The sequence below is a fragment of the Ascaphus truei genome, chromosome 1, assembly GCF_040206685.1.
Source record: "Ascaphus truei isolate aAscTru1 chromosome 1, aAscTru1.hap1, whole genome shotgun sequence".
Classification (NCBI taxonomy): domain Eukaryota; kingdom Metazoa; phylum Chordata; class Amphibia; order Anura; family Ascaphidae; genus Ascaphus; species Ascaphus truei.
The window spans coordinates 365,172,963-365,303,391 of NC_134483.1; the positions used below are offsets into that span (position 1 = coordinate 365,172,963).

The window sequence follows — 130,429 nt, forward strand, 5'->3', positions numbered from 1 at the left end:
CACACACACAAGCGGTCTGACAGAAGTATTCTCTGACTTCCAGTGTCTGCCGCTGCTACAGCGTAACTCCTCCCTACCGCCCTCCTGTCCCGCTCCTGTCCCATTCACATGGTCCTCTTCTCCCTCCGCCACCACTGCTGTCCTCTGCCGCTGCCGAGCTTCGCTGCAGGATGCCGTCCTTCTCTCCCTCCGCCACCGGCTACTGTCCTCTGCCGCTGTCGAGCTTCGCTGCAGGATGCCGTCCTTCTCTCCCTCCGCTGCCGGCTGCTGACCTTCGCTATATATCCATACATACATATACATATATACATACAGTATATATAAAAAAAAATATATATATAAATATATATATATGTTCTTCAGTATTTATTGATACCTTTTTTTTATTTGGACCAACAATTTGTGTCATGGGACAAGCTTTCAAGAGTTTTCCTCTTCCTCAGGTCAAGCAATACCATAAATATATACGCACATAAACATGCGCACACAGTGTATATGTTTGCGTGTGCGCATGTTTATGTGTGCGTGTGCGCATGTTTGTGTGCGTGTGCATATGTGTGCGTGTGCGCATGTATATGTGCGTGTACGCATGTATACGTGTGTGCATGTTTGTGTGTGTATATATGTGCGTTTGCGCATGTTTATGTGCGCATGTATACGTGTGTGCATGTTTATGTGTACGTGTGTGCATGTTTATGTGTGCGTGTGCGCATGTTTGTGTGCGTGTGCGCATGTATGTGTGCGTGAGCGCATGTATGTGTGTATGTGTGCGTGTGCGCATGTATACGTGTGTGCATGTATGTGTGCGTGTGCACGTGTATGTGTGCGCGTGCGCATGTATATGCGTGCGTGTGCATATATATCTATATCATACAAACACTCACAAAGGGGGTAAGCGCGGCCCTCCTAACCCAGCCGCCAAAGCTCCCTTACCCCCTCGCCGCTCCCTCCCCCCCCCCGCCCGCTCCCTTACCCCCCCGCCTGCTCCCTTACCCCCCCCCCCGCCCGCTCCCTTACCCCCCCGGCCGCCAACTCCCCAGCCGCTGGGGGGCCAAGCAGCCTCGGATCTGCGCCAGTCCCACTCTCCACCACCTCTCACTCCCGTTGTGTGTGTGTGTGTGTGTGTGTGTGTGTAGGGACATTTTACTCCTGCCAACAATTTGTGCCTCACTTTCACCCCACCCTACCCCTGCCCTTCACCCCCCCTACCCCTGCCCTTCACCACCCCTGCCCTTCACCCCTCTCTACCCCTGCCCTTCACCCCCCCTACTACCCCTGCTCTTCACCCCCCCTACCCCTGCCCTTCACCCCCCCCACGCCTGCCCTTTGACTGACGCACGCACACACCCTGACTGACGCACTCACACACCCTGACTGACGCACACACCCTGACTGACGCACGCACACACCCTGACTGACGCACGCACACACCCTGACTGACGCACGCACACACCCTGACTGACGCACGCACACACCCTGACTGACGCACGCACACACACCCTGACTGGCGCACGCACACAAACCCTGACTGGCGCACGCACACAAACCCTGACTGGCGCACGCACACAAACCCTGACAGCCACACGTACACACACTGACAGCCGCACGCACACACCCTGACTGACGCACGCACACACCCTGACTGACGCACGCACACACCCTGACTGACGCACGCACACACACTGACGCACGCACACACTGACTGACTGACGCACGCACACACACACACACACTGACTGATTGACGCACTGACTGACACACACACATACATACTGACGCACGCACACAACCCCTCACAGCCGCATGCACACAACCCCTCACAGCCACACGCACACATACACAGACTGACGCGCGCACACACACACACACACACACACACACACTGACTGCTGCACACACACCCACTGACTGCTGCACACACACACACTGACTGCTGCACACACACACACACACACACACTGATACACACACACACACTGACACAAACAAACACACACACACACTGACACACACACACACACACTGACACACACACACACTGACTGACACACGCGCGCACCCCCCCACACCCACGCGCGCACACACACAGACTGACGCGCGCGCACACACACAATGAATGGTACACACACACACACATACACTGACACACACACACACACTGACACACACACACACACTGACACTGACACACACACACACACACACACTGACACACACACACTGACACACACACTGACTGACACACACACTGACTGACACACACACACACACTGACTGACACACACACACTTACTGACGCGCGCGCGCACACCCCCACACCCACACACTGACTGAATGACTGACTGACTGCCGCACGCACACACTGACTGACTGAGGCACACACACACGCACACACTGACTGTGTGTGTGTGTGTGTGCGTCAGTCAGTCTGTGTGTGTGTTTGTGTTTCTGCGTCAGACTCACTGACGCGCGCGCACACACACTGACTGACTGACGCACACACAATGACTGACGCACACACACTGCATGAAGCTGTAAAGGAGGGAGGGGGGGAACTGGATTGATGTGAATGGGGGACAAACAGAGCGAGGGGGAGGGGTGAGGAGAGAGAGAGGAGCGGGAACATTACATCCCGGGCAACGCCGGGTCTCTCAGCTAGTATAAAATAAACGTAAAGAGAGGGTGCATACCATTCAATGATGGATACAAAAAAAGGAACAACAGGACAGTCACTCTTATACTCCCAGAAAGTGAATATATATATCATTTACGTGAATCACTATCCGTATTTGAAGTGTGTGTGTATATAAATATATATATATACATACAAATGAGCATACAGTAATATTTCCATTTGCTATTTGCCTTGCTATGGAGGGTTTTTGTCACTTTTTTACTCACATAACTTCACATATACATACATATATAATATATAATATATATATAATATATATATATATATATATATATATATATATATATATGCAGTGGAAGTGTATTGTGTGTATTTACCTACACACTCACTCCACATTTCAGTAACATACATATACATCTAAATAATATTCACATATACACGTTTGCTATAAATGGAATTATTACAATTTTACATTATATACACGTGCAATGAATGGAATAAACACTGTAATAAGTTTGAAATCGCCTATCCGAGCTGCTATGCATGGCTGATCCCTTTTCTCCAGCTTCCTTGAATGTACTACTGTATGAGGAAGATCATGTGACCAGATGCTAGTGCACGTTTAGAGAGAGGGAGGGCAGTGCTGACAAAGGGGTGTGCCTGGGTTTGTGACAGGCCATGAAGGGGCAGTGCCTTAGCAAATGCTTGTTAAAATAGAATACAAGAAAATTGGTCTTTCAAAGTTGTTTTTTTAAAAACAGAAAATGCTAAAAGTATTATTTCTTACTACAGAACTGATTTATTAAAAAAAACACACATGCAGGATATAGACTGAACTGCAGCTTTAAATGCTTGGGTAAACAGAGGTTTTGAGCTTGTTTTTAAATTCTCTCGGACCGTACAAGGCAGAGTTCCAAAGAGTAGGACACATGGCTAAATGATCAGGCCCCAAAGGAAGCCTAGAAGTTGCTGGCAACGGTTAGGAATCCATCACCAGTGGATCGACATGAGCAACTGTGAATGTAGGGAATCAAGAGCTTTCAGATAGCTGGCACCAGAATTATGCAGGTCCTTGTATGTCAACCAGCATGCAACAGAATCGGCACCTTGCAGAAAGCTAGTGCAGAGAATGGAGAACAGAGGTCATGTGGCAAGAACGGGTCTTGTCAGTAAATCTGGTCGCAGCATTTTGTACCAACTGCAGGCGGTGCAGCTCTGTCGGCAAGTCCCACGTTAAGTGCATTGCAGATGTCCAGGCACGAAAACACAGACATGAACCACGGTAGGGAGATCTTCTGGGGTAAGGAAGTGCTTAATATTTGCTGTTCCCTCAGGTTTAAGAATGAAACTGCTGAAACTGTTTAAGTGTCAAACCACAATCAATGACATCATCAAAATGGGCAGACATTTGGAACTGGGAACTTCCAAGCTTAAGGCCAGTTGGTTGACCTAGCTGCAGTCTTATCAAACGCAAGCTCCTCAAATGAGTTCAAAGTTCTATTAGCTATATTAGTTCTAGAACCCTGTAGATTCTGTGCAGGCTGTGATACTTTTTAATGGACCAATATTAGAGATTTTCATAGAGGAAATTAATGTACTGAGCTTTTAAAACCTTGTGTCACTTGCCATTTTAAAAAGCTTGTACTGTAACTTATGGAGAGCTCTTGTTGGTCTATTAAATAGCATCACATCTGGCAAAAAAAAAAAAAAACAATTAAAAAAAAAAAATATGTTATTCACCAATAATTTTATTTCTCCTGGTTCCTCCCATTCTGAAAGTAGGAGAGAAACATCTTACCTATGCGAGGCCTTTAATGCCGTGCTTATACCAAATGTGGCCAGGCGTGCGCCTCCAGACCAACTAAATGTGACCTAATGCAGTTGCTTCTACTTCGTGAGCGCTGCAAAGCAACCACGCAAGCTTCTCCCAAGCAGATTTTCTTTTTGCTGCGTGGCGGCCGCGTCACATGAGGTTCAGCAAATGAGGGTGAACCGCTCACGCCCATGCCTCAGCCACGCCTACCCGTCTCCTCCATTCGCCTCCTGCCTGCAGTGCAGGTTTCGGCGTGCGCAATGCCCTAGTGACGTCACAAGGGCGCTTGCACGCTCCGGGTATAAGCACGGCCTACGCCCTTACTGCATGAGCAGTTGTACATCAGCCAAACTAAAGAAACGGTGTTTTCTTATAGTAACATACACAAACGTACAGCTAAAATATTTAGCTTAACATTTTCTCTTGTCCCACCATGTCAGCGCATCACATAGGGAATGCCCCAAAGTAATTCCCCTGATAAAAAAAAGGGTTGGGCGAAAATAGTATCCTGAAGGATATTCCTTTGAAAGGCAGCCTCAGGTGATCTGGATATGTCAACTTGATCTTGTTTAGTAAATGTATGCAAAGGGGACATGTAGCAGTCGTGCAAATTTTATCTGGAGATGACATGTCTCACCACCCAGGATGTTGCCATTCCCCTAGTAGAATGGGCCTATATTGAAACTACTGGTGAATTCCCTGATGTCTTTTATGCTTCTAGGATGGCATTCTTGAACCATCTAGCCATCTGATTTAGATGCGTCTTTTCCCTTTTTGCGGTCTTGCAAAAAAGTATGAATACATTCCCTGGCTTCTAAGGGATGAAGGGACTCTTCCTTCTGATTCCTGGGGTTTGGCCAGAATGACGGCACTACGGTTTCCCGATTGAAGTGAAAAGATTTAATTACTTAAGTGCGAAATGGCCATGTTGTCCTAAGTACAACCTTGTCATGGTGAAAAAGGTGGATCACAAGACAACACTCAGAGCTAACTTAGTCTTCTAGCTGAATTTATTTCCATCAAGAATATGTTTTTAAATATTAACAATCTGATTTAATTTGACTCCAGTGCTTTAAACGGAGATCTTTGCTATGCTTGCAATCCCATATATAAATCCCATGGCAGAACTGGGTCCTTCTTACTTGTGCCCTTTATGAATTGTTGAATATATCTTCATTTAGCAAAGTGTTTTTGAAAAAATAAATAAAAATAATAGATGCCAATAACCGAAAATTGAGTTATGAATGGTTAAGGCCTTTGTGAAATCCTTAATGGAGAAAATCTAAGCAATTGATGCCAATTGTGGGACTACATGATTGGAGATCTTCCATTTCCAATAATACATTTTTTTTCGTCACCAGTTTTCTGGCTTGAGTATCTGTCACTGGAGATGAAAAGCCTTCCTGTCTCAAAATGTAACTATCAGTCTCTAAGCTGTTTGGTGTAACAACCTTCAGTATGGGTGATGAATTAAGTAAGATGTTCCAGAAAAATTGGAAGAATCCATGGGATGCTTATCGACATTTCTTTTAGATCTGTGAGCCGTGCCATTCTTGGCCACACCGGTGCTATTAGTAGACTTCTGACCATGTGGTGTCTTGTTGCCATGAGATCTATTGATGGGTGTCCACATCTGTGAATGATCTGCTGCAAAATCTGTTGATTCAGATACCACACTCCTGCGTCTGATTCTGGCTCAAAAAAAATGAGCGTTAATATTTTCAGTTCCTGGTGTTACGATACCAACTGTTGATCTGAGAGTTCAATCTTGAAGTGTCTTCTTGATGAATCTGTTCAGATTCTTGAGGTCACACAAAGCCCTCTATCTTCGTATCATGGAGAGAGTAATAGAACCCGAGAATCTCTGTCTCTTGGTAACATCCATAATTGCCTTGTAGTAGTTCTGTCAAACATTGTAGTAGAGACTGTAGCTTCAGAGAATCTTTGGGCAACGATGACCAAATCATATCTCTAATGCAGGGGTGTTTTAAAGAACTCTATTAATATAGCCGCCGTTGCTTATTTTAAGAAACCAGCGATCTATCATCGTTTTGATCCATACCTTCTTGAAACGTTCGAGTCTACCCCCTACAGGCATAGTTTTCAAGAAGAATCTGGCAGATCTCAGAAGGGAGCTTTTCTGGACATGAATTATTTTTCTTCTAGTAGTATATTTTGTTCTACCACCTCTTTTTTAATGGATGGTCTTGGTCCGGAATATTCTGTCCCCTCAAAATGACTATAAAAGTGAACTGGGGCGCTCCCTTCACACAACATTTGCACATAAAACCGTGTAAATGAAAGAATTCAGAGTATAAAATATATCAAACAGATAAGGACAATCAGTGTCTGCTGCTCAGCCCCAAACACAAAGGATCTTCCCACGATCCTCAGAGTGACATATGAAAAGGAGAGATAGGGGGGTGCAAACAGGGTTCAGATGCAATATATGACCGTAATATACACAGATGTAATAACACAGAGGCGATGGGGAATGAACAAAAAATGTACTCACACGGCCCTGTGTGGTACTGAGTGTTTCTATAAGTACAGTATCTTTGTGCTGCTCCTTCTTTGCAGTCAATCACACTCCTTCTCCCTCTGTTCTTCAGTAAAAGCCCATGTACATGTAGCACATGTAGTGGAAAACAGCGCCACACAAATTGGTTTAGAAAGAATTTATTAAAAGTAAAAGTGAGGTAACATGAAACTCACACAGATAGCTGCTGCAGGACCACGGCGCCAGCCTCCCGCTCTCCGGTGCAGTGTGTTCCTGCTCACAGCGTCCGGTACACAGGACTGCTACCCCTTGATGCAGGTGCCGGCTACGGTGTCCTCGTGCAGTCAAACAGTACTTCCGGTCCAGGTCTCTGCATGAACAGAGACCTGGACCAGAAGTACTGTTTTACTGCACGAGGACACCGTAGCTGGCACCTGCATCAAGGGGTAGCAGTCCCCACTTTTACTTTTAATAAATGCTTTTTGAACCAAATGTGTGTGGCGCTGTTTCCCACTACATGTGCTTTGAGGGGCTTTTACTGAAGAACAGAGGGAGAAGGAGTGTGATTGACTGCAAAGAAGGAGCAGCACAAAGATACTTATAGAAACACTCAGTACCACACAGGGCCGTGTGAGTACATTTTTTGTTCATTCCCTCAAAAGGACTATCTGACCTCTAGATGTGGGAAATCTGAGTCTTCTATCCTGCAGTAGGAAAGTTCTGTTCCCTCTTGTAACTGGTGATAATGGCCTCTAATTCTGGTTCAAAAACTGCTTTTCCTAGAACAGAAATGGAAATAAACGTCTTTGATGAAACGTCAGCAGGTCAAGGCTTTAACTAAAGAGTCCTGCGTGTAACTATCGATAATGCAGAAGATCTGGCAAGTAACTTGGTCAGATCAGAAGAGGCGTTGCAGAAAAAACCCAGCGACTCAGGTGATCGTTAAGAATCTTCTGGCACTATGTTCCAGATTGTATAGCCTTCTGGATCCATTAAAACCACACTGAAGTGACAATGGGCTTGAAGAAAGCTCCTATTGTAGTGTATAATCTTAAATATATCGATTCTCTTGTCCATGGTATGCCTTAAAGCAGAGTCTAAGGGGATGGAGGTCTTTCCATTTCTCGAGCATCTAATATGGGTGGATTGTATCCTTTTCCTTATCTTCAATTTTTGAAAGGATACATCTGACATTTGCAGATTGTCCGACTTTTTGTTTATTTTATCAGGGTCCTTCCATTTGCGGAGTATTAAAACTTTCAACACTTTATGGACTGGAAATGCTCTATTTTATGAACCATAATGTTTTTTTTTTTTTTAAATCTTGTCAAGGCTATGCAGATATTTTTCCTAATGGAGAAAAAGATTAGACACCATCTCCTTGATAATCTCATCAACATTATCCAGATTAAAAAACTGGAATGTTCCTCTCCAACATCAGACGAATGAAGATACATATGACAATAAAGCCATGCAAGTGTTAAAATAAATGGGAGCAGTTCAGCAACCGAGAGAGGTTAACTTTTTAAAAGTACATTATTTCTGATGGATTTATCAAAGGAATGTCATGGGTCCATAACTTGGGGGGAGGGGAGGCAAAAAAAACCCCCATCCAGAGTAAACCATGCTAAAATTAAAGGTATATGTGACAGTTGGCACATATTCCATCTCCTGTTGGCAAACTTCAAGGGACGTCAAAGTCCTGAGACATTCCCTGATCAACAGATGCCGAGGCGACAGAAGGGACACTCCGTTATTACAGATTCCCACTAGGTAAGAGAATTCATATACGATATAACCAACAATAATATCAAGTACAACGTGCAGAAGTTCTTGGGTGTAACGAAATAAAATATGACAAGATGTCTCTATCGCAGATAGACAATTTGTTTCCCTCAAGATTAGAAATGGGATCACCAATGATATTTGTCAGACTTCTCTGTATATGAAGTTATGGATATTGTGGCTCTGGGATTATAGAGTTAGGTGGTTAGGTATAAACTAATTTAAAAAAAAAAACAGATCCCCTTTATCAGAGGGTCCAGGTCATCAGGTCTTTGTCAGAGAGGAAAAAAAGATAGTGTTTAATAATAGTATTAATAGTATTATTATTAAGTGGGGTTTGTGAATTTAGTCAGAATCCATAAAGAGGGGAGTAACATCCAACGTGTGGATTTTCATGTTTTCTATCTCATGAGCTTTGAAGACCCGAGGAGTTGTCATTATTAGGTTAACAGCAGCCTCTCACTACAGCCCACACAGTTTACGTGCTTGGATTTTGCAGCACAAAGACTCTGCCTATGGCCTATCATAGTGCTGGGGTGCGCGCTGGCACACTCCTGCAGCTCCATTGATTGGCGGTTATCCCTGCAGTAGATTGGTGAGGCGTGGCTGACGCGTCACAAAGCTGGTTCGCACTCATTGGCTGAACCGCTTCACGTGACGCCGACATCATGCGGTCACACAAAGACAAAATGTGTTGTGTTTTCAATTTGCGGCCACGCCATCGTGCTTTGCCGTGTGTGCGTGCGCGCGCACGCACGCACGTACTAGATGCACTGTCATAGGAAGACAGGCAATTATCATTGGCGCACACGCGATCGCCTTTACCATACCACCAGCCTTAGTGCCTACAGGGGGAGGAAGGGTTTGGATTGGACATAAGAAGAAAAAAAAAGTGTCAGAAATAAGAGGGGGAAAAATAAATAAATAAATTAAAATAAATAAACTTAAAAAAAAGGGTAGCGCTCAGCTCATCTAACTCCTGCTCTCGCAAAGTATTAAAGTGCGGTCTGCAGGGTGACGTAAGTAGAAACCCTTGTAGTTAAGACCGCCTGATTGACATGGAGGTCGTGTTCCGCTGCACGCCGATATCAGCGCCTTAACCGGTTCAGTTGTGAGCAATACAGCAACCAAGTGGTTAACCTGCATGTTAAAAGAACATTTTTTTTCTGTGTTACTGTTGAAATTATCTGGGCTTTATCAGGTCTGTGTAATAATGCAATCAAGTCCTTAGAAGAAAAAAAAAAAAACCCCCAGACATGTTCCTAGGGAGTTGACATATCAGATAACATGCAGACTCTACTGCTCAGGCAGGCACATTTTCAAAGGCTCATCATAAACATGTATAGACCCTCACTGGCTAGAGACTAAAAGGTGAAAGAAAGGACACCAGTTATAGCCATACAGAGTTATAAACTAGAAGAATTAAAATATGATGGGTTTAAGCATAAGAAATATGGATTTGTGAGTAGCAGAAAGGAAGGATTATTCTGACGGTAATTATGCCAGATTATTTATGATGTATAGGTCACAAACTCCCTTCCCCCTCAAAGTTAGGAGTAGCCCTGTCAGGATGGATTTCTATACCTTCGGCAAAGTCATGTAAATGCAATGATGTGGGTCATATTCTAATCTTGGGGTTAGAGAAATTGTTATGGATTATTTTATACTCAGCCATTTTATGTTCTGGAAACACACTATCCCAACCCTAAGAGATTGATGAGGGAGTTAAAAACACACCCACATAAAAGGTGAGGCATATCTGTGACAGAGGGAAGGCTTGGGCATAAAAATCATGCATTTTATGTATTCCGATGCCTGTCCGGTATAAAATTGGAATTAATATCGGACACCTATGTGTCCGGTATTACCATTATAACTTGCGGCAGCGTAGGGCTGGCAGCGTGTGCGAGGTCGGCTGTAAGGCGGGTAGCGGCGGGCGCGAGGTTGGGCAGCAGCGAGCGCGAGGGTGGAAGCGCGAGGGCGGTTGGGAGGCAGCCTGTGCTGAGGCTGGAGCGGACAGTGGCTGGGCGCAATCAGGACTGGAGGACTCGTGTCGTGTCCCTCCTGGAGGAGAGGACAGCCAATCAGAGGACAGCATTGGCGGTGCCCACACCCGAGCAGCCCAGAGACAGGTCCTATGATGTCTGCGTCCTGCAGGAAATAAGGTAAGGACACAATATGGGGGGGGGGAGGAGATATGATTATGGCGAGATGATGGGGGGGAGAGCCAGGGTGAGATGATGGGGGGCGGGAGGGGAGTGCCAGGGTGAGATGATGGGGGGGAGCCAGGGTGAGATGATGGGGGAGAGCCAGTGTGAGATGATGGGGAGGGGAAATAAGATAATGGGGGGGAGGGGGATAAGATGGTGATGGGGGTCAGCCTGGGGAGATGAGAAGAGATCATGATGGGGGGCCAGGGTGGGATGAGATGACGGGGGTATATTTTAAATGTATTGGGTAGGTGGGGGTATATTTTATATGTATTGGGGAGGCGTGGGGGTATTTTTTTAATGTATTCAGGGGCGTGGGGGTATTTTTTGTGTGTGTTCGGGGGGCGTGTGTGTCCAGTATTGCGTCCAGAGTCCAGTATTTTTGGACAAGCCACCTGGCAACCCTATTCAGAACACGTGTATTCTAAGACTTCAAACGTCCAACCTCTGAGAAATCTAATAGGTGGTAACATATTTAGGCGTTCTGATATTTTACCCTGTTTATTTTCTGAAGGGTCTGCATTAGTTTTTTGTAACTTTCTTTTTCTGTAACCAAGCACTGTACCACTTTTCGTATATTGTTTGGGCTCTAACTTAGTACCTTATAGAAGAAATTACCCACGTTTTGCTAGATTGGGTTTTTGTGTTAATTACATATTGTTTTAAGTAAACAGAGGACCAAGGATTCCTAAGGTAAGACCTTAAATTATTCTTGGTGGTGGAAGCAGAGGTGTAGTGTAACTTTTTGGGCATATCATGCTCATTTTGAGGGGTCTGCAGGGGGGGGGGGGGAGAGTCAGCATTATAGCTAGATGTATTAACCCATTACAGACACACAACCACAGGTGCAGCGTACATGACAGGCACCTTAATGTACCAATAGAAATGGGAGCAGCACAGAAAAATGAGAGTAGAAGGCCACGCCCCATCTGGTACCATTCCCCTGCGTGTGAGAAGAGCAGGAGATGTCTGCGTCTACCTCTCCCTCAAATCAAGCTGCCAAAAGGAGAATGAGAAGAGGCATGCCACGTACTCCCACGTGGTTAGGACTACTTTGAATGCCAATTAAGACCGTCTGATTTATAGGGTCATTTTTATTATGGGGAGGGGGGAAAAGTGAGAACCTGCCCCCGGCACTCAGCTGAAGGCTCCATAAACAAAGCTGTATAACCTCTCTCTCTCCAGGTGTCTAAAGCCACACATTATCATTTTTTTACATTGTTCTGACAGACTGATGTGCTATGAAAGGTGTGTTGGAATGAATAATTGTGCATCTGGAGGCTGGGAGACAGATACACAATTGGTGATGTCAGGAGTCCTCGGTACAGTTTAATAGAGATCCTTTTACCTACTCCCTCTAATAATAGAAATTAAATATACGATCATATCCATTTTCACGATCCATTTAGACAGCTGAACATGTGCACACAAGGTACAGCAACACTGAAAATGCATATGTGCAAACAGTACCTGTCTGAGTGACTCTGAGAGACTGAGATCTGACTCTTGAAAACACGCCTTTTGAAGGCTGGGTCCCCGCGGCACAAGTTTGTCGCATACATTTTGCGGGTACTTCCTCAGTTTTGATGCTTCCAGCGACTTCTGTAGCTGTGAAAAGAAGTTAAATCTGAATTAAATGGAAATAATTTGATTTGGCACAAAATTTAAATCAAAACATTCACGAATGTTATGGGACAGAGCCAAACTCCTGCCATCAACATTTTGATGAAATCTATTTAAGATACAGCTAATAAACATAGATATGATTAATGTTAGAAACAGAAAAGTCTTCACTCCAAATTCTTTTTTTTTTTTTTTAATATGGCACGAAACTCATTGCCTTTAACATTTGCTCTAGATGAAACTGAATTTACCAAATTTCTCGGAAAACAAAACGTGATCCCGTATAAAATTGCAGGTGCTCCCCAACAGCTAGTCAGAGCCGTTTCAACAAAAGTCGTTCCATATCAGCACAAGAAAATCGGAGTAATGCAACTTTACCATGGGATATTAACAGAACAAAACGGAATTGCACCAACAGAAAAATGTGGTGTGTGGCGGTACAGTAGACTTGCTTGTGCACCTGCATTGTTGTATGCAAAAAAAAAATTAAAAACGTAACTATTGGGACCTATTCATTCAAAAACAAGATTACCAGTAGAAAGGTCCTTGAAAAAGGGAAGACCAGTTGTGATAAAAATCCGTATGCGCTATATTAGGTCAAAAGAACCAAACAACTTTAATGTAAAGATTGCCTACCAGTTTCACTACGAATCATTTTTTGCACTACAGAAGAGTAGACAGTGAGGACCTCTCCTCTATTCACCCTGTTTGCATCGATTTTACAAGTTTTTGCTCCCAAACTGCATTCACACACACTTTTGTACTGGACCTACAGACAATCCTGCAAGCATTTCAGCGAAAGTATCACAGCAGCAGTGCGATTAGAACCATGGCTAAACCTTTCTGCAGCGACAAATGTTATATCACCAACATTGTACGTGAATTCAAAGGCATTTCCTACTAGCATATGCCAAATCTAATTTAATTAAAGAAAAGTAGAATACGCGCATACCTTAAAATGTGTGCACACTTGTAAAAAGGCTTTTAATGACATGGATTGGATGGAAGAATTGCAATAGGCTATGCAATATTCCTACAGATGTAGCCGGCGTTACTACTCCCATTACCTCATTAAATTGAGCAATGTTGTTACCATAGTCTCCGTTTGTTTGAACGGGACTGCGAGAAATTACGCATTAAATTGCGCTGACGGTAACGCAATATTGTGCATTAACATTAATAAGAATGTACATAAAGTAACTGTGCTCAACTAAGCTTATCTCTGGATGCAATATAAAAATTATACACAGCGTGCTCAATCTATAAGGGCCTGGGTGAATAGGTTCAATGTCCAGCGCTCCCCTGAAGGAGGAATACCTTGAAAGTAAACAGACAAAAAAAACAGACGAGCACAGCTTGTATAAGGGAAACTGTATTAAAATAATAAAAAAGATAATATAGCTCACTCACGTGAGAAAACACTGGCGGGTAAGTGGTCACACGAGCTCAGAAACCGTGGAGAAATGCTTCAGCTGGTCCAAGCTGCAGTCTAGGCGGTGGTTCCTCTGGTGTCAGCATCCAGCACTGGGTCCCGGAAGTGACGTCACACGCTCTCGCGAGTGTTTGCCTCAGTCTTCAAGTCCTGCGTCTAGGCTTCAGGCAATGAAAGCCTCTGCTCTTTCCTCATCTTTCCCCGTTTTTTTCAGTCTGGCATCCGCCAAACACAGGGAAAAGCGGTATACTGTCTGGCTCTGAACTACCACCAATGTGCCTCTCTCGATAGCTCTACGCGTTTTGCACACTCCGCAGCGTGTGCGCAAAACGCGTAAGGCTATTTAGTGGCATTCATTTGAATCATGAATAAAAAAAAGGTAGTGATTTGTCTCTACAACATTCACATGATTCTGGGATAAGTGCCTGTTGAGATTTAGGATTGTTAATTATAGGATGGCAATTTATTCCCAAACAAACAGGAGTTGTGAAATTTAAAATATTTAAGCGTTTATTTCAAACAGTTTTTCGGCTGTATATAAATCCTCATTAGGCCATAATGTCAACTCTTGTAGGGCCACTCCATACAACTGTCCAATTAGGATAGATTTTTGCATTTCTGCCACCTGTTACTGCATGAACAAGAATGTGTTATCCGAGTGAGAAAAAGATAAGTGTTACTTTTCACCCCTCTGAACTTTGGCAGTCAGGACACTCAAAAGGCGTACAGCATAATCTTAGAGTCACATTGATACAATCCATAGCATAGCATTACTAAAAGCAACAGAGTTTACAAGTCACCTTCTGCCTTATATCCTGTTTCTGACACCAACACTTGCAGTATAAAATAGTGCTGTGCACAGGCAGTGGGAGGAAGTCACTGCATTATTGCCAAGCAACTCAGAGAGATCCGCTCAGGGAGATCCACTCAGAGAGCAGAGAGCCCAACTGCCAGAAAGTCTACTTGGAGCCCACGCTGCATCTGCACCGTGGAATCCATTGCGATATACATCAAAGAATATGCTTATTGTAAGTATTGCAATGTATAGGTGTATAATACACTTTTAAATATATTATACCATTTTACCTTCTTTTTTTGTTTATCTACACGTGTCCACTGAGTAATGCATTCGTTTCACCTGGACCAGTAATTAAAAAAAAAAAAAAAGTGTGGCCTGTTCCCTGGTAAGCCATCAGTTATCTAAGCTCCTAAAAAGGAAGCACAAATTAACCAAAACAAACAGGTAAAAAAAGAAAAACAAGGGATGGAAGAAGGCTGCCATAGGGACCACATTATCCTGATGAATAGCAAACTCGCATACCACCTCAGCCATGAAGTGAGGAACTGTTCGCATGGCAATTTTATCCTGATGGCTCTGGAAATAGGAGTCCTTTAATGATCATGCTTGCAATTCTGCATGCTGTAGAGATTGTGGTGAGAAATACGGTCTTGATAGCAAGTTTTAATGGATAAGTCACTCAAAGGTTTAAAAGTTTTTAAAGTGAAATCCTTAAAGACCAGATTAAAATCCCATGAGGGTATTGGAGCCTTTATTCGTGGTTTTATTTGAATGGTGACTTGATCAATCTGGCAACCTTAGAATTGAATGCAATTTGCCCATTAAGAAGGGCATCCAATGCGGACACTTGTACCTTCAGTAAAGCAGGCCTGAGACTTTTTGAAACCCGTGTTGTAGAAAAGGAAGCTGTTGCATGGCCACCTGGAATAGAGTAATCTCTTGATTGTGACAATACTTAAGAATACCTTCCATATTCAGTAATATATAGCTGAGGTGACATGTTTTCTGGCGTGAAGTAAGGTATCACCTGATCTGAAAACCCCATTGCTCTCAAATATCGCCTCTTAACCTCCACACCAGCAAATGAAGAAAACCAGGATTGGGATGGAGAATCGTCCCTTCCATTAGCAGGGCTAGAAGTGGAGGAAGTCGCTATGGAAAGGTTCACTAGCTCTGTGAACCATGTGCATCTGGGCCAATGTGGCACTATTAATATAGCTTTCACAGTCTCTCTGGATTTGGTCATCACCACCTGGAGTAACGGAGTGGGAAGAAACAAGAGTGAATGTCCATATGACATCTTAAACTGTGGCTTTGGGACTTTGCCATCTAGAGCCAAAGTGAGCAACCTTTTTGTTTGCTCCAGATGCCATCAGGTCTATTGATGGAAGGCCGAGTACTAAAACTATGAATACTTGTGGACACAACTCATCCAGGTAGAACAGCTTGTCTCCCAAAATGTAGGTCGCTTAAAGATGGGGGAACTGCTTGATCTGCACACATAAAAATCTTTGAGATTGCAGAGCTTTTATACTTCGGGTGGCCCTCAGGGGAAAAAAAAAAAAAAAAAAAAGAGTGAACTTCCTAAAAGATGGTCACTTAATGGGGGGTAACAATAGTATACCCTGTTGAGTATTGAACAGGACTACAAGAAATTGAATTGCCCGAACAGGAATTATATTGCTCTTCTCCACGTTTATGATCCATCTTTGCGAACCAGCTTGTGCATTAAGTTGTGCCAGGTGCTGAGGGAGACCAACAGCCAATCGACCAGGTTAAACATGACGTCTGGACAAAGTTTTGCTGCCATGACTTTGGTGAATATTAGAGGCGCAGTCACAAAACCGCCCGGGAAGGTCTTGAACTGAAAGTGCCTGTGAATAAGTAGAGGAGTTTGCAATGCGCTTAGCGAGTCACGATATTTGGAAATATTAATATCGGATCAATGCCAAGTAATTGCTCTCTTGTACTGCTGTCATGAACAACCCTCCATTTTGAAATGTTAAATCCATCTTTAAAAAAAAAGGATTTACCTCTCTTTGGTTTAATACTGCCCTGTACCCCGGATGATATAATAAAATACACATTCTTAATATACAGATCAATGGATACAAAATGCACTGGAATTCCGTAGTTAGGTCAGTGAAGGAATGTTACAGTACAGCAGTTCAAAGGGTCACACTACCCACAAGTACACTACTATTGCAATTCTCAAGCTGCACAGTGTATGAAATATATATATATATATATATATATATATATATATATATATATATATATATATATATATATATATATATATATATCACATTTACTGCAAAACCCTAAAATACAATAACCTACAGATTAGATTTCAAGTATAAAAGCTTCTTAAAATGTAACTGCTGTGATTGCAAAACAAAAACAAAAACAAATGGTATCCCAGTGAGTGACAGTGCGTTTTTATTTTAGGAGTGTGGTATAATCACTTGTTTCCTGCTTATTTGAAGTGAATTTTCACTGAGGAGTCTTAAAGATGGTAAGAGGGATAACAACAAGGGACACGTGTGTGTAATATTGGCCTTGAAAAGTGAGAAGTATAGGAACAAAAAGTTCCTTTGAGCAGAGAACCACAGAAGAAGTGATATAGCAGATGGTTACAGTGGAGACAGGAAGCATCATAGAACATTTTTTAATTAACACAATATTTACCGGGAAGCCAGCAGGGCTGGTAATTGAAATGTACATTATAACTTTGCTAAATATTTTTTCATATTTGTAGTAAAGTAAAAAGACTTCAAAATGTAAATCTTTTCACTAGATTTTGTAGTGGTCATGTCATCTGAGATTTTTTAGCTTTTAGCTTTGTAAATTTAGACCTTGACTTTAGCCAGATGTAATAAATACTATGAAACATTCAATACATTCTGGTTCGTTAAGGACTCTTAGCAGCTCATAGTGATTAAACAATAGAACACAGTACAGACATACCCCGGTTTAAGGACACTCACTTTAAGTACACTCGCGAGTAAGTACATATCGCCCAATAGGCCAATAGGCCAATGGCAGCTCACGCATGCGCCTGTTAGCACGTCCTGAACAGCAATACTGGCTCCCTACCTGTACCGAAGCTGTGTGCAAGCGGGGAGACTATAGAGCCTGTTACACACGTGTTATTTACATCAGTTATGCACGTATATATTACGATTGACGTACAGTACACGCATCGATAAGTAGAAAAAAGGTAGTGCTTCACTTTAAGCACATTTTCGCTTTACATACATGCTCTGGACCCATTGCGTACGTTAATGCGGGGTATGCCTGTACAAGATTTTGAAGATGCCGTAGCTCTCTCCAAGCAGTTAGCGCAAGTGACTGCCCTACTGCTGAAGGGGGATTTACAGGGTCATTTAAAACTACCCTTCTCAGATGCACAGAGACCATGGGAAATCTTATTGTAAACCTGCTTCAATTACAACGGATTCAAAATCAACAGGTATTTTAAGTGGCTATGCAAAATGAACGGCTATTGGTTTATTGAGATATACTCTCATTTCCCCCCCACCCCCCCACAAATCCTACCAGTCATCTCTTTTCAGCCAGGATTATTTTTGAGGAGCTATACCAGATGCTTACAAAGCCTGGAGCTTGTTTTATAGGCCATGGACAGCCTGTTAGAAAAAAGGGCTCAAACGCCACTTCTTACATTTACACGGTATGATATACAGTACATATTATACAAGTGTACAGTACATATTAAGTACTAACATCTATTATTTGGCAAGTAGTGGGGAAAGAAGACAGAGTTAAGCAAGAGACTCAACTCTGGCAACGCTGAACCCAGAGGCAAACAACCCGTTCCAGGAGAGCACACAGCTATGCCAATTGTTACCCATTATGTTACAACAGGCATGATTGTAGAAAAACAAATGTACTTATACTAAAAACAATTTCTAAAAACGTAACTTCCTCAGCTCTTTGATCCTAGAGTTGATTTTCTTACATCGAAATTGTTCCCCAAGATGGTACGTTTATGGCTTCATTAAAGAAAAAGCATCCACATTGTAGTTTACACCATTACTCGACAAGCTAATTAAAGCTTAAAGGAGGAGTTGTGTTTCAAAGCCTGTGAAACATATTTAGATTGTGTAATAAAATGGAGTCAGCCACAATGAGTATTATACAGTCCGTTGCACAGGGTGGACAAAAATGACTAACTATTTACAAGACGTTATAGTTGTCACGGGAGATCAGGGCTCTTTCATGGGATCAAGCGCCAGACAGGGCAGATAAAATGAACGGGTTTTTATTTCGGCCGGAGCCAACAGATGCAGCACAAAGTCTAAACAGAGCTATACTCACAACTACACGCAACACAGAGAAAATCCCGACCGCTCAGGAGTCCGCCGCCACAGAAATGGCTTTTCTGGAGAAGCTTCCACTTCTTTATCAAACCCGCAGGATTCTGGCAGCACTGGATGCAAGTTGGAGGCAGCCAAGTTCAAATCTCCGGCTCGGCGTACACGTAGCCTCGACTTTGGGTCTCAATGGCAAGTCCTCAGAGCCCACAGCTTAGTCTATCTGCATGCCAGCCAGAAGAGATCTCTGGAACTCAAATCAGCTGCTGCTTTTCTAGGTTCCAGGTCTCCATAGGAAAAACATGGAGCTTGGGGAGGCGACCAATTCCAGCGCAGATGCTGTGCGAGCAGCCAATCACAGCGCGAGAGCTCGTCTGTGTGGGCCAATCCGGGCTGAGGGTCTGAATGGGATGCCAAGGCCAGGAGGGGGGAAATCCAAACTGACCAATGAGAGTAGCGCCTACCTCCCCCTGCTCTCAGTACCGTCTCTCTCTCTCTCTCTACGAAATAGGCGTCTCTCTGTCTGGGTAGAGAAAAGGCTCTGCTTCTTTTATCTGGGAAACATTTGTTGGAAGACTGCCCATCCAAACCCTCCATTGTCCCTGGTCCCCCAGTGGAATTAGCCCAACATAGGTTCCTGGGCATGTAGACTGGGGAATCTGATTACCAGCCTAGCATGCCCAGGAACCAAGGAAATGCACTTACCTACAATTAAGTCTCCCTACACATTACTGGGGTTAATCTCCAACATCCCGGCTACACGAGCCAAAGAGGCAGATTGATTATGTACAGGATCACCCTGTATATCCGACGGATAGGGGCCAGAGAGCGGGCTAACCTCTTAATATGCGGGTCTCTGGGCTAATGGGCTACTGTCACAATGGTAACAAATCACTATTAAAAATTGTGGTTTTGGCACCAATTATTCTGTTTTCAGAAAAGCAAACAAACATTTGCATTTCAAATCAGGACTGCTTAAAAAATAAAGCAAAATACAAATGTATGCATTTGTGATATTCATCTAAATCCTGAAATGTGTCTGAAGTTTTAAAGTGTATGGGCATGGATTCGATTACCCATACCCAGTTCCTATTGATTTGCGTTAAGAAAATTACAAATATCATAACCCTGACCAGTGGCACAACCAAGGGGGGGTGCAAGGGTACATTTGACCATCCCAAGAACCAAAAGATTTTCATATATTGGAGCGGAGCAGAGGGCAGATGACATCAGAAGACGACAGAGGGAGCAAGGCAGCAGAGGAGTTGGACGGGGGCAGAGGAGGATGACGGCCGGGAGGAGCGTGCCCCTGCAGTCCGACCCAGAAGTCTTCACTGACTCTGCCGTTACAGCATGCTGCTCACCGGCTGTTGACCTCGTCTGCTGCCCTGCTCCGTCCGTCTAACTCTCGAGTCTGGTGCTGCCCTGATCCCACGGTCCTCCCTCGACCTCTTCTTTCGCTGCCTCCCGCTATCGTCCTTCTCTGCCGCACTGAGAAAATTAATTTACAAGTTTATTGAATTGTTTTTTTTATTTTTATAAACGGACTTTCCCCCGACTTTACATACCTTAGTATGTGTAGGGCTAAGGACAGAATGGAGAAGGAGCGTTAGATGGTGAATTTAATTGATTTTTCTAGGTATCACATGGGGCCGTTTGTTGAACACTGATCCGTTTATTAACCAGCCTGCAGCAGCAGGGCAGAATTAAAGCCAGTTTGAAGTCCCAAACAACCCAGCAGCTAAGGAAAGGAAAGCAGAACAAAATCGGGAACCAGAGTTTCTATGCCGATAAAAAAAGGTAGGATTTTATATATATCTTCGCAGTCTGTCTCTATTTAGTAACATTGGGGATTTTCATATAGGTTTTTGTTTTTTAGATATTATTTTTTTCATTGATTGTATGATAATCTTATATGGTTAATATTTTGTATTTTTATGTTTTTCATCGTTTTTCTATCTTTGATGTACCTGGGTCTGTTTTCATCCACTCCTCTGCTTGCGGCTTCCCCGTACATTGCAATCCCCTGGGTTTATCTCCTAGGTGGTTTTCATTGGTCTGGGTCTCCGCGGTCAGGGGGGGGGGGCTCATCCCTCAGGTGCACTTTTAGGCACTTTGTCTCAAGGATAATCACTCTGATAAAGTGCTTGAATAGCGCGAAACGCACAACAGGATTATCCCTGTTTAATGCCCGTGCTACTGATGTGTTCCTGTCAAGACTAAATCCTACCTTTATCGGCATACAAACTTTGGTTCCCGTTTATATTCCGCTGTGCTTTCCTTTCCTTGGCTGCTGGGCTGCTCGGGACTTCAAACTTGCTTCGTATACCTCAACGGAGATGCACGCTCCTTCCTGGGACTGGATCGGGTTACTAGTGCAGCGAGTAATGACTTTCTGTATGCTGTTTCCGTGCTTTATTAATCACACAGAGGGGACTATGTATATTGTAGCCATAGGTATGAGTGAAGTGGGGTGGGTTCATGTATAAATCAGGATCTAGGACCGGCCTGCACAACTCCAGTCCTCGAGGGCAGCAAACAGGCCAGGTTTTCAGGATATCCCTACTTCAGCACAGCTGGCTCAATTAGTGGCTCAGTATGACTGAGCATCATGTCTTAAATTTATGACACTCACTAAAGCACTTTGTCTATCACGATTCAGCTCCTGTTTATATCTCATTGCTGCTATATGGATTTGGATTGTATCCATTCATGTTACAATAGGTTGTGTAGCACTTGTGCGAGACTGCCTGTCTCACTTTCTCTACTCAGAATTAAAGCCACATGGTAATCCTCCTGAAAGCCATTCCTAATATATGTTTCAATACATTCATCTTTGATAGTTTGTGCTCGTGTTGTGGCGTGCTGCCAGATCCATGTTAAAGTATAGGTTAGTGCAGGGGAGCGCAAACGTTTGGCGCTGCGCCCCCATGCCAGCTCCCTCTTGCTCTCGGGCCCCCCTTACCTTACTCGACGGCGTCATATGACGCCGCGGGGTCACGATGACGTCACGCGACCCCGTCGTCATGGAGACGTGTATGTGACGTCACTCCGCATGACACCGCTGCGTCATTTGAATCACGGTAAGTTCAGGTTGCAGAGGCCCTCACGCATTACCCCGGCATTTAATTTAAATGCCATGGGGGAGAGTGCGACCGCCCGCGCCCCCCCCCCCCCCCCCAAAAAAAAATCCTGTGCCCTCCCACTTTGCGCACCATTGGGTTAGTGTAAGGGAGGCTAAAGCAAACATAATGGTGATATTCTATACATGCTTAAGTTTCTGAGAGAACAGTACTCCCAAAAACATGACACAAGCTTCATTAGTAGCACGATAATTTATTATGTAAAAACATAGGAAAACATGGCAGGGATTTAACAAAAAAAAAAAAAAAACGATCTGGTATTTAAAAAAAAAAAAATGTTTATTCCAAGTCATGTTTTTCTGTGTTTTTACGTAATAAATAATCTCTTTCCGGTGAAGAAGCTTGTGCCATGTATTTTGTAGTACTAGTTTCTACATTGCTTGCCCCTTTGCAGCGGGCCTCTTCTGCAGCAAGCACGCGCTCTATGAGGTACTGGTGTCGGAAAGTGGTATGAAAAAGCAGCAAGATTGTCCTTTTTTCCCCTGGGTGGGGGGTGAGAGGTTGAGAGGGGAGAGAAGAGAGAGGATGGGGCCAACACGTTTCTATTTTTTTATTCTTCACCTTAATGTTTAAAATAAAACTGTGTTGAATTACTCTAGATCAGGGGTGTGTGAAATCTTTCCCCTGCCTGCTGTCCCCTCTACTCGCGCCCCCCCCCCCCCCCATCTTACCTCAGAGACATGGTAGGATAACTTACAGAGGCCTCGCAATTTGTCCTCCAATTAGTATAAAATGTCACCCATTTCACCTTTGACTATAGCATCTTTGTCTAAAACTTCTCTGAAAAACACAGGGGGAGGGGGTTGGTGTACGGGTGAGTAATGGATTAATACAGATACAGAGGCAGAAAAAGAGGGGGCAAGCAAGGGGAGCTGTCCAGGACGTAGGGGGGGGGGAGGGGCGGGGGGGAGGGGTGTTAGGTGTGCACAAATCCCCCTGGTGCCTGCTTTGACCTGTCTGTCAGTGCTGCAGCCTTTCACAGCGCACAATCCTGCTTCACTACCTTGACATCAGGTTCAGACACTGATCAGCTGGAGCACTGACTAAGGTGGATTAGTGCAGCACCGGTCAGTGAGGAAGGAGGAATCGGGAGGTAAAGCAGAGAATGGGCGGCAAAGGCTGGGGTCTGGAGTAAGGAGTAAGGCTGCGTCCAGGGTCAGCGCTTAGGCGCTGACCCATGCTGAGGCGCGCTGACGCTTCTCAGTGAGCCCCTGAAGCCGCAATGAGAGCGGCTTTAGCAGGGGCTCGTGCACGCTTCCGCAAGCGTGCGGAAGCGTAGGTCTTTTTCAAAAGATAGATTTTCCCCCAATGAGGGCGAACCAGCTACGTGACGTCACAGCCCCCCCCCCCCCCCCCCCCGACACGCCTCTGCATGGCTGCAGTCCTTAGGATGCAGCCTTAGGCTAAGGCCCCGCTGCACGCGCCGGGCGCTCCCGCCTTGCGTCCTGGTGGCGCGTGCACGGCACTTCACCACGATCTGTGGTCTGAAGGGAGCTTTTTTTGGCGCGGGGGTCGTGGCCATCACTGCTGGGAGACACAGGGTTTACTGCGCTTCCAGACCGCTCTGCTCCCTCTGCCTCCCCCCGTTACCAGCAGTGTTCATCAGACACCTGCTGATATCGGCAGAGGCTTCTAGTGTGGCGGGGGAAAGCGGAGCTGCGCTCCCTGATACAGGACGCACCGATCACACAGAGCGCTGGTCTAGGATTCCAGGGGGGGTTACAGTATTTAATACAAAGTGATCACAACATGATCCTAACATGACACCCGATGCTGGCAGCGAGGCGGTTACCCTGGCAGCTCCTATTCCCCTAGTCATGGCTGTTTACCTCTGAGAACCAAGAATAGCAACCAGACACAAAGCAGCCGGTGCAGCTCACATCTGTGTGCAAACAGCCATCTCCAGCCAAGAGCAAGGAGAGCAGACCCTATACTATGCCACAGGGGGAGAGCAGCCAGTCTATACTATCCCACTGGGGGAGAGCAGCCCCTATACTATCCCACGGGGGGAGAGCAGCCCCTATACTATCCTATGGGGGGGGAGGGGGCAGCCTGACTGGTACCAGGAATCCACGCAAGCCAAGCACTCACCCGTTTCTGTGCTCGCATTAGCTAGCACTAGCTGGCATAACATTGATTGATGGGATCCAGTCTGTGATTGGTTCCCTGATGCACCACGTGACGCGTCACCGTACAGGATTACAAACCTGTTGTAGCCCCTGCTGGCTGACGTGTCACAAGACGAGCCTGGGAGCGCGGAGGGTTACCGGGGACAGCCAAGAAGAGGTAAGGAGCTGGTGGGAGGCGCACGCGAGACCTGCAGGACTCTACCTGCTCCCTCCATGACATCATGGGGAGGCAGAGTGGCTGTGGGCCATGTCGAATTGTGACGTCCATGCTCAGCGCAAGTATTCATTCTGCGCCGTGTGCAAGGGCACTGGGTGGGTGAGCAGTTAGAAGAACTAGGTGTTAACAAAAACACCTAGTTGCTCATCTTGACATACAGACAGACAGACAGACAGACAGACAATCTATATCTGTGTCGTGATCATTACACAGAAGACATTTTAACTGAATACATTCGTTTTATAGACAAACTCCACACTCGGTTGCTCTGAAATCCAATTTAGCTTCCTATTTAGTCACTTGCATATGCCTGGGGAGAAGGCAGGCATGAAGAATAAATGAACGAATTGAAATATTTGCCTATTGAAATGCTTAAAACTTTTCATTTGGTTAGGATCAGTATCATTTTGAAACTGAAATCAAGCATACAATAACTATGTCATTATAGATAAACCAGTCTAGTTTTAAAGCCAAGTCTTCGAAAATATATACTCAATTGTAATTCTGTAGAGCTTTTTAATTTTAAACAGTGACGCCATGGTCGAGCGGGGGGTTTGTGCACCCCTGCTCTAAGTAATGGGACAGGTTTTGATTTGAGTGTCAAAGTTGATTAAGTGTTTAAAGGTGTAGTTGTCTCTTCGGTCCAAAATGAATAATTTGTAGTGACATGCAAGAGGTCACTGTCAACATTGTGGCTTCCTATTCGCCCGTAGGAGCGCAGCTTGGACATACAGTACGCAATATTGATGTCACAAAAGGGATCAGAAACACAGGTGCAATAAAAGGAAAAGCTCAGTATTTCGGGAGATAAATATATATTGCATTTTATCTCCCTCCCCACTTGGTTGATTCGGCAAAATAAAATTTTACTGAAACAAGTACAAAAAAAAAACATTAAAATCTCCGCAATGATTAATACAAATGTTGTAGGTTATTCAGCCGTTCACAGTTATGAGTTTGCGCCCTAATTGGCACAGCTAATAATTATGAAACAAATACTAATAGTAAAAATGTTGTATAGCCACTTTCAGTGCATTTCAAACCACGTCTGTTGATATGCAGGACTGCATATTTGAAGAAGCCAACGACATTAAGTTAGTTACAAAGGTTTGTGCATTAGGTGGTATTACCCATATACTGTAAAAACAACAGCTCTGAAATGGGAAACCTCAATACAGGGATACCAGTTCCTTGTGGTTTTATCTTCCTTCTTGTACGTAATCTACATATAGCTCTGAATAAACTTACAGCCTTGTGTGAAACACACACATTAACACTACGCTTGTACCAATTAATATAGATCTTCTATTTCATTATATTGATACAAGACAAAAATAAATGGCGTTTAATTCCTTTCAAACTTCTCCGTTCCAGCATGTACATATACAACCACACATGCATTATATACAATATATTCATACACACACACACACACAATTCTACCTCACCCCCCCCCCCCCCCTGCAATAATAAATGGGAGTGACTACTTAATATTCTTAACCATGTAGTGGATGACATGCAGTAAGTGACTGTACAGATTTACTTACTAATATTGTATAGCAATTTGGATTTAACCTTTTCACTGCTGAATGAGATCACAATACGCTCATTTGCAATACAAATTGGCTGAGAAATGGTTAAAAAAAAAAAAAAGGAAAAAACATCTAGAATAAAAAACACCCTATGTTTTTTTTTCAGCCAAAAGAAAAAAAAATATATATAAAAAAAAAAATCTAGATGACCTACTTCTTTTCCCAGAAACCGAGGCCAACAAAGGAAATATGCGAAAGCTGCAGAATCCAACAATTAGCAGTGTCAGCAAGGTAGCATCATAGTGCTTTCCTGAATCAGCCTGCGAGATTAGTGTCGAATTGATGAACGGAAGCGAAGGAAAAGCAGTCTCTGTGCAACTGCGATGTCCGCCTGGCACTGTCATTTATAAGAAAGGATCACGACGAGATGAAAGCTGAAAAGGCTTCAGCCATGTTCACCTCCCTGTGCTCCTCCTGCCGGCTCTCGATGAATTAGAGTGGAAAGTAATCAGAGGCTTCGAGGCAGGACAGATTAATGCAGCCTGAAAATCTAACTAGGAGAGAAGTCATCGGGTAGGCAGTTTCATTTTGCCCACATGGTCAAGATGAATCTCTCTTTGTTGCAAAGGGCATGCTGCGTACAGCATGTGCAATATAGAAGATGCTTGTGTATAATTAGAATGGGAAAAATAAAACAATGAGCACATTTACAACTTGCTCAAGGCTTCATCTTTCACTGCTGCAGCGTAAGCAGACCGTGACTTATGGATAGATGGATACAACATTTAATGTCAGTTTTGCAAAGCAACTAAGGGGGCAGACAGGGCAGCTACTTGTTCACCCTCGTCCTTGCATCAAATCCAATTATTCAAAATACATGATAAATAAGCAAGGTCAGAGCAGTAGAAGGAGGGGGAAAAAAGAGCAGAAGGAAAAAGCTTAGTTAGGAAACAATTTGCTTAAGTACCAATTATGGGAACAGTCCCGTTTGCAGAGTCAGGTGCTCATCAACGTAAATGACAGCATGCACACCTCTAGCTGATAAATTAACCACAACCACATGCAATCATCTTTGGGAAGCAAAATCTTTCATACTTCTACATACTGTATATATTTTAATCACTAGAAAAGACTAGATCAAACCAAATGAAAATCAGCACCTAAATTACCTTCCACATTAGTTGCTCACCCTATATGTTAATCCTAGTTTTCTGTCTAGTTTCTTGAAAAAATCTCTGATGTGGAATGGAGTTTGGAGATGGATGGACAACCGTGTATTAAGTATTAAGCATCTAACACCAGAATATATTATATACTTATAACGCTTTAGCCTAATTGTTTAACTAAATGACCCTTACTCATGAGAATACTAGCATTGACGTATTTAACTATGTATTTTGTCACATTGGATGTAGCATTGGGTATTTGTCTCTTTTGTTGTATACATTTGACTACGCTCCATAGCACTCCTTTTGAGATAGATAGATATCCATATATACACACATGTAGATATACATATACCCCCCTTTACCCCGCGTTTAGAGTGACTACGTGCTGTGCGTTACCCGATAGGCTTACTTGAGGCCTGATCCTCCGCTGCAGGGAGTCTGGGGTGTATGCAACGTGTATGCCTCCACCTGAGAAGAATCCTCACACAGTGGGATAGCCTCTCCCAAGACAATATAACCAGTAATTACACACTAGGGTATGATAACATTATTTACTGGACACGTATTTCTAATACAGATAATGTAATACAACATCCATCCATACATACATACATATACAGTTAGGTCCGGAAATAATTGAACACTGACACAATTGACACAATGGACACAATGGATTTGAAATGAAACAACTGAGATGCAATAGAAGTGCAGACTTTCAGCTTTACTTCAAGGGGTTGAACAAAAATATCGTATGAAATGTTTAGGAATTGCAACCATTTTCATACACAGTCCCCTTATTTCAGGGGCTCAAATATAATTGGACAAATTAACACAATCATAAATAAAATGTTCATTTTTAATACTTTGTCGAGAATCCTTTGCAGGCAATGAATGCTTGAATTCTGGAACGCATGGACACCACCACACGCTGAGTTTCCTCCTTTGTGATGTTTTGCCAGGCCTTTACTGCAGCTGTCTTCAGTTGATGTTTGTTCGTGGGTCTTTCTGCCTTACGTTTTGTCTTCAGAAAGTGAAATGCATGCTCGATCGGGTTCAGATCAGGTGATTGACTCGGCCATTGCAGAATATTCCACTTTGCCTTAAAAATCTCCTGGGTTGCTTTCGCAGTATGTTCTGGATCATTGTCCATCTGTAAAGTGAAGCACCATCCAATCAACTTCGCTGAATTTGGCTGAATCTGAGCAAACAATATATCCCTATACACTTCAGCATTCATTCAGCTGCTTCTGTCTTATCATCAATAAACACTAATGACCCAGTGCCGTTGTAAGCCATGCAAGCCCATGCCATCACACTGCCTCCACCGTGTTTTACAGATGATGTGGTATGCTTTGGATCATGAGTCGTTCCAAGCCTTCTCCATACTTTTTTCTTCCCATCATTCTGGTACAGGTTGATCTTAGTTTCATCTGTCCAAAGAATGCTGTTCCAGAACTGGGCTGGCTTTTTTAGATATTGTTTGGCAAAGTCTAATCTGGCCTTTCTATTCTTGAGGCTTATGAATGGTTTGAACCTTGTTGTGAACCCTCTGTGTTTGCTCTCGTGAAGTCTTCTCTTTATGGTAGACTTGGATAATGATATGCCTACCTCCTGGAGAGTGTTCTTCACTTGGCTGGATGTTGTGAAGGGGTTTTTCTTTACCATGGAAAGGATCCTACGATCATCCACCACTGTTGTCTTTGTCTTCCGTGGACGTCCAGGCCTTTTTGTGTTGTAGAGCTCACCAGTGCATTCTTTTTTCCCCCAGAATGTACCAAACTGTTGATTTGGCCACTCCTAATGTTACTGCTATCTCCCTGATGGATTTTCATTTCTTTTTTGCAGGATGCCCTGTTTCACTTGCATTGACAGCTCCTTTGACCGCATGTTGTGGGTTCACAGCAACAGCTTCCAAATGCGAATGCCACACCTGGAATCAACTCCAGACCTTTTACCTGCTTAATTGATGATGAAATAACGAAGGAATAGCCCACACCTGTCCATGAAACAGCTTTGGAGGCAATTGTCCAATTACTTTTGGTCCCATGAAAAAGAGGGGGCTACATATTAAAGAGATGTAATTCCTAACCCCTTCCTCCAATTTGGATGTGAATAACCTCAAATTAAAGCTGATGGACTGCACTTTAAGCCTATACTCGTTATTTAACGGTAACTTGAATTTATTTTGGTACACAGCCAAAATAACAAAACTTGTATCAGTGTCCAATTATTTCCGGACCACACACACACACACACACACACACACACACACACACACACACACACACACAACACCAAGTGTGTGACCGCGCTGCCTACAGTATGTATGGCCATTGGTGCACTTCGTGACGATACCTTCCTGGCCTTTGTCCAGACCAGGTTGTCTTAGCTGAAGGTTTGCCGAGCCGCAAATTGTCCCACGCTACGCGTGTATCCTCAGGCGTTCGCCTCTGGAGTGACCTCCCGCTGGATGGTATCCCTGTTAAGAGTTTGTGACAATGGATAGGCCTGGTCTAGTCGCAGGCTGCAATCACCACATGGCGTCTGTCAGCACAGTGCAGTCTCTCACTATAACTGCTACGGGGAAAGGGTCCCTATATATGGGCCTTCCCTGCAGCAGTCACAACCTAACAGGAATCGAGGGCCTAGCTGGAGCCTATAGGGGAGGTCTGGCCGAGTCTCAGGGCCACTGGCACCCGAGACACTACTTGTCTCCTTGGCGTCCTGCTCCGAACTGGCGTGATCCTGCAAGCGCGCCAAATGTAGCCATCTGGTGCCTCTGAGAATTCTTCAGCCCTATTGGCTGTGTTGGCCCATGTGTTGTGCAGCCCCTGAGGCTGCTGGGAATTGTAGTTCCAATGCGGATCCTAATAGAACATGGCTGCCACTTCTCCTGCTACTGCACGTGCATCCTGTAATGGCCAACACAACTCTCAGGTGCCACTGTGCATGCGCGGCAACTAGGAAGATGGTGGGGCGCTACGAAGGGAGCTGCCGTGGACCTCTGGTGACCTGCTCGCCCGGCAGCAACCTCCCTGCCCCTCCCTGTTATGCCACACTCTCCCCCAGCAGTAGCGGAGGTAAGGGGGTACACTGGGACCAAGGGGGAACCTGGCTACATCCTCCCCCTGGTGAAAAACCCAATGACCCCGCTTGGGACAACACACGCACACATACAAGTTACACAATAAAAATGCAGTTTGTATAATACAACTTAACATGCATAACTTTAAATGAGACTGAATAACTCCGTTAACGTGGTGATAATAGAGGCAAGTTTGCTCCGTGCCAGCTGCTGAGACTCAGTGGCGTGCCCCGACTGATCGTAAGCCACTCTAGTGGGAGGGTCTCTCATTCGCTGGCTCCTGTGAAACTCTTCTTCTGCGACTCCCTCTGGGGAGTAGCAATTGTGAACTTGAGGGTCTGGCTCGGTCATAGGGGGTACCACAGACTCTGCTACTTCAAGACTCTTTCTGGCACAAAGTCCAGTCTCCTGGGGTCCAGAGTATGGCTCGTTGGAGCCACTGAAACAGGTGCATGCGGCCTGGGCCCATTACTCCTTTGGGAGGTGCCCCATGATCTCTAGAAGAGGGTCCATCAATAGGATTCTCTGTGGTTTCCATCACGGATTCCGAGTTTTCTTCACAACCAGTAATAGAGATGGGTTCATGCACTCAATAATATGGTGCTGGAGGGGGGGTACTTATCTGCCAGTGCACTGGGTCCAGGGAGGTCCAGACATCCCAGGGTAAATCAGTGAATAGAAGGGAAGCAGGCACACTGTCTTATGCTAAGAATTTAATGTGCCACAAAGAGATCCAACGTTTCGGCAGTATACAGCTGCCTTTATCAAGAAGAGGGCTACAGAACATAGTGAGGCATGCCACTATATATACCTAGTGAGTACTCACCCTTCCATGATTGTGACAGCCAGTCTCCAGGATGTCGATGCCCACGTGGTGACGTTAGAGCACCAGCGCGACGTGGCGTGATGGCGTCAGACGTCACCGAAGAGGCGGGCACCAGGCAGCAGAGTCCCTCTGCATGATTGTGATAGGCTAGCTGGTCTTCCTGAGTACACACATCATGCAAGAGGCAGCCCTTCTCCTGGACTTTAGCCTTGCTAGAGTATCCTTCCACTAAAAAACGGTAGTATCCGCAGAACCCCAGAAAGGAGCGTAACTCCATTACGTTTTCTGGTCTCGGCCAGTTCACCACAGCGTTGACCTTAGCGGGGTCTGTGGACACAGTGTCCCACGTATGACACTGATGATCTAGCACTCAGCAGACGTTCCTCGAAGACGATATTGTCCAGTAGACTAGGCATTCCCGAGGATTCATATCTCTAATGGTTTTCTGCATTAACAGTTAGAAAGTTGCCGGGGCAACACAAATGCCTTGGGTTATGCAAGTAAATCGAGATAACCCAAGGGGACAGACAAATGCCGTCTTCTCTTGATCTTTGGTGCTCATAATTACCTGGTAGTACCCAGACCTCAGGTCCAGCACGCTGAACCACTGGCTTTCCCGACAGCATGTTGAGAATCTCTTCGCTCCGCAGCAAAGTGTACTGGTCTGGTACGGTAGTTCAGGGTCCGATAGTCTAAACACAAGCGCACCGACCCGTTCTTGATGCGTACTACCACGATCGGGGATGTGTAGGGGCTACGGGATTCCATCACGATTGCCGCATCTCCATTTGTTGTAGGATGTCCCTCATGTCTTCCACATCTCAGGTAGCGATGCGTCAAGAACGTTTCTCGGAATTTCGTGGTGTCATTCAACCGTATCGTGTGCTCAACTTTTGGCTGCAGCCCACATCCATCTCGCTGATCAGGAACACTTCCTGGCGTTCCTCCAAGTTGGAGCTTAGCCGTTCCTACCATTCGACCGACAGGGTCGATTCCCCGAAGTCAAACGGCTGCCCGACCGGCTGATCTTGCACGGTGGCGGCTTTCACTTGAGCCATCCTCTCGATGGGAGTAACTGGGTATATTCTTCCCAGTCTTTGACCTTGGTTAAATGGTATGATGTAAGGGGAGATGTTCTGGATGAACACTTTAATCTTCACTGGAATTAAGGACTTCCACACTCTTACCTCTGGCACGTCTTCCTTGGGCATGCTTTCTAGAGAGAAGTAATGGTCAGCCTCATCACGACTCAGGTAGCAGTACACTGTGTGCATGCACTTTACTCCCCCTGGTGGAATCTCTGTTAACCCCATGGTGTGATTAAATAGATCACCATATCCTTCCTGGACAGAGACCCGGCAGCACTCTTCCTTCAGTACCGGATGGATTTGTAGAGAAGACAGTGTTAGTTCGCAGGCCTCCTGTAGATAAGTTCGGATCACCGCCCACACCACATCGGCGTTGGTCGCCAAGATAATTGGGGAGCTTGGATGCTCACGGGGCTCAGGGCATATCAAAGCCTCCATGTCCATGGTGTGAGACTTGCCGGTGTTCAGCTGCGGTATATCTAGCCGTACTTTTACCACACAGTCGAGGGGGTAGTCCTCATTACTGAGACCCCACAGCTTCATCTCCTCCGTCAACTGCATGGGCAGGTGCTTAAGATGTTGGTCATAGAAGGACCGGTATGAGATAGTCATTTGTGACCCGGTACTCAGCAAAGCCGATGAGTAGATACCTTCCAAGAGGACTCTTGTAATAGCAGCCGGTCCAACACGACTGCAGCTGTCCAGTGGGGATGCGTCATTGGGGGGATGCATCATTGGGGCTAGGCGCTGGGGCAGTCTCTAACGACGTGCAAAGTGCCTTAAACAAAATAGCACACCGTTTCCATGACAGAGGTTACAGTGCAAAGGAGATTGAGGAAGCACTAACCAAAGTAAGACGGATTGACAGGGACACCTTACTTATATCAAGTATGAAAAAGCAAAAGCGTTTCAATGTCATCAGTACATATAGCACGGCCACCAGTTTTATTAAACGAAGTATGCAGAAGAACTAGCATATACTGGCAAATGATAAACTTGGCGGATTTTTCAAAAAACCTCCTCTGTTCTGCTACCGTCAGGGGCGCAACCTGGGTGACCTAACAGTCAGACCCAGCCACCAAATACGCACCTTCGAAAACATGGCAGGCGAGGAAGCCAGGGGCATACAAGTGCCATGGTTGCACTAATGCCCAGTTCATGCAAATAGGACCAACTTTCTCGCATCCGCATAGTGGCACATAATTAAGATCAAACATTATCTCATCATATATGTAGTCTATCTTATAAAATGCCCATGTGGGCAATACTACATAGGGAAAACCACAAAAATGCTTAATGCTAGAGGAAAGAATAGGCATTCATCGATCTACAATCAGAAAGGCACTACAAAGCACGGATGAGGACCTGAAATCCCTACCTGTGGCAAGGCACATTTTGGCGACCATGCGCTGTATGCCTATACTACAAGCACAAACCCCAGCTCAAGGAGGTGATAGAAATAAGTTCATTCTACAACTTGAGGCAAGACTCTGAACTTAAAACCATGGTACCTATGGGCTTGAAAGACGACTTCAAGCTTGGTTGCTTTTTGTAAACCAGCAAGCATAGTTTCTCACGACGTCCATGGGAGCCAACTACCAGACCCAAACCATACCTGGTACTACCATGTGTACATATACTGTCCCCATGTCAGTCATACTTCTTTGAGTTTGATCTGTTGGAACTATGTTAGTTATTGAGTGTTCCTACATTATACGGCTACTACACCCCACTCATCCTTTTATCACTCAACCCCATCCTTCGGGGTATCCCCTGTGTTGCCCACTGCTGTCATGCTCACAGTAATGATCACTGGTCAATTCCACACCAGCGTGCATGGGCCGTGCTATGTCTATACACCAATACATTTGCCATGGTAAACCGATGACGCCTTCTAACAGTCGGGAACCAGGCTTCTCTCAGAGACAACACCAACCAAGATGGCGGACTACTTAACTGCCACACGTGACTTCACGTCATTTGACTGATTTATTCAAAATGGCCTCAGTTTTCAGCACTGATGGACATCAGCTGTCGATTTCTGCCGGCTTTGCAATTTTTAAATTGTTTTTTTTTTGTGGTGGGCTACAACCTGGGTGCAGGTATATGTGTCACTATCACATGATCATATCTACACACACACACACACACACCTATATATATCTATATATCTATATCTATCTCAAAAGGCGTGCTATGGAGCGTAGCCAAATGTATACAACAAGACAAAAATACCCAATGCTACATCCAATGTGACAAAGTACATAGTTAAATACTTCAATGTTCGTATTCTCATGAGTAAGGGTCATTTAGTTAAACCCGTTGGCCAAAGCATTATAATCCTGCAGCCACTTCATGGCATGACCAGTATATGCAGATCCTAACACTACCTGTGAAAATTTTCATTTATCACTGCAGTGTGGGGAGGATGGGCCTCAGTGGACCCGTCCTGCACAGGTACATGGAAAAACCTGGTACTTATAAAATGGGATGGAGCGAGTTTAAGCCCTGGGAGGAGGGGCCACCAACCTCCAACCAACTGATACCAATTGAAATTAATACACAATTCCAGCAAGATCTAACCCCTTCCAGTATTAAGCATTAAGCAAAAAAAAACACATTTGAAAGTAGCTTTCTGCATAACATACATTTAGGGCCCCAGGATATTTCACAATAAAAAAATATATTTTAAATTCACGCTTGCTACTTACACTTGGTGCTTACTGTGCTTTGCTCGCTCTGCGTACTGCATAATGAAGACACACTAGGCGTTCTCTGAAGTGCTGCTCCTTTGCCTGGTCCTCTTGGTCTAGGCAGCGATCTTGTCCCATTCACTATGGTGGCTTTTACAGAAATCTGTTTTCCTCTGGGAGAGCTTAGACCACCTCCTACCAAACATAAAAGACATGTTTTAGACCTCTTGGTGTGGCAGTACTTATCTACAGTCCAAATATTGTAAAAGTAGCCAAATTGCATTTAGCAAAACAATTACCAGTCAATGTATTTGAAACATGTCAATGTGAGAAGACCATATGAACAAATATTACATCTCTTTGCTAGAGCATCTCAATCAGGAAAGCAACAGATACAGTACATGTGAGAATTAAAGCTGCAGTTCAGTCTTTTTTTGTTTTTTTAAATTCAATAGTTTAATGTGGGCAATCTCTAATTACCTAAAGAACTGTATAGCTGCCAGTCAATTCGTTCTCCATGTATTGATCTGTGAAATTTGGCGACATCTTTAGATATGGCATATGTTTTTCATCTGCCTCTGTCAGTCAGTGGAAGCTCATGAATATTCATGAGCACTCCTGCACTAACATGTGCAAGAGGGAGGGCAGGGCTGACAAAGGGGTGTGCCAGGGCTTGTGACAGGACATAAAGGGGCAGTGCCTTAGAAAATACTTGTTAAAATAGAATACAAGAAAATTAGTCTTTCAAAGTTGTTGTTTTTTTTAAAACAGAAAATGCTAAAAGTATTTTTTCTTACTACAGAACTGATTTATTAAAAAAAAACACACATGCAGGATATTGACTGAACTGCAGCTTTAAAGAATAGCCTTTGGTAACAGCATGGTCTTTGAACTCGAGACGTCAACTCAGATTTTACTGATTCACCACTTATGTGGCGTATAAGTTTTCAAAGAGCATTTTTAAACAAATCAGTGACTATGTTCTGGTGAATCCTGGTAAACAAAGTGGTTTGATTTGGTTTTGGACTCGCCTAACCAGTATGCAAAAAACGTCAAACTCTGCAATGCCGTGTGTAATAATATGGCTATTCTATCGCTGTCGCTGTGACAAATAAAAGTACTACACCATGTTAAGTAATGGAGCCTAGTTAAAAGAAAATACGTGTTTATATACTCTCATTTTGTTAATATTTTATCAAATAACCGGGTGGTTGGTCTCAAAGAGGCACTAGACAGATGCACAACTGTTTTCTTATACAATTTCTTATACAATAGTCAACAAATTAGGAAGCATTGATGATTTCCTAAAGTAGCTAATTAGAAGAATCTTAGCTTGGATCATGGTCCCATAAATATGCCTACTACATCTTCGCCCACAGGCACAATTGTACGTGCTCCCTTTATTGACAAGAATAGTGCCCTCTTTAAAGAGCAACAAGTAAAAAGGTGGTAATAAATATGAGTCATCAGACCTGGTCACTATGACCATCCATACACTAATTGTATTGTAAATTCTTGCATATGGGTTTATAAAATACAGCATCAGGAAACACACATTCCCCAATATGAAGTGCCACCCTGCCCATTTGTGGTAGCATTGGACACCCTAATCAAGGCCTACGTTATGGCGGTGCAGTCTGTGCCACTGCAATGAGCCCCGTGGTTACAGAGGCCATGCGCCAGTGGTGTAGCTATACATGCGTGGGGCCCCAGGCAAAAAAATTTTTAGGGCTCCATTATGAGTGACCATATTCCGTAGATTCCGGAGTTTCCAGAAAAAACAAAAAAACACTTTGCGCACCCCTGACAGATTAGGTTGGAAAAAAAAAAAAAAAAAACACATGCGTCCATCAAGTTCAACCTATGCTAAATCTTAAACAGATACTTTATCCTTTATCTATACTTCCTTATTGATCCAGAGGAAGGCAAACAAAAAACCCCAGTGACATATCATCCAATGATATCTCATAAGGGGAAAAATATATTCCTTTCTGACTCCAAATAATGGCAATCAGATTACTCCCTGGATCAACATCCTTCCCATGTATACTTATTTGGTATATCCCTGTATACCTTTCCTTTCTTTTCTAAAAAGATTCAACTTTTTTGGAACAAATCAATTGTATGTCATCACAGTCTCCATTGGTAATGAATTCCACATTTTACTGTCAAGAACTTTTTCCTTTGTTGCTGGTGAAATCTCCTTTCCTCCAACTTTAAGGGACGACCCCAGGTCTTTTGAATGGTCTTTGTGTATTATATAAATTATATAGCAGTATAGTAATACAGTTTGAAATACTGTGTCAATTAATTTCAAGTTACGCTTTTAATAACATAGCGCAGCTGTGCGCAAACTGGGGGGACCGACTGCGGGGGGGGCGCGGGGTTTACAGAGGCCCAGCGGTCTTCCCGAAGGCACTTAAATCAAGTGCAGGGGGAGCGGAAAAGGCCTTTGTAAACCTCACTTACCTTGGCTACGGCGGCTTCTTACATGCGTCGCCATGGCAATGTGACATGACGCCACCGCCGAAGCAAAGGTAAGAGGGGGTAGGGGGCGCCACGGAGAGAGGGGAACTGCCGGCAGGGGGGTGCAGAGGAAAAAGTTTGCGCTCCAAAATAAAAGTATAATGCGCAGTACACAGCATTTAGGATTTTCTTTTTTTTAACAGACAGTTTGTAAGTTCATCTTGAGCAGTGACTATGTTTTTGATGAATAGAGAGAGAGAGGAGAGAGAGAGAGAGAGAGAGACACACACACAGAGAGAGAGAGAGAGAGAGAGAGAGAGAGAGAGAGAGAGAGAGAGAGAGAGAGAGAGAGAGGAGAGAGAGAGAGAGAGAGAGAGAGAGAGAGAGAGAGAGAGAGAGAGAGAGAGAGAGAGAGAGAGAGAGAGAGAGAGACACAGAGAGAGAGAGAGACAGACAGAGACAGAGAGACAGACAGAGACAGACAGACAGACACAGAGAGACAGAGAGACAGAGAGACGGAGAGAGAGACGGAGACACTTGTCCAAGGTCACAAGGAAAGGACACCGGGAATTTCACCAGGCTCCCACTCCGTGCTTTTACTCACTGAACAACGCCTCATACACATTTTCTCTCATTCTCTGCCCCTGGTGTGCTTGTGCGCAACCCATGCTAGTGAACCCAGCAGCCACTATCATTCCATTACTAGTGTTGCGACAATCAAAATAAATGAGGACATCATAAAAGCAATTATTGATGCTAATCAGTCTCTAAAAGGGTTACAAAATAATTTAGAAGGATTTGAGGCTCCACCAATCCACTCAGAAAAATGGGGAAAGTTCAAGACCACAGTCACTTTACACTGGAACGGTCATCCTACCAAAATCTCCACAAGAACAAAACTGATAATCATCCAGGAAGTCAAAGAACCCCAAAGTAATATCCAAGTATCTGCATGTAACTCTCACCTGGGATAATGTGAGTGTTACCGACTACACTATCAGAAAAAGACTGAACAAGAATGGGGTTCATGGAAGGATAGCCAGGAAAAAACCACTGCTCTCTAAAAAGAACATTGCTGCCCACACCAAGTTCACCAAAGACTTTGAACATAGATGCTCCCCAAGACTTTGGAACAATGTTCTCTGGACAAACGAGTCAAAGATAGAAGTCTTTTACCTCAATGAGAAATGTTCTATTTGGCGAAAACCAAACACTGCATTCGAACAGAATAACTTAATCCCAACCATCAAGCATGGTGGTGGGAGTGTGATGGTTTGGGGCTGCTTTAGGACCTGGACAGCTTGACATTATTGAAACCACCATGAATTTTGCATTTTATCAGAATATTCTAGAGGTGAATGTCAGGCTCTCTGTCCATGAGCTGAAGCAAAAGTGGATCATGCAACAAGAAGGGTCCTAAAAATGCAAGCAGATCAACAAAAGAATGGCAGTAGAAGAAGAAATTACTTATTTTAGAATGACCTAGTCAAAGTGCAGACCTAAACCCCATTAAAATGTGGCAGGATCTGAAACGAGCTGTCCACGCAAGGAAGCCATCAAATGTCACTGAGTTGAAGCAGTTCTGTACGGACGATTGGGTCAAAATTCCTTAAAACTGATGTGAGACTGACCAGCAGTTAAAGGAAATACTTAAGGGGTACTGCATCTAAAAGTTCACATACTTTTTCACACATGGATATTGAATGTTGAGTTATTTGTGGAAAATAAATGTTGAAAAAGTATCATCTTATTGTATCATTTGTTTTATCAGGTTATCTTTATTAATCAGGACTTTAAATAAGATCTAATAACATTTCAGGCTTGAAATATATGATAATTCTAAGGGGTTCAAACCCCCCCCTCCCCCCCCCCGACACAAATTTACCCGACAGAGAAAAGATCATCTGGCAGACAGAAAAATATCCTGTTGTCCTGACTTATATAGCAACAAGAGAGATGATCCAAGGCTCCACGGATTTGTAGAAAAATAATTTATTCAAGATACACTTTTTTTTTAATGTTTTGGCCTCACTTAGGCCTTTGTCAAGTGACTGGAAATGAACAACATAATAACCCATCTATATATCCCTCCATATTAGTGAAATTCTTTTTCTACAAATCCGTAGAGCCTTGGATCATCTCTCTTGTTGCTGTATCCCTGGATTGTTGCAGATAGCCATCTCTGAACCAGGAGCTCCGGTATTGCGCAAGTAGCGCCGTTTTTTGCATTCATTTGCATCTTTTTGGAGTGCTATACACCCACATATTTCTATGTCCTTACATACCACAGAAACGAAAAAAAAAAAAGACAAGCTGTGCTTGTCTAAGAATAATGTATTTCAATAGTAAAAAGAAGTAATAACACTCACTCAAACGTGAGAAAACACCGGAGGGCGTGGGGTAGCACGGGCACAAAGGATTTGTGGAGTGTTGGAATCACTCCAGTGGTCCCAGCTGAGGTCCGTGCGGCAATTCCTCTGGTGTCAGCGTCCTGCACTGAATCCTGGAAGTTACGTCATGCGTCTTTGCCTCTGTTCTCATCTGGTGCTAGAGCCTCAAACAATGAAGCTACCGCTTTCAGGTCTCGCGCCTGCCCTTTGGTTCTGGCGTCCGCCGAACACAGGGGGTGACAAACTACTGCCTGTCTCCGTACTACCGCAAGGGTGCCCGTCTCCTAGCATTCTTTAGGGGAATATTATTATACCGCAGTTTACTATTCATACTAGTTGGCCCGTTAATTAACATCACATGGCATACCACCATTCAGTGTGTCCAGTTCAGTGACCCCACAACTAGTTAACAAAATTAATATCCAATTAGTGTTCACTCTACTACATAACACTGCACCAGTCTAACAGAGTTGCTTTTAGGGCTGCTGGCTGTGTAGCTATAGCCATTTAACGGATTGAACATTTCCAACATTTACTTAATAAAACTTGTAGTATTTAATGGACTGATGGGTGCGTGTCCTGTGCCTGTCCACTCGCCTTGAAACACACACACATACACACACAAACACACACACGAGTTGCTGGAGGCAACTCAAAAGGGGTGGGTACAGGAGGGGTAGTGGGTGGAAATGAGAACTGTGCCCTGCTGCCCCTCTGTCAGTGCCAGGCAGGCAGGGCTATAGTATATAGCAGCAGGGTCAAACGAAGCATTTCTCTCAAAAACCAATATACAAATACAGTACTGTAGTAGCACAGGCCTTGGTCTTTAAGAGTGGATTTTGCAAATGCTCTGCTGATAGGTCTACAAAAACATAATATCAAAGCACTGCATTTGGTGCAAATCACCACTTTTGTCTTCTGCAGGCAAGGTGATCAACTCGCCAGTATTAAAAGACCTACACTGGCTCCAGGTGGACCAAATGGTTAATTTTTAGATCTTGACCCTTACCTTTAAGGCAGTGTTTCTAAACTCCAGTCCTCAGGGAACCCCAACAGGTCAAGTCTTAAGGATATCCCTGCTCCAGCAAAGGTGTGTCAATCAGCGGCTCAGTCATTTTGACTGAGCCACCTGTGCTAGAGCAGGGATATCCTTAAGACCTGACCTGTTGGGGTTCCCGGAGGACTGAAGTTGGGAAACACTGCTTTAAGGTCACACAAGGACTAGCCTCCTCCACCTACCTTCAAAACTACCTAATCAGTAACGCCTCTAAATCGGGCCCTTAGATCTGCCATCGCCCCTCAACTGGTTGAGCCTTGGTTTAAGGTCAATAAAGCTAGAGAGTTTTTTCAAGAACCGCCCCAAGATTGTGGAATAAGCTCTCTGCTGCTTTAAGGAATCCATAAGCTTTACTTCTATTCAGAAAGGAATTAAAAACCTCCCTTCTTAAACAAAAACATTGCAAACAGCCCAATACATTGGCAGCTAGCTTTCCTGATCCCTTTCGTGCTTCCCACCCTTTGTAGATCTTTCTCGTTTCCCTATAGGATTTATTTCAGTGAGTCCCGATTGTAGGTCTGGGATGGGTGTCCTCCCTAAGTTCCTACACGTGCTCTAGTACCAAGTTCCTTAGAAAAAATGTGAAATAAAACCTTAGGCTAGCTAGTAGCAAGCCTAGTATAACACTAGCATGTATAACAAGTAAATGTAACCAGTGGTGGCTTAGGCAGCATGGTATTGGCACAGTGATTGGCTTGTTTTATATTAATAAATGTATATCCGACTCCTAAACCAGTTACTGTTTCATCTCTCAGTAACATGGGTGCGGGGGCCCAAAAGACAAGGACACTCATTTTTGTTAGTACGACTCATAGTATTAGTATATTCATATGGTGCCAGTCAGGTGATAATTCCAAGTGAGCATAGATGTTACAGTATGTTGTGCTTCTGTTTGGCATAGGACCACAGCTTGGGTGCTTGCTTTCTGGTCCCCCACTAGATGGTCAAAATAAAATAGGATATCGTTTATAGTCTTTGGCAATGTAATGACGGACTGGCAGTGGCGTTGTAGACAAGCCACTGCAGACTATGGCACTGAGTGACAGTGTTATTTGTTAAGTGTCAAGTCAGTGAGTGTAGTGGACTGCACACAGCGGTGGGAATGAAAGCTGCATCTGCTGTATGTCACCATGGACATTAAGTCACTCAGCTCACCATGCAAATCAATACTCATCACTGACTGCATTAACAGGTTCACTTGTCTCAGTCTCACTCTCACGGACTGCAGAAACAGGTTCACTTGTCTCAGTCTCACTCTCACGGACTGCAGAAACAGGTTCACTTGTCTCAGTCTCACTCTCACGGACTGCAGAAACAGGTTCACTTGTCTCAGTCTCACTCTCTCATTACTACCTCTTTTCACTGATCGTCTATCACTTTTATAGCAATAGAACCCGTGGCGTGCTGAATTGATGATGGATAAGTGTAATAATAAGCATAATGTAGTGGTGGTGAAGTTAGAGCAAACAATAGAATAATAAAACAGCTTCTTGGCAGTTGTCAAGATTATTAAGAAATCCACAGCATAATGTAGTGATGTGAAAACTTTACAAACAATGAGTAGTTGTCAATATAAATTGTCAAAGCTAACAGGAAAAGTGCATTAATGATGAAGCATTTCTCATTATAAGATTAGCAATAAGAAAGATGTACATGTCCTGGAGCCCTTCCCCACCCGTGTATTACTGAGAAGGAACAATGGAACAGTATCTGTGATTTAGAACATACATACACATTATTAAACAAGCCCTGTGAGTGCCCATGCCAATCTTACGTAATTGGTGGCTGGGGGCCGGCCTGCATTTCCAGCTAGGTGTCAATTCCAAGTCAACCAAGATACTATGTTGTGCCACTGTCTGGCACAGCATGGCAGTTTGTGTGCTGGATTGTTTGGGCAACAACTACATGGTCATAATAAAATCTAACCACATTTGCAAGGTTTGGTTTTGCAATAAGATGAAGGTGGTGATGGTATTGGTGGTGGCACATGAACACCACAACAAACAACACAGCTGGCACGCAGGGACAGACTTGGTGGCAACTGGCAAGTCCGTGAGAGACTAATTATGCAGCCGCTTAGCTACTCTTAGTTTGTCAGCCTCTCTGACTGAAAGATGTGTTAAATACAGTAGTTATTGTTACTTAATTACTCAACTGGATTCAGTTGCTCAATGCAAGTAGACTAGTGACAGTCAAGTGGACAATGCTTTGATTCACAGATATAACTCAGTGCTGACAGTTTTCACAGGTCAATAATTATTGTGAGTAAAATGTACCTTTATTATAGCACTTTAATATTTTTTATATTAGTTTCAAAGGTCGACATGTTGTCCTCCTTTCAGCCCACGCATTCCACTAGTGCACAGCTAGCTTCGTCAGGGATGTGAGGTAACTCACGAGTGAAGAAACACCCTGCTGAAATACCCTCTACTGTTGCTCAATTGTTCCTCGAGTGACCAATGAGTGCTATCATGCTTGATTGATAAAACACACAATCGTACTTACTGTTTGTTGGCAATCAAGACTAACACTGTGCCAAAACTTAAATCATGAAAAAAGATTATACATAATAAATACTAGATAGCAAACATTTAAGTGCCAAATGGCTTGTACAAAAACAACAGTTAGAGTCACATCCTGCAATTCTGACGTCCTCCTTCCCATAGAGGACATTCTTTTTGGCCGACATTCCTGCACTTTGGCTGATACTGATATACTGGTATCAACCTTTACTTGGGGTTTCACAAAGGCATTCCATTTAAAAGGCAAGTACCACTGTGGTGTAGACCCGCTAGGAAACGGGCCTGATGACTGGTTTACCCACGAAATGTTTTCCCCCTTTATTATTTACTCATTTGTTATCCATCCCACTTTTTTTTATATACCTTCCCTCGCCACATTTTTGGCTTTTGCATTTCTCCCTTATCCCCCCCTTTTTTTGCCCTCGTCTTTGGCTTGCCTACCCCAGTGTGACCCATCCCCTGTTGACTTGCGTGTACACAACTTGCTTTGATTTTGCATTTTTCTTGGCTTTTGTTTAGCTTTATCCTATTTTTGAACTCACTTATATTTTTGGATTCACTGCTTACTGTGTCTTTTATATGTAACCTCAGTAAAAAATATTTCGTTTCACTCACCTTGTTTATCTTTTTAGTGTGCGGGTTCCCCTGTTATACATAAAAACATTTAGGTGTCTCTCTGGTTCCCTGCACCTTCCCGTTACTTTGATAACCTTCGTGGGCGTGCTGATTCTCACCACTATATTAGTATCAGTTATCTCAAGTCATATAAAACTAAGGTACTACTACAGCCATATAGATGTACAACACCACACATACTGAATTAAAATATAAATGTCAGAGGTTTCATTTGAATGGGGGACCTAAACCCAGATCCTGCTGCAATGCATGATCAATGGGAATACAACAAAGTATAAATACAGAAGTCAATATGATAAAAAAAAAAAAAATTTAAATACACCTTATTAGGCTAAAAAAATAACTGTAGAACCATCAACTAAAAAATGCTAACATTCTCATTCAATTAAAAAAAAAAATTCTTCTTTAAAGAGAAAGGGAATATCAATAAATGACATTCCCAATACACTACATTTGGTGAACCACACAGCCAGATGCAGTGAAAAGATGGCTACATCCGTAATAGTGAACAAATGAGTACCTAAAGTACAGAGTGCAATAGAATCATAAACACAATAAAAATGCAAAGGAAAGATAAACACACTCCTATATCAATCATGTAAAGCATCGAAAATGACAAAAAGAAGTCTGTGCTGGCAGAGGTGATTCACTCCGACCAGGTTTTTACGGTTCTGGATTGAGTATTGATCATATCTATCTGGACCGGTGCTGGTCTGTCACTCTCCTCCTGATCCAGGAACAGGTGGCGGCATTTGACAGAGATAAAGAGGAATTAGTCCCCAACAGCACCTTTGGCATTTGGTCTGAGTACATAAAGTATACCCACTGTCTGGGCAACTATGTGCTGGCAAACGAGCCCTTCCTCTACCGAGGAAGAGGCTCACCAGACTGGTACTGCGAGTACCAGTAATGCGGGTAGTTTTGTCATTCTATGCCAACATACTCCTCATGGCCCAGAACCTAGATTATCTGTAGCGGATACAAGCATACCAAGAGGTCCATACTGCGGCCTCGAGATTGGATCAACTGGTCCAATTGCTCCAGCCTTTTGGCAGCTCCCTTACAGGTAGGCTCCTTGTCCCCTATATTCTATCATGCAGAGCTATACACTTATGTATCTAGGAGTCTCTACCTGTCCGCTGCAGAGAAACCGACCCCAGACAACTTTAGAGAGCTTGAGGACAGGCCATAGCCCGGTCAAGGGCGCATCGAGTAAAAATGCTTTCCCTCATGGGGGAGTGCTCTGGTGATCAACGATCTGGTAGTCAGTCAGCTGTGGTACCGACTGATAGCCATGAGTCTGGCCCCTGTCAGCCATATCCAGGAGTAGGTTGCCAGACTTCATTTGGATGGGGAATCATTGGGTTTCTGCAGGAGCCTCCCACTGGGAGATGGTGGTTATGGAGTGATGTGTATGTAGCCCGGTCCTCCCTTTAGCTCTCCTCATCTCCGCTGCAGGCGGATAACCGGTAAGGGCGCTACCATCTTTGTGCGCTAGCATGCGCCGAAAAGGTTCGTGCATGCGCCGAAAAGGTTCCAGCAGCTCCAAGGGCTGCACAACACATGACAGTACAGGCAATAGGGCTGCTAGAATCTCCTGAGGGGAGATTGGAACTTTGGGTGTGCTTGAAGTTTGAGCTGACAGTTAGGAAAGTGGCAGTTGGTGCTCGGGCAAGGAAGGCGTAAGTTATATGTGCAGGTGTCAGTGGCACCTGCACTGGGCCAGATACCCCCTATTATGCCCAAGCTAGGCCCTGACTCCCACATAGTTTGTGGCTGTAATAGGGACTTGCCCCTCAGATAGGGACCCTACCCTGCTTAGCAATATTAGTGTTAGGGACAAGAGACGCCGCACGGTGACAGAGAGGCTTGCGCCACATTAAATAACACAACAATTTCCTACAAGTTGTCTGTTTGGCCTTTACAATACCGGTCACCTCCTTTGAGAACCATTAAGCAAAGAGTAGTAAAACATAACATTTGACAGCAGATAAGAGCCACTTGGCCCATCAAATCTGACTCTTTCTTCATATTTAGGATAGCCTCACGTCTATCCAAAGCATGTTTGCAGTTCCGTAATGTATTAGCCCCAACCACCTTTGTTGGGGGTGTGACAAACGGCTTACTCCGGGGCTCCGCCGTCTGTCCGGGACTGTTAGAACACGGTCTTTTAGGGTAGGTTAAATGATGAGACGTCACGTACTGTTCCTTTAAACAGGCTATGCCTGGTTTATTCAGTCCCAGGCACTGAGACTGCCACAGTTTAAACAGAAAACAAAGCCAAACAAAAAGCTGCTCGTCTGAGCGATAACTTAAACTTAGATGTCCCTGACTCAGAGTTGGAAGTGGCTTGTCCACTTCCACCAACAAAATAAGTACCTTTGCAGTCTTTAGACAAACTAACAGAATGAATGAAGCGATTTGGGAAAGAGGCTTTCTCACTCCTCTGCAGTTCAGCAGCCTTCCAGGCTCTTGGGCGGGGCCCAGAGGAAACAGGAAACAGGTCTTATATACCTGAACTCTAATCAGCATGACAGGTGACAGAAAACAGGCAGCAGACAAACTGTGGAATGGAGTGCCTGTACCACGAGGCTGCCCTGTTCAGCTTAGACAGGACAGAAACTGTTCAGTATCCTGGGAGCCCTGTATATGGAGTTTATTACCAACCCCTGGTTTCTGTCACAGGGGACATTCCACAATCTTGTGTGAGAACAAGTATTCGGTCACAATTCACCTGTCACAAACTTCAGGAGCATAACCACTCTTGCTCTAGTACTTTTTCCTGGAATATGCTTCTCTCTCGTACTTTGTTTAATCCCTTCATCCATTAAAAAGTTGAACTCATAGCTCACCTCTCCCTTTTATCCTCTAAGCTGTACATATTAAAGTACTTTCGTCTTTAATGATGAGTCTTATGTTGTACATCACACACCATATAGTAGCCGATCTTTGCACAATCCTCAATGATCTATAAAGTGGTATCACTTCCTCTGCTGTCAATACCTCAACCTTCAGTATACAACACAATGGCTTTACCTACTGCAGTTACATTGCTTGTCTTTTAAGTCACCTGAAAATAACTTCCAGATCTTTCCTCTATAGTAGTACAGTCATTTGGCTCTCTTCCTTTTATTTTTAAAAAAATCTACGAACCTGCCTGACAAAGGTCTGCTGCGTCTAATATTGCATATTTTCGTTTTTCCCGCTGTCTCAGGATTTCACATAAACACTCCACCCTGCCAAAGAACCTCTTAAATAATTTCCCATATATGAACAGCCAGCACCAGCCCAAAATCTATAAACAGTTTGTGACATGACTAAACCATCCCGATTAAATCAATCAAAATCAATGAATGTGAAACTGTGACCCACAATTACATAATATTTTTTCCCCCATCTGTAAGTATTAGGTCCTTTAGAACCCTAACCTTTCAGTCTAGAACCAAAAATTCAAATCTCATTAGCACTAAACATAATTGCTTAAAGGAGCAGTTTCCCGGTTTCTCCCATCACACAATCTCTTTATTGGATGTACAGTAAGCAGGGGGGTCCTCAGACCTAAACCGTGGTTCTGAGATACATACCAGTGAAGGAGCCACCCGTACTTACTTATATTTTAGGTTATATGCGGTTTATAATTTTTCTCATAAGGTCTACTTTGAGGTGGCTGAATGTTTAAATAAAATAAATAAATGATGATTTAAGTATTAAACAGCATGTGATGCTAGTTGTGACAATGGCAGCATAAGTAACGAAGGTGCTGAGCTACTGGGAAATCTGAGGGAATGGCAACAAACTGAAAGCACTGGAAAAGGCAGTGATCGTCTCGGGTTTCTCTATTGGAGCCTCTACGTTTCTTTTAATGATATACTGTACAGTATTCGTGTTTTCCATGTTGCTGCATTTTTCCAAGGGATGTGCTATGAATTTCCCACATTATAGCAGTTTATGAACATGTATCCCGTGGGATGCTAAACGATTCAAAGTGTTTTAGTAAACCGGGACCGACTCATTCAAGCCTCAAGTATTAACATTTTGATGACATATCACCTTACCCATCGCAAACGTCATTTAAGTACTGGGAAAACAACTTAAACACTAGCTAGCAAACAACTTTCAAAAACAGCCTGTTATGCAATTGCGATTTCTCTTAACAAAATGTAAACGTTTACACATTTCCATCCTAAAGCAAGGGCTATGCCCGTTTATTTTCTTTTGCCCGCTACATTACATGTATTTTCAACTGGGTCAAACAGCTAAACAACCAACATGGCTCTGAATCCAACGGACACTTACACCACCACGGAAGCACGATGATTGCGGTATAGTGCCTATTTGCTGTCACGTGCTATTGTATTACGGATTTACTTCAACAGTACAAAATATGTTTTTGTACACTGTCCTTTAACGTATTCATTAATTTGGGAAGACAAGCAATGCAAATTGTCCCTACTTCTTTTATATTAGTGTACTCCAGGGCTGCCATCCCAGTATTTTTTTTTTTAATCCTGCTTTTGTCTTTCAAAAATTCTTCTAAATCCATAGAAACTCCCTCATATCTACTGACATCCACCCCCCCCCAACCCCCCCAATAATTAGGAACCTGACCTTACCTCGGTCAATGAGGCACCATGGGTCGCAGTCTGTCTCCTTTAAGTGCAGGGTGTTGCAGGGCACAAGAATAGAGGACCGGGTGGTGAATGACAGCCACTGTGCCGTCATACAGCCTGCAGTTTGGCGCCTTTAAGCCACGCCGTGTAGAAAGTAAAAAAGGAGGCTGCTTCTTCCCACTCGTCTGCCCTGCCAAGCTTGCAAATATGCTTGAAAGCAGACAGGTATCCTGTAATCCGTTGTGGCCCCCAAATCCTCCAAAAAAGGATAAAATCCTTGAAACCGGCGGCCCTGGTGTACTCTATTTGGCAATACTAAATGAATTAAAATGCTAGGACGCAAATTTGCAGCCTGCCCTATCCCAACGGCAGGCCAATAAGCTTACATTGCATATCAAATGTTGTCCCAACCTCCCCACTCACGTCCGGCAAAATAATTATACCAATAGCGACCTCAACTGCGATGCTTCCTCCTGGACAAACGCAGTTGCGAATCGGTCAATCACTGCCACGGTTTCCCTATGTGCGTCCCACAATACTTTGCCATGAGCCATGCAACAGGCTGCTACACTCAGCTTTCCTATGGGCTTCTAATGTCAACCTCCAGCATTACAGGAAGTGCCTCGTCTCATAGCCACCCTGTAAGTATGATTATACAGAAACTGCCGCCCCTTTTGTTCTGCATGACAACGTTGATGACATCACACATTTAATGTAATGACCGGGTGTAATTAAATATACTGCGCAGCAACCGTTTGGCCAGTTGACTGACCTTAGACGTAAACACCCACTGACTTAAAAAGGAAAATTTCAGACGATAATGGCTTAAACAGCCGCTTTGTACCATATTTAATTATCCCCATAATCTGTAATAATGCAATATAGGCAAACTTTAGTTGTTAAAATAGAAGTGCAGTGAATTTGTTGAAAAGTCTCCCAACAGAGGGTTGTAAAGCAGGGGTGTGCAAACTGGGGGTGCGCGAGATTATCTGCAGGGGGGGGGGGGGGGCGGGGTTTACAGAGGCCCCGCACACTCCCAGAAGGCATTTAAATGAAATGCTGGGGAAACGGCGAAGTCCTCTGTAAATTGCACATATCTTGGTTCGGGCGGCTCCTGGAGATGCGTCGCCATGGTAACGTAACGTCATGACGCCTGAACCAAGGTAAGGGGGGGGTGCGCGTGCAGAGAGGGGCGCAGGAGAAAAAGATTGCGCTCCCTGTTGTAGAGAAGTATAAATTATGGAAATAAAAAGTTATTGGGCTAGAAAGAAAAAAAGCCAAGGATCATATAGGGTTGGAGGATTTAAAAACCGGCAGACTAGGCGTCAAAATGTGTTTCCCCGCCCCCACCCCAAATTGTGTGTTTTATTTTGCACTAAAAATAGTACATTTGTAGTCTGTAGTTTGAGTTGTATTTCTTCCGTATCAGAAAAGTGATTCATTCTAGTTTCTGCAAAGAGAGATTAAGGGGTGGGTTGGTATAGACAAACATTTACAAATACGTATGCATCTCTTTTATGTTTTGTTTCTTTGTTCAAAACACTGAAGTCAATATCACTCACATTTGAGAAACAAATGAAACTAGCATATTGTTCATTAATAGAATTTGTATTCTATTAAATGTGATGTCAATCATGTCACGAAGTGCAAGTAGAGGGTAGAGTTATGGATGCCAGGGCAGGGGCAGTAACTGAACTTCCCAACTTTTGATAATTTAATTTGTCATCCATCATTAACTTTTAAATTGCAGTAGCACCATAAGCACATCACAGACCAACATCATCTACTTCGTCTTATCATATACCTCCCTCTACTGCTCGCTTGCTTTTATACATACTGCAACTACAATATAGAAGTCTGCCTACGGCTGGGCAACAGCTAAATGATATGAAGATTTAGGTAGTGAGGAACATTCCATTCACAACCACTCAATAGAATTACCTAAATCCAACCTAACGATAAGTCACATTTACAGTGCGTAGAACAAAAGGAAAGCACTAGAGCTGCAGCAGCTGACATTTTGCTGCACAAACCATAACTTTACAAAACAAACGTTTATCCTTGCTCACTTCACAACTCTAAAAATTTAATTTTATTCTGTACTATAAACTTAAAGGAATGTCTTCACCTTTATTGAAACCATACCTTAAACCCCTCTGCAGTCAAAGACAACAAACATGTATTCCCTGCCGTGCAGAGTGATTGTCAGATATTACAAGTTACTGCCCTGTACAAAGATTGCATTGAGCTGCTTTCATGTCAAATCATTTACAGGAATTACAAAGGAATTAAACGGTTTCCCCAAATCAATGGAGTTGATCGTTTTGTCTGGTGTTCTTTGGGGAAGGATTAATAGGGCATCAAGGATGTGTAAAAGTTGGCACTACCATCTGGAATTGCCCGGGTTTGGTATAGAACAAAGCCCCACATACAGTATATTAACCATCACTGTGCTTCATTAGTTGGCTTTAGAAGTTTGATTTCCCACATCATTGGCAGAGACAGGGCTGCAAATGAACCCACAAGTGTGCTATTTTTGTTTGCTCTATACAATACGACGGTGGAGGATTTTTGTCACATTTCACTCACCATAACTTGTGTCTGGCTATACCCACTACCAGCGTCACATTGCATAGCCAGCACAACAAACCTCACACTAGCCAAAAAGGTTGAAACCACTCTCAAAATGTTGCCTAAGATCAAGTGTACTATCTGTTCTAGTAGAGATAGAACAAACCAATGCTTCATAAGATCAATTGTATCCATATAATGGGATAAACACTCAATTGGACTCCACATACATTGTGGAAGATATCAGCATCCCACAGCCAGGGAATGGGGAACTAGTACCTTGTGCTGCCAATGGCTTTAACACAATGATAAAAGTACAATATATATGTCCCCTATTGAATAATAAGCCATAAATATGGAAACAGAGCTGAAGTAACTCACTCAGTGGGTGTCCATGTATCCTGTTCATCCAAGGAGTCCATACTGAAGATCAAGCGTCATCTTAATCTGTCAGAGGTAGGCAAACAAAAATAGAAACAAGGCAGAGCACTGCCAAAAAATAATTCGGAGGAGGCTCACATTAGAAAAATAAAAAAAAAAGTTTATTGGATCAAAAACCCTTGATGCAGTAACAACGCACCTACGCACTTCGGGCTGTACGCGCTTTTATCAAGGTGTAAGTAACAATGGTTAAAACCGGCATATAAAACCTTACACATTAGCGCTAAAGAATTACGTCACGTGTCGTCGTCCAATAAACCTCGCGCTCATCCATAATTAGAGCTAGCACCGGTCCCAATTGGATACTGACATTTTGAACAGAAAAAAAACTAATGAACAGATCCCCATAGACATGGGGTGCTTAAACTGCTTGAGCTGTGCCTTCCTGCCCGGGAGCCGCAGCGTTAGCATCAACCCCCCCCCCCTTCCCAATAACACAGCGTCAAATGACACTGCGGGTAATGTGATGTCACATGACCCCGCGGCGTCATTTGTCACCGCAGAAAGCAAGTGAGTTACAGAGGCCTCACAGGCATTTAATTTAAATGCCATGGGGAAGAGTGTGGGGCCTCTAACTGCCCACGCCCTCACTACAAAGTCTCCCAGCCCCCCCATTTTGTGCACCACTGCCGTAGACAACCAATGTCTGAGGGTCGGTGAAAGTGGGGTGTCATGAGCATATCCACAGCCGCACGCACTGCACCTGGGGGCACACATACTGGCGTGACCCTTGGACATCAATAAGAAATTCAAAACTTCAATAGAAATAAAACATACAAAACTGCCAAAATGAATGCCCAATATGTAAGTGAACCCAATGCCTAAACGAACATTAAAGCCATTACAAATGTAAACCACGGTAATGGAACACCAAAAGAAAGGAATGAAAAATTTAGAAATGTAATGAAAAGGAAAATAAAGAAAAAATGAAAAAAAAGACAATAATAAATGGGATTGATACCTCAAATAGTCTCGAAAAAAGATTTTTTTTCATATATATATAACATTAACTAAATATTAATCTATGAATATAAAAAATATATATTATATTATATATATACACATACACATACACATGTAGAGGTATCCGTACCGTGTTAGCCGAGCTTCAATAATCAAAAAAATGAATAGATGATACCGTTCTGTGGCTAACGAAATGCTTTTATTTGTGCGAGCTTTCGAGATACACTGATCTCTTCTTCCGGCGATGTTACAATGAATGAAGCAAGCAAAAGGTATACTTAAAAACAGTGTCTCTTGGAATGTTATCTATGCTTGTCCCTCCCCCGTGTGTGGATGTGATTTATGGCTAGAGGTGTTAAATGGTTCCTGAAAGTTAGTGATGTAAGAGTGTGTGTATTCTATACTGGTATTTAGAACAGATTTTATTATAGTACTCATTCGCAGCCTTTTTTACTTTGTCTGCTGTGCCTGGACACGGCCAGGACATTTGGAACGTGCCGGTTCTCTGTAGGTAACAGCGGGGCTATACATTCGCTAAAACACATCCGGTTTGGCTAGAGGGCACGCCATCACTTCCGGGTTAGAGCCCCAATAGCGATCTCCACTAGATGGTTGCGGGAAGACCGGGGCCCTATTCTCTATGAGAGCGGCTAGCCAGCGAAGGTACAGGTACAGGATAATCTCCTGGTGTGGACTTTAAAAGGACTTAGTACCTCGCCCGTTATTACATTGTACGGGGACAAACATCCACGATCCTGGCATCCGGTTTACCAAAGAGACTGTTACACTTCCGGGTCACGGCTCCAGAGGCATGCACAGTTCCTGCACTCAGTAAAGACGGCAGAAGCAGCTGACATCCTACTTGAGAGAGAGCATACAGCAACGGCGCCATAGCAGCACACGGAGGCGAATGAGTATACTCATTACATGCTTTTATTGATTTTTTGTTTGTGAGTGCATTTATGTTGGACCTAATCTATTTTTATTAAAAGTGTATTTTTCATGTTGCACTAGGATCGGGCGCTTTCTTTTCTTGTTGTTCATATATATATATATATATATATATATATATACATATACATATACATATACATATACATATACATATACATACAGTGGTTGACAAATCACCAAAAAATCTACTCGCCACACAAAAAAATCTACTCGCCACCTAGTACCAAACGTGTGCTGATGGGCCAATATTTACTCGCCCGGGGGTTAAATCCACTCGCCCGGGGCGAGCAAATGTATAGGTTTGTCGAATACTGTATATATATATACATATACAGTGTTCGACAAACCTATACATTTGCACGCCCCGGGCGAGTGGATTTAACATCTGGCGAGCTCCTATTGGCCCAAGCAGCACACGTTTGGTACTAGGTGGCGAGTAGATTTTTTTGTTTGGCGAGTAGATTTTTTAGTTATTTGTCGACCACTGTATATGTATGTATATATATATATATATATATATATATATATATATATATATATATATATATATATATATATATATATATATATATATATATATATATATATATGTATATATATATATATATATATATATATATATTTATTTATTTTTTTAAAGCCTGTCCAGACGTTCCCACTACCACCGGTGGACCACTCAGCATTCTGTGAGCCAAGCACCACACACCATGTAATGGCAGAATCTCCCAGAGGGTGGGGGAAACAGCGTTACATATATTTTAGAAAATTAAATACAAATATATTTGATAGTATCCCTCCATTTAGAATAAATACTTTGTATACATGAAAATGACCAAAGGAATCAATATATAATTGACTTTCCAAATCCATATAAGTATATAAGTATATCTTATATTATAACAAAATAACTACAATTGTAAAAACTTAAGATAATTATATATGGATAAGGATGTAAAAAAGTCAGAATAGGAGTGTTACAACCGTATTCATAAAGATGTACCAACAACCAAAGGTCAATGTCCAAATGGCATTACTAATAAGAATAGCACATATAAATCACAACTAGACTAACTTGATAAGAATAATAAGAATAACGCACATTTGGTCCTCTGGCCTGTCTGGGAAGTGGGACCATGGAGCCCAAGCTTTTAACGTCTCTTGCACTCCATGCGTTGTTAACCTGGTTAGCGTCCAAGGGAGGATGGCCTTGCAGCACCGCATGTTCGGAACAGATTCTTAGCACAGAGCATGGAATTAGTTTCCCACTTTTAATCCACGGCCCAATTGCCCCCGGCCTTAGAGCCAGGTTGGAATGGTGGTGCCATGCAGTGTTTTCACCTTCCCTGGGCTTCTGGTCGGGTGTTTTCCTTTTATGCACCCTTGCACTAGCGCAGTGTTTCACAGAGCACAAAAGGCACTGTTGTCCTATCCACAGCGAGCGGCGATGAGCAGCTTTGAATGTTTTGTTTTGGCCAGCGACAGGAGACCCCTTCACACAATGAAGCACATGACAGAGGACCCCTGGGTCAAAGCCTTCACTCAAGAACACGGCTGCACGAGTGGCACCAGGCACAGTACAAGCAGGAATTTTGTGGGCCTTTTGGCTTGCGAGTTCCTGAATAGTAGCACCTGCACACTGGGCATAAAACTTGTGAGCTGTTCACCAGTGAGCACATAAGCAGGGGATGTTTTTTTCTGTCGTCCCAGTGTGAGTAGGTTGAACTGGCTATGCACTTCTTTAACCCAGGATCTGCTAAAAAAAAGCTGTGTACTGTGGCAGGCATAAGCTTATAGGGGTCCTTGTTAAAATGGATAAGCAAAAGATTTGTGGCTGAAGTGGAATTGTGGCTGAAGTGGTATTGTATGTCTATTTATATAGCGCCATAAATGTACATAGCGCTTCACAGTAGTAATACATATCATATAAATAAAATAATATAAATAACAGATCATGGGAATAAGTGCTTTAGACATAAAAGTAACATTAAGGAAGAGGAGTCCCTGCTCCGAGGAGCTTACAGTCTAATTGGTAGGTAGGGAGAACGTACAGAGACAGTAGGAGGGAATTCTAGTAAGTGCGTCTGTAGGGGGCCAAGCTTTATGTATCATGTGTCCATGATTATCCAGTGCTATTCATATGCTTCTTTAAGCAGATGTGTCTTAAGGCGGGTCTTAAAGGTGGATAGCGAGGGTGCTAGTCGGGTATTGAGGGGAAGGGCATTCAAGAGTTAATGGGGAAAGGCAGGGTTGCAGACCTGTCAGACATGCAAATATACCCACAAGTGGTATTTGTTGTCCACATCTTTAAAAGGAAGATATGTACCTTGTCCTTTCAACCTCTACTCATCAGTACTGCTACAATATAGAAGCCTTAGGCTAAGGCCCCGCTCCCAGAGTCAGCGCACCCGCACTGCTGACAGGCGGTGCGCTGAGATACACAGACCGCGATATGCGATCTGTAGGGAGCGGGAGCGGGAGGTGGGAGGTTTGACAGGGAGGGGGGGCGTGGCTTGAGCGGAGGGACCCGCTACTCTCCCCTCCCCTCCCTCCACGGACTGCAGGAGGGAGCTGCTACTCTCCCCCCACTCCCTCCACAGGCTGCAGGAGGGACCCGCTACTCTCCCCCCCCCTCCCCGGACTGCAGGAGGGAGCTGCTACTCTCCCCCCACTCCCTCCACTGGCTGCAGGAGGGACCCGCTACTCTCCCCCCCCTCCCTCCACGGACTGCAGGAGGGACTCGCTACTCTCCCCCCCCCCCCCTCCCTCCACGGACTCGGGCTGGAGCACTCATACATACACACATACACACAGGCAGGCACTCACGCACTCATACACACACACGCGCGCACACACACATGCAGGCACTCACGCACTCACACAGACAGAGGCAGGCACACACACACACACACACACACACACACACACACACACACACACACACACACACACACACACACACCTGCTTTCACTCCACACTCCTCCCCGCTCCCGGAAGCCTCTCCTCCTCCCGAAGCCTCCCCTCCCCATTGGCTCACAGCCACACCACGTGACGCGTCAACGCTAGGAAACACCATTCTCTTGTGTCTCCTAGCGGCTGACGCGCCACAGCGTGTAGTCAGCTGTGCCGCCAGGGGGGACCGGCTCGCGAGGATTCCCCTGCTGGTGGGGAACTCGCTACATTGCCGCCCGTGCCAACGAGCGCAGCGGGGCTGAGGCCTTAGGAGGTTATGCTCCATACAACTAATAGAGTTAGTTAATCTAACCTATATATGTTTGAGAGCTTGCTGAACAGTGTGCAATACACATTCTAGTATCAGATTGGTCCAATCTTCAAGGCTGCAACACTATGGCACATTAACAGGTTTTGAACAGTCCCCAGAATTTCTAAAATGCACAAAGTAAAATAGCACTTGCATTATTGTGAGTAGACACTAGATGGCACTGAGGTGTTTAACATACGTAAATTGAAGCCTTTAACCCTCAAGTGCTAAACCCATAAAGTACAAAATTAAAATAATTTTAAAAAAAACTAAAAAAAACTAACAAAAACACAACAACATCAACAACATACTAAATCACAATTATAAGAGGCAATTGTAAAAGGAAGCAAAGTGGCCTGAAAAATGGCCATTGAAGCATCTTCCCGAGTTGTGCTAGTCTGTACAGTGTGATGTTAATATTTGAATGCATTATTTCTAATCAATCTAAAGACTTGAGAGCTATTTCACAGCACATAAGAGTGCGTAAAAAAAACTATTGTAATCATCACAGTATCGATTTAATATCAGCACTGAGCCAATGTGATGTGCCAAAAGTGCTCAGTTGAAATTTAGGTCAGTGGTACTAAACTCCAGCCCCTCCTTGCGCCTTGAGAACTGTTGAGCACCCCTGATTTAGGTGATGATTACATTACATCTGGTGAACTCCATTCATTGCTTTTCCCATGTTTATTGTAATCTGAAATCACCTCATGATCTGCCACTACAATTGTATGCAACCAGTCAAGTTTCAGCAGGGCATCATTTGACCACATTATGATTACAGAGGGGTGTTTGCCGAGTTTAACACTGGGTCTGCTTATTTGTAATACTACCCCGTCATTTCCAATAGGATTATCAATCACTTCCCCTGTGACATTTTTATTTACCAAATGTTTTACCACTAAGTAATACACAGAGTTACCGCTCGTTTTCAAGCATGTCCTGGGCACAGAATTATGATAATAGGGAACATCGTTATCACATGAGCCCTCTTAAAGAGCTTGTAAAACAGGATAAGCAGCTGACTGGAACCAAAAAGCATTTTGCTCAACATGTGAAAATTGAACGATTATATTTATATATAAATAACAGTATTTATATGTAGCCCTGTACCCTCCGGCCTCCCAGCGCTCCCGGTTTCCCCCTCCTTACCCTCAGTGTGTGCAGGCAGGGCGACAGAGACGTCGTCGGCTCCCGCTGCAGGGCGCCGCCATGTTGGGCGAGTGCGCGCACAATCGCAGAGTTGTGCGTGCGCAGAAGCGGCGAGTGCTAGTTAGGGGTCCTTGCCGAGTAAGGCAGGCAAACGACACCCTGTGGCGGCCATTAGAGTCGCGCATGCGCAGTGTCCTATGCGCAAGCGGTCCTAATGTTAATTGTGCAGCAGAGAGACTACAACTCCCATGAGGCTTAGAGAGAAAGCTGCCTGGTGACACACGATAGCCAATGGGATGGCTGGATTGCTTCTGAAGGAAGGAAAGACTATTGCCTGCTGGGACAGAAAGGAAGGAGTCAAGACCTGGACACGGAAGGTGCAGGTAGTGTCCACGGAGCAGTGCTCCAGGGGCTAGGCAAGAGGTATACCCCCAGGGCCCAGTTAGTTCCCCTGAGACACTGTAGAGAATTAACTGTATGATATAGGGAAAGGCCTTAAGACAGGGACTCCTCCACTATACTCAGTGAGAGTGAGAGATGCTGCAGGACAATGCCTGATTGTCAGTGCAGCGTGTAGCTGAAAGAGTATCTGACTCCATAGTAGAGACTGTTCTCAAAGGATCATCCGGCTGGGGATCCCTCCCCTGAGTCAGACGGTGTAATAGTTCCGGCAAGGAGCAGCGCGTTGCGCCGTGGGATCACGTTGCGGAGCTGCTGATAACCAAGGATTATCCTGGTCAGGACTATGACCAGGGAGGTAGAATAAGTGCACCAACGGGCCCCAACACAGGGAAGCGCTATCCCTCACATTGCAGCTGGTGGACACTCAGAGGTTAAGTGCCCTGGCACATTGGTACACCAAGGACAAAGGGTGATGCAATGACTATATGTGGAGTAACGGCATGAGTGACATGTGGGGTGGTACCATGATGATTATGATGTATGATGCAATGATGTTTATGCAATGAGAGTTATGCAGAAGTTACAGTACATGTTCAGTAAATACTGTTTTATTCAACTGTGTGTATTTACTGTATTGTTGGTCTGGTAAGGGAACACTCCAACCACGTTGGGATCCCCCATCAGTGGAGGCGCTGCACCGTATGCAAGTATAGCCCAGGCTCCCAGTGGCAGAGCTTCAGGCCTCCTGTTAGTCTCACAGGTGACAGCAGCACACGTAGTTCTAGTACCCACGGCGTACACCCACTACATATACTTAAGGTTTTTGTTACAGTTCCCACATGCCCCATAAAAGTAAAAATAAAACCAATAGATTTTAGGCATTAACACCAGACTAATTTCCCGTTTCGAAAAGTAAACCAATAACAAAAAACGTAATTGTAGACATGTATCCTCTTTGCTACTAATCTGCCCTGCCCAACACACAAGTCCTGGTACCAGTGCAGGCAGTGTTGGGGTTAATCCAGGTTATCCCCTGCAGTAAGCAGCTCCCTTGAGTGATGGAGGTGGGTTTAAGGTCTGTGTTCTGCCCAATCAGGGGCTTAGACCCAAGACCTTCCCCCTGCGTAAAAAAGGGGCTGCAGAGCCTAAATTTAGTAGTTCGGTTCTGGTTCTCTATGAGTACAGGAGGACCCCGGGCATACAGCAGGTTCCATTCTAAGGGCCCGCCGCAAAGCGGAACTGGCAATTTTCGGTGCGCGCGCCCTCGGACTGGCCCGTTCTGCACATGCGCGACCTCGGACTTGCTCGTTCTGCGTACGTGCAGACATGGCGGCCCCCTTCTCGGTACCGCTGTACCGGCAGGGTGCCAAGAAGCAGGGCCTTGCTGTAGTTCTATACTGAAAGTTGATAGTGTGGAGCTAGGACTCTGGTCACCTTCCTTCCACTCCCGCAAGGGAGTGGGACAGTTACCCCTCATTCCACCAAGGAATAAGGGAGCCAAGGATAGACCTTTGGTGCCTCAAGCTCCCTGGGTTGAGTCCAGGGACCCTTGGAAGTGTGCGTGTTATATGCTGTTGAAGACTAAATACTGTTCCTGTTTTATACTCCTGCCTGAGAGTGCTTTTAATCAGGGGAGTACCAGAGAGTTTTCCTGCAGGGACTGCACCCAGTTCTGCTGGGGCCTGCGGGGAATGCAGGCACTGCACCCATAAAGAACTGAGATCAACCCTAAAGCCTGTCCTGTTCGTCCCCACTACCACCGGCAGACACTCGGTATCCTGTGAGCCTAGCAGGTGAGCACTACAAGAACCCCAGGTAACAGTGACATCTTCCAGAGGGTTGGGGAAAACGTGTTACATAAAAAATAAAATTAAAAAAAAAGTTGTAATTTTCAAATACAAGTGTAACCCCTTAACAGAACACAGCAGCAGCAAGGAGAGAACGTTCCTTTCTTTTTATTCAATGTTTAGCCCTGATAGCCCAAACCTATTAGTCTGTCCTCCTCCTGCGCAGTAATACCTGGTAAGGGCAGGTTTGCCAGGAGTAATCATGGGTTTTCCCCACACAATGCTGTGCAGTGAGTCAGTGACGGTAGTGTCATCAGGCTCTGTATCCAATTAGAGACATAGGGGTGGTGTCTACTGGAGCTACTTACTGCATAGCACTTCCTGATTTAGTCAGTTCCTCTCCCCTCTTGAAAGAGGATAGTCTATCGCCACCACCGTGAGCTTGGCTTTAGCAACTGCTACTGAGAAGGCTACAAATAGGATCCAGCGTGGAGGATCATCAGCCCTCCAGTCTAAGCCTGCGATAATAGTGGCCGCACGCGCAACGGAGCGCATGACGTCATGCACGCCTGTCGCTCGCGCAAAACTTGCACTGAGGTCCGAAACGACGGGGAAGCGTGGCTGTGACGTCACGTGAGCGGTTCGCCCCCATTGGCTGAGCCACGCACGTGACCCGGGCGTCGCGCGACAAACACAAAATTGTTTGTCTTGAGAATCGCACGCATGGCCGCGCTTCATGGGTCACGCGCTCTATGGGCAGCCTCAGAGAAGAGGTCTGTTCGTGTGTGCGCCGTCGCTGCCACTATAAATCAGGGCCTAAGGGAGCTGCAAGTAGAAGCAGAGGACATCCTCATTAAACCAAAGGACATTGAAGGACAAGAAGAGACGGGCCTGATACAGTAACCCATTATTCTGAGCCCCAACATCTATGCTAGCATTCAACAGCAAGGACCGTGGGGACTGATGGCGATAGATCAACATCCCTATAGGATTATACATCTATAGATATCTACATATATAGATCCGTGCACATACAAATGTGCAGCGGTTTTTTTATAAGTTTAATTGTTTGTATGTGACCCTGACCCCAAGGATCACACATATGGTTATATTGTTGGGGTTGACTATAAAGATCTTTATTTGGTAATAAATACCCTGGTGTGTGTCCTATTGTCTGACCTGGAGCCGCGTGCTCAGCTGGTAATAACCCACAGACATAAAGGGGAGTAGAACATAGGCCCCCGCCTCAGCAGTAAGAGGTTAGGCCGCGTGTATAGTCCCAGCAACGCCGCGCCCAAAAAAAATGTACTCAGTCGTTTGCGCTTATAGTAGGAGCGACACAACGGCTTGGTCGCCATCGCTGGAAGTCACTTCAATTGGATTTTTTCAGCGACCGCAGCGTGACGTCAGCGTTGCTGGGACTATAAGCGCAGCCTTAGTGTGAGGTATTTAAGGAGGGGTTACACAAGTCCATATTAAATTGGCTTTTGGAACCAGCCACACGCTACAGAAACCCAGGTAATTGTTTTGTTGCCTCTAATTAATTGCATTCTGAGTGCTGTACATTTTTAAGCGTACTCTGCAGTGATTTTCAACACATTTATTTCACGTTTTTCAGAAAAGATTAAGTGTGTGTGTTAAATTCAATGAAGACTATGCTAGTAAGAGACTTGCAGTACTATGCTACATAAAGCCCATAATAAAAAAACAAAAAACAAAAAAAACAAAGAGAGAGAGGGAAAAGAGGGATACTCTGGGTATATGTTTGTCATTGATAATGGTACATTTCCAGTAAAATAATATTGTGCGGAGTGGGACATAGCAAATCAAAAGAACATTTGGAATCTGTTGAGCACATGAATACTTCATCTGTTCTGATTCCAATATGAATACCTACTGTATACCCATGCCAACAAGTAATTCACTCCGGCACAGACATGAATAGTTACTTTGATGCAATGCTGAAATTGAACGGTGTATTGCTGGAATGTGTTTAAATGCAGATTTGGGGATGCGTTGTACTTGGCATTTACTATACAAACAAACATCAATCCCATGTTCTTTTGTCATGCCATTAACCCTTTGTGGGGAGTCCCACATAACTCATTTGTAATCTTCAGGGTAGGTATTCTTGGCAGCCTGCAATTATACTGTAATACGAGAAAAATTGGAAAACAAGTTACTGTCTTGCACTTATTTTTTGCAGCCTAGCCCTTTTCTGCACAGTAACGTATCAGGATGGCCCTTGTGGGATGAACCACGCCATCTGATGGGACAATTAAACAGTTTTGTTGACCTTTACCTAGACACAATGTAGTGACTACTGTTTTAGTTTGCACTATGTATATTTATTCCCCATGTATTGCTATCCCAATGGGAGAATCACAGGGATTCACTGTTTTTTCACACATGTATGGCCAATCTTTTCACCAGCAACATGCTCCTTACACGGAGAAGTGCAGTGAATATATATATATTTGTTTTACATTTTCTGTTGGGCCTAATTAAATCCTTAGCAGCACGCTCCTAAAGGGCACCACTATTCGGGTGTGAATAATGTATTTAGCCAGTCCACCTGCAACTACTTATTGAGCAGTTTGTGGGAGGCCAGTCCCTCTTTTTTCAAGGTATATCATCTCCCAGTAAGGTCCCTGTAAATTCACTTTTCACTCTACTTGCTTACAGGTAAGTAGCTTCACCGGTATATACCAGTTTTTCAACTGCACTAAGTTACATAAGCTAATGCTTAGTGTATTAACCCCTTCAGGGTATATTTCACAGAATATTTGTATGCATTTAGCATAGGGACATGCTATTGAGACTTACCTTGACGTTGGTTAGCAGGCTTGGCATTATTTGGTCAAAGGATGTAACCAAAAGTCTCCTTTGTCTTACAGATTTAGTTTGCACTATGTATATTTATTTCCCCATTTATTGCTATACCAATGGGAGAAGCGCAGGGATTCACTTTGTTTTTTCACGCATGTAAGGCCAATCCTTTCACCAGCAGCATGCTTCTTACACGGAGAAGTGCGGTTAATATACATTTGTTTTACAGTGACTTCTGTTGTATTCAATTGAGAAAGGTACAGTATGTATAGTACTTGAAAAGGCTTTTGTAATAAAGTTATATTTAATGGCCAACTGTTTAAAAAAAAAAAAAAAAAAAAAGTGCAAGCTTTGAAAACCACCGAGGTCCCTACACGCAAATGCTTACAAGAGAAAAGTAAAAATTTGCAGAAGACTCGCATCATAAGACGACTGGATATAACGACGCAAGGGAGAAAATGGTGATTGAAATCCAAAGAAAAGTATATATTGTGTGTAGCGCACTTTCCCCCACCCCCTGGGAGATCTGTGGCTACAGTGTATATGGGTGTGGTGCAATAACTGTGGTGCCCAGGAGATCTGAGCCTCCACCGCTGGTAACCTGGGGTGCACCTGAGAGATGCTCGGTAGCGCCTCCACCTGTGCGGAATACCCCCGTTACAGGACACATAAGGAATTACACACTGATCTAAGATAATGATTTTACTATTGACAACAACCAGAAATAACTTGCACAATATATACAATCCCACCAACCACTAGGCCACGCACGGCCGCACCCACCAGTCCTTTGTCCCCCCACCTGGAACACAGTCCACAAAGTACTGAAAGGGGCCCTTGGGCACCCAACCACACTGGCGTCCACAAGGCAATTCCCCACTCAATGTGTGGTGCAGCGCTGCCCACTAAAGTGTATGGTTGGTGCATGTGATGTGTTGGGTACCTGACGGGTGATCCCACACCCGGGAGTGCAGTGGAAGATAGGATCCTCTGATCCAGCAATGTCCGTGATGAGTCCACCTCTGCGGTGGGTGGTATCTGGTTGGAGGATCCCACACTAATGAGAGTCTCTTATAGAGCAGGTGTCTGGTCCAAGACCACCTGAAGACAGGATGCAGCCACGTCTTGTCCATGTCCCTATGTGCTAGTGCTACAGGGCAGTGTCCCTATCTATGGGCCTGTCCCTGCAGCAACCAGAAGCTACACAGGGGGTGGGGGCATACATGCAGTCTAATAGGTGATATCTGGCCTAGTGCAGGTGCCACAGACACCTGCACATAACTCTTACCCCTTCCGTGTCCCAGCTCCGACTGGCGTACGCAGACGCGCCAAAACGTATCAATATCTTCCTGCAGGAGAAGCTGCAGCCCTATTGGCTGTTCGCGCCCATGTGATCGCAGCCCCTGAGGCTGCTGGGGGTTGTAATCCCTTGCGGAACCTATTCTATCTAATGGCCACTTTGCGTGCCTATACTGCACGTGCGATCGCAACCAAGATGGTGGCGCCCTGTAATGGGAGCCGCCAGCGATCCACTCGCCGCTCCACTCCCCCGCACCTTGCCTGGGTGCGCGCACGCATCCGGAGGTAAGGGGGTACAGGGGGAACCCTGTTATATGTAAAATGCAAATTGGTCAAGAATAAGATATGTGAACTGGTCATGTTCCAGTTCATGAGTTTTTCACTCAATTGTTTCTTAACACAGTTTCACAAAAAAACTAAAATTTAAACCAAGATGTCATAAAATTTTCCCCCCAAAAAAAATTTAGTTCCAAAAATAAGAAACTGACCAATGGTTAATGAGACATCAACCCTAAGGCTGAGCTCAGACAGAATGCGTTGCGACGTGCGCGCACGTCCGTTGCAAATTTGGGTTGTGCCGTGGGAGTTTTCAAACTGAAAACTCCACCGGCGGCAAAGTGCAGCGTTGTCGCTGCAACATTTTGCCGGCACAACCCAAATTTAAATTTGGTGCTACAGTCAGGTGACGCGAGCTGGTTCAGCCAGTAAAGGCGAACCAGCTCCGTGACGCGTTCGTCACACGCCCCCACCACCAAACGCCGCGACCCGATTACTTCAGTTTGAGCAGAGATCTCTGGGCTGCAGCAGCGCGCAGCGGGGGGCGCGAACGCTAGCAAGCAGACGTAGCACCCTGTCTGAGCTAGCCCTAAGGCCTGTGTTCAACATATATGTTCACATGAGCTTATATTCCCATGTTCTCTAAAAACATCCCTTGACAATTGTTACCATCATGTCCTTGACATAATGGCCCATATTCAGTAACAGTTGCCATGTATTAGCACTCCTGAATTTCTATTTAAGTGAATGGGAGTTACGGTGTGCTGAAGCGGATCACCTTTCAGTGAATCTGGGCCTTAAGAAGTTTCCCTACAAAACTGAGGTGTGTGGGAGAACTTCTGTAGCTTGTTTAATGGGGCAAAAGCAGCAATACAGAAAGAAAATCAGCGCACAGTGAGAGGATGTGTTATTAGGTACACACTGTTATATGTGCACAACAGAGCAGCAATTCAAGGCCCCCATTCCCCTTCATTACACTTTTCCTTTCCCCGTGTGCTACTTTTTTCTGTATTGCTGCTTTTTTGATACATTAAAGAAATTTGGTGAGACCAAAAGGAAAACACAAGCCCTTTATTATAATTGTTTAGTGCTGATCCAGTTTGGTTTTTATCTGTTTTGTTAATAGAGATTAATGGCCTTTGGGTCCTTGTCCATTTGCTACTCTAACTAATCGTGCAAACATGGAATCAAAACTATGTTTCTGCCAAGACTGTAGGATTAGTGCAAAAACTAGAATTTCTCTAACCCATCTAAGTTCAGATACGGAGATTGCAAATATTCGATGACATAAAATTTCAGACCACTTATGGCCAATACAAGAAGATATGCAAATAAGTAACAATTAAATCTTCAGATACTAAATATTCTACTGCAAAGACATGTATTACATACCCAAGAGTGTTTCATGCAGATTTCATTAATTTATGTATTAGAGATCCAGAAACGGTTGGATAACATGTACCCAGGCGCTTTTGGCAAGATCATCAAGATTAAAAAGATTAATGCACTTCTGGCTACATTGCACCATACAATTGACTCGGAGATACTCAAGTGATAATTAGAAACCTAAAATCAATTTTTGTAAATATACTCAAAACTTCAGCACTTCCATAGAATCTGTTTAAAAAAAACAAAAACAAAACTTAACTGATCTAGTGTGAACCCATCGCCATCTGAAACAATGAATTTAGTGAAAAATTAGTGAATAAGCACTAGTACTAAACAACAAACAATGTGACAAAAAATATTAAAATTGTGAAAGTCCCAATGTCCTTGACGTTTGATGGCTGCCTAAACGGCTCACCTGGCTTCTCAAAAACCAGAAAGTACTTAATTAATCAAATGGCCTATATGGCGTCGAAGATGACAAAAAGAAGATGTAGTGTGGCCAACCAAACCCGTAGGTGAATCCAGATGAACTTCGCCAATTTCTAGTGTCCAAATTTTCTTTACGCAATCTCACTCGATCAGCTGCCAAGAAAGACCGACAAATCTGCTCCTGGAAGCACAAGTCGCTGCACGCTGCTACATGCTGCCACGCGGTGCGGGTCACCACCAGACACCGGAGACCGGTGACATCGCTGCATGAGGAGAGACAGCCAGGGGAGAACGCACTCTCAGTGGTCCCTACTTACAGGCACAAGTCCTCTGGATGGATCGTGAGTAGGATTACAATTTTAATTCATTTGAAGTAGATTCCAATAGGAGATTTTTTGGCTATTTTATACCAACCTACTTCCAAGCTTTTTAGCTTATGCAGCATTTTATTGTTTATGGCAATAAATGTATTCCAATAGGAGTTTTTCATTGTTATACTTTACTGGTCAGCTTTTGTCCAATATTCTAGCCAGCTATATCTATATTGTCATCAAGTAATTCACCATTGGTGTTTTGTATGTTTTCTTGTCATTTACATACGTTAAAGATCGAGTGAGATTGTGGCCAGAAAACTTTGGACACTAGAAATTGGCAAAGTTCATCTGGATTCACCTACGGGTTTGGTTGGCCGCACTACATCTATTAATTATTATCTATAGCGCCATCTAGGCCATTTGCTTAAATAATTAATTTATTTAACTACCAACTCCTTGAGAAATAGCCTGCTTTGTAACCAACAGCACAAATTTAACTCCCTATAACAGCAAGAAGGGTCATCCTGAAGGGGAAATCCTCTCCCTCCAGATGCTTTGTATAGGATGGCTTCCGACAACTTATTTGATGATAAATCTGCAGCCCACAGTCCTAACCATAAAAGTATCCCCGTCGATAGAGGTAAAGGAGTGACCTAGGACTTTCTTGTGAGGTGTCTTTCCAGCAGCAGGAATTATTATTCACACATCCTTTTAGAAAAGTTCCAAGAAATTGTACATTTAAGACTAGAGTAACAACTAGTGGTGTACCAAGTACCCGAAATTAGCCGGTACCCGGCGTTACCCAGCAACTGAGAAGTGGGCCTGGCGTTGGGTAATGTCAGGGTAGCTGAAAATAATATTACCTACCTTTTAGCCAGCGATGGACAATATCTAGGAACAGCAGCAGAGGTCCTGTGGCGGTGGCAGCCTCGGAAGTGTCTTCAGCGTGGGAAAGCAGGAATCCATTACACAGCACCACAGCAGGTAAGGTGTGTGTGTGTGTGTGTCGCCAGGGAACCATGTGACCAGAGCAGGAGACGGAGCATTCCTATTGGACAGCCGGCTGTCCAATAGGAACGCTCAGTCTCCTGCTCTTGACCTCTGCTGCTGTTCCTAGATGTCGCCGCCACCCTGCAGTTAAGTGAAAAACTGGGTAACCGGCCTAGTAGAACTATTGATTTTGGCTGGGTACCCGTTACCTTTTTTTTTTCTTCAAAACTCACTACCCGGTACAACACTAGTAACAACTAAAGTATCTTGGCGGGAGCATTCCTAACTTCCCAGGGTTATTAGTAGCCCCAAGGGTGTCTCTAGCTCCTGTTCATGTTATTAAAGACAGGTAGCATGCATAATCAATCAGGCAGATTATTGTACAGCAGAAGCATAACACACAGAAGGTGTTGAGTCTGTCAGACCAACAGAACAGCAAAAATAAAATATAATCATTTCTATTTAGCAATTTCACTTAAAGTAGCAAATCGTGAAAAACACTTTATTTAAATAAATCAGTTCTGTAGCATTAGATCATACGTTCTTCATAAAAAAAATTAAACTGCCATTTTTAATGATTTGTTTTAATGTACGGATCATCCTTTGGTTGCTATAGCCACCATTTAGAAAGTCCTATTTATTTTTTGCTTTTGAAACAGACCTTTTTGAGCTCTGCCCTTTGGCAACAAAGTATCACAATCAGATCTGTTACCGAGTTCCTAATAGATGACTGCCTATTACTCCAAAAGCTGTAAAAATGTGTTACACGTCGTGATATAATGTTACTTATCAGCTGCAACATTTCAGACTGCAGCACAAAGTTAGAAGGCGGCTATTTTGTTAGGCACAATCACAATTACAGGTTTATAACAAGAGCACCAAACTATTGCCAGCTTAGGTAAGAATTTAGAAATGTACACCAATCTCTCCTTTTTCTGCTACACCATATACTATATTCCTGGTGCTGAGGTAGAGGCCTATGTCTGTACAGTTATGTTAGCCGCCACACGTGCACGCGGCCAGTACAAAAAGGGACACACCACCAGTATATAAGTTGACAGGTTTATCAATAGAATGGAAACTATAGCACATGCAATCAATACTCGCATGATCCTTAGGAATAGGACCACTACTCACAAGGCACAATACAAAATCAATCACAGTTCACCCAAGCACTGTGCATGTATGTGTATTTTAGTCTGTCTAATAGGCCTCCCAATCCTGGGGGGTTAGTTAGGCCTGTGTAGTACCGGTTCCCCATTGGAGGGTGTGTATTTTTACTGGAGGTTGCAGGCCTGTAATTCACAGATGTGTATCACGGGAGACCGGGACAGTTACACCAAGGAGGTAAGAAAAATTAAGGTGCTCAAACCCCAGACAACTTCATCCAGTTATAACAGTATAACACAATCCATGAAGACACCAGTGGGAGTGGGAATAAACAATAGACCTGTGAGTCACTTATAATACATATGTAGCAGTACTCAACTATTGCAGTCTTAAAGTCTCTAAGCCCACTCACGTCATCTTCAGGAGTAATTACTGGCGTGCCAGCCAAACAGGGAAGTCCAGAAGCAGCAAGAAGAAAAAGCAAATGGCGCACAGCCACGGAGCCAGGTGGAATAAAATAGTTACCTTTAATTCAGTGCATGGCTGAAGACATATTCACCCCTTGGGGGACAAAAACAAACACCTCCTACGCGTTTCGGACCGGTAGGTCCTTTATCAAGGAGACTCCTTGATAAAGGACCTACCGGTCCGAAACACATAGGAGGTGTTTGTTTTTGTCCCCCAAGGGGTGAATATGTCTTCAGTCATGCACTGAATTAAAGGTAACTATTTTATTCCAATAGAGAATGTATAAACACTGCTCACCTTAATATTCAAATGCTATAGATAAAAAGTGGTGCATGGGAATATGTAACAGGTGAATAGGATTGGTCAGAGATGACCAACAGAAAGAAATCCCATAAGTTTGCACTCAACTGAAATATAACTCTGAGTATAGATAAATATTAAACCATATGGGTACCAGGAGGTTAAAACACAAAACAAAAAATTATTTATTAAATACTAAATAAGTACACATCTAACCAAAAACTATTTAGACTAATTTAAAAGTAATCTTAAAATCTCTAAAGAAAGCGGTGACGGAGCAGGTCGGCGAACCCAGTGAGGGTGTATGGATATACGGCACTTAAAGTATACAATATACTATCATAGTGGTCCCATGCGTGGGTGCCACTGCATGTAAACTTTACAATATAAGTATGTATATAGTAAATCCGCAATGTGCCATAGAGTATAGCTAATTAGCCTTAGTGCACAAGCCTGTGTGCCACAAAGACCATCCGGTCTGCGTCACTAGGCAAATTGCGTCTGTATGTCCCTCATGTATATACTCCTCATAGTTGGGGCATAGTACTCTAGTGAGTGTGCAATATGTCTATAGTGCGCTGCATATCACCCATATCTGAGATGTAGCTCGTGAGTCAGTGGGGATGCCTCACGCTCCGTCCTCAAGCTCCACGAAAAAAGCTGGCTGACGTCATCGGTCTGCGCGTCGCCTGACACCCGACGATCGTTTCACGCTTCTTCTAGGGGGGAGGAGTGTAACGTATCTCCTCTATGGTATGTATTTATACCCCTCCTGGGGGCGGGTCAAGGGGCGTTTTAAATATTGACGCGGAGACCCTATCAGGTAATCCGCCTCAGTTTAGTTACCTGATTTAATGGCTATTGATTATGTAGCCATATTGTATTGAATAGCGATGCATAGTAATAGAGCAGGACGCTTAGGTAGTACATATTGATCCCTGTACGAGTGATGTGGTAGGTAAGTATAATGGTAATATACGTGAACATACCCTAATTGGCATGCAGCCCATATCATATGGTAAATAAATCTTTGTATCCTTATCTCCCATAGGATGCGGGCTTATTGCAGTATTTATTAAAGTGTTTCATGTTCTGTTGCCATAAGCCCACAAAGGTAAGGGTCTGATTGACCAAGTGGTAGTACAGTATTGTAATTGTTTGTCCATATCTATTTGTGTATGTGCCATGTAGGAGTGAACACTACCTGTTTAGACCGCCCAAAGGGGTCAATGCGGTCTTGCTAGTTATTAAATATATTTAAGCTGACTTTATTATTTATATTTATAACAGCAGTGGCCCCATTATTTATTTATGGTTCCTATCCAGCATGTACCTGTGGAGATCTCCAAAAGGTATAGACCAGGGCTGCACAACATACGGCCCGCGGGCCGCATGCGGCCCCCCTGGCCTCTCTGTGTGGCCCGCGGTGACTCCGGCCGGGCGCCAGTTAATTAATTAAATAAATTTTTAAAAAAAACAATTTTTTTTTTAAAGTTTAAAAAAATGGCGGCGATTCATCCCCCTCCCCTCCTCCACCGGCCCCCCCTCCTCCACCGCCCCCCCTCCTCCACCGCCCCCCCCTCCCCCGGGTTTTGCAGTGCGCGGGGGCAGAAGCAGCATGAGGAGGATGCAGGATGCCGGGGAGGTCAGAGCATGCTGGGGGCGGGGCTTAGTGCCGGGGAGAGGATGTGCTGATCTAAAAGAGGTAGAGAGGGGTGTGTGTGTGTGTGTGTGTGTGTGTGTGTGTGTGTGTGTGTGTGTGTGTGTGTGTGTGTGTGTGTGTGTGTGTGTGTGTGTGTGTGTGTGTGTGTGTGTGTGTGTGTGTGTGTGTGTGTGTGTGTGAAAAACGGGCTGGTGGGGGGTGGGGGTGAAAAACGGGCTGGTGCAGAGGTGGGGGGTGGGCTGCTAACATGTGAGGGGGGGGGGTGCTGACATGTGAGGGGGGGGTGCTGACATGTGAGGGGGAGTGGGCTGCTGACATGTGAGGGGGGGTGGGCTGCTGACATGTGAGGGGGGTGGGCTGCTGACATGTGAGGGGGGGTGGGCTGCTAACATGTGAGGGGGGGTGGGCTGCTGACATGTGAGGGGGGGGTGGGCTGCTGACATGTGAGGGGGGTGGGCTGCTGACATGTGAGGGGGGGTGGGCTGCTGACATGTGAGGGGGGGGTGGGCTGCTGACATGTGAGGGGGGGTGGGCTGCTGACATGTGAGGGGGGGTGGGCTGCTGACATGTGAGGGGGGGTGGGCTGCTGACATGTGAGAGGGTGGGCTGCTGACATGTGAGGGGGGGGTGGGCTGCTGACATGTGAGGTGCAGGGGGGGAAGTGATGTGAGGTGCAGGGGGTGTATGATGTGAGTTGCAGGGGGGGAGAGAGTGTCATATTGAGGAGGGGGAAAGAGTGTCATTGAGAGGAGGAGGAGAGAGTGTCATTTAGGGGAGGGGGAGAGTGTCATATTGAAGAGAGGGAGAGAGAGTGTCATATTGAGGAGAGAGAGTGTCATATTGAGGGGAGGGGGAGAAAGTGTTATATTGAGGGAAGGGGGAGAGTGTGTCATATTGAGGGGAGGGAAAGTGTGTTATATTGAGGGGAGGGGGAGAGTGTGTCATATTGAGGAGAGGGGGAGAGTGTGTCATATTGAGGGGGGAGGGGGAGTGTGTCATATTGAGGGGGAGGGGGAGTGTGTCATATGGAGTGGAGGGGGAGAGAGTGTCATATTGAGGGGAGGGGGAGAGTGTGTCATATTGAGGGGAGGGGGAGAGTGTCATTGAGAGGAGGGGGAGAGTGTCATTGAGAGGAGGGGGAGAGGGTGTGATTTAGGGGAGGTGGAGAGAGTGTTATATTGAGGGAAGAGAGACATGGGGGGGATGCTGACATGGGATGCTGACTTGGGGGGGGGCTGCTGACATGGAATGGGCTGGGGGGATGTGGAGGGGGTATTGTGTTTTTGATGTGGAGGGTGGTATTGTGTGGGTGAGGGGGAGAGATGGGGGTATGAGAGATAGATGAGGATGATGACGATGGAGAGGTGCTGGAGGAGAGATGATGATGATGATGATTTAACCCGTGCGGCCCAAATTTTTTTTCCTTGGAGCAGTTTGGCCCTTCTCACTTTACGAGTTGGGCAGGCCTGGTATAGACCTATATTGCCAGTGTTGTAGTATTGGGGTGAGCGGGGTGAACATATAAGTTTGTATCTATAGTTCAGTGGAAGAGATAGGGTATATTATGAGTGTAGGAGTGACAACTGGCTGTTCAGTCCGCCCAAAAGGGTCAATACGGTCTGGCTGAATATTAGGTATATTTTACCCTGACTGTATAAAGTTGTTAGATGAAAGGTGAGTATATAAACCCCTCGTTCAGACCTATAGGGCTTAGGGTTTTCAGCGTATATATCCATTTACACTCTTTTTGTAGGAGTAATCTATTCCAGTCACCCTTACGTGGTCCCAAAGGTACTAGTTCTATCCCTGCAAAGCGCAGGTTTTTAGAGATACCCTCGTGTATACCATTCACATGTCTAGCTAGGGGTGTATCATGTTCATTACGTATGGACCCCAGATGTTCAAGGATTCTCACTTTCAGCTGGCGGAAGGTTTTACCCACATACATTTTACTACATGAACATGTAATAGTATATATAACTCCTTTGCTGTTGCAATTTATGAAGTCATTGATTGTAAAGTTTACATGCAGTGGCACCCACACATGGGACCACTATGATAGTATATTGTATACTTTAAGTGCCGTATATCCATACACCCTCACTGGGTTCGCCGACCCGCTCCGTCACCGCTTTCTTTAGAGATTTTAAGATTACTTTTAAATTAGTTTAAATAGTTTTTGGTTAGATGTGTACTTATTTAGTATTTAATAAATAATTTTTGTTTGTTCCCAGTTACACCAAGGAGCAGTACACTAAACAGAACTGCAGAGTTGAACAAAAGTGAGTTGATTGGAAAAAAAGTGTCCACAAACTTGCAGTACATAAGAAAAACACAAGCTCATCCAACTGGGGTAACAACCTATAGTCCAAGGTGCAGGGACATCTGTACAGAAGTTTCCAGAAATGTATTCCAACAGCACTGCCTTGCTCTCCGCTAGCTAGCTGTTTTTAATTCCCCACCGTTGCTTCACTCCAAACAGCTCAGGCTGATGCTGCACACAGACTGCAGCTCCACCGGATGCTCCAGACCCTTGCATTGGGTCTCCTGGGTTCCCTTCTGTTGACTCCCTGTCAGCTTTTAGCTCACAGCCTTCACAAAGGCTATTAGAATGACTATTGAGGCTGGGGAGAAGGAGTATTCATAGCCCTATCAGGTAAATGCCAGCTAGTCTGGGTAGGAATAGCCCTGATCTCTGCACGTGGCCCCAGACCTGTTAATGAGATTATGGGGTTGAAAGTGGGCCAGGAAGCCCACAATGGCATGCCCAAATATGGTCATTCCTATTCTTAACAATCCACAGGATATAGGCAGATAGAGGACAAAGCCCACACAATTCCCCTTCACAGTCATACAATATACAGCACCCAGGGCGTACAGATTTCATTCAAAACAAGTCTACTCAGCAAGTGGTTGACCTCTCCCTGGTTCCTCAACAATGGGCCTAATCCAATCAGTGTCCAGGCCTACAAAACCAAATTATTAATGTGATTATTAATGTGATCTGTTATTTATATTATCTGTTATTTATTTGATTATCACATGTATTACTACTGTGAAGCGCTATGTACATTAATGGCGCTACATAAATAAAGACATACAATACAATACAATGACAGCTCCTTTTGCAAGACCGTTAACCCCTGCAGATCCACCCTCTTGAACAGAGCTGTACATTACTGTTTTACCTACTTTAAGAATAACATACATAGACTTGGTACTATAAACTGTACATACATGAACAAATACATCATATTGACCAGTAAGGTGATGGCAGTCTTAACCTTTAAGAGTAGCCAAATCTACCCCTACCGCCACAGTGTGGCAACACTTTCCCTATAACCCGTCGGGGTCTCAACCCCTCCCCATCAGCAGCCTGTCTCCTGCTCTCTGCAGCTGGGCTCTCCCTGATTAGCTCTCCATGGCATATGTGTAGGTCACATTATATAGGCAGGAGACTCTGAATAAAGCCTCACTCCTCCGCTCTGCCCAGATCTGAATCTCACTCATGGCTGCCCTCTGCTCTCAAGGCTCACTCCCCCTCAGTCCTTCCTCCGTTACCAGCCTTCCTACTGGCTTATCCAGCCACATGTCCATGGACAAGAACCTGCTAGGGGACAGAGTTCTGTGTTGCTGAGCATACACGGGGTTGCAACATGCTTTACATATAAAAAATAAAATAAAAAGGGGGAGAACGTATGGGAATGCTGCTTTAAGAGAATACAGTATTCAGAATATACATAACATTTTCTCCAATTAAGCCCTTCATATCCTTTTTCATTCGAACCAACAGACAAAAAATGTTAGCTTTAAGTTTCAGCCTTCATTGTTTTTACTCACGCAGAAGCCTAAACATGTTATATAGCCACCGCTTTGCAAATATTTACAATATTTGTTTCACCAACCCACAGATCAACCCTCAAACCACAGACAGAAGATTTTCTTAAAAACAGTCTACGATTTCCTGGGAATTTGTACGTACAATTTCGTGGTAATTAAAAAGTTGTCCCAATACGCATTCATCGTAACATGTCTCTTCAAGCAGAAGACATGTACATTATTCCATTTGCAAACAGTACACATTAAAAACAAGGTATTCAGTGCCAAATACCACAAAAAATGCATTAAAAGCGCCAGAAACAATGTATAAATACAGTGAAAACCGAGAAAATTAAGTGGCAGTATATATAACATGAAAGGCCAGCACTCAATCCCAGATTTACATGTTAGCTATTATTTCTTTAAGTCTATATTCAATATACTGTAGGTTGTAATACATTTTAATGAAGCAAGTTCTTCATTCACACTGACGTGTAAGCAGTTTAATTAGCAGACTAAATGCGTAGCAATGTAGCCTAATTACCTTTAAAGATGACTTGAGGTTTAAAAAAAAAAAAAAAAAAAAACACCTTTTGATATAATTTTTTCAATTACTCATGTTTCCCCAAAACCAGAGGTGCTCAAACTTGAGCCGAGGCCTCCTAGAGTTTTTTTTTTTTTTTTTTTATAAATCTTGGGGCACCCCTGCTCTTCAAACCATTCAATCCCCTCCTTGCTTACACACGTACACCCACCCTCTTCTTGCACACATCATACTAATGCTTACTTAACATACTCCACATTTGTATCCCCTTTTCACACCGCACTCTCGCCCTCAAAGCACCAGTCACCCACTTCTCTCACTTGCACAACACGTTCCCCAATTCCACAAAAAAATGACTAGCCTCCCTCCCTCAGCCCTCATCAATACCCCACACACCAAGCCATCCGTCTCCTCCCCACACCTCTTAAACAGGTCAGCAGCTCAGGGGGCACACCCTGCGCTGCCGAGAGATAAAGAGGCTTCTCATTCTCCGTGCAGAGATGCCCGCTAAACAGCCAGCCGAGTTTTCCCCTGGGGCCGCGGCATACAAGGGATCCCAGGCAGCCTGCTTTAGAAACACTGCCCAAAAAGATATCTCCACATACAATGTGTACACTTTCAGGATTAATAGGACTACCCGAATTTTAGATATGGGCACCAAACTAAACTCTTCAGAAGAGAAAAACATTAGCTCCAACACAAACAATACCTGAAAATGAATTAAAGTAACACTAACAAATGACAGAATTAAATAGGTATTATATGTTGCTTTGCATCTTGCCTTACATATTTATCCCTATCCGAAGAGAAGAAATAGAAAACAAATGAGGGGATTTTGACTAACGTCCAAAGTAGGTAATCACACATGTTGCACAAACTAACTTGATAGCCCCTAGTAAAGTTTGTACACACACACACACATATAACCAACAAGAACACTCCAAAGCACAAAACTCCCCTCAGGCATGTAAAAAAAGGAACAACAACATAGTGCAAATGTGTATCAAACAACTTGATTAATATCACACTGATGAATGCCCATTCACGTGGTAAAGGGTTAAATCGGGTGTTTCCAGATTTCTGATCTGGAGCAGTTATAAGGCAGGAACTCTCCCGCACCATAAATAAAAATAAAAAGTATATAGCGTAACAGTTAAATTAAAAAAAACACATACATGAGCAGTGAGCCCATTTAACTCGCATGCTCCCATAAGAACACAGGCAATTTGACTACTCTGGGTCCTGTTGATGTCTCAGTCGTGCCTCTCTGCAGTGGCGGAAGCTGGAAGGTCCGTGTATTCTTCCTCCCGAGCGGACTGCGGATGACTTCACAACTAATGGAATCCTCCTGATGAAGATCGGAGTACTGATTGAAACGCGTAGGATGGTCCCTTTCATGTTCAAGAGCACTGTGCTGCCTGTCTGCCTCGCTATCTGCCGATATTGCTGTGAGACCGGAGCAGCCAAAGGCTGAGGATTCCATTGGTTGTGACGTCATCCGCAGTCTGCTCTGGAGGAGGAATACACGGACCTTCCAGCTTCAGCCACTGCATAGAGGCACGACTGAGACATCTACTGGACCCAGAGTGGTCAAATTGCCTGTGTTCTTGTGGGAGCATGCGAGTTAAATGGGCTCACTGCTCATGTATGTGTTTTTTAATTAAAATGTGTTACACTATATACTTCTTTTTAATTATGGTCCGGGAGAGTTCCTGCCTTTAACTGCTCCAGATCAGAAATCTGGAAACACCTGATTTAATACTTTACCACGTGAATGGGCATTCATCAGTGTGATATCAAGTTGTTTAGTACACATTTGCACTATGCGGTTTTTCCTTTTTTTACATGCCCGAGGGGAGTTTTGCGTTCTGGTGAGTTCTTGTTGCCTTATCTAAGGGTGTTGAGAAACACCCTCATACCAGCTGCATCTCTCTATTGGTGATATAAATGTTATTTGTTTTTATTAACTAATCACTAGGTGATTTGGGTTTGCGCTTATTTTCTGTGCTGCACCATCTTTAAAACCACTATTTGGCTGCGCTTAAAGTGCGGCGACGTCGCTCCAAAACAATTGACTCAGTCGCCAGCGCTTATAGTAAGCGCGACGGAGACCCGTTGAGACCAAAAATTTGGAAGCCGGGTTAAATTTGATTTTTTACAGACTGTCGCCATGTGACTCTCTGTAAACCAATCAATGACCCCGTCGCTAGCGACGCCGCTGAAAGTTAAATTATAACTTTTGCGGGTGGCGACGGGTGGCGTCATCGATGGCGTCACCGTCACTATAAGCGCGGCCTAAGGGAAGAAACCAGAACAGATTAATTTGGTAATCAACTTACCACCATCTCTTATGGGAAACAGATAAAAACGCACAGGACAAGACATCAGGAGTGTGCAGATAATGACAGGCAAGTTGGGTTTGTGAAATAATGCAAATATATTTTCTTACCAACAAATGCTTGCTGGCTGCCTCTGGGAGGAGAAGGCACCCGGACAGCGATGACATTCCTGCTGGCACTTCCTCTCCTCTGATAACAATCAGTGGGCTGTACTCTTCCTTTTGCACCAACAACTTGCTGAGATGTTGCACTTCTCAGGCAGACCAGCTCCTTGTGCAAATTGGTCCGGATAGGAGTTGCCAACTTAGTAGGCAAAGGCTGAAAAACAGTAACAAATTGCTGCCCTTACCAGATGTCAAGATCCAAATTGACGCTTACAAAATAAAAAATAAATAAAAAAACTTAACCCCATATCCTTAGCACTCTTCTTAGACAGCAGATGTCCCAAACACTGCTGTATAACCATCCTCCCAAAAGACTGAAGTGTGGATGAATAAAAAGTAGTACTGTGCTTCCATAAAAGTAAAGAAAATAAATAAATGAACGGAACACCAACAACTTTGCATAGAACCCCAATTCCTTTCACAAGTACAATCTCCGAATAGAACTTAAAGCACTGCCCTACCTTCCCAGACTATAAAACACAGGCCCATATTTACCAAGAAGTGCTACTTCATGAGACATCAGTCAGCACAGCTTAATACATACTGTATGGCTCCTTAGATCCCATTCTAGTCAATGAGCTGTATGGTGCCTTCCTGCACAGAAGCTTCTTCACATCTGGTGAAGAGCTGAGGAGGCTTTTGCAGTCTTTAAAGTTGATGCATAAAAATAAAAAAACCTACAAAAATAAAACCTTGTACAATTGATATTACAACTGTGGAGATGTGAGGGTGCTGATTGGGGCAATAGGAATACTGCAACTGTGGAGAATTGATATGTTGGTTGATTAAAAGGCATCATAACCTACAGAATCTATAACCGTGGGCTAAGAACAATAGCATATCTTCCGCTTGAGTTTAAAAACAGTTACATTAGATCTACATGCAGAAAACAGCCAAGCCCTTTACAAGGAAGCCGTTTCACAGCTAACTAAATGTTAAGGAGCCAGAGTTGCGTTTGGTTACACTTCTCAAACAGAGAGATGCAGCTTCACAGCATGAAGAGATACAAAAACGAACAAAGAACTCAACTTTCAAGTTTGATTCCCAACCAAAATGCAGCAAATAAAGTTCAGTGACCAATGTCTACATTTTGTGGTAGTTTGTGTGATGCCAAAAGTTACACTTTTCTAGATGAGGCCAGTGGCCACACATGCCAAATACATGTGCAGTGCTGCCAAAGGCAACTTTCAGCTGAACATATGGGGAAATGGTGATTACTATATTCCTTCCCTAACATGGTCACTAGGTGGGGCTCAATACTATTTGACCAGAAGCAAAAATACATACGGTATGCTATTTTATCATCTTGTTTCTGCAAACAGTCAATTACATGCAGGACAGCACCAAAGGTCCTGGTGAAATTGCACAACACAGAACATATTAACCAAATACAGCAATGTGATAAGTTATATATTAATATTCACAAGTATAAAGTTCTTGCAGACAATTGCTATGGCAATTGATTAAACAAATGCATGCAATGCTGCCAACTCCGCAGACAAAGCACACGCAGGCATGATTGGTTTTGATTGATGCCGTCATATACTGGCATTATCGAGTGTGCACACCATTTTAATTATTGTAATCAAGAGGAAACCAAACCCCCTTAGAACTTTAAAGACCAATGTGCAACCACCTCCTGGAATTTCTAGATCGAGAAATTAATGCATGTGCTTATATTTTCTTATTGACTATGTATAATGGGACTTGTATAATGCTACATGCATTGTTTAAACACTTCACTGTTCAAGGACATTTTAAAATCACCCCCATTTGATCCACCACCTTCCTCCAAGGATGAAAAATAGCGGGGCCAAAAACATTGTCTCAAACTACAGGCCAATCTCTCTTCTCCCAATACTATCCAAAGTCATGGAAAAATGTGTTTACTCCCAATTAAGTGACTACAATACCAAGAAAAATTTCCATAGCCAATTCCAATCTGGCTTTCGCCCCAAACACTCCACGGTAACTACCCTGCTAAAAGTTTGGATTTCATTGCACATGTGGAATGGAACTAGGACAACTTACTGGTGCAATATTCCTAGATTTTGCAAAGGCTTTTGATACTGTTGACCATGTTATCTTGCTTAAACTCCAGAGCTCTGGAATAGGGAAGCATGCTTTAAACTGGTTCCAGTCCTACCTATCGGGTAGATCCAAACATGTGTCCAACTCAGGCTTTAACTCCAATCCCCTGGATACCACCTGTGGCGTCACCCAAGGCTCTGTTCTGGGGCCCCTACTCTTCTCAGTGTTCATCAATGATCTTCCCACAGCTTGTAAGCAATCAATACACATGTATGCAGATGACAATCTTATATACACACAGCCCTAGCCTCTCCGACCTTTAACACACACTTCAATCTGAAAATTGGATTTCCCAAAACAAACTGTAATAATGGTATTTGGGACCAAGGCTAAATTTTTAAAGCTTCCAATGACTGATCAGAACCAACGCTAATACCACCCTAACTCCGGTCACTAGTTTTAAATACTTGGGCATATGGTTTGACTCCCATTTAACATTTGGGATGCACATTGATACCCTGACATCCAAAACCTATGCCAAACTAGGTGTACTTTACAGGAACAAATCCTCCCTAAGTCTGCTGGTCAGAAAGTGTATCACACAGAAGATGCTAATGCCAATTATCGACTATGGAGACGTAGTATATGGCTCAGCACCTCAAACTCACCCTAGCAAACTTGACACCCTCTACAATTCAATATGCCGTTTTGTTCTCCAATGCAATTACAACACACATCTCTGCGAAATGCGCAAAAAACTAGATTGGTCATCACTCGAGTCTAGGCGCAAAGTTCACCTTTTCTGTCTTGCCTTCAAATACTTTCTGGGCAAGCTACCCAGCTACCTGAACAAACTCCTCACCCCTACCACATGCACCACTTATCTGAGATATTTTCTCCAAAAGACTGTTCATAGACCCAAGGTTCAGCAAGGTATCCTTCCGCTCCTCCTCTTACCGTGCACCCCAAAACTGGAACAAGTTACCGGAGACTCTCGCAGCCACCACCAGTCTAAGTTCTTTCAAAACTAAAGCGGTCTCACATTTTAATCTGGTCTGTAACTGTTACATTCGCATATAATATATATGATCTCTAACTGCGCATGCAAAGTGTTGTATATAACGTATTCCATGTTCACTTATGTAACCATGCATTATTTGTCATAACTCTGTGCCCAGGACATACTTTAAAACGAGAGGTAACTCAATGTATTACTTCCTGGTAAAACATTTTATAAATAAATAGTGGGTGCCCTTGGCTAAACTATTTTCAGCTCCGGAACACTCTGGTTCCAAAGATCATTACTTGTCAAGGTACCAGTATCACTGGCTTTTAGATAACCAGCATCACATGAGCCAACAGCATCACATGAGCCAACAGAAAGTCCAAATAGATGATATTGCGGCTTCATAAGGCCGCCAACAGGCTCGGGAGAGCCGGGACAACTGTACCAGGCCCGGTGGCTGTAGGGGGCCCAGCTGGTGCTGTAAATTGGGCCTGGTCAAAAGTCAGGCCCAAATTCTAAATTCGCACGTGGACCAGAGTGGCACCAGTGGCCAGATACAACCCCAAAGGTGATTGTGGACAGAATATTGTGTTTGGATATTATTGTGTGCATATTGCAGGTGGTGGTGGTGGGGGGGGGGTTATCATGTGCGTATTGCTGGGGGTGGGAGGTTATTCTTTGTGTATTGCTGTGGTTGGGGGAATTGTGTGTATGTATTGCAGGGGAAGGGCGGGGGTATTATCTGTGTATTGGGGGTAGGGGGGTATTATTGTGCGCATATAGTGGGTGGGGCGAGAATTATTGTATGCATATTGCGGGGTGAGTTATTGTGTGGGTGTGGCCAGGGGGCAGGGTAAATTAGTGTGAAATTGAGGGAGTGGGGGTGTCATTGAGTGATAGTGGAGGGGGGAAGAAAAGTGAGTGAGAGGAAGTGACAGAGTGGGGGAGAGAGATACATAAGGAGCGAGGGGGTTGGACTGGATGAGAAGGAGGTGTGAAAGAGGGGAAGGGGGGGCTCATAAAGCCGCCAACACGGATGGGGATGTCCTGGTGGAAACTAGTTCTGGGCCCCAGAAAGCCGTTTGCCTGCATAACAGGAGATTTAAACGGTCATTGTTTCTCCTGGAAGGGGAATGGTTTGTCGGTACCTTCATTGGTATCTCGGGAAGCAGACAAGGGTGGGGGGGGGGAGCGGAGTTGCCAGAACTGAATACGGTGCAATTATGCACCAGGCACTCCGATTCCCACCCTGTAACAATGCAGCAGCAGCAGCTTTAACATGCAATTAGTTAAACTGATTTGTATTAACAGTGCAGTGCTTTTTATGATTGACAATATGAAATCCCCATTTCTGTATATACACTGGCAATGAGTTAAGTCTTTGTGATTCATACCTTGCCATAAAATACACAAAGTAAAGCCTAATTACCAATACTTGGCCCATTAAATCCATTTTGTAAGGCTGCTATTAGTTCATTTCATACTAAGTGAGATTGCTTTTATTGGTGTTTAGCAAGTACATTACCAGAAACATAAATGTTTAAAGCAATGGGTGGGGGCGGGGGGGGGGAGGAGGAATGTTGTCAAGGGGACCAGAGTACCAAATGAATTATGTCATCAGTAATTTTGCTTTGTGGATGTTCCACATCCACAAATTTGTTTGTCTCTGACACACTGTACATGTATGTGTCCGTCTATCTCTGTACACATATACACACACAGATTTTGTAGCACAATTTCACATACTTGGTGCTTATTAACTTCTAACAATTTCAGAGCCAAAGTTCGAATCAATGATCTGTAAACCCCCCTGGCACTCAAAAAAAAATAGTATTTTCTGCTGCCGTCTTTGAAATCCATCGGCTCCCTGAACAATTAAATGACTAGTACAATGTTCCAAATACCTTCAGGCTTCCAAACGTAGATCAAGTGGTGACAATAACGAAACAGAGATTATGTAATGCCCACTGTGTTCCTGCAATTAGTTTGCCAACGGTCAACTCTTGCAAGGTTTAAGATTGTACTAAAAGTTCCCTCTTGTAACACCTACATTGCTATTTATCACAGAGTTGCCTTAGATTTTAAAATAAATGTAAATATGCCAATTAAAAATGAATTTTTAATGCATAATAAAACTAATGAGCGATCTCAGAATTAATAAATATAACTAAATTCTAAGAGCACTGACCTCTGTTGTACAAGTGGCACTTTGAACCGCAATTATTAAAATATACTTGTACATTAAGTTGTTTTACTGAGCCATATTGTTGCAAAGCAATTTAAAAACGACTGATCATATATGCCAAGTGCAAATACATCCAATATAAAAATACCTGTAACTAGTGCCAACACTGAAGAGCAGTAGAGTAAAACGCGCATCAGGCTTTAATGACAGCACATTGTGTGATGGCACGACACACGGGCAGAAACAGCATGACGTTGCAGCTATAAGAGCCTGGTAGAAAGCAACAAAATATTCAACTATATCAAATCATTGAGACTTACTGGGCATGCTGCCATACTAGTATTACTTTGCAACTTAGTCACGAGGGACACTGTCTCCATACCAGAGCAATCTCTCCCCATCTCTCTATTTGCACTTTACACATCACTGGATGATTCACAGACTATTATCCTTTCCACTCCTTATCACTGTGTTAGTACTAGTTACAGGTATTTTTATATTGGCTGTATTCGCACTTGGCATATTTGATCAGTAATTTTAATTATTGCTTGGCAACTATATGGCTCATTAAAAAAAAAAAACATAAACTAGTATCTTCGATAGAATACTTGCTATTCGAAGCTCCACTTCTACAAAAGGTCACTGCCCTCCGAATTTTTTTATTTTGATTCCTCATAAGTTTTGTTTATTATGTATTAACAGTTCATTTTGAATTATGCGGTTACCCTAAGAGTGCATCATTTGGAAATCTTTTGTTTCCCGTTTGAGAGAATATTCCTGATAGTAGCACACCATCCACCCCATCATTTAAAGCTATGTAATCCAAGCAATTTTTCCCCAATTTTTGTGTGTTTTTCTCTATTGGATTGAAGCGGGGGTGGGGGGGTTCCATTAATTTCAGCTTCGTGGACCCCATGGTTTCCTCCGTAGGGAGTGCCAGCAACCGCTCAGGCTTGATAGCTGGATTAATGTTATAGCAGATTTACAAAACTCCCATAGCCACTTGGATTGTTCCTTTAATAGCGTGGCAGGCTTTTCTCTTTAGATTTATATATACACACACAAATATGCACCTAGGATTTTAAATATGAAACATTACATATAATAAACATTTAAGTTGAATTATTTTTTTAAATACAAATATTTATAAAATAAAGCCATAATATACAGTAGGCTTTTCTGTTAACCAAGTCTAGTATTCTCCATTTACACTTAAGTGCAAACTATTTACATGAACTTGAAGCAATTATGCTAATGGCCCACATTAACAGGAAGGTGGAAAAAGAGTCTCTCAGACTTTGCAATTACAACTTCTACGCAAGTTTGTAGTTAAAAAAAAAATAAACACTACTACACAACTTGAATACTGCTAAAATATTATATTTTAAATCATACCACATAATTTATATCAACTTCTAATAGTATTTTCACTTTGAAAGCACCTCATATTTAGGTCTAAGTTTAAAAATGCCACTGAATATGCAGCACAGCTTGTTTATTCACTGGAGGATGACATGGGGTATGTGATCTGGAAAAAATGACAATTCCTAAAATACTTTGAGGTGCATTAGACCAGCAGTGCGCAAACTGGGGGGCGCAAGATTTAGGGGGGCGGGCAGAGCTGTGCACGGGAGACAAAGAAGCAGCTCCGTGCTGCTGCTTCTCTGTGCTGTCTGCCTGCTGCGGGGGTGGGGCCCTCCTCCTCCTGTGTTACCCGCTTTTCAGCAGCATGGGGGACAGGAGCATGCTTACAGTAGTACTTCCTCCCAGGTAAAAGTGTGTGACTTATGATTGTGTGTTGAGTCTGTTGTGTGTGTTGTGATTGAGTGTGTGTGTTGTGTCTGTGTCAGTTGTGATTGTGCGTGTTGTGTCTGTCGATTGTGTGTATCTGTGTTGTGATTGTGTGTGTGTGGTGATTAAATGCAGCGGTGCGCAAACTGGGGGGCGTACACTCTCCAAAGCCTGGTGCGACAAACAAATTCGACTTTGAAGCGCGCTCAGCAGTAGTCAATGCGCGCGCGCGCGCGCACACACACACACACACACACACACACACACACACACACACACACACACACACACGATCCGCGCCCCCCCCCCCCCTCCACCCCCTGCTCGCAAAATTATGCAGGGCACCCTGTGCTCATGCTTGGAGAGTTGGTGATGTCACCGCTCTCAGCAGCGTGGACGCAGCCTAATTTTGCAAGCGCGAGCTGTTGAAATAAGTATTTAGATATATTAGTATTTACATAGTATACCATTTAATAAAGGTTTTCTTTTTTCATGTGATTTTGATTACATCAGGCAGGGGAAGCCTGAGAAATTTCATGTATGAAAAGGGGGACTCAGCATAAAAAGTTTGCTCACCCCTGCTGTAATATAGATGTTCTTTTTATATTCAAGTGTAGTTTGACACATAAAATGTACGCATTGACACAAAAGCACACAATGGAATCACAGAGCCCAGGACACTACGGAAAACCATGCTTCAATAGGTATGGATTTATCAAGTAGCTCTGAAAAACTCAACACTGAAGACCTACAGTACGAGACCCGCATCCAATGCTGGCTCTGACAAGAGCAATTTCCCACCCACGACACAAATATGTAATTACAAACTTCAGAAGGCGAATAATAAAATAATGTAAAAATGTATCTTTTTTTAACACAAATTAGGATGGAATGCAGTTGTAAACCAGTAGTAACTAATCTTGCAGTGGGTCTTGATATGCATGAAAAATCCAATGGGAAGGGACCTCTCACACTGTACATGATGCCTTCCTCAGGATCCTGTAAATGGATCAGTATCCCAATATTAGCACTCATCATTTGGGAAGCACTCAATAGTATATTTAGTTTTAGTGCATCAATATGTCTGCTCTGGTCTCGAGAAAGGTCCGTGCCAGGACCAAAACACTGCACTATAAAAATGGTTCCATCTGGTCACTGCCTCTAAATATTTTTCCCCAATAAATCATGGCATCTATCATGCACCAAAATTAAATTCACTTTATTGCTTTTAATTCCCCTTGCTGTTTCAGTGTAGAACACTTGATTAACAAAGGGGCAATTGATCATTCAAACCACCACCTGAGCTTGTGCAAATAACCACAAGTATGCTTTCCATTTCATGGGCACCCAGAATACAAAGCTTCCCGGACCTTTACAGCGATATGAAATAAATGAAGGGTGCATATCTGTGGGAACCTCTCTCCACAAGTTGGTTTATGCGGCTCTTTGACAACCTATAATCTCTGAACTCGTGAATACAGGAGTTGTAATGCCACAGTGTGGGCGACTTCTGCAATACGGAAAAAAAAACAAAAAAGCTGTGTGTACTGTGCACGCGCATAGTAAGTGAAACTTCTTTGTGTGTTGTCAGCAACATATAAAAGTAACAATAATATTATTACTGCTTAGAGCATGAGTACCGGCATCATGGATGTTGAGCGGGTGGGGGAGCTCACAGGCAGGGGGGGGGGGAATAGGCACATCATTCAGGGGCGGTGTTCGGTGCATCACTGGGGTGTGCGTGCGTGTGTCAGAGTGTGCGTGTCAGTCAGTGTGTGTGAATGTGTGTATGTGTCTGTCAGTGTGTGTGTGTCTCTGTGTGTACACACCGTATGTCTCTCTGTCTGTGCCCTGCCCCCTCTCTCCTCACTCCTCCCACCCCCGGCGAAGCTGCGGACCCGGGGGGCTCAGTCTGAGTCTCCAGAGCAGACCCCACCCCCCCCCGGCGGCGCACTCAAACTCTCCCCGGCGGCGTGCACAAACTCCCCCCGGCGGCGTGCACAAACTCCCCCCGGCGGCGCGCTCAAACTCCCCCCGGCCGCGGGCTCAAACTCCCCCCGGCCGCGGGCTCAAACTCCCCCCGGCCGCGGGCTCAAACTCCCCCCGGCGGCGGGCTCAAACTCCCCCCGGCGGCGGGCTCAAACTCCCCCCGGCGGCGGGCTCAAACTCCCCCCGGCGGCGGGCTCAAACTCCCCCCGGCGGCGGGCTCAAACTCCCCCCGGCGGCGGGCTCAAACTCCCCCCGGCGGCGGGCTCAAACTCCCCCCGGCGGCGGGCTCAAACTCCCCCCGGCGGCGGGCTCAAACTCCCCCCGGCGGCGGGCTCAAACTCCCCCCGGCGGCGGGCTCAAACTCCCCCCGGCGGCGGGCTCAAACTCCCCCCGGCGGCGGGCTCAAACTCCCCCCGGCGGCGGGCTCAAACTCCCCCCGGCGGCGGGCTCAAACTCCCCCCGGCGGCGGGCTCAAACTCCCCCCGGCGGTGGGCTCAAACTCCCCCCCGCGGCGGGCTCAAACTCCCCCCGGCGGCGGGCTCAAACTCTCCCACTCCGTGTTACCGGAGCAGGAGGCGACAGGGCACAGTGTGGGGGGAATGGCGGCGCCGGACTATAGCCGCACAGAGCTTGGCGGCAGCTGAGCTGAGAAGCGCCCCTTGCTGCCTGTCGTGAGCCCAGCGGCGCATGTGCAGTTTAACCTGAGGCCGCAGCCAATCATTGCTCAGCCGGTGGAGTGGGCGGAAGAGAAGCTGGCATGATGCGGCGGCTGCCGCATATGTCAGCGGCCGTTAGGAGCGGCGACTTTTGGACCGGGTAGAACATAGCCCGGCCTGAACTGCCAGCACTGACGTCACATCCGTTTCATTTTCTATCTCCACAATCCATTATTGTCCCATTACGAATGAGGTGCCAATAAAGAAGTTTCACTTCAAAAACAGATAAAGTGGAGCCCTACAGGATACAGGATTTGAAACCAATTCTTTTAAAATATAATTTTCGTTGTTTTCATCCCAATGACACATTCTAGGGTGAAATTCTCTAGTAGTCTCCAATTATATTAAAATAGAGAAAAAAAGTAGAAAATACAAGTCTGGGCTTTTAAAAACCAAACAAAAAAAAAAAAAGTTAGCAAAAATGTAAGTTAACTTGTTCACTAAAAAGTGCTTTGTCCCCTCTGGCAGGAGATTGTTAAACATGTAGTCTTACGTATGATTGAACGTAAAGGTCCAACAGGTAATTGACGCACATGGGTTAAAAATTATTTTTGATCGCCAATTGCCCTTTGTTTTTAATTTATAACAGTGACCTTAAATGGGGGAGGGAAAAATATCTACCTCGTTTGCTTCATTATAAGGCTGGTTTCCTTATCTGAAAAGTAGGGGAGGAGACATAGCATTGAAGGGACTTAAGGCCAGCCTCACCCTCAGGGCATTTACGTGCAAAACATCTTCAAGATGAAAGTTAAAAAAAAAATTAAAAAGGATTTACAATTCTTTTATGCAATCACCCAATTTCAATCAATAGCACATAACTCGCTGACCTGAAGGCCAGTTACGCCCCATGTGGTGCGTTACCTGTGACCAAAGCTGTGTGTATTTTTATAGTCTGTGGTATTTATCCAGCAGTCACAAGTAAGCCTGCAGAACAGGTCTGCCAGTTACATTTCAAGAACCTTTCGAGTATCACTTTAAAAGAAAATGTTTCTTATAGTAGTCCCATTTTATAGCCCAAAGCTTTTAAGAGATGACCGTTTACAGCGGGGACGAGATCATTTGCATTTACCAAGTACATTTCAGATGCCGCAGAAACAGCCGAGCAGAATAACACAGTGCTGCAACGGTTGTAATAGTGAACTTGATAGATTACATAAACCATAGTCTGGCTTTCATTAAAAAAAGGAATTACTCGGGTAAACCTCTTCTGCTCTTGGTACAAGTCATTTGTTGAAACATGATCACCTACACACAAAGTACATAAACATGCTGCATGATCAGGATTACGCCCCTCAGCCGTAGGAGGCCCTGCAATGCACTTCTGATCTACCCAGCACAGTTCTAAGTGACTATATCCAGATGCACAAGTTAAAACTAAAACAAAAGTGGTTTCAAGTAACAGGATTTTGAGAAAAAGACAAAGATATTTCAGAATATTTGGGTGAAATGCTTAAACACAGGTTGTCCATCCATTCAACAATATGCAGAAAAACATGCACATGCTCACGTTATTTATCTATTGAGAACAGGCAAGGCGGCCTGCAATTTACTACAGCTCTTTCTGTACTAACCTAAAGTTCTGAGATAAAAGGTTCAGAAAGTTCTAAATTAGGGAGAAAAAATAAATAACAAGTGCTCCATAAATGGTCTTAATGATGTAGGAAAAAACATTCTATATTAAATCTCTACCAAAATCTGATTAATGTTTTAACTTAAATATTTATCATTCACAATATTAAACGTAACCCTGGCCCGGCTACAAAAATCAGCATTGCACAATGCTGTGTTATTTCAGAAGAAAATTCAAGATACTTACTACGTTTGCAAAAATATCTCCATTAACGTATTCATCCTTTGGCTCCTTAAGGCATTCTGCTTTCTGAAAATGAGCATCTACAATGCCATTATGCTCAATCTTGTCAGGTCCCATGTTTCCCACATTCACAGCAATGGGCTTTGCAAAAATCTTTGCCCTTTCTGTCCCTTTAGAACTTGTAGCACAGGTTACGGCAGCAGCAGAGCCAGAGGAGCGTGTTGAATTTGAAGAACTTGCTCTGTCGAGCTCATCTTGAGTGTGCTTCAATGCAATACTTCTGGGAACTTTACCTAAAGCATTTTTAGAATGGGTTGTGGCATGTGCAACTTGGCCGGGTAAGAGCTGCTTATTAATTGGTTGCTTATGGGATTTTGCAATAACCGCATCTGCTTTCAGGTCTTTGTCTACAACAGATTTTTTTCGTAGTGATTTGAGAACTGAAACAGGAGTTCTTGGAGATGCAACAGGTGAGGATGCATTAGACAATGACTGAGGTGATCTGGGAGAAAGTTTAGTAGCAGGCAACATGCAATCCTTTGCTTGTAACGGTGGTCGGGTCAACACCTTGGCCTTCACATTCTTGAAATTGGGTTTGGGAAAGCTTATAACTTCATTTTTCTTCGCTTTGCCATTTGCAGGCACTAAAGCAAGCTTTCTATTAATTGGTTTTGTCGTACCATTTCCAGAGCAAACTCTAAATGCTTCCAGCGCACTCACTTTCACGTCACCAGTGTCCGACTCGGCAAAATGCTTTTGCATGTTAACATTTTCAATAACTTCTTCCAATGTAGGAACAGAGAAGGTCATATTTTTGGATTCAGGTAAAGGAGTGGAAGTATATGCCTTGCAATCCGCTCCAGAACTTGGGCTAGCTATTAAAAATGTGTCGTCACAATTCTGCCCAGCTAGAGAGGTTAATCCAATTTTCGGAAAGTCTTTTTGCTCAAAAGATCCAGACTGTCTGGAGGACTGTAAAGAGTTAATATCTTCAACAAGGACACAATTTACTTTGATTTTAAGGCAAGCTCCCTCTATACATAAAACTGGAATGGTCTGCTTATGACTCGGCATTGGCAAAGTACAAAGGTTATTTTCATTAAGATCAAACCTGCTTTTCATGCCGTCATCCATTTTATCGGGGTGTGCAAACCGTTCTTCTCCAACATCTTCTGGTGTACTACATGTAACGGCATCCAGCTGCACTTCATTTTTCTCAGTTGTAAATACACTCATCTCTGGGGTTTGAGATATTTTGATGTGCACCTTTTCTTTGGCATCTCTATTATGCTGAGGCACTGCAAGATCATTAATGTCTTCTGTTGACTGTTCACCACCTTGACCTGGCATAGTGTTGGCCACCTTTGCCAATCCTGAACACATATCAATCGAAGTATTTGGTAATCCTGAACTTTCTAGTACAGAAGTACTGAGTGGCTTTTCAGAACCACTTGAAACAGAACTGTTTTTCCTCATACACATTTCATCACTAAACACTGAAGACATTGAAGACACATTTAAAGTAACTATATTTTTAGATGTTGCAGCCTCTGTACTCCCATCATCATTAACATGTTTGTTACGTGTTCTTGTGCTCATCTCTATATTATCCGATGCAACATATCCAGAACCCTCATTAGCTTCTTTGTTAGTCAACGCTGAAATCCTTGAGGTCTTTGTTTTGGTTAAATCTGCATCTGTTGATGTATGGATGGAAGGCACAGACTGATCCATCTGCAGGATGTGTTTATCTTTGAACTTTTCAGGCTCCTTGATTGTATAATGTGTACAGGTTTCGCTGATGGTTGGATAGGAACACAACAAATTACTTTGAGTCTGTAATGCCCCCATCTTCATAAAATCTACGGTTTCATCCAGCTCCCCTATTGTTACATGTGCGAGACTTAGAGTAGTTTTTGATACCTCCTCAGTCCCCAAATTTGAATTAGAACACAAAGTATAATCGACAGTCTCCTCCAGCTCAAGGGCATTGGTACAGAATAGTAAAGAATTGTTGCTGGCCTCATTTTCGCTCTTCCTATCCAATTTGGCATAATCTATCACTCCATCACCTTGGCCATTAACATTCATTTTACTCTCATATTTTGACCATATAGGAATATTTTCACCTGAGAAATTATTTCCATTATTGTCATCAACATACATGGGAGACTGCAAACCATTCTGTGTATTTTCCTCTGTGTTCTGCACATTCATCCTGGTATTGTTCCAGCTTTGCTTACTTCACTCAGGACATTTCAATTAAAAATCTATTTACAAAATGAGTTCTCTTTTAGTTTTTGTTATCCAAGCAGAAGACAAAACAATCCAGAACAGAAAACGTTTAATATCTGACACTGTAATTCCAGTTGTGGGTTTAACAGCATGTACCTGTAGTTACTCCAGTATTTTCATCTATAAAGCAAAAACACAAAAAGGTAAAATTAAATATAAACAAATACAATTTTATATTCTTAAACCAATGCTTTAAACAGCAGTAAAAAGTAATGCATTTTGGACCAAAAGCAACACAGTTCTATTTCTTTTACATTTCTTTGAAGAACTTTATGTACATTAATTATTGTTTACACTTAAATTAACTTTGAAACCTGTGTTCATGAAATGTTGCTTTTAAACTATCTTTCCAAACTCAGACATTAAGATTCCTATTTAACCGGTAAGAAAGTGGTTGTGTAATTTGCAAGACAGCAGTTGCTCTGTATTCCACATAATTGCAGGAAGTATCTAATAAGGTAGGACCTAGTAGTTCATGCATTCAATGAATGCCCTCGTTGTCTGCTACTGGTGTCCAGTGTCCACTAATCTGATAGTACATACATTTTACCAAGACACATTTAACTAGTAGTAAACTGATCAAGAGGTTATAAAAAAAGTCACTGTTTAAAACTTACCAACATAGGTACCAGACCTGCTCAATAACCCTGGTACACTGTTCGTTTAGGAAATACGTCAATTACAATTATGCAGATTCATTTCTTAACTTTGGTCATAAGATTCCCCTGGGTTCATGGTATACAATCCGATAGGAAGTCATATGACAAACTGGTTAAAACATGGCACATTTAACATATGCATTAGAGAGGAGAAATACATCCCCTTCACCTGAAACCATGATCACTTGATTTTTAAATGAATATATAATCATTTAAAAACTTGTTTTGCTGGAATATGCAACAAAATCAGATACAGGTTTTGCAACTAAAAATCATCAATGTATCAATTGTGTCACAGTTGCATAACATTATCAGACAGATAGAACTTAATAGATGCTCCAACACACGTGTTTAACAAAATCAAATAAAACCAAGATATTGTGTTGCATAATTCAGCGATCATTTCCTTTAATGCTGTTGCATGAGATCAGTAAATATCAGGTGCAGAGCATGCACTGTCCACCCATTGCAGTTATCCGAACATGGTAGCACTGCTTGTCGGTAGAGAAGGACACAGGCATGGCCCTTGTATGGAAATCTCATTACCGATTACCAACGGCCAAAAGGAGATCAGCAATCGATACTAGCAGCCAATTTGTATTGATCATTTCAACTGAGATCTTTAGAACAGAATTGGCCATTGCCACCTCTGGAGGTCACCTGCCTCAGTAGACCTATCTGCTGTGTATGCATTGGGCAGTGCAGAGAGGTTGCGAAAGTTCTGTGCACTAGAATTCTTTAACTCACATGTAATTTCTTTAAAAAAAATAAAATATATATATATCAATCTTAAACAAACCAATATTTTTTTCAAAGTGTTATATACAGTAGCAGCTAGTTTATCAGAACAATGATTTGCATTCATTTGCTTGGTCAAAAAGCTGAAATGAGGAAATGATCTTGCAGAGACCCCATGGCCGAGGTAAAGAGCATTGTTTCATGGCGTACATTTTTTTCCTTTTTAGTAGAAAAAAAAATTTTAATCTGCAGAGTGCCGTCATATTGGTTATGCTTATTTTCTGTTTTGCCCTTTCTTGCAACTCTAACCAGCAACAAAAACAAGAGCGTTCAACAGTCAAGTTTTCGTTCTATCGGTGCTTACATACAGTATGGTTGGAAGGGCAGGTAAAAATAACTTTAGCAAGTGGGTGTGCACTTATTTGGAAGTCCTGAGGCTAAAAGAACGAGTTTATGACGCAAGCGATGTTCAATATTTTCCATATAAATATAAATGGACAAACCAAATATATTCTTTGACAGAATCTTTCCATTTTAATTCTATCCGTGGTTTACTTTTATTTTTTTACGTAATGGTACAAAAATGTCAGTCCAAGCACTACAAAAAGGCTTACACAAACAAAAAACAAAAGTTGATTAAAAAAAAAAAAAGTTAAGAGTATGGACCAATATAAATCTTTCATTTCACATGTAAATGTGTCCTCAACAATAAAGCGGTCAGAACATCTATTATTTTTAAAGGACAGCCTCAAGAGGATAGAAACATTGAACACCGTGGCAAAACAACATTAAAAACTAAAATATGCCTTCATAAATTCAGCACTTAACAGTCAAATAATTGTGATACTTATTTTTTCAACATATATGCAGTAAGTAGGCTCATCACGTGTGTTCACCTATATGCCAAGTTTTAGTGTTTAAAGATCTTCTGGTATCATCTGCCCTCAGTAGTAACCATATTAAATATCAAGGGTAAAGGAAATATACAGTATTATACTACACGTACATATAGTTAAAACCCACTGCACCCAATACAGATTGAGATTTTTGGGGGAAGTCTAACAAAGATTGAAAGAAGGGAAACCGGGAGGGATGGGGAACCCCCCCCACCCCCATTTAAACTTCAGTTGATGGAAACCATCTCCAAATCACGCTGGACCTTAGTAACGTCATCATGTTCGTTCCCCCCACACACCGATCCCAAAGGGAATCCCCGGCCCAGTATTTAAAGGCCGACTTACACCTTTTAAGTTTAAAAGGGAGGAACCGCTCTAAAGTTTCAAATATCTTTGGAGATGTTCTTAGAGAGTCCTCCCCTCCAATGACAGAACTGGTGTTGTGCAGCACCACCGCGTGGCTTATGTCTGTAAATGTCAGGCAGCAGCAGCATAAAGATTAGAGGATTAAGGTGCAGTCCCTCCTACAACCAAAATGAACCAAGGATAGTAGCATGTTGGATATGGGTGACTGAACTTTTGCAAACTATTGTATTAAGTAGATTTGTAAACACCGTAGGCAAAGACACGGGATGGTTCTGATTTCCCCTAGCTACTGAAAGCTCCCTTTGTTTCTCCTTACAGTCTTTATTGTCTCTCTAACAGGGTCCGAGTGGGCTAAAGGCTGACAACCCCATATCCCCCGCCCGCCCCCCTCCATTCAGATGCCCAGGTGAAAATATAAATACATTTTGAATTCCACCTCACCCACAATTCCCCCCTTCAAATAGACAAAATGTTTTTTTTAAAAGAATATTTAAGGAAGACCACTAAATGTTTAAATAGTTTAAGATTTTTTTTTCACACAAAAAAACAGGGGCTGCATCTTTAATACATGATTTGGGAAAGGGATACAAACACTGTTCTTTGTAGAAAACCAAACTGCTACTCTAGAAATGTTGGGAGTATCAAATACGTAAAAATTACATTCTTTCAGATTTGTGAAACTGTAATCCTATTACAATTCAATATTATCTCCATGGAAACTTAACACATGACCAGACATACTTTCTATTTAAACTAAAGCATTCCCACAGTCCAGAATTCTTGTGGCTATAGCCACTATTTTTGTCCCTTTCATATGCATTGAGCTGAACTCTCAGCTTGGGGAAAGCTGGTATATAGTATATTAAATGGGGCCAATATAACCACTATATACACTTATATTTTGTTCTGCATTGGAAGATCTAATGCACTTTACTGCCAATGTAGGTTTACAACAGCAGAACATTTTGATGGTAAGCTCTTTGGAACAAGTAGTCCTTTCATAAGTTTACTTTAAAATTGTGGGGGGTTTTTTGTTTGTTTGTTTTTAACCCTAGCATCTGATCTATAGTTCCATATACTGCACAGTGTTTGGCTATTTATAGGTACGCACCTTTGTACATAAGTGATATGTAAAAACAAACATGCGTAGGGCCAACAATCAAGTTGAATATTACATGTTTATTACAGAAGATCAACGTTTCGCAAGACAACTAGAAACAGTGACGGGACATATCCATATAGATGTATCTATACATTACACATATATACAATCAAAGCAAGAGGACGCTGCGATCCTCAAGTTTAGAGCTGCAAGTCTTGCTATGATAGTCTCCCAGGAAAGCAAAGGGCTATTTACGTAGAAAAAAAAAATCATACTTAAAATTTAAGTTTAACTTAATTGCTTCCATTGTGTACAAATTTGGGAGATCAAAGAATGCTGTTGGGAGAAGAAACTATAAACCTGCTTAACATAATTACTGTAGGAAGCTATCCAGGGGGGAGGGGGGAACAAAACACACCGTGTTTATGCAAGCACTTTCATTTACTGTATTTATCTAAATAGGGATCACACCTTTCCTTATGCATTATGAACTGGGAAACAGTTAAACTAATCTATGCCAACCAGTTCATGATTACTAAACTGGTCGCTGAAGCAGCGACTTTGGGCAATATAACTATTGCCTGTACTTTTAAGTGTCCTGACAGTTTTGGCTACTACGTTTGCCAAGGTCTTTAGTACTCTATTGCTACCAAAGTAAGGAAGAAAAAAATAAGTGTGTCAAAAGCACACTGTTCTAGTAACCCAATTTTTTGTACCCATTGCCTGGGAAGCCAAATTAGCAGAGGTTTCTCTCCTTATGGAACTTTTACTCTTATGCCAAGTTAACACGACGTCAATTCTGTGGACACCCAACTACACACAAACCGTACCTTCTTCAGTTCTAAAGTATCCAATGTAATAGATGTACAAGGGCACTGCGGATTTTGAATCAAAGAATTTATTGTGCCATAGAAACGTTTCAGCCTGCTGGCCTTTCTCCAGTGAAGTGGCATGCCGAAACGTTGTGTTTCTATGGCACAATAAATTCTATATATGATTGCCCTTGTCCATCTACTGTATTACATTGGTTGATTTGCAGTTCTTCACTGGGACTAGGAGCACCGGTAAATATATCAGTACTTATTATATACTTTTGGTGTGCAGCAAACATCTTGAATTTTTTCATCTCAAGTACCAATGCTTACACATGTACATTAAAAAAGTGCACGTTATTAATGTATAAAGGTTCGCCCACTCAGATACTGCATTGAAATTGCCATGTTAGCATTAGTTTGGGGCCTTTACTTGAAACATCGAGAGGATTGGGAATTACAAAAAAAATAAGGCTACATGGAGTTCTTTGAGAGATCGTTATTTTGCGCTAAACGTTTTAAATATTACATGTATACACAACAGACGTTACAAAATATTTCCAGACAGGCAACACACACAGGGAAGGGAATCAAGACCCTTTAGTGTACGCACAGTATAAAATTATACCGATTCTGCTTCAGGTTAAAAAAAAAAGGAACAAAATAAGGCATACAAAGGGAATAAATCCATGGCATTAAACAATTCCCCAAAAATGAGTCACAACTGAACTGTGGTTTATAAAGTCAAATAATTATCCAATTTTGGTGGGTAGAGCTTAAAAAAACAACAAAGAGTAATTGAATCCAGTGACATAAGGCAAACAAATAAACTGCAGCAAGGAAACCCAAGAGTGTTAATGATCCAGAATACATTGTATTTGACTTAGCAGTGGAGCAGTGCTTTTAAATATAATGTATTTATTGCCTTTAAGTTGCGTGCTTGCTGGAGTATTTGCAGAATCACTAACAAGCAGGAAGATTTGTAAAGCTTTGTTCAATAGGAAATGAATTTTACTGTGTTTTAAGAAAAAAAAAGAGACCGCTTTGTAAAGCATAAGTACAGACACCTAAAACCACCACATATCAATTTCTTCAGCCATCCTATTTATAAAGTAGCTGCAATAAATGCAAACAAAAACATCATTTATAAAGAAACTACTGTATTAGCTGTGCACATTATACACGGCAAGTATGTCACACAAATATTAAAAGATACTTCAGTGGCATTGTGCAAAAGGCTTCTCGTAGAACTGTGGAAAATGCTTTAGGTCTGATCACTCCAGTACGTGGTACATGAAGAACAGGGAGATAGATGCTTGCTACAGCAGGCACAGCCTGGCTAGTGTTGGAATATGCGCCTTCACTGTATGCTATACTACTTGCCACTGCTGCAAGAACAATGCAGGCAAGCTCCATCCTGCATACTTCTGCCTCCTTACCTTACCCTGCAGTAGCCAAGCTGTGCTGGTGAACCAGTGACCCAAGTGCGGAGAAGTCCCTCCTTCAGCATATTAAGATACATGACTACAGCAATAAGCGACTGGGATGGACTTCCTTCTGTCAATCACCAACAATCCCTTCATAGAGGTAGCATAGGAATACAGTCCCTGGAGGTGCCTAGTGACTGGCCAGAAGAATGGATGGGAAGCCTTTGGAGAAGTAATGGATTCAGTGTCTAAAGCTCGTCTACTTTGGTCACAAAGGAATGAGCAGCAGTGTATTGCTCAAAGAAGGGAGAGGGCTCTATATTTGTAGTGCGTGCCTGTCGAACAAAAAGTAATAAAACAGGTTCCCCAAAACATCGCATCATAGTATCAAAGATGCAACATAACCCAGGCTTTCACAAGAGAAATATACTCATACGACCTGATATAGGAGTTATAAAAGCCAGATCTTTCGGTAAAGATTGGCAGGATGAAAATTCATAAGAATGCTCTAAACTACTTTCACTACTGTTACCTTTACTGAACAAAGGAAATAAGAGACACTTTTCCTTGTGGCAGGAGAGAGCTGTGGCATCCCACAAAATAGCTACAGACCAACACATGCCAAAGCTCAACTTGGCAAACCTAATTATGTTTGTTTATGGTTTGTTTAGCAACTCAAAACTAGTTTGATTGAAAAAGGTGATGGGATGTGTCAAAGCATAAAATATGGAGGGAAATTTAATTACCAAACAAATAATGTGGCATGTTATTATAAACTCTAAAACGGTTTACAAAAATAGAGGTTAAAAAGTTATATCGCAACAAAATCTTACTGTAGTAATAGCCGTTTTCTGCTTGGTCTGAAAGAGGAGAAAGGGATACAGTATGATCACCCACGTATAGGTTGGCACAAGGAAAGAAATATAAAGGGATAAATCAGAGTGATAAAGTGCCTTGAAAATAGTAAAAGTGAACAGAGGCATGTTTAACAAGTTAAAATGTAGATAAGACACCCCCACAAAAAAGGGGGACAAATTTTTTTTTAAAAAAAAGGAGATATATATATATAAATATAGTGAAGGGTGCAAACTTTTTGAAACACACCCAAAATAAAATCTGGCTGGAACGGTGGTTAAAATGAGCAATACATCAAGAAACACTAGTCCTATGAAAAGGGCTCTCAAAAAAGCAAGTACGGGCATGTGTATCCAATGACAAACAGCCTTTCGTTCATAAACCAAGGGTAGAAATCTTTAAAATAAAGCAACTGCAAATGCCAAACTTAAGACAGGACACACAAATTGAGTTTTCTGGGGTAGAATCAACGTTTTATCCTTTGCTCTTCATAATCGCGTACATTTATAATGGGAGTCACACCTTGGCAAAGAAAGATTGTATGCAATGCTTCAGGAAGCAGATTTAATGTGCGAATGCAAAGTTGTCGAAACAAGACAGGCTCCAAAGTACAGGCTGGAAGCAGGAAAGCTAAACCTGAAGAAAAAATGCATGGCTGTCCAATAATGACATGAACTATGTATTGTGGCTTGTCAAGGCCAGGGGAAATCCACAAGCTTTATGGGCAGTTGAATTGGATAACAAAAATTAGAAAGTGGAGTAAACCTGCAGTCATCCGGTTTACGATGCGATTTATGATACGTTTATGACACGATCTTCCAAGCAACCGTGCTGCTTAGAGCAGAGAGCGTTTACTCCACAGCAGTGGCCATGTATCTTGCAACATTGAATAGACAAACAGCAGCAACCTCACTTAAAGTGATGATTCTTTTACCAACATCAAGATTAGAAAACCAAAAGCTTGCCAGTTTAAAAACGGTTCTTCATGCCTCATTAGGGTTGCCAGGTGGCTTCTTGAAAAATACTGTAAACAATGGTGACACACACACACACACACACACACACACACACACACAGCTCCATGCTGTTTCCGCTTCTTTGGCCCCACCCTCAGGATCCTGGCACCTCTTGATTGGAGGCTGCTGGGTAATGCAGCCAATCCGGATGGAGGAAGCTGCCCAGCCCCCTAGAAACATCCCTACTCGCTCCCTGCACATGGGAACCCTGTGGACCCCCCCAAGCCTGTCACACCACTATGTCCAGGGAGGTAATACATGTCCAGTATTGCCTCTAATTTGTTTTACTGGACAGGGTGTCCAAATACAGGACAGTTCGGTTCAATACTGGACACCTGGCAACTCTACGCTTCATTCCTTACTTGTCACATACAGTTGCAATTTACAGTCTATGCAAACATCTGCAGTAACTGTTGTGATTGTGTTGAAATGAGTTTGATTAGTACAAACCTAGAACTTTAAAAAGTTATCAGAAGATGCTGTCTTCCTTAGTAAGAACACTATATTAAAAGTAAGATCATACATCAAACTGATATTGAGGGAAATATTTGTATGACAACTTTCATTGGACCAACCTAACGACCTTACAGATGATCTACATGAGCAAACAGATCAGGCCACTCAGAGGTTCCTGTAAAACAATTCTTGCACAACAGTGGACACCATAGCTTTGCACCTTCAAAAAGGAGGTTGTTTGTCAAAATACCAGTCTCAAAGAAATTACGGAACTAAAAAGTGCACACGTTAACCTGGAGAGAGAACTCTATAAAATGATTGCTAACAATCCATGCATCAAGAGCTACGTTTTGTAATCGCTGTAAGAACTGACCCCAGCAGGCATTGTAATCTTAAACCTCATGAATGATTCATTCATACCCTGGATATGTGAGTACTGTAGAAAGGAACCTGTCTTCTAATGATACAGCCAAGAAAATAAACAGAGGACAAAAACTCCCCACTTCGCTCGTGCCATATTTCCCATTAAAATGCAGACTGCAGAGATTGTATACATAAAACAGGTTCACAATCTGCATTAATATACACACATACATAGATGTCACAACACAAATGAAGGCTGGAAAAATACAAATGCTGAGCTTTAAATTAATTCTCATTACACCTTGGTCAAGTGCAGTTTAGAGCACACAAGCAGCAGAACGCATCTATGTGGTCTACTTCTTAATCACACAAGAGTAGACTGGAAAATAAGCATATACAGCATGGGTGGCCAACAGTGCAAATTACAGGAAAGTATCAAATCGGTTGAGCAGCATTGGGAAAAAAACATAAACAAAAACAAAACCTGCAGTGATCATTTAAAATGCACAATAATCAGTCATATTTAAGATGAATGCCAAAGTTATTTAATATCTATTCCCAAAGCAACTGAAAACTGCCTGGGAAATTACCACCAACATATATGGGGGGTACACTAATGTATGACCATATTCTTTACAATTGCAGGGGTCCGCAGCAGCGTGATCGCTCCTGGAGCCAGAATTTTAAGTACAAAACGAGTGAAGTACCTGGCACGCTTCGGGTTAATACCATTCTTCAATACGTCAATTGGAAGTAGTTCTTCCAGTAGGGGCAGATAGTAATGATTAACAATAGTAGGAAAATAAATCCAACAATTATTCACAAAGCTATCGGACCTATACCACACAGGGTATGCTCATTTCGATCATTCGGCTTCAGGGGTATTCTAGAACATTTGTGACTAATCCATGATTCCTTGTTGTTATACCCCTCTTCAAATTAATATAATATATAGAATTATGTCCAAGATGTTTTAATCTATGGTTATTCTACTGATCAGAATTGAACATGAACAGATATTTAGAAGTATTTTGGAACCTGAATGCTGGGGCAAATATAAACTTTTAAGGATCCCCTACCCAGTGCCTCTAGAAGTGTAAGGAAATAGGACAGACACGTAGCATGGGCCCCAGAGTCAGTCAAACAACAAAAAGGGACACAAGGGATACTGAAAATGAAGTCAATTGTATTACACTTGGGGCAGAGATTGCCTAACCTCTGATGCAGGTTATTCTACCTCTATCCCCATTGACTTTCAAGAGAAACCACATCATTCAGGGGGGGGGGCGAAGAGGGGCATAACTTTGCAGCTTCCTATTGGACAATTAATGGGCACCATCTTTGATGACAAGTACCAAATGTATTGTATTACGCCACATCTCTAGAAACCAAAGTCCTGTGTAGCATTGTATCCATCTTCTATTAAGAGCCTGGTTATTTGAATCCTAGAAAACTCGTTCCGTAAGAATTTTTTTCCCCAAAGACAGACAAAATTACCTTACACAATTGGAACAATATGTTCCTTTAAGAACATCCAGAGGCTAATCTGACTAAAGCAAATGTAATTGTAAAAGCAATCATTTACAAACTCAACTCATTTTTACCCAACCTCATTGTTAAAGTTCAAAGAATTAAAAGTCAAATGCAGGAAACCCAAAGAGCAAAAAGATGACGACCATCGAACAAAATAGTGGATTTAAACCATGAAAATACTCCAAAAAAAAAAAAAAGTACAGTATTATGGCAAGGAAATATACTCCATGTGGATGGAGCCCTGACAGGCCTGTTACTTATTGTTTGCTGGTCTGTGATTAAATAATGGGTTGCAGGCACAGTTCTTGTCAGGAGTTTACATTTGTTTTATATCCCGGATAACTACATTAATTGTTTGGAGGGTGGCCATGCTTGTACATATCTATAGGGTTCTATCAATATATCTGATTGTATGCAAGACACAGGGAATTTATTGGACATATTTAACAGACTAATGGTAATCAGAAATGCATAGATTGTTTTCCTTTTCCAAAGTGCTCATGCAATCAAAAAAACGTTCATCTTTGGGGACTAGTTTCTCAGGGATCAGACAGAGAATCACTGATCTATGTATTAATCATATACAAGCAGTCCTCTGTTATCCAACGGAATCCATTCTGGAAAGTAGCGTTGGATAGTGAAAGTGTTGTAAAGCGAGTCCCATGTTAATCATCCATGATAAGCATCAGATAAGGCATTCCGGCGTCAGAAAACGTCCCCATAGGATTGCAATGTGAAGTGTCGGATATGCAGTCTGTCGTAAAGTGAAGCGACGGATAACGAAGACTGCCTGTATTTATTCAGGCAGAACTTGATTCACATTGGCCATTGGCTTTGTAGTAAAGAACTTACCAGAACTCCCTCCTACTGTCTCTGTACGTTCTCCCTACCTACCAATTAGACTGTAAGCTCCTCGGGGCAGGGACTCCTCTTCCGAAATGTTACTTTTATGTCTAAAGCACTTATTCCCATGATCTGTTATTTATATTATCTGTTATTTATTTGATTACCACATGTATTACTACTGTGAAGCGCTATGTACACTAATGGCGCTATATAAATAAAGACATACAATACAATACAAAGAGAAGATTTTTTTTCCCATGTGTATGTGCATGTAAACTCTGGAAACAAGCTGCATGTGAAGACTGAACATGCTCTTATATTTAGATGCTGTTCAGGTGGGCACTAACTAGCCTGTAGTCTTATACTCCTTTAAGCACCAAGAGAAGCACCAACTGTGTAGGGCGACACGTGATTGTTTTGTAACCCCCTTTCCACGGCTACGAATGGTGTCACATCAGATTAGTCCACAAAAACAGTTGCGCGATCTCTCAGTCATATAGATGGTGCGTGGGTAAGTGGTGGCTGGATGGTGGATCAAAGCGCAGTATAGAAATGAGCGTCAGGAACTTTTCTAAAAGATTTATCAAGTAGCTGTCCAAAGAGGAGTTTACATTGGTAGACACAAACACAATACACGTGACAAAGTAGAAGAGCTCAAGGAAATTATCGTCCCGTAGACTAGAGACAGAAACATATACAAGAATTACAGTGAGGACCCTAGTCAGAAATCTGAAGAACCTGCTTCTAAAACAAAGGATGGTGATGGATCTAGATATATTTGTGCTTCCTATGGTTACTCCATTGGTTACAGGGTACAAAAAGGGAGGGGCAAACAGAGTGATCCCACCCAGTTAAGTCCTTAAGGCAGTTTAACCCTTTATAGAAATCAGTAGCCATCCATGAGGGGACTACAGTTACTACCCTGGGTTAGTGGAATGCTGCAACAAGTATACTAAAAAAATAATTATAATGTGGGAAGGGCTAAGGTAACTTTTTCAACCAATCAAGCAATTAACTACTTTCACTAATTGACATGCGTAAAAAGCTTCTCAGGTTAAACACAATAGATTTAAATAGACCTCTGCACCAATTAGTAGTTTAGTTTTTCACTCTGCCCAAAAGGAATGGGATATTAGTAAGAACCAGCAGACAGTAATTAGTTAATAAGGACTACAATAGAAGGAAGACTGACAGGACCACCAAACTAAGGTATTCTATGGGGCAGAGTCAAGCATCTGACCAAGCCTCAACTTTAATGGGAGTTAACACAGATCAAGTGCACTAACCCACAACAGCACTTTATAAACCTGCCCATATTTTCCTACCAAAACTACTCTAACTGAAGCATCACGAACCAAAGTGTTTTCTTTTTTTTTGTTTTAATTGTGGCCACGCACCAAATCACATTCAAAATTAATTCCTGAAAGCTTAGGTGCTGACTTATTCATAGTTTTTCTATTTCTGGTAATAAGTTACTTTCAACTAGCAAATATGTCTTTTTCGGCATTAGAGAATATTAACTCAGTCACAGCAAGTTTAAGGTGTACAAAATGTCTTCAAATTACTTAGTTACTTAATTGTGTTTAGTCTGTCACGTTAGATTGAATTTTAAAATGAAAATTTTTGTAACGTAGTATCACTTAATTCCTCAAACACTTCTTACATGCAGTCTTCCTCTTTCAAACAGTCTGCAATGCACCATAGCACCAACCATCCTTGTTCAAGTCCCAATAGACTTCATTTCCTTTCACTGTACGCAGCCACATACATTCACATAGACACTGCAACAGAAAAACACTAACTTACCTGTACGTCCGTATACTGTACCATAACAGAACAAAAAAAGTGCTTCACAACAGCCAGAAATTGTTCAGTCACAACAGCTACGGGTCCTTTAAGTGAAATATGTTAATATTTCCTCTTAAATCAACAAATCCAAGGCAGTCAGAGCAGCATCCAGGCCAAGCTTATGGACTTTGTTTTCAGACTGTAAAAGAATTTCCTTCAGACTCTGCCAGCATTAGTCATGCCCGTTGCCAGAATATTTAGTGTACAAGCTCCCCTGTCCTACAAATAATGTTTTTCCATCCCTCATCAAGGTCCACAATGATGAGCGGCAGAGAGCTCACTGACAAAGTGGGCAACTGCTTAGCCTATCCTTGTCGGAGCAGAGGGGGAGGGACTCGGAGGCCAGGCATATCAGCATTCCCAGTTGCCTAGCGAGCACATAGATCATTTTGAAAGAAAGCATGAATGAAAAAAAAAAAAACACATTTGTAAAGATCATAGCTCTCCCATTTCTTTCCTCCTGCCTCTTTCATATAGAGACCACCACTGCTCCAGCTTCCAAGTCAACTGCATCTAATTATAATCTGCCTTGTACAGTCTTGCAAAGAGGATGCAGACAAAGCAGTTTTACTGCACTTTTACCACCCACAACTCCCTAGTACTTGGCACAACAGCACATTAAGAGTACGCAAAGTAAAAAAAAAAGGTGAATGCAGCACTGAAACAATGTTATATAGGATCGCCTCAGCTAACTGAAACCAGTTGTTGCTTTATAAGGCTACCCCCAGGGGTACACCCCTTTTTGTTTTTAGAACTCAAATTTTCTTGAAGTTTTTGACATGTACCAGTACATATTTTCATATCCATAAACACAATTGTTGTACAAATGATATACATACAGAAATGATACCAGTCATTTTATACTCTTACATGCAGATAGGCATGCATTTAGCAACACCTATTTAAACTTCATGGGAATGTGTACCTTTCGTGTTGTATTTTAAAAGCTTTATGGTTTATATAGAATTTAAAAAATGAAAAATATTTTGCTTCATTACTTCGAATGATAAAATTGCTACCCTTCATACAATACATTCCTAGTGATAATAGAAATTAACGCATAAAACTGTAGTTTATGGGCAGCACAACAATACAAAAATAGAATATGAACACACGTTGGGGAGGGACCCTCCTGGTTTCCATTACTTTTTAAAATGTCCTTGGTAAATTATTCCTAACCGGTATGTACCGTATCTTTATTCATATTAATAAAGGGGGGAGGGGGGACATGTTCAATTGATAAGATCCCACCAGTCTACTTTGATGACTTCACCTATATCTGGAAGGAGCAGCATTTACATGAGTCAAGTAAATCTTGCATGTTGAAGCATAAATACTGTACCTATAACAGAACAGTTAGAGGACTGCAAAGTAATACAAAGTAAACACTTCATGTCTGCTAGTGAATCAGGTTCTACAATCATAACAACTACTGGACTAAGATGGGGGAAATAAACAAGGTGTGTAGTGTGCCAGGTTTATCACAGTATAAAGTTCAGTAGCCTTAGATTGCAGAAAGAGGTGCAGCCAGAAAGCATTATTTGAAAAATTCTTAATGAATGGAACAAAGCAAAACTCTGTCCAACTTTGAGGTTAAATAGAGAAGGAAAAAAAAAAAAAATAAATAAAATTGTTCATACGCTGTAATTTTCCTTGCCTCAATTCCTTCCGTGGCAGTGGCACACTTATATAAAGCTCCACCTCTGTCCAAGATGAGGAAGAAAAAAAAAACTCTGCAGGTAGTACCTCCTATAAGTAGTCCCTCCTACCTGCAGGCCGTCTCTGGTTTTCCCATCAGCTGAAAAAGACATTAGCATAAAGAACACATTAACAACTGAGGGGCAGAGAAGATATGACCATAACCAGTGAAGTATTCCAGGAAAAGAAAATGACTGAGTATGAAAACAATTTTCCTTTACATCCCATGGCAGTGGGCACACATGGGGCCAGCCCATAAAGTATTGAATAAGGGGAGGAGAAAAATAACAGTCACAAACGTGTAGCTGAAAATATTCAAGTTATATTCAAATATTCAAGTTACTACAGCATGTAGCACCTTCAAAGCCTGCACATCTAAGAATAGGTATAGCCATGGCTGGTCCAGACTATCTTTCTGCCTTCCTGTCACATAAGTTCTGATTGCTACAGACAGTGACAGGCTACCCTGTGGGGTTAACCCCCCTCACGCAGCCTCCCTGAGTGGCAGGAGAGGTGGTGACATGGGTCTGTGTTGCAGCCAATCATGGTGCAGACCCTGCGCCCTCCCCTTTTTGCATTAGGGAGGACGCATTCCAAATTATAGGGTCAGTCAAGCACTTTCCCTCCTGGGGTAAGGAGTGAAGTCCAGCTCTTCCCCTCCTGGGGCTGAGTGGACCAAGATCTGTGCATAGCACAAGGCCTCAACATTTTCTGCTGACTCGCACCATCCAAGGGTCTGGAACCCATTCTCCACAAGGATGCAAATGCTGTAATACACCTGCAGTGGCTGCACCAAATAAAGATCCTTTTTATATATTTCTGACTAAGTCACGGGCTGTTGGACAGAACTATAGCAGAAAAGACTGCCATGGTAGGGACTGCCTCCAGCTCTATTGGAGCCTACAGTGACTGGAGGCGCTGTCACCAATGAAAAGAACCTGAGGATCACCAAAAGCCTGTCCTGTTCCCCACAACATTGGGGAAGCTCATCTCTCCTGGACCCTCACAGGTAACCAGCACCACAACTGGGATCCAATTTGAGCACAATCCAGTAACCTGGAGCCTGCAATACAGAAACAGGTTACGCAGATGTTACAACATAACCGATAACACAGTACACAGACGACTAACCCATAATCTCCACTGTTTACAGCGATCATGAGTAAGTTACCATTCTTCCAACTGAAGAATAAGACCCCTACTTAAAATATTTGGGGTCCGGCTTCTTTACTACCCGCCCATCAAACAACTTGGTCCAGATGTAGTACACCTTTGGAGGACCAGGACACTGCCTAATTTCCACCCTGTCTTTATAGATACAGGTACCCACTAGCCATTCTTCCATGATGGAGCAGATTTTAGAGACTCGTTTATAAAGATCTTATCTGAAGTTTTAGACTTAAGATACTCCCAAACAGCCTGCTTGAGCCAATCATGACGGTTGTTTTCTATCTCTTCCATGATCGGCTCGGGTACATATGGAAAAGTATAACCATGAGACTGCCAGTAACGATATAATATGGCCCTGTCAGCTCTACTGACCTTTAATATTTTGCGGTCAGCTCCTTGACCAGGCAGCACCCAAAATGTTGGCTCACTGAGTTCTACCTCCTGATAGAAAATGGAGAGTCCCTTCTGTACTCACCCCCAAATTAATCTCGCCCACCCTCTTAAGAAGAGCTTCAGCTATTTCCTCAGGTGACAAATTACCTTCCTCCCACCAGTGGTCCACGAGAGGACCATCCACCAGCAGTAGCAGGGTCCTGTTTAAACTGGCAGCGTAGCCATGAAATATCGGGTCACACCACTTAAGAGGATCCCCGGACTGATGTTCTATGTGTAGACTACTGGACCTGGTGTCCATCTGGGAGGACACACCAGAAGTAGCGGACTGGTGGGATAATGATGATTCCCTAAACAACCTGAATGACCCCGGGGACTTGGCTACCGGTATCCGGCTTGCATAGGGTATTTCTCTCTTAGAGAAATCTGACCACCCATCTCTTCCTCCAAAGTCCCAGTCCCTTAACAGGCCAGGGGACAGATTATCACTGGGGAATTTGGGCAATACAAAAGGTGGATGCCGCGTGGGCAAAAACATTGTAACGACCAGCCGAGGGTTGAGGCCTAGAATGGTCCCGGACAAAGCGCTCAAGGTTGGGCTTACCCTTAGATGGCAAAGCAGTGGCTGGTGACAGGGCTGGTGATGGGACATGGGCCACTGGGACCGGTGTACAGGACCTACCAATGTCCATGACCAGTCCAGTAAGCTTGGGTAGGCCACCACTCCTATGTGATGGTACAGGGGTCCGACGACCTGTTCCCCAGAGCAGGGTCTGTGGTGGGGCAGGGTCAGTGGCACTCTGTCCAGCTCTCACTCCAGGAAGTCCTGACTCTGGTTCCGCAGCCTCCATCTTGACGACGTCATCAGATCTCACGAGGCCGTCTGGAAAGCACAAGTTCAGCGGCAATGCCACATCCGGCTGTGCCGGAAGTGCATCACTCCCTGGCACACCAGACAGGGCTCCGCCTGGCTCCTCGTCTGGTAAGGCCACAGCAGACTCCTGTTGGACGGAAGACAATGGAGCCTCACCCAGCTGAAGGTAGAAGATGTCAATCTGGTTCCACAGGTTTCTCAGCGGGTGGGTCTTTTCCAGCACCGACGTCTTCCTCGGGTGTGGGGAAAGCGCACCCAATACCCCCGGGGTAGTCGACACCCTCCCTGCGCACTGACACCAGTTCCGGAACCATCGGGACTTGGACCACGAGAGCCGTCTCTGGCACAGGAACACTGGCACCTGGGGTAGTTGAGAGCAAGCCACACAGGTGGCCCTGCGAAGTATAGGTTGGCACAGGCCACATCCGACAGTAGAGCCTGGTCGTAGGCTGGAAGGGACACAGGTGTAGGACAGACCTTTGGGACCGCGCCGGATGGTGTGGAGCCCCGGTCTATTGACTAGAACACAGCGGGAGTTGGTAAAGGGCTGGCAGGCCGCATGTACAGGGCCCTACAGTGCTGGCACAGTGCGATAGGGCTAGCATTGCCAGCTGGAAGCCGACAGTTGGGGCACAGACACCGCAAGTGGTGCTTCCCATAGATAGGGACTACTAGGTTGCCCCCTGGCAGGTAGTAATTTGTCAGCTCCAACTAACAGCTCCGCAGAACTAAAGTACAGCAGGGTGTGGTAAACGTCTACAATAGCAGAGACAGAGTCCTGGATTGGTTCGCGAGTGTTGCCCCTGCCCTAGGTGGAACACAGAGCAGGGGCAGGATGGACCAAGGAGTTACCTGGCTGTGGCTGAGCCAGTCACAGCGATAGGCGGTGTCAGCTTTTGCCGCCGACCAGCATGAACTGCTCACAGTTTTGCACAACTTCTAGCTTCCTTTTGCAAAGCCATGCGGTCCCGTGGTTTCGGCGGGAACCCAATCTTGTTTGCGCAGCACATGCGGTGGACTCCATTTTAGAGCACACAGCACAGTCCATTGAGAATAGGTACACAGGGTTCCCCAGCTCAAACTGAAAGGGGCCCGTCCCTATTTTGAATGAGATGAGGGGTACACGCTCCCTGGACAATTTCCCATAGGGTGCACCCCTATAAGCACATTTCCAGGTACCCAGGGCCCCCAGCAACAACTGAAAGGGCCCTGGCCCCAGTTGTTTCTGTTAGGCAGTTTGAAGGGTATCCACGTTCCCTGGACTTCTCCCCACAGGGTACACCCCAAACCACTGGTCTGTATTCAATGAAGGGTTCACGCTCCCTGGTATCATGCCCTCAGGGTACGCCCCAACATAGTCTTTCTTTTGGTAAGGGTCTGGGTAACCCCCTCCCTGGTGTCGCCTCAGAGAGAGGTTCCCCCCTTCCTTAACGCAGATGTGTGCCCAGGGTCCCTGGTGAAACATCAGGGGCCTTGCCCCGGTCTCTCCTGGGCTGCCAGCTGCACTCTTTAAAAACAAAAAAAGGTCCTGGGCTACCCTTTTACAGCAGCAGACGCTCCTTTTCTTAGACTGGTAAAACAGTTATTATTTATGTTACTCACTTGGGTATTTAGTGGTAATATTTAATCACTATTATTTCACAATTGTTAGTTAATTTTAGTTGCGCACTTGTATTGTTATATATTTTTTGTTCACCAGGATGCACTCTTTAAAAGCCTGCCCTCTTGCTGCATCTCAGCAGCGCCTCCAATTGTAGCACTGCTTCCCCCCCTCTGGGAGATCTTGCCTATGCTACAGGTCCATGTGGTGCTGGTTACCTGTGAGGGTCCAGGAGAGATGAGCTTCCGCGATGTTATGGGGAACAGGACAGGCTTTTGGTGATCCTCAGGTTCTTCAGGTGTCAGCACCTCCAGTCACAGTGGGCTCCAGCAGAGCTGGAGGCATTCCCTGCTGCGAGAGTCTTTTCTCCTATACATCTGCCCAATAGACTGTGACTTAAGCAGAAGTATATAAAAAGGACCTTTATTGATGCAGCCATTGCAGGTGGTATCACAGCGTTTGCATCATAGTGGAGAATGGGTCGCAGACCCCTGGATGATGATGGCCAGCAGGTAATATTGAGGCCTTGTGCTCACTCAGCCGCAGGAGAGGCTGAAGGCACGTCTCACTCCCAGCCGAGAGGAACTTGAACGGACTCTCTCTCCCCCCTCCCCCAGTAGGGGCTGAGCTCAACTCCTATAATTTTAACACCTCCTCCCTAATCTCAGAGGGGGAGAGCACAGGATCTGCACCATGTTTGGTTGTAAACAGACTCCCATTCACCTCCACCCCTGTCACTCAGAGAGGCAGCAGGAGGAGGGGTAAACCCACAGGTTAACCTGCCAATGTCTGTAACCATCAGAACTTGCGTGACAGGAAGGCACAAAGATAGTGTGGACCAGCCATGGCTATACAAGCATTGTAGTTTTATATATTAAACAATTCTTTAATAAGTAATGCTTTGGGGCTCTGAATAAACAGTTGCACTCTTTGGAGGGAGTATTTATATTTTCTGACATTTTCCTATAACAGGTGTGTGTTAAGTGCATGGTTTTTTGTTTTTTTTTAATAAACAGGGACCCGAGACCTGGCTGATATATTAATTGCATATTTTGCATATTTCTTGGGTGGTGGCAGCAGATAGACATGACTGCAATTGAGTAAGGGGTTAATATTAACTCATTGAAAGTACGGCGGAGGAGAAAGACGTGTTGGCTAGAGTAGCCGTGTGTATCAACCATGCTTGCAGATCTAAGTCATGTGCTATTTGTGACAGATGGTCTATGGGGACGGATTGAGGGGAAATATTCTTCATTTGAAGGACCTTTGTAAAGGTGAAAAGTGGGCTAGCTAGAGAGTTGTGTATTAATCCTCACAGGTGTGCCGCACGCGACACTTATGATCTGGGTTTTTTTCAATACATCTTCTGCAGTATATTACATAATTGTCTGAAAGGATTTTACCTCTAGTAGGTTTTTTCTTAATCCAATTGTTATGGGACGTTTGTTAAGGGAACAGTAATACTTATCCTTCATGTATGCTCTTTAAAGATACCACTTTAGTAAATGATCTCATACTCCTGTGTATTTTTTTGCACTCTAAAATTGTAATCAACAGACCTATGAGTCTTTAAGAGTCCTCATTTATCCACACTTTCATGAACTGTGGGAACCACGATTATCTTGTTCAATTGGGCAGAAATAGCATTACTTCCGCCTTATCTTTTTTTAATCATCTTTAGTACCCTTGGAATGAGTAGAAGAGGAGGGAACAAGTATACTAGACACGTGGCCCAATAGAAGGCGCATCTATATGTGCGGCTTGTGGATGAAAGTCCCTTGAGCAAAAAAGACTGGGATCTTTCTGTTCCAATTCGTCAAAAAAAAACAAGGACCAAATCTTGCTCCGCTAATTACCACATACAAATGAAGGGGCAGAAGTGCACACAGAGTTAAAAAATTGTTAAGACAGAAAAAAGGCATGGTTTAATGTACTCAACCAGGTATGTACAAGTTTGAACTAAAATCCATCTTTAATTCAACAATAGAAGCGTCTTGATGCAAAATGTACATTTATCACGTGGCCGACATTCTGTCAGCCGTATACAATCTTGGGCGGTCTATAAGTTGTTGTTCATTCTAGACAACCCATCAAATTATTATTAATAGCAATTAGGAGCAGAGCAGGAGTTTTTAATACAGTCTCACTGACTGCCCCGCACCTCTGGAATGCCCTTCCCCTCAAGACCCGACTAGCTCCCTCTCTATCAACCTTTAACACCCACCTGCTTAACGAAGCATACGAGTAGCTCAGTGGCTAATACTATACACCTGATACATAAAGCTTGGCCCCTTGCAGACACACTTACCAAAATGCCCTCCTACTGTCTCTGTACGTTCTTCCTATCTACCAATTAGATTGTAAGCTCGTCGGAGCAGGGACTCCTTTTCCTATAGGCTACTTATGTCTGAGGCACTTATTCCCATGATCAGTTACTTATATTATTTGTTATTTATATGATTGCTGTGTGTATTATTACTTCTGTGAAGCGCTATGTACATTAATGGCGCTATATAAATAAATACATACATACAGATTCTTAACTGTCTCTCCATGCTAGCTATTAGATCAGGGTTTATGCAGTCTTAGGGCTGTTCTATAGTGTGCGGCCGTGTGCGCGCTGCATGGTGTGTGCGTGTGCGTGTGCGTGTGCAATTTATTAAAAAAACACTTTGGTAAAAATAAAATATTTATTAACATTGTGCAGACATACATACATACATACGCGCACACAAATTTCAGCGCCTCTAGTGGCGCAAAATCTTTATTTCCCCGCCTTCCCCGCTGTCGGCCGGATGCACGCTCACTACTGTGCGCGCCCCTTGTATAGAAGGGCTGACTAACCTCAGCCAATTTATAAGTGCCGCGCGCGCATGGCGTAGCACACGCGGCAACTATATAACAGCCCTTAGCTTGAAGCCTCAAGCTTATTTCAGTGGGTATCTTTCCACTATGGCTACTTCTATCAAACACTGACAACCATTCTTTGAGGGTTTCTATTATATATTTGCTACATTACTCAATACTCCAAAGACTGCCTGTCGATGACTGTCTTTTAAAGTTTACATTGTTTTTCACCGATTATTTATATTTTATTTTTTTTGTAACTATTGTGGAATTAAAGTTGCATTTGAATTGAAACTTACTTTTGTTTTAGAGTGCAGTAAACCGTGTCTATTTCTGTCTTCATTAACAATGTTTATATTCAACACCATAAGATTTATGTCTAGACACTTCAATTCATCTGTTATCTTCAGGAAAATCAGTCTTTAGTGCCTTTTTTCCTGGATTAACCAATTGACGACTGAGGAAGACTGCAAAGATGTTCTGTCTCCCATGAATTTGCACTTCCGTAATATCCTGCAGATTTTCTGCCCAGGTAAGAATGGATTTTGCCACTTTCCATAATGACTTTCTTTTGCCTTGTCTGCACTAGCTCAGTCACTGCAGACCGGTTGTCTGATTTCACTTTCCCACAAAGGCATTGTAAAAGATGTTGAAAGGCTTTAGTTCTAAATCTATTACTTGTTTGTCTAGGTTACTGACCATAGCCCCTAAACTAACAGGTCCCTGAATTCGGCAGTCAATCCTGTGGCTCCTCGCATCCGTGGATAAAAAGACCCCATCGGGATTAAGAAAAGGTCATTGTTTTATATGGTGGTTTATTTCCAAGTGAACACTGGCTCGCAAAGACAGACACTTTCTATTGGTCTAAATGATCCTTGTTCCAGTGATATAGGAAGTTTACTTGAAGAGCCCTCATATAGAACCTTGCCCACTTTATTACTTCTAAAGTGACCACAATTTTTCCGAGCTGTCTCATACAAGCACCTGCTGTCATCATTGGACTTTTTCTTATTTCTTTTATGAAACCGATAATACCCATAGCCTTTTGCAGCAGTAAATTCACTTTTACCTTACCTGTATGGAATATAGCTGAGGAATTTCCATGACTGCGTTGGCACCAAATGGGTTTTCCCTTCATTAGTTAAGTAACCGTGAGTATATAAAAAGGCCAACACTATTCTGAGACGTGATACCAGTATCTCCTTGGTTTGGATTTTATGAAAATATTTTCAAGTAATGTTAGTATCTGGATGCCCGACTTCACCTCTGCAATTAGGGTAACCAAACATGGGGAAAGTTCTCAGGAGTTGTTTTCAAACCAAGGTGAGCATTGCATACTGTAAATGAAGACCTGCAACTGAGAATCTGAAGTTATTTCAGATGCTTCTTGGCAATTGATATGTGCAGATAAGCATTCATTAGATCCTGTGACATTAACCAATATCCTGGCTCTACTGACGTCAAAGATTATCTTTATCCTTCTGATCCTTAAAGCTGCAGGTCAGTCAATATCCTGCATGTTTGTTTTTTTTAATAAATCAGTTCTGTAGTAAGAAAAAAATACTTTTAGCATTTTCTGTTTTTAAAAAAACAACTTTGAAAGACCAATTTTCTTGTATTCTATTTTAACAGCCATTTGCTAAGGCACTGCCCCTTCATGTCCTGTTACAAGCCTTGACACACCCCTTTGTCAGCCCTGCCCTCCCTCCAGCACTTGTCAGTGCAGGATTGCTCATGAATATTCATGAGCTTCCACTGACAGACAAGCAGATTATAAACAAATCCTAGCTTTTAATATGTCACCAAATTTCGACCTATCAATACATGGAGAACGAATTGACCTGCAGCTATACTGTTCTTTAGCTAATTAGAGATTTCACACATGAAACTATTGAAGTAAAAAAATAAATGTAAAAAAAAAAAAAAAAAAAAAAAGACTGAACTGCAGCTTTACGAAGGTGTTCACAAACTTTAGAATCAGAACTGGTCATTGATATCTGCACTAAAAAGGTTTGAATAGATGCCTTGCTTTCTTTGGGTTTTTGGAACAGCCACAACGACTTGCTTTGAGGTTGTAGATTAACTGCCTCAGCCCTTTCTTGATTCCTTCCATCTTCGAATTTTTGAGAGACTCAAAAATATTGTCTTTTGGAAAGAATTTGAATTCCAGATAACATTTGAAGAACTCATCTAACATTTAGAGCTCACTAAGCCTTGAATCTGGCGAATCTTCCACTGACAGGCGATTCGAGAGATCCCCTCATCTCAGGTGAATTTCTCTCTATAAAGACGCTCCTCTTCCTCTGCAGCCTCTTCTAGTGGCTATAGACAGCCACTCATTTTGCTGCCAGGCATACCATGCACAAATGAGGCTTCCGCTATCAATTCTGTTACCAGTTTGATCTTTGCCAAGGCGCCAATAATGGCTGATTTTTACTCCATCAAGGGAATCCTCAATATTGGCCAGCCAGATCCTCATGCCCATGGAAATGGAGGTGGTTTCTACTGCTAACTTTGCTCCTGCTTCAAGAAACGATATATACACAACAGTGTCCAACTGATCTTTAAAATAAATTACATCTTACACTGATAGTGGTTCCAGGACTTTGCTTAATTATCTGCACAGTGGTACATCACAAACATTTTGATATAAAAGACTTTCCTGTCTGACTGAGCCCACTCTGCTTCAATTATATCCTGAATCACCCAATAAATTGTAAGTAACCTAACTTTCCTTTGGACACCACTTAACAGCATGTCTTGGACTCGAAATTCTTCCTTTGTGAGACAATATACTCCATCTATATTCAGTATTCTACCACATCAGCACACAAAAAGGTTAATTCTAGGTACAAGTTGCATCTTAAAAATACATGTTTTGTTTTATGCGGATCGGGCCAGATTTACCCAGCCTATTTTCAGTTTGTCTAAAATTGGGCTTATCAGAGTGTTACCTGGTCTAGAGGTGTGGGGTGATAAAGATCATATACTTTACCCACAACCATTGACAGTGGAAGTAAAATTCTCCCCAGCCAGACATGTAAGGTGACAAAGTTCATTTTGCACTTTCAAATCCCAAATATATTGTATTTTGTTAGAATTCTTAAGGATGTGAAATATATATTTGTGACTTGCACATTCAGACGTTTCGATTGAGCCCAAAGATGTTGGACTAGTTAGGTTACATATGCAAGGTATCCATTTGTCCAAAGATGGAAATGGGCATGGGCATGTAGATGTGTAAACGTACATTGTTATCAGTCGAGCATTTATGCGGGTCCCATCATTCTGGGGGTTATAGAAATTAAGTTATTGGGTATTTTTATACTCTGGCATTTTCAATAAAAAAATAAAAATCTCTCCCCAATCCTGAAAATGTCACATTGATAAGGTGGGCTTATTATGTTTAAAATGCAGGGATTTTAGGATAAAAACTATGCATTTGGGGATATGAAATTAGAATTCAACAAGGTGTGTTTTATGCCAAGACACGTGAATTCTCATCTTCCAAACTCAGATCTCTTTAGGGAGGGAATGGACATTCTGCTTTTATAAGTTAAAGACAAAGCTGGCAAAAAGCCAAAATACGCTGCACCACTTATGAATAATGAAGCGAAGAGGGTAAAAAAATAAAACGAGATAGATATATAGATATACACACACACTTTGATAAAGCTCCACGGAGCGAAACATGTCTGTCATTTTCTCCCGTTTTTTGCCAACATTAAATAGTTTTATTTTTCACCCTCTTTGCTTCATTATTCATAAGTGGTGCAGCGTTTTTTGGCTTTTTGCCATCTTTGTCTTGATATATTATACCCTCGGCACTATGCACACCAAAGAAGCACCCGGCAAGTGAAGACTCCAATTTACAAAGTGGACTAAGGAGAGAATACTGATTCATCAACCTGTGAGTACCTTTTAAATAATTTGAACTGGCTTGATAAATAGGAGGTTGCCCTTGGATATTGGGGCATCTACAATCTGTGTCATTTGCACTCCCCCGAGTGGGATTACATCCTCCACAAGACTTCATGATGGACTCACTGTAAGACTTGCAGAGGGTGCTCCTTCATATTCCATTTATTCTTTATTGGAAGGAACACAGTGGAAATGTATCCAGTCCTGTTTCCACATATAGTGCATCCCATACCTTTTAAGCCCCATTTCCTCCCAACAGGGAGATTCCATTGCTTTTACAGGTTCTGTTTCACTCTGTTATTTTAGTAAACGGTCTGCATTTACTATATTTTATGTTCTTCTAACATTCTTTTTATCTTTAACTAAGGACTGTACTACTTTTGTATATTAAATCTAAAATGTAATAAATTGTCTTGGGCTCTAATTGAACTCCCCCCCCCCTTTTTTTTTATAGAGGAACTCCATTTCTATCACATTTTGCTATAATAGATCTTTTAATCGTAATTTTTCAGGAGGCCGAGGACCCTTAGAGGTAAGACTTAAATTATTCTTGGTGGTGGAAGTGTGTTGAGGTATATTGTGACGGATCAAGTAGAGATATTACTCCTTTTAGGGACCCTGGGGAGATAAGCGATTCAGATGGATAGCTGGGTGTATGTTAATCCTTGTCGCATACACAAATGACATGCTGAGAGGTGTGCCAATCGTGACAATGGTTCCTTGATCCCGATTGCTTGTTTTGTTTTACATATTTGATCAGACCGCCTACCAAAATTAGATCTAAGGTAGAGCCGTCAGCGTGCATCCCCTCAGACAATCTCTAGTTCTCCTCTTCTGAAGTGAATACTTGCTAAACATCCAAGTCCATTCTCTTTTTGTCCAGGCTGGTTTTAGACCTTTAACTTTTATGTTATTTCTTCGAGGTCTGCATTGCAGATTGCATGCTCTGTGATACCGTGTAATTCGTCCATGTTACAGGTTCTTGTGCTAGAGCTCTAGAACAGGGGTGGCGGGAGGGGAGGGGGTGCGGGGAGCCGGGAGGGGGTGCGGGGAGGCATAGCGGTCACAGAGGCCCAGCACTCTTCCCCAAAGCATTTACATTAAATGCCAGGAGAGTGTGCGAGGCCTCGGTACTTCACTTATGTTGTCTCCACAGCAGCTTCTGGTGACGCCCCGTCAAATGACGTTCATTGTCATGGCAATGTGACGTTACAGGACGTTGACATCAGAAACAACGGCGACAAGGTAAGGGCGAGGGGCGCGAGCAGAGGGGGGAGAGCAAACAAGGGGGCACAGACAAAAGTGTGTGCACCCCTGCTCTAGAACATGCCTCGCAAAGCTTTTTTGCTATCCATAGAAGGCTTTTCACAAGCCTCACATACTGTGCATCTCTTTGCAATTATTTTCCCCTGATGTAAGGTTTCTGCTGCAGCTTTAGAGGTACCCTCCTCTGGCTGAGCAGAGGCACAAGTACAAGACAGAAAAACAGCCCAAAAACATAGAAAGAAAAAAAAAATACAGATAAAAAAATAATAATATTACTTACAAGACTTGGGCAGAGACCTCGTTGCTGTCGGACTCCATACTAAAACAATATGGCTGCACCATATGCCGACTGAGGGCTGCCGCCCAAGAAGCGGAATAAACCTCAATAAAAAAAGTACGAAAACTGTCCGGTAAGCAAAAAAAATACCGGCCAGGTACGACACAAAATTAACTGTCTGCAGGTAGGAGGAGGGGCTACTTTATAGGAGGTACTACCTGCAGGGAGTTATTCTGTCCTGTCATAGCCAGAGCTTAACTGAAGTGTGCCACTGCTATGGGGATATACAGAACATAATGTTACAACCCATATTTTAGGGTTTAAACCAAATTAAACAGAAACCAGATGCATGTCGATTGACGAAAACAAATAAAATGCATCAATACTGTACATGTTCAGACCAACATTGACCCGGCCTCAATCCAGACAGTTTATATTACTATTTCAAAACCAAGCTGTAACGGGTGCCCCCAAACTAACAAATGGGTCAAACTTCTTTATTTAATGTGAAATAAAGTGTAGAAAGGGCGAGAAGCACAAACATTGTGCAATAAATGCTACATTCGCAGTGAATCCAAACTGCAAGCATAAATCTTGTTGAGATGTCAATAGTGTGTCACATATAACCATTAACATGTAAACAATAAGACATTTATTCAAGAACCATTTCCAAGCATTCGTACAGTTGTAATAGTCCTCAAAGCTCGATGGAAGTGACGGAGGCTGGTCACGGACACCAAAGCCGGTGTAGACGGCAGTGACAGAGAATCTGCACCACTACTGACAAATATATATATATATATATATATATATATATATATATATATATATATATATACATACATATATACATACATATATACACACACACAGTGGTCGACAAATCACCAAAAAATCTACTCGCCACCTAGTACCAAACGTGTGCTGCTTGGGCCAATAGGAGCTCGCCACGATGTTAAATCCACTCGCCCGGGGCGAGCAAATGTATAGGTTTGTCGAACACTGTATATATATATATATATATATATATATATATATATATATATATATATATATATTTTTTTTTTTTGTATATGCGCATTTTAACTTTGCAAATTGTGAGTACAATTTGATGTGCCTTACATTTTTATAATAAACACATTTTCTTGGATTCTCGGCTCTTCTTCACTTTCCTTCAGAGAAAAAACCAAACCTCTAAGATCCCCAGGAGAAGGAACACCTACACCTGACAGAATTAATAACAAACCATCCCTCCCCTACATGACTGCCTAGATAGAAAAAAGGCACAACGAAAGCTTGGCAATGTTCTGCATCCTGTGCTCCCCGAACATTGATTATATGAGTGCCTGGGGAACCTTTAATCAATCAAGCATTCCTCAACTTATTTACAGAACATAATTATTTTCTGGTTTCAGTAAGGATTAAAAGTCTTCAAGGACAGGTATCAAATGCTCAGAGTATACAAACTGGAGTCAAAACCTAACCAGATGGCAGCATCCAAAAAGCCAGTTAAAGGAGCAGTCCTTTTTAGCGCAACAATGAACCAATGTTTACGAAGCTCTAATGCAACCATGTCAATGTTCCTCCGTATCAAGAAAATGGGAGGTGTTTTTAATTACTATACCAGCTCGCATTGCAGCGTGTTTATTAGAAAACCCCATCATACAGTATATACATATATAGTCCGCATACACACACAAAAAAAATGATAACTAGATCACTCGGGAAAAAGCAGAAATTACATTTACACAGAAAAAAACAAATCGTTCTACTGTACCACACAGTTCTAAATGATTTTTAATTTAGTTTTGAAAATTGCTAATCCATGGTTTTCATCCAGTATCCCATGCAATGCTTCCCATTTCATTTTTCAGAACCAAAATGTATTACTAATTACCATAAATCTGTCAATATTTTATTAGTAACTACATCCCATGCAGTAAAACAAATTCTAAAAAGTGTACTTGTATAAGACATTGAAAAGCGTCAATAAAAAAATGGTTTGACAACTATTCATCTAGCACAAACAGCATATAGCTTTTCTGGGTCAAAAGGTGTTACAGGCAAGAAAATATATTTTAAAAAAAAATAACACTGTGAAATTAATGTATGACATTAGCTGGGAAGGACAGACCAATGTTTCAACCCCCTCTGGGATCTTCTTCAGGGTCCATATGCATGAATGTTATGAATTAAGTTGGGACATCAAACACCTCGGGATCAAAATGATTGATTGCTTTTCACGGCTATTTGCATGAATACATTTAACAGTATACATATGTAACCCTTATTCCCTCCCCCCCCCCCCCCCCCCCCTTCAATCTCAGATAGTTTCCTAGGGAATCTAATGCTCAGGCTACATGTCTGTGTGGTACATACCTGCTGACAACAGGGCCCACCCCCTCCCCGAGTCTCCCGCGATGAAATGGGGGAGAACAGGACAGGCTTCTGGGGTTGTGCCTCAGTCTCTCTTACTGGTGTTGTGCCTCAGTCTCTCTTACTGGTGCAGCACCTCCATCTCCTGCAGCCCCCAGCTGTATGGGGTTAAGTATCTACAAGAGAATATTCCTTCCCCTCCTCCGATACACTTCACTCTCAGGAAGGAGTATAAGTAAAAGTGCAGTCTCTTTATTGGTCTCTTCTATTCAGCAGCCAGATCACACAGCATGCCGTCTCCCTCTAGGATGTCCCTGACCTCACTCCCAGTCTAGAGCACCAAGAGTGGGTCTTGCTCTTCTCCTATCCTCTATGCAGTATAGGAGGTATGAGGTGCACCCTCTCACTCCCTGTAGGGAGGCTTCAAGCCTGGCAGCTCGGTCTGGGTCACCCTTGTCCCTCTCACTCTGGGGACAGACGCAACTAAATAGGAAGTCGGAGAACACAAAGTAGCTCCCGCAGGCACCACCCCTGTGTCTTCTGATTGGACACAGAGCCTGATGACACTGCCTTCACTGACTCACTGCACTGCCTGAAGTGGGGAAAACCCATGATTGCTCCTGGAAAACCTGCCCTTACACAGGGATTACTGCCAGGAGGAGGACAGACATATAGCCCAAACCACACAGGGCTACAAATATATAATTTTTATATTAATATTGCCTAACAACTTATTTTTAAATCCTTTTCATCTCCAGAAGAGAGCATTAGATGAAATAAAATAAAAGCAGTGTTGGAAAGGGCCGCAATTATACAGTAGTAGGGGTGATGGCACGTGCAATTTCGCGCGCTGCTCAAACTGCAGCATCCGCATTGGGCAGGCCATAGTGTACGCTAGTGCGAGGCACAGCGACCACACAGATTTTTTTTTTTTCAACTACAAATGATTTTGTTTATTTCGTGCGGCGGCCCGTGTGCGGTTCAGCCAATGAGGGCGAACCAGCCACGCCTCTCCAATCCCTCGGGCGACACCATGTGGTCCGTCAGGCACCCCTACTATAATCGTGGCTTAAAGCAGCAGTTTAAGCTGCTGGGTTTTTCTGGTCTGTTTTTTGTTTTGTTTTTTTAAATAAAACACGTGGGATATTGCTTGGTCTGCAGCTTTAAAGCAAGTTAAATAAAATATTGATATCAGCTCAGACTGGTGCTTTAAAGCCTTAAAAACTATAGGCCAACATCTGGCTTATGGAAATCTTTCTTTACACAGGACACTTGAATACATATCGTCCTTAACTAAAAAGGAGCCTAAACTCTGGTGAATTCTATATGAAGGTGAAAATACCAAATTGTTGTCAAAGTTCTGCTCAGTCTGACCCAGCGAGCAAAGGGAGTGACAGGAGTACGAACACGGCATACATTTATAAGTAAAACTTTTTTCAAAGAATAAATAAACATTCCCGTCAGGCTTTTTATTTTTATTTATATTTATACCATATAAATGAATGGCTAGCGAACACTACCTTCATGCTTAAAATCATAGTACCCCTCTCGTAATGCTACTTTAACCACTGCCCTCATCCTCCGACACATTAAGCCCACGTTACCTATGGAATGATTTGCAAGTGGACGTTTAATACTGAAGCGTCATAAATATGATTCATTGATTTTTTTCTGCAGACTAGTTTTCCAGACCACAAAAGATCCCGTTTCTGCAAGGTTGTATGACTAAAAACGAACTTTTGTCTGGAATGTGACGGCAAATATGGCTACATAGATAATACAGCCTTGTCTTGTTAATAAAGTTAACGTAGGACCAAAAGTCACTATAACCACCTGAAAGCAAACTGAACTAGTCCACTGTTCTGAGAGGTTTGAGCAACAACTTCACTCAAATGTAATAGTGCTCCAAATAAAAAAAAGTTACTTTACGGTATAAAGAAAAAGCACAATACAGGAAATTCCTACACCACTATAACATCTTGCAATGCTTTAGCACTGCATTCCATGCTGAATAGAAAAGCAGTAAAGGGAGAGGCCAATAAAACCTTTCAGCCAAGTACTTCCAAACAATGCTTACATAAAAAAAAATCCGTAACATAGTAACCGGCAAATCAGTCTTACATATCCTGCCTATTTACTACTGCGCCCACATGGCGCAGATAGCAGAGACAAGGCAGAAAACAAGTGTGCAGGTTAGAGGACAGCTACATCAAGTGACCATTCTTTAAAGTTTACAGCATGGTAAATATCTACCAAGGGAGCAGTGCTGAGGAAGTCTGATTCCCACAGATTTTTTGAGAGTTGAAATATACTTCTTGATCTAAAACAATGAGTAGATCAGGCAGAGAGACTAGAGTATCAAATACAATAAAGGAATTTACAGGATTATAGAAGTAACCCATGGTGTTTAAAAGAAAAGCAAAGAAGAAAAAGATGAGAAAAAAAAGTATATGAGATCAAGCAGTATACTTCTCAACTATTTCAATTTCCAATTCTCCACACAAACCAAGGAGAATTTTATATCAGGTGCTTTAATCTTTCATAGGAAACCAGAAATCTCCACACTAACATGACAAAAGTTACAATACACACGATAAAAAAAAATTTTTTTTAATAAGTATGGAATCCATTGCAAGGCTTTTAGAAAGGTTCTCAAAAAAAACAAAAAAAACAATCATTTGAATATTCTAGTTTAATTTAAGGGGGAAAAAAAACCCACAACAACAAAAAACACAAGTCCCACAGGGCAGCCAACTCTAGTAAGAAACTTACCACACTTAGATTTTCCAAGCAGGCATTCTGATTTCATGTTCTATCACCATGTCACAATAATATAATGGTGGTAACCTTGCGAAGACAAAATCGGCTCATGAAGATTCAGCTCAATGTGAACTGCTCAAAACAGGGGAAGTTGTCCATTAACCTGCAGTATTTCCAACATACCTTTTAACGTCAGATGCACCTGCAAAGCTTCATTTTTGTTCATCAATTGAAGACCAAAGAGAAAATGACTTTAAAGGCAGGTTTAAGAGCCAGTTCAAGTTGCCACACTACGGTACACTGCACGTTGCTCATTAACAGAGCTGGCCTTGTGCAATGCTGCAGGGAAGCACTACAATACACTACACTTTGCTTTTGTTCAAATGGGTCTTCTCTTTCAAGCATGAGGCTGGTAAAAAAAGACAGCAGGCCGTTTTCTCACATACAAAAACAGAATCTAATTAGTAAACTCAGCCTCACAGTTCTTCTATTGCGGAAACAAAATCAGATCTCCACGTTAGTTTTTTTTATACTGGATACATGATAGAGATTTGTATTGTAAGCATTAGAACATTCAGGTATCACCAAAGGTCTGCCACTTTTGCCGTTTTCACCATAGTCCGTAGGAATAAAATAAATAAACTTCCATCATCCAATTACACCTTATATACAAAGCTTTGGAAATCTCACAACACCTAAAGTATGCCATTTTGTCTTCATAGCCATTAATTTAAAAGTACCTGTAAGATCAGATAGCACAGACTTTCATAAATTGTGTGCAAAAGTTTTGTATATAGTGTGAATTTATGCATTTATGGTAATGTGTGTTAGCCTTTATCCATACCGCACAAGGGGTGCTGGAGTGGTTTAATGTAATGTAGGTCTCAAACTCCTTGCATGTCATATAGGCCAGATAGGCATGGGTTAGCAATGGCTTGCTGGACACTTTGGATATAAAGGGTTTAATATGGAGATTATGTACAGCAATTTGATTTCACAATTTTTATCACCTACTCAAGACTGCAGTTTGGATATCACAGGAAACAACCAAACCACATTACTTGTAATTGGTGACAAAGTTGTGATACTTCATAGTATGACTAATATTGCAGGTTAGCGACTTCAGTGTCTGTCTTGCGATTAAATAATCCTGTGAAAATAACTCATTTATATGTTCATTTATATGTTGCGTGATCAATTGTACTTCATTATAAAAATTAAAAACCGTGCACGCAGTGGAACACCTTTATGCTCTCCAGAGCCAAATTGTATTTAATGGAAGAGTCATTTAGAGAGGGTATTTCCTCAATGCCTACAAAAATACACAGAACATCCAGCACCATTTAATGAACTTTCAGCTAATTTCCCATCAGGAAGAAGAAAAAAAATTATACCAAAGAAAATAGACCAGTGACAAGCTTTCCATACTGAATCTACATTAAGGGCCGCCCAGGCACAAATACCAAACAGAAGAGTATCCAATAGAAGATGGAAGGCATGATTAACTTCCAGAATGGGTTAGCAGTTGTACTCATGTGAGTGAGCAGTCTAATACGTTACTGCACACTGTTAATCGCGCCGTGTTCATCTTTCGGAAGTACAGTATAAAGCAGGGGTGGTCAATAGCAGTCCTCAAGGGCCATACACTGTTGAAAATTAGGGTATTGTGGCGCCTATGCAAATCATTTAAGTATACTGAGTCCTCAAGGGCCACCATCAGGTCAGGTTTTAAGGATATTCCTGCTTTAGCGCAGGTGTCTCACTCAACGTTGGAGTTACCTACCCCTGGTGTAGAGGAGCTCATCTAACATACTGATGGGACACTCCAAATTACCCTTCAATCTCAATAAAACTTCCAGTTGGTAGATCCAATTGGCTGTACAGTACTTGTAAATATCCACTAAAGCAATCTTACAGTGCCATTTCTCCCTATGTCTTAAAAAATATATATATCTTTCATTCAATTACTTTTCAATTCTCACAAAGGTTCTAATGAAAAGGAGAGGAGTCTTGTTATTTTGATTGCTGATAACCATGTTAGCAATTCACAAAGAACTGGAAGTGGACACCCACTGATGTTTATTTTTAAAGCCAGCAATGTTGTTGTAACCTTCACCATGAATGGTACAGAATCACCAAGCATCGACTAAATATAGCGCACGCTAGTACAGTACTACTGAATGACAAGTAGATAAACAAGATGGTTTGGCCAGTGAAACCCCACTGCATACACTTGCACTAATGACTAAGCGGAAATCTGACAGCAATTGTCTGATGCAGCTAAATTATAATTGAAATAATGAAAACCTTTCATTGCTGTACAGAATCGAACTGCAAATTGCTACCTAAAAAAATAAATAAGTTTAAAAAAAATATATATTATTTATATATGCACTAAGGGCCACGTAAAACTTTTCAAATCAGTTTGGAAATGAAGACTAATCCTTTTTCCTTGTACCTTTAATTAATTAACAATTACACAATGTTGAAATATTATGGAGAAAATAATTAAAATATTCTCCTACAATATTTTAATATAGGAAATAAGACACAACGTATTGCAATGTCCTCTCTAAATTTAATTTGATCTCAAGTCCCTGTACATTTATTTTTAAATTAAAAATAAAAATGCCTTCCTCTCCCCCCCCTCCCATGCATTTGGCCCTCTTGCATCAAAATTGTTCATGAATCTATACATGACACATGTAAGGTTATGAAGTCAAACGGTTTCCAAATTTACAATGTAATAACAAATAAGGGAACTTCCCAAACCTGGCCCTACTACCTCCTTCCACATTACTGTTGGAACTACGATCATTCACCCAGTAGCCCAAGCATGCTGCCTTGGGGTCACACTCGACTCCTCTCTCACATTTGCCCCTCACATTCAAAACATTTCTAAAACCTGTCGCTTTTTCCTCCGCAATATAACAAAGATACGCCCTTTCCTCTGTTGCTCGACTGCTAAAACTCTGACTCAGGCCCTCATTCTCTCCCGTCTTGATTACTGTAACCTCCTGCTGTCCGGCCTTCCTGCCTCTCACCTGTCTCCCCTACAATCTATCCTTAACGCTGCTGCCAGAATCACTCTACTCTTTCCTAGATCTGTCTCAGCATCTCCCCTCATGAAATCCCTCTCCTGGCTTCCGATCAAATCCCGCATCTCACACTCCATTCTTCTCCTCACTTTTAAAGCTTTACACTCTTCTGCCCCTCCTTACATCTCAGCCCTAATTTCTCGTTATGCACCATCCAGACTCTTGCGTTCTTCTCAAGGATGTCTTCTTTCTACCCCCTTTGTATCTAAAGCCCTCTCCCGCCTTAAACCTTTTTCATTGACTGCCCCTCACCTCTGGAATGCCCTTCCCCTCAGTACCCGACTAGCACCCTCTCTATCCACCTTTAAGACCCACCTTAAGACACACTTGCTTAAAGAAGCATATGAATAGCACTGTGGATATTCTAAACACGATACATAATGCTTGGCCCCCTGCAGACGCACTTACCAGAACTCCCTCCTACTGTCTCTGTACGTTCTCCCTACCTACCAATTAGACTGTAAGCTCCTCGGAGCAGGGACTCCTCTTCCTTAATGTCTAAAGCACTTATTCCCATGATCTGTTATTTATATTATCTGTTATTTATTGGATTACCACATGTATTACTGCTGTGAAGCGCTATGTACATTAATGGCGCTATATAAATAAAGACATACAATACAATACAATACAATGTTATTTTTAAGAGTATCAAATAGACCTCTAAATCCATTAAGTATGCCACCCAATATAAATTAATTACAAAAATATAAAAATAAATGCTATTAATAGTCCCCGTGCCTGGCAATCGAGAACCTTTATAGATGACCTACTTACCCAAAACAATCTGTTTATTTTTTTTTTATTAAAGTTGCAAATCATTACACACCTACCTAGAAAATTACAGATATCCTCGGGAAGTTTTTTTTTTTAGACTGTGGCTTCTATATAATGACATGTTATAAAGTCTATCCAGGTGTGATTTCTGGCTTTTGATTATAAACGCAAATGCAGGGTTGTGCATCAGTCTTAACCCGGTCCCCTCTGGTCCCCCGGTTCTCTCCCCCCCCCCCCCTTACCCCTGCTGCGGTGGGTGGTGTCGCTGGCAGGTGGAAATGGCGATCGGATCGCCAGAGGCTCCGGCAGCTCCATCTGCAGAGTGCCGCTATTTTGTATAATTGCACTGCGCATGCACAAAGCTGGAGCATGCGCAAAACAGTCTTTAGCCAGCGGCCATGTCAGGGAAGTGCACACATGCGCAGGAGATAGCGCAAGCGGCAGCCAGTCAGAGAAGAGGCTCCGTGGGGACTACAGCCCCCAGCATGCATAGGGGCATGCAGTCACAGGGTATAGACTGGAGCACCCGGCAGGTACCTACCTCACTAAGTGCACCAACCAACACACACACCATAGTGGCAGCGCTGACCACATATAGGGGTGGGGGCTATGTTCTTGTGGACACCAGGGTGGTCAGGTGCCCGAGGGACCGTCAGGTACTGTGGACATTGTGTGGGTTACACGGTGGTGGGTTACAGCCGTGAGGCTTGATGGGTAGCTGTAACCAGTAGCATTATTATCCTCATTACTGTTTATACATAGTCCTAAGTAAAGGTTATTGTTATTTTATACGGAGTGTGTGTATTAGTATCTTTGGGTTCCTGTGAGGGGCTACTTCCACTACGTTGGGATCCCTCAGGTGGAGGCGCTGCACCGAGATTGCTGTTGCTATATCACCCCGGGCTCCCCGTGGCAGAGGCTTGGGACCTCCATGAGCCAACAGGTAACGCCAGCACCGGTAGAATTCACATACAGGGGGAAAGAGGTCTACACCTATATGAAATAAACCAATAATAGACCATGTAACGACCTTCCATATTTTATTCCTGTATAGGGAAAACAAGCTTATGGCTATATTTAAATAGTTTACTGTTACAGAAGTCTCAATTAATAATCACCAAGTTACTGTTTTCATGTCAGGTAAAAATCAGTGTATTCTCCATATATCAAGAAAGGCGCCAACATTACGGTTTGTACAGTATTGTCAAATACATATTGGAATGTAATATTTACACATCTACAGGCAGTGCAGAATAAATGAGAACTACAGTACTCGGTTAAACCTTTTTTATTTGGACAAACATTTAAGACAAGCTATCGAGAGTTCTCTGTCTCAGGTCAGCAATACTGATTTATATGTGTAACAGATGTAACAAAGACAATTTAAGGCAGACAAATAGAAAGAGAAATTGATCATTTTCTCAACACACTATAGGTGACTGGGATCTGACCAATATCTGCTTTATCTCAGAGTGTGTAAACGCTATATGTATATCTATATATGACACAGGGGTCTGACCGCAAACTTACAATAGCTGCTTCATTTGCGTGTTCTTTATAGTTAATTGAATGTGAATTCTAACAAAGCAGATCAAATTATTAACTTGCGGCAGCTATGTGTGGAAGGGGTGGTTACCTAAGCTCTGTGCAGAATGGCGGATCTCTGGGTGATGTCATTAATTTCTGGGACTTGTAGTTCATCTACCTGTAAATACTATGTTATTGAAAAGGGGCAATACTACAACTCCCAGAAGTCCCTGCAGAAAAGAGAAAGGCGATCACATGACAAGCCGCAGCAAGAAACAGGTGCCAGGAGGATATATTTTTTAGACACCTGGAAAATCAGGCACCTGTGATTTTTCCACTCCTGGCTATGATATTTACTTATCCTCTCTCCTCTCTTTTCTTTAGGGCTTGCTGTATCATGGGTATCTCATGGGTAAAAAAAATAAAAGCAGGCTAATGGATAATCCACCAAGGGATTGACAAGGCATCCAACAACTGAGCCTGCACACCATTTTCTTTAGTAAAAGATCAGAACCATAGCATTTACTTGCATTGCTATATGATCTATTATGTGGGCAAACACTGCCTCTCTAATCTGGAGAAACCCCTACATCTTTAGAGACCAATCATCCAGATGCATCATATTTCCACTTAAAATGTCTGCTCGTGTAGTCAATCTCTGTTAAATATTAACTGCAGAGAAATACTATGCATTAAACTCCACCCAGTGAAGCATATTTGATACCCCCTTATGGCCTGCAGATTTCTGGTACCTCCCTGTTAATTGAGTTAGGTTACCATAGCTGCATTAGCTGAAAAATTGTAGCTTGTTAACATACAGGACAACTTTTATGACAAAAAAATAAAAATACTGATCTCAAGGATGTTTATACCCCTTTACTCCAGCAACCATTGACCCTATATGCGTATGTAACAACATTGTGCTCCCCAGTCTACCGTGTA

General features: G+C 43.0%; 1 protein-coding gene across 1 annotated transcript; it reads right to left on the reverse strand.

Moving 5' to 3' along the window:
• Positions 1-5,901: 5,901 nt before the first annotated feature.
• LOC142499260 (microtubule-associated tumor suppressor 1 homolog) lies at positions 5,902-105,288 on the reverse strand. The gene is made up of 6 exons (XM_075608400.1): positions 104,862-105,288; positions 89,695-92,106; positions 78,107-78,314; positions 35,035-35,211; positions 12,380-12,551; positions 5,902-6,139 (listed from the first exon to the last, which is right to left on the reverse strand). Exons 2-6 carry the CDS (start codon positions 91,906-91,908, stop codon positions 5,902-5,904), a joined length of 3,009 nt encoding a protein of 1,002 aa, XP_075464515.1. The 5' UTR covers positions 91,909-92,106; positions 104,862-105,288.
• Positions 105,289-130,429: the final 25,141 nt, after the last annotated feature.

Bases quoted from the DNA above. Each gene is read 5' to 3' on its own strand.
- LOC142499260 (XM_075608400.1), bottom strand. From the start codon at position 91,908: ATGAATGTGCAGAACACAGAGGAAAATACACAGAATGGTTTGCAGTCT. The intron at 35,212-78,106 runs GTAAGAAAATAT...TATGTTTGGTAG, and splicing joins CAGCCAGCAAGCATTTGTTG to GAGGTGGTCTAAGCTCTCCC. The intron at 12,552-35,034 runs GTAAGTAGCAAG...TTCTTTTCACAG, and splicing joins AAGCACAGTAAGCACCAAGT to CTACAGAAGTCGCTGGAAGC.